The sequence below is a fragment of the Megalops cyprinoides genome, chromosome 10, assembly GCF_013368585.1.
Source record: "Megalops cyprinoides isolate fMegCyp1 chromosome 10, fMegCyp1.pri, whole genome shotgun sequence".
Lineage (NCBI taxonomy): Eukaryota > Metazoa > Chordata > Actinopteri > Elopiformes > Megalopidae > Megalops > Megalops cyprinoides.
Genome location: NC_050592.1, coordinates 5314579 through 5456658, shown reverse-complemented (window position 1 = coordinate 5456658; position 142080 = coordinate 5314579). Strand labels below are relative to the sequence as shown.

Here is a 142080-nt window from a genome sequence, read left to right as displayed (position 1 = left end):
GGCCCACCTTCAGTACAACTACTCAACCCTGATCCCACAGAGCCGCACGAGCCGCATGATTTTGTTTCAGCCTCTCACACTCACACACTCTCTCACACTCTCTCACACTCTCTCACACTCTCTCACACTCTCTCACACTCACACACACTCTCTCACACTCACACACACTCTCTCACACTCTCTCACACTCACACACACACACACACACACACACACTCACAAACACACACCTCCTTATCTACCCATATAATTTATCAATCAAGACCTGTAGTAAGACCTGGAACTGGTCTGCCATTTTTAGAGAGCTGCAAATTCTGCTGGGATGCTGCCAGGAAAGAGCTGATAGGCCCTGACTGAGACCAAGGGCATCACATGATCATACGATGACATTCAGTCAAGAGCCCAGCTGAGCAAATAAATCTTTCGTAAACATACATTGTTTTTGTTTTGTTTTTTTTTTATATGCTTTTCAGGGCTCCAGAATTAGCATCAAAATTCACACCACAGGTCAACTCTCAACTACAGAGCCTGATTACTGATTCTGAGCCCGGGAACTAGAGCAGAATCGTGTTCTGGCTAGGGAGGAGGAGGAGTTGTCATGGGAACTGGAATCGACTGAGACTACAGCATTCCTGGTAGAGTGATTTCAAAGGGCCCTGGCCACAAGGATAGTGTTCAAAATACAGAAAAATTTCAGCCAGTTCCTGGGCATACTTAGGGCAGAGTTGATCACATATAACAACTGATTACATATCACTGCAGAAACTCTGGCTTTGTACTTGTAAAAGCTGTTATTGTACTTCTTGTTCTTGTTTTGTAAAAGTATAAATGAATACCTTGTCTTGAGTTTGCACTTGTTGATGACCATATGGCCATTTATCATAAAAGAAGAGTCTCTGAGAACGCCAGAGAGATTCTGATCTCTGCAGGTGAATGTTCCTTTAAACCCAGTTTTCCCCACATGCGGTCCTGAACCCTTAAGCCACTGGTCACAAGTCCAGATAATCTACAAACTACGAGGGTTAGTGAATAGTTTAGAATGACAAATCCATACTTCACCAACCACAATTCCAATAAAAATAAAACAAACTCACACTGTTTTGAAGTTATTATTATTACATTTCTGGCATTTAGCAGACGCCCTTATCCAGAGTGACTTACATCGGTTACAGTTTTTTTTTTCAATGTTACCCATTTATTCAGCTGGACATTTACTGAGGCAATTGTGGGTTAAGTGCCTTGCCCAAGGGCACAACAGCGGTGCCCCAGTGGGGAATCGAACCAGCAACCTTTCAGCTACAAGCCCTGCTCCTTACCACTATGCTACACTGCTGCCCCAAGCTAACTCACTCATGCACCATAACAGTCTTACCTGATAGTAAGCAGCCCTCTGGAGCTGCTCAGCACCCCTCTCTACATGCACCTCTGCGCTCTCCACATTGGCCTCGATGCTGTCTGCAAGTCAGAGAGGAGACGCCACTGCAGTGTAACATCAAACACGCGGAGCACTGAGCACTGATCACAGATCAGTGTCACAGAGACGCCACTGGAACACCACATCAAACGTGCTGAGCACAGAACACTGATCACAGATCAGTGTCACAGAATTTACAATTCATCACAATGCCCGTTTGGCATAAAGTAAGTGAGGGTCTGCTGCTGATGAGACAATCAAACAGTCTGAGGTCCCTGCCGGTGCCAGTGGTGGTCTTACCAATCATTTCGCCTTGGTCATGAATCATCACTGCTAGGTCCTTAAAGATCTGGTTCACGTCCATGATGTCCGACTGGAACGAGAGAAAGTCACATTAAATGATCTGATCAACCTCGTGTCTGAGCAGAAACTGCCTGAGATGGGGTCACAGTACAAGGGTGCAAACATAATGTGAAAAGATCACTGCTTGCCACTGATAACATAACAACCTGCTTCAGCATGTACTTTGCCTGACTTTTTACTACTAACCTCTAACTTACCGGACTCTGCCACTAAAGCATGTTAAATAGATTTCTGGCATCCTGAACCTTCCATCCACATACTCCAAAACCACTTTCAGACATCAATTGTCAGTTATGAATATTACTCTCAGACAGTAATCTCTACCATGTACGCTTCACATCTCTTTCGAAAATGATGCAAGATGCCTCTGACTAACGGAACCGTCTCCTCCTACTGCTGAAGGCTCAGACAGCCACTGTACAGATTAATATCATTCCCAGAATTAAAAGCCTATTCTCAATGAGTCAAACTTGGCAGTGGTTTTCACCGCCTGACAAATCAAATTTGAATCAAAACACAGAAACCAGCATCAAACCTGCAGCACCTAAAAAAAAAAAACAACACACAGCTCCAAATTTCCTCCTGTTTTCTAATTCCAAAACTACAATTCTAAAACATCTGACCACACCCAACAACACACCTATTGTAAGAATTCGATAACCTGTACCCTAAAGAATTTACCATTAAGGATCCATTAAGGATTAAAACAAAAACTGCTACCACGGTGTTACCATGACAACATATTGTCCAGAAATCCCCAAATGCTGGAGGATATCCGAAACTACAGACCGCCCTCACAAAGTGTCCCGAATCTGGGCATCGTTTGCACGTGCTCTTTCATGTTTGCATTGCTTTGTGGGGTTAATCAGACATCCGCACATATTTAACTCCACTGGCATACACCCTTATGCACGGTCATTCAGAGCGCAAGTGCAGAGATAGCTCCCCAGCTGAGGGGTGCAGGCGACGCGCAGCCCCACCTCCAGCTGCCGGATGTTGGTCTCGCGCTCCTTGATCAGCTCCAGGTCCTCCTCGGTGATGGCCGCCTCCTCTGTCTGCGACTGAGCCTGGCCGCCCCAGTCATCGTTACTGCAAACGGCAAAAACAGCCAATGAGATGCGGGCTTCGGCATCCTGATCACACCAGGAGACCAATCGCGAGCCAAAAAATACCCAAACCCAAACGCTGAAATGTGACAGTACATGCCTATTTAGTCCGTATGATTTTGTCAAGAATTTCAGAGATGCACAAAATCAAAGGTACCACAATCTCTTTTTAGGGGACAGGATATCTTTCTGACAATCCATACTCTATCTGACCAACATACAAAACCTACTGCAGGGACTAGCCAAAATGCAGAGCGTACATGTACACTTACTTATCAAATGATACAAGCTGCTCATCCCGATTGCCATCTTCAGCCTATAAATAAAAGATCAAATTAAGCATGATTCTTATCTCGTGAAGGTCAGACACAGAGGTTTTTTACGGTTTAAGTGTATACATTCTCCCAACTATACCTCATTCTAGGTACCTTTTTACACCTATTTAGTGACTGTGCAGTATTAATTCCCTAATTAGCTGTGTCAGGCACTATAACATGTATAAAATGTCTAGTGGTGTTATAGTGTTAAATCATGCAGTGGTTATTGCAAGCCTGACATGCATTTTAGTAGATAAAGGAGATTTGTTATCCTCTGGCAACAGCATATAGCTGGTGACAGGAAATGTACTGTATGTGAATGAGGATAGTGAAGATGGGTTAAGTCTGTGAGAGGAAAGAAGGAAGTGGAATATAACCGACAGAGAAAATGTCCAACCACAGGGGAGAGTGCTTACCGAGAGGCGGGACCCAGCCCGGGCCCTGGCCACTGATTCCTTCTCTTTCTCAGCCGCGCGCCGCTGGACCACCTGGAAGTTGTTGAGTGCGGCTGAGAAGTCATTCATCAGCCTCTCCTTCTGGATCTTCTGCTGCCGCTGAGGGTGGAAACAATGTGCCCATACCGCCACAGGGTGGAGACAGAGAGCATGCAAAATTACTTTACACACTCGCATTCTCTCTTCACACCTTATAAACTAATACGTTAAACTGAAGGCATTTTTGACAGTATACCCCATCTCTGTCCAGCACAAAAATGGTGAAGACCACACGTGCATTACAACAAAAGTCTAATGATTTTAAATGACAAACTAAGGTACCTCTGTCAAGATATATTTAAAAAAAAGAGAGAACTATGATTAAACCTGACTAGTTTTCAAAGTTTGCCAGATTACAAGGAACTTCCTCCCTAAATGACACTCACTGAAAATCTCAAAATAAGAGAACTGGCTACAAAAGCCAACTGAAATCAGGTGATTTCCACTCATGGCCATCAACTGCGTCACAACAAAATCCATGACAACTAGAAGCAAGAAGACAGTCAGAAGCAGGCAATATACCCAAATTTAGATGGCCACCAAAAAGTCCTTCAATCAGACAAAGTGCATTGAGGCAGCAACCCTCAGACTGAAAATATCATTATGTAGACAGCCAGATCCTCGTTTCAGACGAGGCAATTTCTATCAAGTATACATCTGGCTAAAATCATGTAGCTATGTTATTTTGGCTCTAACAGGACACCTTACACAATCTAGTAGGCATCATTTACCTAATGTTATCAGCCTTTGCCAGCAAACATTGTTGTTATCAGAAACAAAGCTGATTAGCAATGTCGCTACTTTGTGAAGCTACTAAATTATGAACAACTAGTGACCTCCCGACTCATCTGTCTAATATGAACTGCAATTATTTTAGTTTAGCTTTTTCTTAGATGCATGTGGTTGTCTGTGCCTGCTATCTTTTTATGATTTTAGCATGCTTCCTGGCTAAACAGCAGAGCAGAAGCAGACCAAGCAATGCCAGGCAATGACAACACTAAAAAACTAACATTAACAAAATACTCAGCAAAGCAGTTGAAAATGTACTTCCACCAAGCTTAATTCAGTATCCAAGCAAGCCATACCAATCCGTCACTGGTGTTTGCTGCGGTTTGGTGCAGGGTGTCCAGTCAGTGTGCTAGGTACAGCTAGCCCACAAAACACAAGCACAAAGCCTCACCTGCTCTGAGGGGGACACGGGTAAGGGCAGAGAGCCGAGGTCTTTCAGGTGTCTGTTGGTCTCTTTTGCCAGCTGGTTTGTGTAGTGCTGCACCTGTTGTCTGTGGTGACGCACACATATAGCCGCTGTCAGAACACATCCTGGCTTATTACAACGCCACTCATAACACCAGTGTGACTCCTTCTGAAATACAAGTCTTTTGGATCTACATGAACTGTCTCACTGGAAGGAGGGTTTTTTTTTTTTTTTTTAAATCTACTTCATAATTAATTGCAATTTGGGAAGGCACTCATTCACTGACTAGAACTCAGTGTTGTACTAAGGCGGGGGGGGCAAAGTGAATAGGTGAGAGGTGCATGATGGGAGCTGAGACTTGTGTGGTACATGGGTGAGGAACAGGGCTTGTAAGGCATGAGAGGGCAGCTCAGTTTCCAGATGGGCTTCCCGCTGGTCCTGCACCCTTACACAAAAACCTTAACCCAAATTGTTCCATCAAACATCCAGCTGTACAAATGAATGATATGTAAACTAAGGTGTTCAGGATAAGAGCATCTGCTAGCAAACAATGTATTGGAAACCCTGCCCATTGTATACAATGTGATGGTGGAAAGTCAGGTACAATCTACTCTCAGGTGGGACGGACCCACTGGTGATGGTCGGTGAGACATTCACTCACAGTCTGTCCTGTAGTTCGGCAGTGTCCTGCCTTGTCCCCAGCTGGTACAGCATGTTTTTGATCTGGGCAGCTGTGGGCAAGCACAAAAACAGCTAAATTAACACACGTGGAGTGGGACAAGGGCAGAACTGTTGAAAATGTAAGGAAATACTGTACAAGTAAAAATACTGGTTATCTTCAAAGCTGAATTCCCCATCACCTTTACTCAAAACCACTTAACAGGAAATGCTTGTTTGGCTAATCTCCAATACTACACACAAACACTTTTTTATGTAGACATTTCTCACTTCTGTTTTAAAGGTCAAAATTAACACAGAAATTAGGGAAGTTCCCTTGTTAAAGAAACAGCATCACCTCTTAAAATTCAATGTAATGTAATACAGTAATAAAAGAAGCCAATATATTTGAAAATGCAAAGATACACTTAAAAGGTCCTCTTTCATTTATTCTGGATGGATACCAAGCTTAAAGCAACTCAGTTTGAAGTTTTTATACCGCACACCAAAGCAAGCACAACACTTGGATGGAGATTATGGCCATGTTGCCATCTGCCTCAGTGAGGCACTCTACATGCCGCACGTGAGCCCCAACACTCCACACTTCAACATGACAGTTTGCATTACAGTTGTCTCTTCCCTCCACTGCCAAATGTGATATGCATAAGTGGATCCTATCGAAAATGAATGCCATGTGAAAGTATTTTACATAAAAGACTTGTCCAATACGGGTGGCAAATTTGAGAAGTCGCCCAATGCTGTTAAAGAGTTATGCAAGGAAGCACAAGGGGGGGAAAAAGCTACACAATAGGCATTCAGCCTAACTAGCAAATTTAGGTGGTGGAGTTGGAAACTGAATGCACATTATCGTAAACTGCATGCTTCATTTCATTTGAAACTAACGCACAAAGTGATTTAATTTTAGTAAGGATACTGACTGAAAGTGAGATCTGCATAAACAGCACCTGCACTAATTTCAACAATCTCTCAGTATTTTTCAAGCCTGAACTCAACCCTGCCTTGTGGAAATGTATCGTCACTCGAGCACATTCAGTCACCCCCAGGTAGGCTGGCATATCTGTTCGGTCTGAGGCTCGGCTGATGCCAGGCCTGTAAACAAGCTGAAATCCAGCCAAAGAGCTAACAACAACATACCTGGATAATGCAAGTGAGTAAAAGCATTTATAAACTTCAGACTGCTTTGTTCTAAATGTGCAGTACTGTAAATGACTGTTCTCCATTAGTGGATTGCTTGGATTTAACATTACCTAGTGGACGGGTGGGGGGGGTGGGGGGGGTGGGAATAAATTTAGCCCTGTCTCCCTGCGTCCTCCCATGGTACTCACTGTTCTGTGTGATTTTCTGGATGTTGGAGCTGCATGTCTGGATGAGGGTGCTGAAGTCCCGTGGCTGGGAGCGGTAGCTGTCTGCCTTCCCGTAAGACATGGCTGCTTTTGAGCTGTCAATCACCCTCCAAAACCAGGAACGAGGACTGAGGAGAGGGTGAGGCACACCGACAGAGCGACTGGTCTGTGCTTGCTGGCTCCTCTGATATGCCTGAGGGGAGGAAAAAAAACACACACATTCAAAACCTGTCAAATCAAAACCAGGAGTGTATTTTTACGCTCCACCTGCAACAGAAGCAGACAGAAGACAACCCATCCGGAAAACGACCAAAGCACAAGACACAACATCCGGTCTTGTTGCGGTCCAGGACTAGGAATGCGCCCCAGATTGCTGCATCCCCAGGAGAATACTAAACATGAGCTGCAATTAGTTGTCTATCTCACCAATTGTTATTTTTAACTCCCGAGGAAACGCTGAGATCGCAATGAGGCCTACACAATGAATAGTGCTGCCTCATGCCTAGCTGAAAAGCCCTGTGGTCAATCAATGCAAACCAGACACAAAGACAGAAACACAGCAACTCTGGTTGATGCACTCAAATCACAAGAACACCGGAGGCTGTGTTATTAGTAGCACTAGTTTCTAAGGAGCTAAGGGCCAAGCACTTAACAGCTCTTCTGAGCTCAGGGAAGAACATCTCTGTGACAATGACAATTTAGCAGGGACAGATCAAATACCCACTGCATTCAGAAAGCAGAACAAGGACTGCAGGAATTTACAGTCCGACCCTGCTGAACCAAGCACATAGATTAATCTATAATATGTTAAGAAAGGCTTTGGATGAAACGAGATGCAGTGGCTCTTGTGGCTCTTGCTGGTGGAGACAAAAATGGTTCCTGAACAAATGATCAGAGAGAGACACTCCATGAACAGAGATGCAACGTAATGTCAATCAGTCACCTGTTCATAGCAAACAGAAGACTTGGCCCAACACGTAAGAACATAGAGTACTGGTTGAGATCAGTGAGTCACTGATTACAGTTGACAGCCCTACCCGTTTTAGGCTTCATGAAGCCTCGCGCTGAACCACTCCCCTCAGAACAGACACTCACTGACACCCAAACAGGCAATGACTGAGAAATTCGAATAAATAGAGTAGATGCATTTATATTGTAGATGTTTTTCAGCTACGACAGATAGGAGTTCTAAACCCAATGATGCTAAACAAGCTGGTTGAACTAACCAGAATGGCAAGATAGTCAGCATCCTTAACCTAAAGACTAAAGACTTGGGCACCGGCGTCTTTGATACTAAATGCTTCTAGGACACAACCTTTGAATACGCTTCAATTATCACGACAACCTTTAACTGCCATGCTTTGCAATCAGCAACGAAATACCACATTTGATAACAGCAACTTCGGCACTGTAACAGCTCTTGTCTCTAGACTCGATGTGTGATTCTCACCAGCTGGGAAGATCACAAATGCTGTGCACTTTGAGGCAGCTCCATTCTAATCTTCTGTTCCATCTAAGCAATACACACCATCACACGGTAACACAGCAAAAACAAACACCGATCTCCTTCCTGCGTGGAACGCCCTGAAACGGTCTCAGCTGAACAGCTCTGACGCAGGGTGGCTACACCACACGACGAGGCAGCCATAATATCTCATCAGCAAGCTGACCTGCTGTTGAACTTAACCTGACCGGAAATTATATAAACACAAAACATCCATTCCTGTCAAAATGGCAAAACATACATTATCTGCCTACCATTCGTGCCCGAGCAGAGGTTATTTCACTATTATCTCATTTACTATTCATCTATTTATCATTTGTCTAAATATTACCTCCACGAAATTCAAACAATAACGCGTGGGACATTGTCGCATTCCGCCCCACTGCCACATTTTCTGACTAGTGTTGCAGGTGTGGTGGCTAGTGCGGCAGTGTGGCATAGTGGTAAGGAGCACGGCTCGTAACCAAAAGGTTGCTGGTTCAATTCCCCAGAGGGCAAGGTACCTAGCCCACAGCTGCCTCAGTAAAATATCCGGCTGTATAAATACATAATGTGTAAAACTGTGAGCGACGTAAGTGACTCTGGATAACAGCGTCTGCTAAATGACAATAATGTAACGTAACGTGTCTGGGGAACGAATAATCAATCGGCGAGTTTCCACACAGAATTTGACAGCTACGCAGGATTGGTGTACGGTCACTACCGGTAACCATCATGGTCAGGTAGCTAGCAACAACACAATGCAACATCATACTCTAAGATAGCCTCTTAGCACTACCCACCTGGTTACGCAGGAAATCGTTTTCTTGCACGCAGTATCCCTTTTTCCAGATAGCTCGCCAAAAACGTCGCCTGTTGGTCAGGCGTGGCTCACGGTGTCAGCAAACTGTCACATCGTTTACACGTTATCTAACTAACCTGCAAGCTACTGACGATATGGGTCAAAACGGAGCAGGTTGTTTACACTCGGCCTCGATTTTGCAGGATAGCGTGGCTGTCTGGAGAGCTTGCGCAACTCCACAATTTACAAAGGCGCACTATTTAGCAGCCGAGAAGCTCCACCCTGGGCCCCGAATGACGCGATATTACGCCCTGCATCAATCAGCTGTAAGAATTCGGACAAATTCGACACGGTTAAATTAATTACCTGCACAGGAATGAAACGGGGCACATGCGACGTTGTCATTATGCTACGTTTAAACGTTTTAGAAAACGTCAATATTTCATGAAGGGACTGACCTAGTTGCACCAAGTCAGGAACACACGGAGCATGGCTACAAGACATGAAATTCAGAGAGTAGCCTACATGTATCAGCTGCGTAGCTATTGCCGTTTTACAATGATGGCCTAATAAACATGGCAAAATCCGACAATCCAACATATAAATCGCCGGCTATCACATGGCACGCAGCCAATTTTCAAATGCTGTCTAGCTAGCTAACGTAAGCAATTTCTGTTGAATGGGACCGCTAGCTAACGGTAGCCAAATAAGCCTGGCTAGTTTGATTCCAGCTTTCTGTCCCTTTCCCTTGAATGATTAGCCTGTTAACTCATATATTTAAACGGAAAAAAAGAAAAGCCCATTAGACAACCTAATCGGCCAGCCACCAAACTGGTACTATGAATTTGATACAAACACATACAAGATGTTGTGCCTGTAACTAATAAGCTAACATTGTCGAATCATCTTCCTAGCTATTTAGCTAGTCTGGTCGGCTAGCTATCGGTTGTCGACTGTTTACACCAAACATCTGTAGCTAGCAAGTTTGCTAGCCTGTTCTGGACAAGATCTGTTCTACAACTTAGCTTCGTGACCATGTCCTCTGTCCATTGTTACTGGATACATCTATTCATTGTTAACTTAGCTATAAATTGACTGGTTAGCCAGTTATTCAATTAGCTTAGTTATTTAGCTAGCAAAGCTGTCAATGTATGTAACGTTAGCAAGCTAGCTAGATGACTAGTAACTGCCTGCATAGCTTAGTGACACTTGTCAGGTAAAATATGTGAAAATCCCTTTACAGTCAACATATATCACATGTGCATTGAATTATTATTATAGAATAAAACCTTACTTGATGTAGGACTTCGTTTCAACTACTCGTTTAGAGGCTTCCGTTACTCACTCAGTTCCTCCAAATCGATAGACGTTTCGTCACAGGTCCTGCCCTAAGACTGGCAGCGACCTCGCTTACGCAGTCATTAGTCTATTTGAAGGCGTCATGCTGCGCAAAATTCTGCGCAGAATTCGCTGATCATCGTGTTATCTCGTCCAAATTCACCATTACCATTTCATGGTGCTATCCACAAAACTATTGAGACTGCGCATATAATTAAGCAAAGCGTGTGTTTACAAATGTGTTTAGAGAGCAATTTCCACTCTTCTCCCTAAGGCGATTGTCATTACAACCTGCACATTTTCAGTCATCTAACTTAATTTAGAATCTGCCCTCAGATGTCAGAAATCATCTGGTATCTGGACAGAATTTCAACATACTCACCCTAATAATTCAGCAGTTGATTTATGAAAATATCTGCTAACGAAACATAGTACTGGAACTGACTGGAAGGGAAACAAGCACACAAGCCCTCTCTTTAACATGAATTTGAGGCATCTGGCCTAACCACCAGACCTCTGCTGAACTGCAGCGCTGAACTCAAGCCAATTATCACAATGTTAACATGCTAGCTGGAAAGCCTGGAGCACAGGGACCTTATCCCATGACTTCCACACGGCTCCTGGTAACTGACTCCACAGACACCGCACTGCACTCACATGACCCGAAGGGGGAAGGCAGGCCAGCCTGAACAAATAAAAAAAAAAGCCCATTAAGAAAGGCTCTTCCAGGTCAGCGTGAATAGATGTGGGCTGTGGGCCGCAGCCCTCCTCCCCCAACTCCTCCCTGCCCTTTCTGAGAGGAGCTGCAGGCCCCTTGCCTGTGGCACATTCCTTAAGTCCTCCACGCACTACATTATGCTGCGCAAATGGAGCCAAATTACCCATTCCGACAGCAACAGGCCATTGGGTACAGTCAAACCATCCAGTTGTGCAGCATACTTGTAACCACTGGTAAGCTATTTTACTGTGGCACTGTATGACACAATTAAGAGTTACAAAGCAACTGATACATAGACATCAAAACTATGAAACACCACAACTAGAATTCTGCAGTGACCAAAAAAGCATTTTAAACAAATCAAAACTCTTATATTTTAGATTCTTCAAAATAGCCAAAAATACTTAATATTTTAAAAAGAAATTCATACAAACAAATATCTTAATCAGGGGTGTCCAAACCTTTGACCGGTACTGTATATCACAACGTCAGAATCATCACACTATGAAAAGAGAAATAACTTTATTTGCAAAAAATACAACAAGATGAGAGAATTTATCCTGAAGTATGACATTTTTAAGAGAGCATCTATGAAATCCAAACAGTCAGCACAAAAAAAAACGCAGTTTACAGTTTGATGTGACATGCATTCTTCATTGATGTGCAGCACACAGTTAACATAAATGCAGTTCTTAAACCAAACCTCAAGCTCTCCTTATATAAGCAGGGCAGAAATGGCAAGCAATGACAACGATGCAGCTGTTTTGACTTCACCGAAACCAGTTCAGTTTCTGCATCAGAAATTTGTTTCCAATACTTAATGCACTACACTCAATCTGAACTGAATGCATTTAATGAATAGAAAAAACAATTAAACATAACACACATAACTGTGTAGTTACATGTTCAAATGCTCCATTAAATATTTATGTTCAGCATGAAACTAATTTTGCATGATGTATGATGCATATAGAAACAAACTATGCCTTTCTATGGTGTATGTACACTACAAAAGACTAATTTTGTGTGGTCACACATTGTTCAGCCACAGTTTTAGTTCAGTATGGATGAGAGGACAAGATAACTAGTCAAAGATACTATTGCAAAGACCACAGTGAATGTTTCATCTGTGTGTATAAAGTGGATTTTATAATGCTGGGCATCAAACAAAAACATTAGCCAGTTGGTGGGCTAGGTGTCCTTTGGTTTGAAAACCAAGATGGTTTCCCATACACATTGGGGGTGGAAGGGATAAAAAATCCAAAAATGGCAAGTAAACAAAAGAGAAAATATGCTAAAGATGATTCATATATTGAAGACGCATCCTTTCTGGAAAGTGGTGGAACAGTGAGGTCTGATTCACTGGAGGTTCTCCCAGGCCACCATCAACCAGGGGTGCCAAAGCTACAGTCTAGCCTGCTTCAAAACGAATCCCTTTTGACCTTTAACGTCGCACACGGCCCATCCTCCCAGAGTTCCCCTATAGGAAAGCCAGAGCGGGTCTGATGACGGACAGTCACACGATTTCAGAGCAGACGTGCTCGGCTGGTCCAACGCGTGGATCTACGGGGAGACGGGGAGGTCCGAGGAGTCCAGCTGTGGCCAATGGCAGTCCATCAGGGCGTCGTACAGCTCCTCGCTCTCCTCCATGAACTGCCGGTTGGCCTCTGCCACATCCAGCTCAGTGTTGGGGTCTGGAAAACAGAGGGTACACAGCAACGGTCATGGCTATGGTCAGTGGGACACTGTGCTGGGCAGACTCTCGCCATCAGTCAATCAGAGAGCTTGACTAAAAGGTCAGCCATAAATCTGTCTTTTTTTTTTTTTTTTTACCATTTCATTTCTTAGAAGATTTCAGAAAGAAAAGTGGTCAACACACACTCACCCTCCAGCCCGTCGTCCTCAACCTCTTCGTATGACTGAAAAGGAAACATGTCATGGGGTCATTTACAGTCACCTGCTTCAGGCAAAAACAATTCATATCAAAATAAAGTGTACAATATTAAGCAGTAATTCAGAAAAGCACTTTAGCTAACCCTCATTCAAAGCCCTGTGCATAGGTCTGTTGGAACTGCTAGCTTTCCCATGGCAATATAGAAAAATCAAAGCCGTAAACAGATGAGCTTACCTGTGTGCTGTAGTCATACTGGTTGTAGTTGTAGCCATAGCCACCTGAGTTCTGGTCGTAGCCCCAGTTTGAGTAGTAATTTGGGTACTGCTGATAGTACTGGTTGTGGTTGTAAGGGTATGGCTGGGAATACCTATTGTCTGGACCACCCCTGTTTCTGGGAGAGAAACAAAAATAAACACTGGTGACCAAAACCGTCAAAGGCACGTGAGTAAAGAAGGGGTTGCCAGCCAATGCACCACCAATCTTATGCAACGTTGCACTAACCTTTGTACAATATCCTGTATCAGCTGGGCCTGCACAAATGCTTCAGAGAACAAGCACGAGGAAACTGTAACCAGTCTGGAAGTTAGGAACTAAGGAGGACAATGGGAGCCGATGCAGAGGTTTGCCCATCCCACACAACATTTAAAGCTTCCATGTGCCATACCATGACTGGCTGAGAAGCAGCCAAAAGCCATTCAGTTCCAAACCCCAAACACTTGTGATCTGCTGATGTGGTGTCTGAAAGAGTGCAGTGTACATTTGTTACCCTCTAAAAGGGGCACACACGAGCAGGTCGGCATACCTGTTGTCTCCTTGTCTCCCATATGTAGCCCGGTTTAGCTTGAACCTTTTGGGCTGTAAACAGAAAAGAAAGCCACAGCTTAACAAGGAGAGAGACAGTGCTTGGCCTCCAGGTGACTTCAGTAAAACATTCCTTATCAAATGCCCTCATAGTGAGCAATATGACACAATCTGACCCTATAAGACACCTGTACTTTACTATACTGCAACATAAGGACAACACCATTTATCATTTTTATAACAAATGCAAGACACATAAAACATACACACAGCATAACACATAAAAATGTATTATTACAAGACCTAGTGTTGGTTTCTTGTGTGGCTTAAAGTGGTTGTATAGCAGAAGGCTATTCAAATTTGCTTCAAATGAAAAACTCATAGTAACAAACTTACAATTCCACACATAAGTAAATTATATGAGCTAGTTGCTGGAATTCACATTGTAAAACAATCCTTTGTGGCAGTGCCACAGAGCATTCAGGAGCCTGCTCCCCAGCCTACCGGCCAATGGAAAGCCAATCAGCAAGGCCTTTGTAAGCCGTCGGTCACATGTCGCATTCCACACCCCTCCCCTGCCACGGCCCCAGCAGCACTGCGATCAGTGTTGGGCAAATGAGCAGTTTAGTATGATGCGCAGGGCAGAGTTCAGTACTGACAGGAGCCCAGAGGGAGAAGCACGGAACGCATTTACCAAGTCCATGAAACGTACATGTCTGGGGTGGCAGTGTAGCACAGCAGTAAGGAACAGGGCTTGTAACCGAAAGGCTGCTGGTTCGATTCCCCACTGGGGCACTGCTGCTGTACCCTTGGGCCAGATAGTTAACCCACAATTGCCTCAGTGAGTATCCAGCTTTATAAATGCACAACATGTTAAAAAAAAAAAACTGTAACTTGTGTAAGTTGCGCTGAATAAGATCGTCTGCTAAATGCCAATAACGTAACGTAATGTCTGTGCCCTACTGACAGCAGGCTTGGGACACTGAGGGAAAGCTGAAACGGGCAACCGCTCTGTACCGGTGTCGCTCCTGGGAGGGGCTTGCCGTTGATTTTACGCAGACATCTTTCTGCCGTCGCCTCGTCCGCTAGCTCCACAAAGCAGTAGCCGGCAGCGCCCCTAGAACGGAGGAACAAGAGACAGCGCAGAGGTTTAGACCTCAGGTTCCGCTTTAATTCAGTTAAGGGTTCAGGCTCACTTGTTTGCAATGCTCCTTGTTCACAAAACCTGCATCCAGCCCGAATTCACTACTCGGCCTCCAACAGCACCTCTGTGGACTGACTTACACAATTTATTATAAGTGCCACAAATAGGGACTAACTAGACACTGTTGCTCCACACTGGATTTTCTGCTTATACATAAGACTCCCTCCCTCCTTATTTCACGTATTTCTCAAGGGAAGCACTGAGACCTCCAAATTCTACTAGTTTTCTGATTGCAAGCCCACTTACTTTACCTGTATGCCAAACTGTAGCCCCATATTCAGCTCTCTGCACTTTCCCCAGTCCTTCCCTATGGAGGCTCCTACATTTAAGTACGTTCTTGCTGGTATGTATTATAGTATCCAGACTGTAACTGAAGTTGCCTCCTTGCAGTTAAATTTTGCACTTGCACTGACTCTTATGACCTTACAGTTACCTTGAATGCATACATTTCTGTTCTCTTGTGCTGGAAATCGCTCTGGATAAGAGTGTCTGCTATATGAATGTAATATAATGTAATGTCTGCCAAAAATAATCGTAGCCCACCTTGTGCAAACCTTGTATCTTTACATCAAATGAGATTAATACACCACGTACAAGTGTCTCAGATAACAGTATATGCTGCTGCCTTAGGTTCTCCAGGTTTTTGCTGACAGCTTTGTTCTTACCAAGTCATCTTGTTGCGAATGATCCTCACGCCCACCACGAGCTCCCCCATGGTGGCAAAGGCACGAGATATGAACTTCTCGTCCATATACGGCTCCAGCTTGCAAGACACAGAGCAAAGCACATTGCAGATTAACAAACTCCACTGCACTGCAAATCTCTCGCTTCCATTAAGAACATCCAGGGATGTGTGGATCAAAGACTGTGAAATAACCACAGAGCACTGCACACAACTTAAACAGAAAGTCAGACCTGAAACGAAAGCAGGCTATATGGTGTGTGACGTAAATGTAATAACTGGTCAAAAATATTTAACTTCATCAAAGCGCTGAACATTAAGATGTGATGCTGGGCTCACAAAGCAGGATAAAAGATGGTGTTCAGCCAAGTTACGGATCAAAACAGTGGACTTAGGACTGAAAAATACGGTCATCAATATTTTTAACTGCAGTCTATGCCAGTATATGTATACTACTGTGCGGGTTATCTAGCTAACCAGCACTCCGCAGAATGACTGACGAGGCATTAAGAAATCCATGAACAAACCGTCAGAGATTGCTACCTACGCAGGTACCTAGAGGTGCAAAGGACAATGTAGCCAAATAATTAGCTACCTTTAGTCTTCATCTTCACTGACTCACCCTCCCTGACCAAACACTGAAAAGGGAATTAAAAGCTAACGTCAGCTGAAGTGCAGCATTTTCTGTTGCGTAAGCTATCAATTCACCAGCGTTACGCCAGATAACGTAGTTTAGGTAGCTAAAACACGAAATTACTATACACTCACATATAACGGCTATAGCTCGCTATAGCTAGTCAGGTAGTTAATAGCATCGACTAGGAGCTAGCTACCTGGCTAACTTGCTAGCTGGTCAAATGCTGTGTTCGTAACCGTTGCTGCTGTTAGCTAACGTTAAGTAATTTAGCAATCTCGCGTGGAAGATCAGCATTTCAAAGAAAGTAACTCACATTCCCCATCCAAAGACAACTCATTTTCTTCTTTTTTCTTTGTCACTTCTTCTTTATCCGAAAATAATATGAACAGCAACCTTTCTACTTGTATCGTTAGCACTCTACTAAAGTCCAATTTGTGCTCACTCGTTCACTGTTTCGCCACTTCCCCCCGCTCACTTCCTGTGTAAGGGGTCATATCTTCTGTAATTATGAACAGCGACGCCCCGTGGTTTGGAAGGACACTTTTCCCGCTGTCTTCAGACAGATAACGCATTGTCGCTTGCATTCGGAAGGCAGGCAGTTCCCTCTGCCAGGTTTACGGAGCGTACACACGCAGCATAGACCGTTCTGGAACCGCGATGAGGTTTCCTGCGGAATTAACCGCAACTACCCTGAGGTCCGACCATTACAAGAACGTGGTTTTGTGCCTTCTAACCACATTTCAGGAGTACAAATGTTTGTGATGCAAATTTCATACACCAACCTCTGAATCTCGGCCATCCTTATCTTCTTTTTCTCCTTCTTAATTTTCCTGCTGCATGACATCATAGCAAAGTATTCAGAACCCCGAACAACGCTCACCGTTGATCTCTTATATTTAGCCTGGTGGCAACGTTTGTCCATTCTAGTCAGTTACGGCTATGGGTTCTTTCTAAGCGTAAAACCAACAAGGATGTACATGCACAATTATATTTCAGCCCACAGAAGACCCAAAAGCTGTATAGTTTCCAGCAGCTTACGCTATCAAACATTTTTCCCAAGTTCACCAATAGCTCGTCCTCACGTATTTACAATGCACTTGTATTGTACATTATCCTACAAGGTACGAAATGTCCATTAAAATTATTGTTTTTACAATGATGAAAGCTGTATGTACAGTTGGAAGTGTTTTACCTTGTTATATATTTCATCACTTATTGCTTTTAAATAAGGGTCTGGATAAATAATTAAGAATTTTACTCATAAACCAGGGTGAAAGATACTGAATACCCAGACGAGAACCTCTGTCTTCATTTCTGTGGAAAATAAGACCACATACCCTTTTTTGCCCTTAAGTTTTATTCAATGCATGCCACTTATCCGATCATTACAGGTCCATCAGAACATTTTTCCAGCGTCACAGAGGTTGGCGGTTGCAAAAGAAGGAGCGAAACACAAAACAGGTTGGAGAGAACAGGTATGCAAGGATTCACACGACGGTGAACTCCGCAAACGCCACGAATGGAGGAACCGGGGTCAGAGCAGTTTGAAGAGAAGGGCGGGAACCATCGTCATCCCCAGCTGCAGCAGAAGCGGGACCGTCACTGTGCTCGCGTCCGAAGAATCAGACTGTCAAAATGCGCAAAAATAATAGGTTAAATAACAGAGAGATTTATTTATTTTTAATATGCATTTCTTTGATGTAAAAAGAAACTGGTGATTTAAATGTGCAATATGAGTAACATACTAGTCAGACCTGAAGTGAGTCAGACCTAATTAAATCAGAAATTTGTATTTACACCTGTAGAGTTTCATATCCCCTTTGCCAGGGTATGGAACCTGCAAATCCGACCCGACCAACAGCATCATATCTGATGATTTCATTTGTGGCAAACCACATCTGAAAGAAATGCTTTGCTATTCTACAAGATTACTGTATTATTTTAAGAGTGAATGGTAAAGTATCTTCTATGCACATGAACACATTTAAAGAAACACTACTATAATTGTAAATAGCCTACATCTCGTGAACAATGTAAAACAGTATACATTAGTCTTTCTTTCAAGTTGAAAATGCTAATAATTGTGCAAAAAGGGGATTTGTAAAATACCTTTTGTGAGGTGCCATTATTGGCTGGCTGGAAAAGAGAAAAATAGGAGGAAAATACATCAATTCGGCTAAAATGCGTTGTGAGCGTCAGCGAATTGGATTTAATTGTAATATAACATCGCCGAAATCATTGTTGCGGGCGTAACATAGACTTATCGTGCCGTTCATTCGAAACTACCGATTATTCATCGCTTAACGCAAACGAAGAAATTTATTATGATGCGTATATTTTAAGCTATTTTCAGAGTACCATTATATATTTATACATGATTTGAACATTAAATCAAACAGTAGGCCTATTACTTAGAGTAATAAAGTTCACTCTATAATCATTCAGAAAGAAATAATCATGTGTATTTTTGTTAGTTTGCATATTCATTGTGTTCAGGTCCCTACATCAGAATGAGCATTCCACAACATCCTCCGCAGACTACGCGTTTGCACAACAAATACAAGCGTTACCTTGGTATTTGCCGAAATCATCACCACCATTAGGGCCAGAAGCACGCAAAACACAAGTTTGTTCATCATGTTTGGAGCAGGAGAGAAGTCTCAGCAGACGTCTCTCCTCCTTCCTTTAACTGAAACGAGTGGGGGTGCGTGCGCGCGCGTACATGCGGGCGGGGCAGGAGGGTGGGGGTGTTCAGTCTCCGCCGAAGGGCTGCGTTGGTCGTGATGCTTAATCGTAAATGGATATTTGTTTGGCAACCGTTCGCTCAAATCAAAAAGAATGGAGAAATACGTGATACGATGAACAGAATGTCGTGAAGATAGACATGATGGTGATAACTACGCTCCAAGGAAATAGCCACTGATGAAAAAGCATGCCGTTATGCTTTTGTCGTCTGGGCATGACTTATGACCAGATTCAGTCTTTGATTCTAAGTAAAAAAAAAATAATAATAAATAAAACACTAAAGCTAAAACTTGAGCATCTCTGCCCTTTCTCATTTTCTCTCTCTCTCTCTCTCTCTCTCTCTCTCTCTCTCTCCCTCTCACACACATGCGCGCGTGCACACACACACACCTTGCTACATAACGTAAAGGCAGCAAATTCATTGAGTTTGATTAATGTAACAGATTGGTGCATGAAAATGACTTAAACAGCCAGCCAGCCAGCTGAATAAATTACATTTAGCCTAAGGATCTTGCCAGGAGCCAATTTAATCTAATTAAAAAGAGATCGTAAAACGACAAAAGGAGTTGGTTTCCGAAGTCACCGGTTTGTCAAAAGCAGCAGCGTGAAGTCTACTAGGCTATCCCGAGCCGAAGGATACCCGCTCCTTTCCAGCGAGAGAACTTCGCAAAAGTAATTTGGAAAAAGAGTGCTTCGTTTCTCAATCGGAAATCGGAAACATATGTAGTTTATTAGGCTACTTTATTATTATTATTTTCATTATTTTATTGTTTTCCTATTTTAAACGATATGCCTAATTCATAGATAATTGTGAAATGAAATGCGAAAATTTACAGATTTCAATTTTGCATTTGTCAATTTGCTATGGTTGGCAGCAGACTGGCAGGTTGGGCCCCGCGAAACTCACACACGGCACAGTAAGAAAACCGCTTAAATATTGTGAACTAATGACAAAGGAGTTCACAACAAAATTAAATAGGCTATAATTCCATATCTTGTGATATTAACGATAAAACTTTAAATCGTTGTCCACTAATAACAGAATCGTAGGCTAGCTAGCCCAACCGAATGGGCTAGTAGGCTGAATTGCAAAAACAACACTCAATTTTAATGTAGTGACGTAGCCTACAGTGATATCACGGGCAAAAATAAATTTGAAAGTGAATTCACTTTCAAATCCTGTTAATGCTCCTAATCCTAGTCCCGGGGGCCCCGGTGTAGGTTTTAAATTACTTGTCTATCGACCAGGCTTCATATTGTTTGATTGAACAGTTAAATTAGTTCTGATCTCTATTTGAATTCACTTAAATATCTGCTGTCAGTTCCCTGTAAAAGATATGGGTGGTTGGAAAATGTTTGTTTTAACATAAGTTTAGGCCTACATATGAAATAGCTTACTTCTGTAAATTCTACTTTCTTTATTTGCATCACTTAAATAAATTAGTCATACCAATAAGTATTGAAGAGGAGTAATTACCTGAACAATTAATTAGGGTTTAATTAACCATGACAACTGTACTAAATTAGGTCAAGGGGAAGACAGCCACAAAAATATTTTGAACAAAGCAGTTTCTTTTAATTTTAGTACAGCATGTTTTAACTGCATTTTTTTAACAAAAATGTATATACGACTAAACACCAAGTTATGACTAGATTTATGTGTTTATTTTAAAAAATACCGATGGTCAGCTAAAATCGCAATCAGACCTAAATAAACAAGGGCTCCGATGGAATGAAAACTAGCACAAGAAGGGGCTCCAAGGACCAGTGCTCGGAAACACTGTGTTATAATCTGTTCAATAATTAAAGATGTGAAAATGCAAATTAAATTATGTTTGGCATTGGCACTGCTCCATACAAACTCTGCACGGTCGCGGACACCAACGAGAACCCAGGGATGTCAAGCTCGCCAGAGTAACATTTAACAGTAGCTTCGCCCCTGTTTCCTGCGAAACAGGACATGTTGCACTGTAGCCAACTGAGCAGCACGCCCACACGCCGCTCACCGCAGGTAACCAACGGCAACGGACAGTAAACAATCAGGCCGGTGGTCATGGGAAGTCAAGAACAGCGAATTCAGCTGCAAGAGCTCAAATTTGAAGCAGTTGACAAGGTAATATACGTGTGTCCAAAACATATGTGTAACTCGAGTTTTAGTCCTTGTCCTAGTTTTAGTCATTTTGAATCGACCAAATAGCTGTATTCGAACGTCGAGGCTGATTTTCTTCTTTTATTGGTAACGTTAGCTAGCTAATAGCACATACCTTTGGAAATGTGGAGTAGCCAGCTAACCAGTTAAAGGGCCACTGTTGCGTTATTAAACAATAGCGATGTTGCATTTACTTTAGCTTTTACAGTCTTATCTTCCCACTACCATTTCGTTAGTGTGTGGATTGGTAAAATAAAACGCTGAATATCGATAGAGTGAGATGCTATCCGTCTCCAGAAGACATGCTTGCACATGCACATGCACAGTTAATGCATTATCCCATACTGTTCCACTCACAAGTACCGTCTGTTTTGATTAAGAAGCATTTTGTTCCCACTACACTCCTGGGCCAGTCAGAACGATGAGCTCCCCACTCTCTATGTTAGGCAAAAACAAAAGAGTTCCCTTCCCAGGACCCCAAAACCAGGGGTAAGTAAGGCAAACCGACCCGAGCGTCCATGACAGCGCACCCGTTTTTTATTTCAGCAATGTTACCACAAAAAAAAAAAAAACGTTGATCACAGATAAACATGTATAAACAGGGAAAATAAATTTGTTGAAATAACATGATGACACAATGCATGAAAACCTAAGAGAGCAAATAAAATACTACTGTTGAAGTGATCATTTTTACAAGTAATAATGACTTGTTGATCTTTGCCCATCACAGGAGGAGAGGTCTTCCTTCCAAAGAGAAACTAGACAAGTGTAAGGGTGCTCTCTTCTCTTTCTGTGAAATCACAGATAATGCCACACTATTGGGAAGTAAATTTGACAGTCTTATTAATAATTTATTCTTATTGGATCTGTGTGTGCGTGTGTGTGTGTGTGTGTTAAGGTCATGAAGCTACTATGCCAGATGACAGTATCTCCCCGGGACTAAGGCAGCCAGCCCCCCCAGCCTCAGATGCTCCCTCTACATCCAGGTTGAAGGTCACACAGAGAAAGAGCAACAGCAATGGTAATGTCCCATGTACCTTTAATTGCATTTGAAATACATACAAGTAACTGTAAATCCATGTTGTCCTTATCCCTGTGCAAAAACTTAATTTGTAGACTACAAGCAACAGGAAACAGGTTGTGCAGCTCCTCTGCACATAAAAGTTTTAGCACAACCACAACTGACATCCGCCTACCTCAAAGCCCAATGTGTGTTAAAAAACAGTATGGTTTTTTTAAACAAGTGGAATGGAATGATACTATATTTCTCAGCCCTGGCAGAGAACTTTACTGTCGATTCTGGTTTTAGTTCTAACAGATCTCTCAGTTAATTAGGGTTCTGTGACTTCTCAACTGAATACTTACTTCTCAACTGAATACCTACTGCTACCAGACCCTTAAAAAATATATACATTGCTAGTGCGCTGGTAAAATGAGAAATACAGTTGTGTTTCTGCAATTTGTTTTTGTTAATTTGTTCCCTTAGGAAATAGTAATACAGGTAGTGTACAAGCAGGAGTAGAGCCGAGAAATGCTGCCCTAAAATGTCTGCTTAGGCGTTCCAGTGCCAAGTTTCAGCTCTCAATCCCCAGATAACACATGGCCCTTTCACAGCATGTCATAACTAAAGCCCTGCAACCCATCCCAAACCCAACACGAACCCGACAAAATAATGTCAGGTTCGGACCGTTTTGGGCTTATAATCGTGTTACAGCACTCAGGTTCGCGTTGGGTAACGCTCAGCGTTTTTGGAGGTCAGGTTTTGAACACACCGCTGTCTCATTTTGGATGAATGACATAAGCAGAGGGAATGCATATTTTTAACGCTGCTGAATTTATCAAGCTTGAATGGAGGATTAATTTATCTACTTACTTACTTAATTTATCTACCTTACTTACTCTACTTAATTTATCTACTTACTTAACTTTGGAACTGTATATGAAAGCTGCTAAGCATGTATTGAGTTCATTTCATTATTACCAGCAGCCAGTTTGATAATTTCTAGCATTTTCTCTCAATTTCATCCACGTGCACGGCTTAAACACTACTGTCGGGTTAGGCTGTGTAAACAGCCCTGTGGTTTACAGCTGCTGTCTTGGTGTTAAGGAGAGGAATGAACATGGTGCAGAGTGACATCCTGTGAATGTTCACATTGCCCGCAGGCGCTGGTCTCAGTGACTTTGAGCTGATGACAACCATGATGCAGAAACTAACCCAGCTGGAGAGAAAGGTGAATGCCCAGTCCTTGGACATCCAGCGCAAGGTGAACAGCTTGCACGGCACCCACAGCCTTTGCCACAATCTCCCTGTAATGGTACTTCCGTACTGGCTTTCATAAAAACGTCTGTTGCACCAAATGTCAGTTTTTTCAAATGGAGCCCTGGCTTATGTGCACAGTGTCTGCCGTCTTGAAGCAAGGCCTTGTTACACTTTCACACACTGTAAATAGACGTGGGATCTAGCTAATGTGGTTTGAGCACAGTGTTCAAGCAGAGGAGCAAAAGTGCGAAAATTATTTATAAGAGGCCCGTGTCAAACCACTTGTCGTATTTAAGTGGTGGGAGTAGATAAGGCTGTGACACTGGCAAGAGTAAGTGTAAGAACAACATTACAAAGACAGAATTCAGCCACTTACAATTCATATGATTAGCACCTCTGACAGGACCGGCGAATGCACTAAAACAAAATCAGTTTGTTATTAAGCAGCTTCAGGAGTTCATAACGAGTTGATCATTTGAATCAGCTGTGTTGAGGCAGGGAGAGATCTAAAACATGCAGGGCAGGGGGCCCTCCAGGAGAGGGTTGAGAAACACTGGATATGGACGCGCTGGCATCTGATGACCTCTGAGTAACAATACATGGAACCACACACAGGTGCAGTCAGTGCCACTGTGGACAGTTGTAATGTATATAGGAGGTTTCCCTGACTAAGCTTGATGTGTGATATAGTGTAAGACACGCTTGTCAGTTGGTTGGGATATGCCTGTAAGTCAGGGGTGTCCAAACCTCTCCTTGTCCTGCATGTTTTAGATCTCTCCCTGCTCCACCACAGCTGATTCAAATGATCAGTTTGTTATTCAGCAGCTTCAGGAGTTCATAACGAGTTGATCATTTGAATCAGCTGTGTTGGAGCAGGGAGAGCTCTAAAACATGCAGGACAAGTGGCCCTCCAGGAGAGGTTTGGACACCCCTGCTGTAAGTGAACCCATGATGTGCTGGAAGATTGTGTGGTTTCTTAGACATGTTTTATACATAATTGTAAATGAAACATTAAATACAAAGCAAAACAGAGGAATGTAGAGGAAATCCAGTAAAATAAATGACTACAGTAGAATGGACAAGTCTGTGCCTGATGTAAATAAATCTTTATTTGTATCATAATCCTCCTCCGTCAATTACATATATGTGTTCAGTGTTCTGGTGTTACCGGAAAGGCTACAGTCTAGCTTCAGAATTAAAAGTATCTTTAACCTGGCAAATTTTTAGGGCTATGTAAATACAACCCTGCATTTCAGCCAATCCAAAGGCTCAAGCAAAGGAAAGAAGAACCTTTAAAAAGCTTGGAATGAAAAGGTGAAAAATTGTAATTTCCGTGCAACTTTAAGTTAGCTATCGCTATTTGCGTAGAGTTGCAGGGACATAGATCACCCTCCATATCTTAAACAAATCGCTTTGCAGCAGCTAAAACTCACGCAGAAGGATCATACGTTGCTCTACTTAAAAGCATCTGCCAAAGATATAAATATATGACTATATAACTACAGAGAACTTATACGCTGGATACAAACACCACACATACTTCTCTTATCAGGGACGTGGGTTGCGCTGACGTCCGGAGAAAATAAACAGCTGGTTTGTATTTTCAGTTATGAGTCACCATATGAGCACAGTTGCTGTTATTGATATCATGTCGTCATTCGGCAGGTAGCGTACCTGGGGCTGCCTACAGCAGGTACATGACCACATACACAAATAAACATCAGCATCAAAAAGAGCAATTTATGTCAAAAAGTAAAACCTTTAATAACAATGCATGATGCGGTGGGACAATAAAACATCAGAGCATCAGGGTTAGAAGGCTAAAGCATATGACATGACATTTACATTTATTCATTTGGCAGACGCTTTTATCCAAAGCGACTTACATAGGTTACAGTTCTTTACAATGTTATCCATTTATACAGCTGGATATTTACTGAGGCAACTGTGGGTTAAGTACCTTGCCCAAGGGGACAGCAGCAGTGTCCCAGCGGGGATCGAACCGGCAACCTTTCGGTTACGAGTCCTGCTCCTTAACCACTATGCTTGTTGTAGGCGGCAGTGTAGCATAGACAACATAGCATAGACAGCATAGCCTGACAACAGGTTTCCTTCCTGGACAGGGTGTGCATCCACTGCAGCATCTATGTAATGCCGAATACTGAGCATGCCATTGTTTTGTCTTGTCTGCATAGCTGGAAACTGAATCCAGTTTATATTCATATCTTAACCTTAAGGTGTTTTACTGATGTATATTTATGGGTTTAGTGATGTACATAGTCAAAATATGCCGTTAATCTAGCTATCAATATGGGTGTTCATCTGAGTATGGCTTACATATGAGGTTTTTCCAACCCCAGGAGAAAAAGATTGCTCTTCTGGAAGAGAAACTCAGAATTCTTCAAAAGTCACAAGGTAAACTCACAGACTCCTGTACAGCATGGCCACTCCAGAGTTATGAAGAACACCAAATAACAGTTGGGTCAGTGGGTCATCCAGAGTTACTAGGACATTTTGTTTGAACAAATGGCGTACTCTGGTTCTGTCTCGCATTGGTTAGAATTAGTAACTGCTTATCTTGTCAGTGAGGCGGGAAAGAGGATGAATGATTCACAAAAATAGACTCGGGGGGAGCTGTTTTTTCCACTTTTACGTGCATCTTGTATCATCTTGACTCTTCAGAGAAAACCAGCAGCTCGAGCCAGGTGGAAGAATTAGAGCAGACATGCGTCAGACTACAGAATCAGGTGTGGGAGATGGAGGTGAGGCTACAGGAAGTCGCCTATGCCGCGCACACCTGCAGTTCAAACGATGCTGCGTTTTCATTGGTAGACATGCTTCTAGTTTCCTGTTTTTCAGATGTAGGAATGCAATCGTGCCTTCTGATCTGCCACACTTTTCATGACTTTCACCACTGTTACCCTTCTAGCTGAGTTAATGTCAGAGACGTTACAGTGGGACGTACTGTTTGAGACTGGACCGTGTGAGTTGAATGGAGAAACACAACGCGGCACAGGCATATATGGTGATGTGGAGTCTCACAAACACTCGCACAATAAAGCTAAAAGGGCAAGGCTACAGGGGTTTCCAGTTTATTTGCATCGGTGTCTGCGGCATGATACCTCACTCCAAAAATTACTCAGACTGCAGTCATTTGAATGATAGGAGAAGTGGGCCGCAAAGGAGAAACTGTCTGAAACTGTCTCTGCAGAGTTTTCTGAATGACTATGGTATGGTATGGGTGGGGAGCAGTGAGGGGCAAGACACGCCCAGCCCACAGGAAGAGAGGGAGGGTGAACAGGAAGTGCATCACGGACGACGCCTGTGGCAGCCAGGTACAGCAGTCTTCGTCCTCATTTCCCCAGCATCATCTTCCTCTTATCCTCACCCTCCAAACGTGATGACAGTTCAGTCTGCCCTGCCTGTTCACAATACCATCTTCAAATGTTTGCGCATTAGCATGTCCAGAGGAAGAGTTTCCCAGCTACCGTGGTTCTCTGACAGTGCAGTGGGGTGGCATCGTTGCCATAGCGTTACAGAAACAGTGGGAGTGTTTCCCACGTGTTAGATCATCCCCACTGAGATTCAGGTACCCGAGGCGGGACAGGTGTTCACCCGGCTTGCCTCCCTGCAGGTGCCACTGTGGTCCGGGATTTTCAGATGAACTTTGACCTGGTGCTGCAGAGCATCCGGGATCTGAACATCGTGGCGGGGGAGGGCGTGTCCCACGTGGAGGCCACGCCCGGGGGCGCACGGCTGGCGCGCCAGTCTCCCGTGCCCCTGACGCTCTTCAGCAACGGCATCGTGATGTTTGGCGGCCCCTTCCGCTCCTACCAGGACCCCAGCACGCAGGTACTGTAAAACACCTTTGAGTAAAGTCATTCCATGTGGGAAAGAGAGAGAATAGAGGAGGTTTTCACTAAAGGCCTGCCACAGCCAGGCAGGGTAGTGGAGCTGGTTCTGTTTTACAGACTTTAGAAAGCAAATAGAGACATCATCTAGGTGGCATGCTCCAACACAAAAATCTGCAAAAATTCTGCTTAAAGTTACTTTTTTGAAAATTACCCTCCCTTCCCCCAGAAAAAAAGCAGTAGCATTTGGTAATGAATATTTTACAGCCAAATGCTGCTTCTCCCTTTAGCCTAGTGGTAAATGCTGTCATGGCTAGACCATCTGCTTTCACCTCGAACTCAATCGCTGGAGCACATTTCAACGCATGAATAACCTATGGATGTTATTATTTCTCATGATACACACACGTGGCGTTGCATCTGAAGCTTAGAAAGCGTTTTAGTTAGGAAAATTGTTTTCATTAAAAACGTGGAGATAAATTGGAAAGATAATTTATTCCACTGCCACAGAGTCAGGGAGAAATGCAGTCGCTGTCCGATACTGCAGTTGTGAATGTAACTGACTCACCCTCCATTTACCCATTTCCCTCCACAGACCATTTTGATGTGTGGTCCCCTTCTCCTGTTTGTCTTCACCTCTGGCTGGTGCTGTAGTGTGCATTATCGCTGCTATTATCTGTGTTCACAAAAGAGCCACCGCTGCGTGACTCAGCACCACTGCAAGATATAATCAATGCCGGGGTGCTCGGCGGGCTGGCATAACCTGACACTGCCCTGTGTTGATGCTTTTGCAGCAATGCATGCAGGACCTGATGGACGGATACTTCCCTTCCGAGCTGCAGAAGAAGTTTCCGGATGGAGTGCCCTTCCAGGTGTGTGTGTGTGCGTGTGCGTGTGCGTGCGTGTGCGTGTGCGTGTGCGTTCCAATGTATTTGAAGCCATGGGCGTATTCTCAACCTACAGACTTCAGACATGCCTGAACCCGGTGGTTTGTGTCACTGTCATCGCGCAACATCAGATAACAGAAATTTGTTTTCAGTGTTTTCAAGGTCAATCTCAGAATTACACACCCACAGACAGTAATCAATATTGGTGGGCTGAGAAAATGCTGACATCTATGAACAGGAAGCTCTCATCTTTAATTTGTACATGATTACAAAGGCCCACTTTCGGTGCTGTTTCTCATTCCGTTGCAGCACAGAAACAGTGCCCCCTAATGGCAAAGAGGGGCTTTGACTTTGGCCTCGCATCTGAATGATATGTTTTGGTAAAATCATACCCCCTCCTTGATAAATACTGAATATATAGTAGCTTTGTTCAGCCATTTTTGACGTTGGATGTATACCTGTTTAACTGCCCTGCATCACTGCCTGATTAACCTGTAACCGGATGGGAAAAAGCTTAATCTCCCCTCACTTTTAGGTCATTAATCACACCCCTAAACCCCCCTGACATAGTGACGAGGTACCGAACATATGGGTCAAAATGAGTTTGCTGTGGAAACATGTTTAAGACCTGTTTAATGTTAAGGCCTCTCACTATGGCAGGTCAGTGACAGGAGAGAGGAAGTGTTCAAGGAGAGGCGGGTGGGGGCGGAGTTCCCCGGGGAGGGGAAGGCGGTGGGCCAGGCCACGGAACACAGCCCTGATAACGTCGGACACGCCCCCGACAACACCGCCTGCAAGAGAAGTCAGTTACCAGGTCTGTGACGTTGCTCGTTTTCTGTAGTGTCAGAGGCAGAGCTACAAAGGACACGGCGGGCCACAGAAATGAAACCGCCATGAGTGGACATCCTTTTTACATGAAAGTAGAGCTGCCCGACACCCAAAAAAGACCAGGGCCAGTGATTCTCATGCAAGAGGATGATGTCATCATCCATAGCAGCAGGGCCAATGATTCTCATGCAAGAGGGTGATGTCATCATCCATAGCAGCAGGGCCAATGATTCTCATGCAAGAGGGTGATTTCATCCTCCATGGCAGCCTCATTATTCACACAAAACAAGACCATTTACATGCTCAGTTCATTCCAGCGGCACAAGAGTTGCACCCGGTGCTGCACATCAAGGTCTCAACTTCAGCTGAAGACTTTAAGCTTTTTTCACAGTTCTAAATGGAAGAGATGCGTGCCACCTACAAAGACATAAATGAGTAGAGATGGACAGGCGGATAGATGGATCATGGTTTCACTGTTTCACTATCAGCTGAGTGCTTTGTCTGCAGGCCGAAAGCTGTCGGTGGAGCAGTTTCTGAACAAGCTGCCGAAGGTGGTGATAAAGGCGGGGAAAGTGATTGACGTCCGTGACTCGGTGAAGGCAACCATGCGGGTGAGACTCGGAGTCACAGACACGCAGGCCTCATTCATCACTGCATCAAGTGTACTGGGCCCTTACTGCGTCGCCCAGACCTCATGACATTACACACACGTAAGATACCTCACTGAATATCACCAAATCTGTCCAATGAGGGACGTGGAATCTGCCGAGAGCCATTCCTGCACCTTCCAAAGTAACAAGTATGAAAACCATATGATTCATTCTTTCTCCGCTGGGTGGGTGACCGCAGCACGGTGTATTAGATTTGCAGCATGTGATATCTCCTGTATCCTGCTGTGGTTTTGAACTCGCAACCTCTGAGGGCGGTGCCCAGCAGTGACTTCCTGATGTCACATCCTGCAGTGCTCAGCCAGCCCAGGGTTGGCCAGGGACAGCAGATCTCGGCTCAGTTACTGCTGAAGTGTAAGGCCTGCTCGTGCTGCGTTAGCACCCACCTGGCACAGAGCACAGCCTTAGATCACTGTGAGTGAGCACACAGGTAGCAGGCAAGCAGAAGCTCTTGTCCCCCACACCAGATCACATGGCACGCTCTGTGTCAGCGTGTTTAACTCCCTGACCTCCAGCTTGGCTGTTACCAGAATGCATACATTTACTGCATAAGAACCGGACATTATGGGATAGATTTTATAATTACTATGTCATTAATTACTGCAGTACATTGTACTTCTGCTCAAGGTTTTTTCCTGTTAATTGGGGAGTTTTTCCTTGCCACCATTGCCTTAGGCTTGCTCTCAGGGGGTCTCTTTGTGACAACTTGTGTTGTAAAAAGCGCTATACAAATAAAATTGAATTGAATTTACAGCTCATTTCCTATTACAGTGCTTCTGCTACAATGTACAGAGAATGTTACATGTACTCTGAAGGGCTGCTTGCCATTGTGAAACACTATTTGCTATAACCTACACAACACCTTCACTGTTAAGTCACCTTCCTAGTCTGTCATGGTCTCTGTCCCAATTTCAGGGCTCTGGGAGCAGCTCAGACAACCATACAGGAGCTTTAATTGACACACCAGCCCTGCAAGACATGAAGAAAAGGTAATTAAGGTGTATAGCTCACCTACATAAGAGTACACCTTGAAGCGCATGTTGTGCATTATGACCTGTAGGATGAGAGTGGTGGATTCAGACCCACCTGGGATTATGAGACGTGTTTGAGAGCCTGTGAAAGGTGCATACAGGGGGTATGCTGCTGTCTCTCAACCCTACAGTCACATTACAATATATTATTGTCATATAGCAGACACTATTATCCAGAACAATTTACAGAGGTTACAGTTTTACATGTTATCTGTTTATACAGCTGGATATTCACTGACACAGTTGTGGTTTAGGTACCTTGCCTAAGTTTACAACAGCAGCGTTCCTGCAGGGAATCAAACCAGCGACCTTTTGGTTATGAGCCTTATAAATTACCACTACACCACACCAGCACCTAACAACACTGTATTTATAGTGTTCATAGAGTAACACTGTGAGCAAGTAAAGGGCTCACTTTGATGGCTATGACATGGCTGTGACCCGCCCCTTGCACCACCCCTTCTTTGAACTGATTGGCAGGTTGGAGGCCCGCGGTTCCCCCAGGACCCCCTCTCCTAGTGACGTCACCATGCTGCGGGTCAGGTCCGAGGACGGGGAGCAGACGTACCTCCTCAAAATGCGCCTCTCAGAGACAATCGGGCACCTGCGCCAGTACCTCGACAAGCACAGGCGAGTGGGGGCGCTGGCATTGCTGAAGCACACCCATAGAAGGGTTACATTACATTACATTGCATTTTATTACATCATTGGCATTTAGCAGACACTCTTATGCAGAGTGACTTACATAGGTTACAGTTTTACATGTTATCCGTTTATACAGCTGGATGTTTGCTGAGGCAATCCTGGGATAAGTACCGTGGTGGGTAATTGAACCAGCAACATTTTGGTTACAAACCCTGCTCCTTATCACTATGCTACACTGCCACGAGAGTAGGACCCATCTGCTGGTTTGTCCAGTTGGCATTGCCCTGTCCAATCCAATGAAGTGTCCCAAATGGAAGGCATTCCTGGCCAAATTCCCAGGCTGGCTCTTTCAGTCTGGCCCTCAAAGCATCCCCCTGTTTGATTGGCTAAGAGTAAATAACCTCCCCGAAGTGCGGTGAGCACTCTGCTGTAAAATGGCTGCCGTGCATTACAGGTGGGCGCTCATTGGTGGGGGATGAGGTGGGTCACGCTCCTTTCACTGTAAAGATCACACCCGTGAAGAGTGCGATATAAATTCAACCCATCATTATTTTTGGCATTGTCATATCTCTGCTTGCTGTGCACATATATTTGAAATGATCAGGGATTCAGGTGCATCAGTTTAACTTCAAGGAACTTAACCTATCTAGGAATTATATATCTATGTTAAGAATGTGACCAAGGCAAAAAAAAAAAAATAAATAAATAACGTGCTCAGGTATGCAGGTGAAAGGCTGGGCAGTGATACAGCCATTAACATATTGTAATGAAACACTGATGAGGGAAGAAGATGAGCTTGTAAACAAACAGGGGGACGAGTATACATTATTAACCTGCCACGTCGGGTCTTGTTTCACTGCCAGTGTATGTGCACACGGGTTCATTAGACATTAGACATCATGCAAATTACAAGCGGTAGCGCTGTGATTCACTGTAGATGATACAGGAACCCGTTCACTATTATTACCTGTCAGCAGCAGGTCTGTTAGTGAGAAAAGTTGGGCAGCAGAATGTTCTTGAAGGAATGTCTAAATTAAGACTGTAGGGGGCGCTAAGTGACCTCAATTTGTAATATGGGTTTCATCCTTTTTCGGGTTTTCAGCACATGGTAAAGTGAATTGCTGATAGAGCGCCTACTGACTAAGGAATAAATTACATGTTACTGTCACTTTTAGTAAGTGTAAGAGCTTTAAAAACAGGAAAAAAACTACAGTTTTTGAACCATATTAACATTTTGTGTCACCTCTCCATCAGCACTGCAGTCTTGATTGCTCTTAATTTGTTTAATTAGTCTGCTTCAGTTGCGGTCCAGTTTCTCCAGTGAATCCTGTCTATGCTGGAAGTGCAGTGAGTGTCACAAACACTCACCTCTCCCACTTCGCTGTCTCTTAACAGGGGGGAGGGCCTCGTGCCTTATGACATCATCAGCACATTCCTGCCCCGCTGCTATGATGACGACTCCCTGACACTCGCTACCTGTGGCCTTACTTCCAAAGCCACGCTGTTGCTGCGGGCTAAACCAAAACCCCACTGACACACAGCCCCCTCTGACCCCACGCCCAGCACCCCACAGACCAGAGCCATGTGTCAATTGCACACATCTGTGACAGAGAACATGGTTTCTCATTCCAGAAAATAACAACTAGTTATCAGTGTGCCAATGACAGGCAAAACGGCTGATAACGCTACTGTAGGGCTGCAGGCAACCCACACAAATCCGACAGAGCAACCAGAAATATACGTGTTTGTTAAGATGTATTAAGATTAATGCAGTAAGACTGAGTCAGTGTCCCACACCCCGTTTTTTTTTTCTTTTTACGGTAAACACAGTCCTCTGATAGCACGCTTTAATTTACTTCAATTAAGCAGCCACTCGGAGAAATCAAGGGAAGTGAATTTGGCACGAGCGCGGCGGTGTCTGCCTTGCTCAGCACATTGTTCAAAAGGCTCTCGCGTGATGCTCTGGCCAGACAGGAGTCAGTCCTACTCAGCCGGCTGATTTCATCTTGTTTGATCAGCTCTGTAACAGCCATCAGTTATAATGCAGTCTGCCTCAGACAGCCTTTGTGTAAGGCAGTTCTACTCCTGAGCTATTAAACAAACGCTTTTTAATGTAATTTCCTTTTGCTAACGAGAATAAAGAAGCTGTCATGGTGATGTGTGTGTGTGTGTGTTCAGGAGAGTTTCTTGAAGTTACACATATTCTTTGTTTAAAAAGAGACACATTCACAGAAGCCAGCAGAGTAAATGCAAACAGCATTTGTTAATGACAGCAAATACATTTTTTACTAAAATAGCTCCCTATTAGTAAGAGCAAATTTTCTACAAATCTTGGAAATCTCTATCTCCTCTTTACCTGATGTGTGCTCCGATGACAGGAACACCAATGTGCTGACACATACTCTCTTGGGCAGGGCAAAGCATGGAGAACTTGCTAATTAAATCCACTGAGGTTTTATGTGGGCAATCAATGGGACAGTGGCCTGCCACATTCCCCAGTAGGATGCAGCAAATATTTTAGGAGGGTGAGAGACTAAAATCCAGTTTCCGGAGCAGGTTCAAATGAGTATTCAGTGTGGACCTCATCTAAACTGGGTGTGTCTATGTTATGGTGTAAAACGCAATACAGTTACTATGACTCAGCATATCGCCTGCTGTGCCAATGTGGCCGGCACACCTTGAATAAAAACCACATCACAAAAATCACTACACAGTTCTCCACTTGATGATTTCACCATCTATTTATTATCTTCGTGGAAGACAACAGCCTTTTTACTTTTTAAATTTCTTTTGGCCAAAAAGGGCGCTGGTCCAAAAAGCAAAGCAGTATATTGGGAAGAGTGGTGGAATGTCACAATGCTTGGTCATTTATGGGGAGGAAGGTGTCAAGGGAGGGGAACCAGTTAGTCAAAACCGTTGAACCACACGGACCAAACAAGAGTCCCTTTCTATACAGCTGAAAAAGCTTTAATATGTCTGGGACCTGATCCAAATCCAAATGAGCTATGCACGTTAAAGGAATGCAAATTCAGACAGATCAAAAGACCAGCTCAGTATTTTGTGCTTCAAGTTAACCCATTTGTGTACCGCAGCATGAAAGGACAGCAATACTGCTTTTCCACTGCAGGGCAGGAACCAGTCTGGGTCTCCTCGGTTCAGTTCCTGAGCGCTTCTCCACAATCTTTTATGTTGTGCTGACCTGGGTCAGCTCAGTGTGCTAGAATTACTGGTGCTGGCCTACTTACAGGGAAGCTGTGGGTCTGCAAGCGGTGCGGCTCCATTGTTTCAGCCGGAGTCCGCACTTCAAGCTGAGGAGGTGAGCTTTGGAAGGCAGACCAGAGCGCACCGTTATCACTGATAGCAGAATCTGCCGGAGGAAGACTGAAGTAGCATGACGGTATTTACTTTAGCCTTACAATCCAGACGAAGCACAGGCTGTCGTCTGAATCTGGGGGCACACCAGCATTCTGTGTAATTTTCCTATGGCTGTGGGAGATGCAGTGAAAAAGCAGACATGCTGTATCGGCAAGCGTTGGCTCCAGTTCATGCTAGCCTGGTGCATTACTCATTTTAGCCTGCTTCCAGCTCTACAGTGGAAAAGAGGGGCACGTACTTTTGTGTCACACAGGAAGGCTTTGGCCATCATGATATACTGTTAGAAGAACAGATAACACTGTATATCTAACGTTTCTGAAATGTATTAACAAGGTTTGCACACATCAACTGGGATAATTTTGAGAACTAGAGCAGGTGGTAATAGAGAAAAGGATTGTGGCTGGAATTGGTAAGGGATGCCTTTAAGTGGGGTTATCTCTTAGGAGATGTATGTTGGAAAGCTGTACAACATGGTAGGGACTCTTATTTTGAAGCCAACACAAAAAGTACACAAACAAGATCAAACTTTCTGCTGGAGCTTTACATGGGATAAAACTTTAAAATGCTGCAAGGTTTTAGTGCATAGTCATATTTACTGCATCACTGTATAATGAGATGAAGGAGATACCCACCCTTAATTACACATGCAGACATGTAAATACACCAGGATATATACAGTCTCAACTGCAAAGAGATTACAGAACTGAAGAAGGAAGCTAATATTGTAAGCCTGTCTTCTCCATCTGGTGCGGAAAAAACTGTTCTAAGTAATTCTGATAAGTGCTACTTTTCAAATATTTTATTAAAACAAAGTTCATTGTAAAGCAAAAAGCTGACTCCAAAAGCTGACTCAGGGTAATATTCAAATACAGCACAGATTTCTTGGACACATGGAAAGAGTTAACTTTTTTTGAGGTGACAGAAAATGGCTATGTTCAGCAAGAAAACATTTCCACAGATGATATTTGTTGGCACAGAAATGCGATCTCTCCCCCCCTCACTCTGCCTTCCCCTGCTCAAGGAAGCAAGTTTAACACCGTAAGACTTTAGATTGAGAATGTATGACCGCAAACATCAGGAAACACCACAATAACTGACCTCACCTGCTCCTAGACTGAGGTGCAAAACGTCCAACAAAATTGTTTGTTCTGTGTAACAGTTTTAGGAGCCGAAATAAATGTTCTGCAATAAGATACCCTGGAAGTTCCCTCACTCCTGGACTGCAATATCTCCTAGCATCCTTCAAATAAGTGCTATGGGGTTCCACCCCCTCGGAAAACATGACATGTCTGATGTCAAGAAAAATTCCGCATAGCCAAGCCAAGCACTGTGGAAGGGTCCCGCGGAACACGGAATGCTGACGCACACGCTTCCATTTGTTTGGTCCTTCAGCAGTGGAATAGATTTCCTCTTAGGAAAACCAGGGATTAGTTTAAACACAGGCAGGCTTGCAATCCCTGCGAAGATTAGTGACCCTAACTGCCACACTAGCTAGCTTTACCATTGATCCAGATGGGATTAAGACAAATTTGTGACATTTACACACAGGTAGAGGAAGGACCAGATAAAAAATAAGGGAAAAAAAAAACAAAGTGATTGGGGTTCATTCCATTTGTTACTCACTGTGCTCTTGTTTTAATCTAACAGACATTCCAATTACAGGAATCATTTCCAGTACTTGAACTGGAATTGGCCATTTACTGTAGGATTTTCAATCCTTCAAACTGGAATGGACCCCAACCCAAGCAGGTGTAATGAACCAAAGCAGAAATACTGTAATATTGACGGAACAGAGGACTGAGAGGACAGGGAAAGGGTGAGGGCGTCTTGTTTTTGGCATTTTTTTTCTGTCGTTGAGACACAGGGAGGAGGGTGCCGGGCGTTGCCTTCAGCTGGGGGGAGTGCGCAGGCAGACCTCCGCGGGGAGACCCTCATGCCATCTTCAGAAACTTCTCCACTGTGTCCTCCTCCACGGCCTCAGAGAACATCTGGTAGTCCTGAGGGAAGGGCAGTCAGGGACACAAAGATGTCAGTGCTGTGCTAGTCTCTGCCTGCTGTATAACCCAGAATATTCTACATCCACACACACACACACACACACACACACACAGAGTCAGCATTCTTATCTTACAGCACCACACACACACACACCTAAACACATGAGACCATTACAAACACTTCAGGATTCACAAACCCCCCCCATATCTGTGCTGTTCTCTGATCAGCTGGATAAATCCTAAGATTACTAATGTCTTACTTTTCTGCTCTGAGGCAGTACCTTTAGAGAAAAGTTACATGTGCTTATTTACTTCTTTGCTTGATTGATTGATTATTGATTGATAACCAGAGGGAATCACTCTTTAGTCCTAAATGCTTCAAATGTGGATACCTGTTTACTGAAACAAAATGCCTGCCTTTGGAAATAGCTCAGGGACAAAGCAAAAGGTAATGAGCCAAATTTATTATCAGTTACAGTGAGTTTAAAAGGAAAAAAAACATACAGAAGCACTTCAATGAATTCAACAAATATAACTGACCAGTTGGAGCCTACCCAGCATACATGACAAAAGTCCAGGGCTTGACAGATTTAGCACTTCTCCAAAATAACAGCAGATCTACATCATGGCGTTCTAAAATTTCTTGACTCACCGTACACAGATCACAGATCTGTCAAGCCCATCAAATCCCACAACCCTGTTTTCATTTCCCTGTGGCTTTAGTAGATCTCATCCTATGCTACATTTGTTGTGGGAAAACAGCATGTATCCGCAGGGCAAAGCTTTGCTTGTCACTTTCTAGAAGCTACTATGAGGCTTGGCCAAAAGACAACCTGCCCACAGTACCACTGCTGGATAGAATGAAGGTGGAAGGTAACTGATCTGAGAGCACATGATAATACTAAAGATTAGAAATAAGACACCTCAAAGCATGACCATGAGAAACGTTCGACCATGCAAAATGTTGCGTAACACTTGCTTTCAACTGGTTCCCATTTTTTAAGGTTTAAATTGCTCTGAAAGGAGGAAAGAGACACTGCAGCCAGAATAAACGGTCACGGCTTGAATGGATGCCTTTGATGCTTCATTCATGGAATTTTAACAAGGCCATTCCACTGCAACTGTGGGCAGTAGAGGTCCTTTTGGCTGTTCATCTCATTGGAGACACCTCAGGAAAAACCCTGTCCAGTTTGTTTTACAACTCCCTCAGCCACAATACTACCAAACAAGAGAGGTCTGTTGGCCTATCTCCTCAGGTCCTGAATTACAGTTGTTTTTAAGGATGAAAAAAGCTTGCAAATAGAAATGGTCTGTGAGGGTAAATTCCAGGGGGTCAAACTTCAGGGGGTCAGTTGTTACGCTGGACAGCTCTGTCTCCATCTATCTCTGTCTATCCCTGTCTGCCTCTCTGTCTCTCTACCCCCCCCCCCCCCCCCCCATAAAGGAAGACAGAAAGAGACTGAATAGAGACTCATAAAAGCCTGCTCAACTACACTAGGCAGTCCTATGTACAGCCAATGCTCCCTCTACACATTACAGTGCATATCAGAAAGGTTTCAGTTTCAGTGGGAGGGAGGGGGAGAGAGAGACAGAGAGAGATAGAGAGAGAGAGAGAGAGAGAGAGAGTGAGTATCTCCTGCCCCATCCTGCTCCTCACCCCGCAGTACAGGTCATCGTTGAAAATCTGGGGAGGCACCGCCGAGGGGTTCCCCGCCTTACTCCTCATCTCCTCCCGCACGGCCCCGCCCACAGAGATGTCAATCAGCTCATACTGGATGCTCTTGCTCTCCAGAATGCGCATTACCTCAGCCTGCTGGGACTTCACCTGCAGCATGGGAGAAGTCAGAGGTCAGAGGTCACGTAACTGTGAAGGTAAAGCTGGACTCCCATACACACACACACACACACACAGATACGATATGCTCAACCACATACAGCGCTCTATCAAAAACAGACTGTTGAGTATGTCTAATGTGGTGTAGAATGGACAGACACAGAATACCAAGCGAAGAGAAAGAAGATTCCACATTAGCACAGCGACAAAGAATTTGGATGACGGTGCATTTGCAATTTCATGGCTGCCCGGCTCACATAAATTGGATCATTGTTTTCATTGGGCGGGACTGATGCAGTGGTTCCATATCTGCATCGCCTCGTTCAGCACTGACAGTCCCATCCGCAGTGATTATAATGGTTTAGCAGACACCCAAACAACCTCTCATCTGAACAGCTGTGCGTTTTCTTTCAGGTTTTAATTTTCACTGTTCAGATTCAGAAGCATCTTGCTCAGGGGCTAATATCAGTGTTCGCTGTGCAGTTTCTGAACACAGCACCTGCCCACTACAGCTCTCCGCTTTCCTTAAGCTTAGTACACATGTAGCCAGTCTTGAAGATTGTTTGTATAGGACTACGGCGAGTGAACCTGAGACTTTAGGAATGAATGTATCAGCCTCCACCCACCCACAGTGCAAAGCCTGACTTCTCCATCATAATGCAGAAAGCCTTGTGATTAATATCTAGCTATGAATATAAATCCATGATTATGGGGGCAGGTGTAAAAGCCAGCAGAGACACCAGACTGAGTCAGGGGGCCTGACCACACCAGGTAAAGCCCCCCATTATGGTAGTAATATCCTGAGGTGACCCTTGAGGTGCACTTGTTTGTACACCAGGGGCGATTCTAGGATCAGACCTTTAGGGGGCTCAGCCCCTAATAAGAATGTGACATAGTGTCTTGCAAAAGTGTTCAACCGCCCTGCTAAATCACTCATTTCACTGGACAACAATACATTAATATTTTTCTATATATTATATTTTAATTTGCAACAATAATACTTTTAATGGATTACTAGTAAGTAACATGAGTATTACACCACAAAATATTTAAGAAAATGAAAAATGGAATATGCTGTTTGGAAAAGTATTCGACCCCTTTCACTTTGGCAAACCTCAATTCAGTTAGGTACACAATGTTACCTTCAGAAGCAACCCAATTAGTTGGGTGGTCTATTATAGCCTGTTGTATGTATGGTATTGTCACTTTGTTGATGCTCTAGCTATGTTGTTGCTGTTAACTGTAACGTTATCTAATGTTATCACAGTGTTGCCGTTATGTTCGGTTGTTAATGGAATCTTCAGTTGAATGAGCTTGCGTATTAATTTTGAACGGTGACCATGCCACTTCCACTGGAACTACTTCGTAGCCGTGCATTATTACCGTGAATCTGTAACCCTGTGGTGCAAGATATACATACAGGCTAGTTTATGAATAACTTAACTGTGGAAATGTTGTCCAGTATGATATACAGTAACAGGTCTAACCCTAATTTCTTTAGAGTCATCTTTTGAATTTTACTGTAAGAACTAATGGCCTACATTTTTTGGTGCATATTCTGCCGCAAATTGCCCTTTGATGCCAGAGAACTGAGCCTAAGTTGAATATTAGCAAATGTAAATATGCTCACATGTTCAGCAAAATGTAAAGCCAAATCTTTTATCGTCCTTTACTCTCTGTCACTGAAAATGAAGAAGTGAGGAGGGAATATTAGCTCCGCACCCACACCTCTGGCAAACCCTGCCTCCGGTGAGTAACCACACGCAAACTTCCTGTTCCCTCACAAAAAATACACACCCCTGAGGCACGTTAACTTGTGCTTTGAGTAAGGAAGTACACCCGGCCTTACTTTAAACGGCTGTGCTTGTCTTTGTAAAAATGCGCCCAAATACCGTTTGCACAAACATGTGTTACTAAAGCAACCCTTATCTGAAAAACATTAGAAAGCGATTACGGCCTCCTCTGTAATTAAAATATCATGCATCGTTTGCATGACACTCAAAAGACTAGACACATTACAAGTCATCCGAGCGAGGACCTGGTAGGCTACTCTCAAGCGCACACTAGGTAACCTAGTAGCCTAAATGAAACAAGTAAATAAATAAATCACATTCATTGAACTGTTTACAGTGTTTCACGTGCTGTTCAGAAAAGTTCGTCGTGCGGCTGAAAGTATTAAGGTTACTAAATTTATTCAAACCGTTGAATAACGCGGCTGTGAAATGGGAAGCGCGAAAACAAAAGGCATTTGAAATACGCTTCCATTCACATAACTGGCGACCATTCGCGTCCTATGAGCTGGCGTCCAGACACGTTAATCGCAGGGCAAGGAGCAGGTATTTGCCCTCCTACGCCGCTTCCTTGATGTCGTAAAGCAAGTTACAGATGGTCTGCAGTTCTTAACACGGCTGTCGACGCCACGAAAAAGTGTTTCAATTTAACACACGCCCGTGGAGGTGCCCGACAGACGAAAGAACTGCAAAGAAAAGAGAAAGACGAAATAATGACTTCCGCCCCTTGTTGATGGGAGTTGTGCTTTCCGTCGCCTGATCGTTGCGTTTCCTATAATCGCTTCGTGCTCCAACATATTATGGAAGACAATGTTGATACGCAGTGTAGTCTAAACACTGACAGCTGTGAAAATTTCTAAGCTAAATTCGACGATGATTCGCTTAGACGACGAACGCTAGATGCTGAAATTCAATATTGACAGGGAGCTGGGTGTGTCTTATTCTGAATCCTGTCCCTCTGTTTCTTTCAAACGAATTTATCGGCAAACTGCGCTTGGAAGTGCGGAATTTGCGATCGATGACCTAAACCATTTAAATTGGTATTCTTACCTCCCTTGAAGCGGTGACGGTGGTGTAGTATAGTTTGATGCCCATGGTTGCAGCTCCAAATATCCCTTTGTGTTTCTGTCAGCGAACCTCTCCTTCCCCTACGATATCCTCCCCTCCTAGCTCGCAAACCCGCTATTCACCATGTAATTTAAAGGGGCCAACACCACTGACATTTAATCTCTCTTAAAGGCACATCTTTCGCCAAAACTTTAAAATATTACTATTTTCCCTACTCATTTGGCAGCTAGTGTACACTGCAGTATGTTGCGGACAAAATACAGAACTCCTTGAATGATTTTTAACGGTATTGGCAATGTATGCCCCACAAGCCTAGTGTTTGACAACAGACTGCTATGCGCTGCATAGACATCTGGGCGCTAACGGGTTAAACGTAGAATGAGTAAATCTCCTGTTCCTCATTATACGCAGAAGAATCGGATTAAGACTTATCTGACGGAACATACAGATGGCGGTATTGAAATCCCATATTGAAGCTATAACGGTCAATTAACGGTAAACGAGTATAAATTTAAAGTATACATCAGTTTTGGTTTGCTGTTCACACATTTCAGACTTCATGTGCCAGTACGTTATACCAGTTTCACAGGCCATGAAATCAAAGGGAAATGATAAAAAAATGATTGCAGAAGACCAACATCCAGGCAAAGTTATTGAAAACAAACTTTATTTCTAAAAATACAAATTCCGTTTAAGACCAAAAATAATACATCTTCTGAATATAAACATTTTGGATTTTTGCAAGACGTTGGTATGAAGTACAGGGCTGGTTTGTTGGCTCCGTGCTGTCAGACGCTTACCCGAAACCTTACAATCGACAGTTCAACACACGTCTATAGGCATTTAGACACTTTTTGCCTCACAACGGTTTTAGATCACAGAGCAGCTTCCCCGACTGCCTTCCCAACAATACAAAAATATTGCTACCTCAATGCATTTTCCTTTATTCACACTTAAAAACAAACAACATACTGAAATGTGTTACTAATGCAAGTATGGCATTACTTTAAATATGTAATAAAATGTTAGGGTCTTATTTTTAATGTAGTTTTAGATACCAGTAGTAATTCTGCTGGGCTGCAAAATATTAAAATATCATCTCGGCACAGTTCCGGCATTGATAGAAAAGCGTTGAAGGTTCAAGCTCAAAAAGCGTACGCAAATCAGCCCTACACATTTTGCATGTACAAATTATTACTTGAAATGTTTGACTCATAACCAAAAACCCTGTGTAGGTGCCCATCTGGGCAGTGCAAAAAGTCATTTCCTCATGATGTAGTCTTTTTTCCCCCCTAAGAAAACAACCAAATGAATCATGGTGATATATGCTGTGAAATGCTACCACAACAAGTTCTTTGATGTTTGAAGCTAGAATTCGAGGAAAGCATCACCAAAAATGGCAAAGCATTTGTTTAGGGCTGACCTAGAGCAGATCATGTGAACTCCAGTATGTCTGCTTAGAACCCTCAGAAAAATCGGGAACTGTACCCACATCAGTTTTCCTACAGTAAATTTACCAAACCAGTGCATAAAAATCCTTTTTGTGTACTTTGAGTTGAAACTACAGTACAATCTTAGTGTTTTTTGCATAAATCTGGACACCTGAAATAATTTCATTCCCTGCATAATCATCACATGTATACCAAAGAAACTGTTTTTTTAAGAGTAGGCCTGATAACACAAGTCGTCTTACACCCAGACTTTTTATTTAAATATTAACAATTAATAGAAGCAGATGAGGTTAACTTGCACCCGCAGCAATGGAACATTAAAAAATACAGTCCACTCTGATGAAAAACCCCAACCTTGATGCAAAGCCCTTCTACAGTCTGCGAGGGGAAAAAAAAAATAAACTCGTTTCTATGCCGGTGGATGTTAACAGGGCTAAATTTGGTCCCTCATTGGAATCCTGGCTTTCCTTTCATTGTGAAACTGCAGTGCGGGACGGGGGGGAAAAAGGCCAGATGTGGGGCTAGAGTGCTGAACCAGAGACTGCCACTGACACATGACTACAATGTTTTAGCAATGTTGTTCAAACGTTGTGTTACTTGGCGGGGTAGTGGCTGAGGGGTTCTGTGCCTGCTTATAGCACTGAGGAATCCACCAGCAAGTTTATAAGAGATTTACATATAAGCATCGTGGGTAAGCCTGTTTGCTTAGGCTTCCAGGCTACAGACACCTGGTACTGTGAAAGCCAGTATAACATTTTCAGGACACTGCCATTTTCAGCACGTCACCGTAAGATTGCTGTAACTTGATTAAGGTTGCTACAATGTCACCGCGACGTGTGAGGAACATGTGTTGGGTCAAACTGGAATGTCTCGGGTGAAGGCAGCTCAATCTGACAAAAGCGAGCTGGATTTTTTTCTTCTCCAGCCATTTTCTAGGTTACATTAATATCAAGCCAGTCACAATGAGTAAGATCACTCCCTGGGTAACACATCTTTTTCCAACATTGCTATAAGACTGTAGCCACAGGTCCAATCTACTAGAAGCGTTGTGAGCGCACTGAGTGATGTCAATGGCGTGGGTTTGCTGGGTTATCAGTAGTGACAGCCTCCTGCTTTCCTGCATCTCGAGGTGACACACGCCCCTCGAACCCTGACCCAGGCAAAAGCAGCTTACCCACAGGAACCTGTACAGCAGCACACAGCCCTGCTCAGGTGAGGTCTTGGGTGCTGTCTGCTCACCTGCTCGGTGCTACAGACAGGCAATTATTGCTATTGGTTTCCAAGCCTTGTGCTTCTCAGCACCATGGCATGATAAAGCCCCTCCTATTAGCAGAAGAGGGGGTTAGAATTTTCTTGAAGGCATCCCGACAACAGGTACATGTAAGGGATCAGCTACAGTTTTACATTACTGGAATTAGTTCAAGTCATGATGGAACACATTTAACATATCAGTCCTAAATAACATGAAAAAAGGAGTTATTTGATTATCCTAATAGCTGCAAAGCAGTATGGGAAATCCTTGTTAAAATCTTAAAAAAAAAAGAAAGAGAAAGAGAAACATAAAACATTTTGACTGTACTGCTCTCTGCATTATACTAATGCTTAACTACAGACTAGATGTAGACGGACAAAAAGCAGTATGTCTTTAATCAGTGGAACAGTGAGTCAGAGGAAGTGGAAGTGTAAAATGATATGTGCTCCGGAGAGGCAAAGCCAGAAGTCAGCAAAATGTGTGAACTGACTGGACCAACCAAAATCCCAGCCACAGCGTAACATCTTCTCACCATTGCTTTGATTCAATGCTGTTTCATCCTGATACTGTTTAAAATATTACATGTATGTCATGAAAACACTGCACGTCAACTAGATCGCTCCTCCACTCCGCTTCAGTGATTAAAGCTACCGATTTACCATTAAAAATGGCAGGTTAGTAACCATTTATGAATTTGCAGCACTCCACAACAGATTTAAATATCTTCAGTTGATTGTCAACCACATCAAAATGTTCCCCAGATAAGGGAAGGTTCATTATAAACAGTGTAATGCAGTCTGTGACACACAAGATGGCGTCGATTTAAACGGAGGGAAGAGGGGGAGCAGGGGGACAAGGGGGTCGCTGTGCTGGGCAGATCCGAAAGGGATTCCAAACCAGCAGTCTACTCACAGGTACCTCCACAGGAAGCCCTCATTAAAGGGGTAAAAAGGTGCATTCCAAGCTGAGCCGGGTCAATGCCAGCAGGCATTCTGCTTGTTCCCTCCACACTCGTGCCATTAGCCCTCAGCGAGGTGAGAGTCTGTGGGGCTTTGAGAGTCCGCTGGCCCGGGTGTGGAGGCGCTCTGCAGGGGCGCTGGGTGCCCCCTCTCAACCCCCCCCCCCCCCCCCCACCCCCGGGCCCTACTCTCGGGCCCGCACCCCGGGTTACTGCGTGATGCAGTTGTCGCCCATGTCCTGCGCGTAGCGGTCCGACACGGTGGTGCGCAGCTCCTCCACGTCCCGCCGCAGCTGACGCACCTCCGACAGCTTCCTGTCCAGCGTCTCGGGGCTCTGCCAGTCCTCCTGCTGCTCCCCTCCGGCCAGCGGCGCTGCGAGAAGCAGAACACGCACCTCCGTCACCTCCCAGCACCTCCTCAATACACCCATACAGACTGGTCCGTCACCTCCCAGCACCTCCTCAACACACCCATACAGACTGGTCCGTCACCTCCCAGCACCTCCTCAACACACCCATACAGACTGGTCCGTCACCTCCCAGCACCTCCTCAACACACCCATACAGACTGGTCCGTCACCTCCCAGCACCTCCTCAACACACCCATACAGACTGGTCCGTCACCTCCCAGCACCTCCTCAACACACCCATACAGACTGGCAGCTATACAGCAGGAATGGCAGAACGGACTGCGTGTATTTCACAATGTGTTTTCATATTATATTACATTACTGCCATTTAGCAGATGCTCTTATCCAGGGCAACGTACATAGGTCACAGTTTTTACATGTTATCCATTTATACAGTTGGATATTTACTGAGGCAATTCTGAGTTAAGTATCTTGCCCAAGGGTACGACAGCAGCGCGCCAGCAGGGAATCGAACCAGCAACCTTTCAGTTACGAGCCCTGCTCCTTACCACTTTGCAACACTGCTGCTGCTGAGTTTAGCCTGGTTGCTTACCATAAAGAAACGATAAATGCATATCAACACATACAAGTCTCTCTGTGTGAATAACAGTGACTCAGCAAATAAGACGTTATGCCATATTTCTCATCAGTCTTAAAGGGAGACTGGAAAAGGACACTGCTGTCCCAGGGAGGGGGGTGGGGGGGGTTAGGTGTAGTGTTTCACAGGTCAGCAGGTCAGATGTGTGGGTGACATTACTGGGTCAGAGCGGGAGGTGATTTGTGTGGCAGGTCAGTGGGTGGGCGTGGGGTCGCGAGCTGAGAGGGGCCCTTACAGGTGATGCCGAGCAGCAGGGAGAGGTTGGGGTCACGGCCCTGGGCGCGCTGCGTCAGGACGTTGCAGAGCGAGCGCAGGTCGGATAGGCAGGCGGCCATCTCGCCGTGCAGGCGCTGGGTGAGCTGGGCCCCCGCCGGCGCGGGCGGCGCCCCCCGGCCCGAATCGCCCAGCCGCTCTTGCAGCGTCAGGTTCTGCTCCATCAGCTCCTGGTTCTGAGCGGAGAGCTGCCACACACCCACACACCCAAAAACGCACACACACACCCAAAAACGCACACACACACACACACAGCCAGTCAGGGACTCAACTTCAAGCCTGTTCTACCACCACTGCAACACATATCTGCACAACCAGCACGCAGAAACTGTGAATTTTATATGTGTATTTTACAAATCGTCCCCCAAAACTGTCTGTTCATTGTTTAATTGTTAATTCTTTAAGGATGTTGCCCTTAAATGTTCAACCTCGTCAGTAACTGAGCTCATTTCATGTCAAATACACCTAACCAGTTAACTATTGCATTTTTACTTGTCTGTTTGTAATCGTCTGTCTGTGAAAGCCAGCAACTGATTAACGAGCATCACCTGTCTAATCAAGCTTGTTAAACACAATTGTGAAGCCGCAATGCCAGCAGACCGAGTTGGTTTGGCTGTGGATTTCTAAAATTATTTTTTGAGTCTAAACTACTGCATATTTACTTGATATCTATTCACAAACAGGTCATTTCAGGAGCAATAAGGAATAAAGGAATTCCCTCTGAGGCCTAGGAACAATCGTGATCTGTAAACCCAACACACGCTGTAACAGCAGTATTTCAGCAGGAGCACAGCCATTCCAGGCTTTCTCTGGAATGAAGGGTGTGACCGTTGAATGGGGGGGGGGGGGGGTGTGCCTGCTAAATAAACTGAATAAAATCTTGAGTGCGCTAAACCCACTGACCTCCTTCATAGCACCGCGCAGCTGCAGAAGACCCTTCTCCTTCCCAGAAAGCTCCTCTCTCAAAGCCTGACTGCTGCCCTCCTCCTGTAGAGCCTGCTCTTCCAGCACCTACACACACACGCGCACACACACACACACACACACAGTCATTAACACTACATATTGCTGAGGAACTCTGGTTTTCCCAATGCTACCAGTTACAGCACAACATCCATTCAAAGCCACGGTTAAATAGACATGAACTGGGTGGCTGGGTATCAAATCTTTCTTAATTAAATCAGAAACTGAAGGAAGATCAGACATTCATTTACATGAAAATTTAGGACACCGACTTAGAGAAATTAGACTCCAACAAGTATATCAGGGAGAGCCGAAGTGCATCTCACCAAAAGAAAATCACCTACCCTAATCTGTGACTTCAGCTGCTCCATCATCCTCTGCTGCTTCTCAATAACCTAAAAAACAGAAGTTCCACATTGCACTTTGGAGTCTCATCTCAAGTAGGTGAAAGGGGGGGGCGCTGAGCTGTGTTTTACACACAGGAGATGTTTATCTTCTCTGGTTTTCCAGGTTAATAACAGCAGCGCTTAAATCCTACCTGAAAACAGGCTCAGCATACAGGCACAGCTCGGAGAATGCACTTTGGCCATTTGATCACTGTGTTCAAACATAGTAGCTGTGGGCGCGGGGTCGGACCCCGTGGTGAGCACGCACCTTTTTGAGCCTCTGGAGCTCTTCCCTCAGAGCGGCGTTCTCCCCCCGAAGTTTCTCCATGTCCACAGAGGGCAGCCTGGCCCCATCAGCAAGCCCCTCTTGCACCCTCTCCTGCAGGCTGTTACACACACACACACAGTGAGCTAAGAGTACACATACACATATACACACACACAGCTAAAAGTATACACATACCCTCTCCTCCAGGCTAATACACACACAGTGAACTATGAGTATATATACACACACACACACACACACCCGCTCCAGGAGACTAATGCAGAGAGACACAGCCCAAGCTCACAGTATGTAAACAAACACTCTTCAGTGTTAGCTTGGCTGCTGAGAGTAATTCATAATGTAATTAAGATTACTTTTTAGCAAAGTCTAAGTAACAACACTGATGTTACTGACAGTCGAGATATTAAACATCCAGAAATGTATTCTGAAAACTGCTAGGCTTTCTCCCATTAACTGCTTTTCAAATTATAATTTATATAGCAAATTTGCTATACAGCATATCTTAGCATAAATGGTTTAAATGATCCATGTCTCTATTCAAATTTCATGTGTGTGTAAATAAGCCTGACCTTTAATGCACCATGAAATGCTACTGTAGATGCCTTAGGCAGCCATTAGAAGCAAAAAACCCACAGAGACAGTCAGTTTCCCCACAGATGCCTTCCCGCGAGGCGCTGACTCAGAGCCCAGCAGGTTACTCATTCCCACATGAGCCAGACAGACAGAGAAAAGGCATGTCACGGGTTGCCCTGTGTGCAGATGGCAGACAGATCCACCGAAAGCGGGGGGGAGGGCTGACTGCCCTCCCTTCCAATCCAGCGTTCGGATGCCAGACGTTGCTGGGAGCCCGAAGGCAGGGAGGCTTTCATGGCCGGGGGTGGAGTACTGGTTTTGCGAGGCCCAGCTACACCATGCGTGTGCATTCCTTTCAGAGATCAGGGTGTGGCTACACAGACAAGCTTTCAACTGATAACTTGCCGCAACTGTCTGGAGAGCAAAGACCCTAGATGCCCTCTGCCCACATTAGCATGTGTGTGTTGGTGTCAGCTCAGTGCTGGGCTTCGTGTGTGTGTGTGTGTGTGTGTGTGTGTGTGTGTGTGTGTGTGTGTGTGCGCGCGCGCACCTGGTGACGGTGGACAGCAGGTCCCTCTCTCTCTGCCTCTGCTCCTCCAGCTGGGCCTCCCTCTCCCGTGTGGCCGCCCTAGTCTCTCCCAGCCGGGCCTCCAGCTCACTCACGCTCTCCTGCAGCTGCTTGGCCTTCTCCTCCGCCTGCTCCAGCTAGCACACACAGGCACGGCACACACACAGGCAAGCGTTACTACACTGGAAGGCATGTGGTGGCGCCAAACTGCAATCACAAGGAACAGTATCAGTAGCATCAGTGCATTAAAGGAGCACTGTAAAATTTCATTCAGCCACATTTAAACCATATTGCTAACTTGCAGTGGACAGGACAGAAGCTATACTGACAGGATTTAACGGTGTATGATTAATTGTCTTTGTCTACAAAAACATAAGGCATAGAACTTCAGCTTCACTTATTTAAGCTGCAGTGTGATACTGCAGTATATGGGGTGTCAGAGTGGAGCAGAGCCAAACGTGAGCAGCAGCGCCCCCTGCTGGAACAGACCTGCTTGCTCTGGCTCTGGTAGTCCTCCATGGTGGGCAGGTCGGCCAGGTAGCGCTCCAGCGTCTCGATGCGCTGCTGCCGCTCCCTGCTCTGCTCGCTCTCCTTCTGGCACTTCTTCTTCAGGCTGTTAATGTGTTTGTCCCGGCTGCGGATCTGTGTGGACGCGCGGGCACGCGCACGCACACGCACGCACACACACACAGGCACACACACAGGCGCACGCACACACGCACACGGGCACACACACACACGCACACGGGCACACACACACGCGGGCACACACACACGCGGGCACACACACACGCGGGCACAGAAACAGAGGGGGGGAGAGGAGGAAGGTGTCACATGGCTGTCAGATACACTTGTCTTTCACTTACGTGACTGACGTTTTGGAGGGAATTCTGGTTTGCATCAGCAACTCCCCAGAGACTGTGAGAAACTGAATGGAGAGTGCCAGGAGTTCATGGAGACTGAAGCAAGCAGTGCCTGACAGTCTCACAGCAGTGGGCGGTCCACGGCCTGCACGCCACAGTGAGTCTCACAAAGTCTACAGTTTGATACGTTAACTATCTATTCTGTCATAAACCTGTCATAAACTCCAACAATGTTTTAAATCTGGTCAGCTGAGAGGTATAACAGAAAAAAGCTAGATAACGACAGTTACATAACTCAGTCCTGACAAAAAAAGCAAACAAATACATTTTCACCTCATTTTAATTCACCGAAACCTTCCAATTCTAGGTTACCAGGCTCAATCAAGAAGTGTATACAGAATACAAGTCATATACACACCAGTGGTCAGTCACTGACTTGTAAGCAGTACAACGTAACAAGGACTGCATAGATTGCAGGAAGCATAGAAAGTTGACACAGGTTGCTATAAAATCTGCCAATTAAACTACAAATTCCAGGACACTCCAGGGCTGCCCACAGCAAAGATTCTCTATTCACTGACAGACAGTCAGCTCAGTGCACTTCTGTCCATGCCATTGTTGAAGCTAAAACTCTTGTTATGAACGTGCCTGAAGGGGCGTGGTGTAAAACAGAACATCCACAGTTGGCACAGAAGCACAGGAACCTGTTACCAACCAGAGCCTCCTAGGAGGAGTGAATGCATGAGCTCCGTATCTGGTCACTGAGGAATATCTGTGCCTGCGGCTGGACACATGCGACTCCCTGTCCTGCCTCACCCTCTCTTCCTGCTTCTTCAGCTCCTCCGAGTGCTTCTGGCTGGCCTCCTGCAGCGCCTCCTTCAGCCTCTGCACCTCCGTCTCCTCCACCGCCAGCCTGCGCTCCGACTCCGCCTTCTCCTTGGCAAAGCTGTCGGTGCGCTCGGCGAACTGCGCCCGCAGGAAGGTGTTCTCCCGCTGGGCCTCCTGCAGGAGAGGGGATGGGGGTCGGGGGTCAGGGGTCAGGGGTCAGGTCACGAGAGCAACGCGCCTCCCGATGCATCTCTCTCAGGGCTCGCATCACAATCAAGTATGTATTTCCTATTTTTCAACGGCATTTTAAACATATACATTTTCAGCACACCGACTTTGCTAGACTTGGTAGCAAATGGCATTGGGCTAGTAAGCTAGAAGGTAGACATTTGCTTGCAGTAATGTCATTTATTACAGTTTTGGGCAATGTTCCATGATTTTTTTATGACCTTCCCACAGGAAAATATTTTCAAGAATTTTATATGACCATGGGAATCCTGCTCTCCAGTGGTCAAGTCTTTTTAATCTCAAATTCAGTAACATTCAAAATGCATTAATTCCACACAACCCGGTTTACCTCAACAAACTCCAAAGCTTACAAACAGCCAAACAGCCATCCCCAGCTACTGAAAGGCCCATTTTGCCAAACGTTTGTTGATGAAGACAGAAATGTCACAAACTCTGGCCCACTTTCTAATTAAAAACTACCCCAGTACTGCTGCTGGCTTTCAGTGGACATTACAGTGACAGTATAATCAAAAGCTCCTAGGTGGCAAATAGTGCTTCCAGCACGGATGAAACTTCTTCCAGGCAGGACCCAGCATTTCCCCTGTATGAATCTGTATGAATGAATCTCTGTAAGTGGGCGTGTTCCCCCTGCCGTGCGCGGGAGTGTGAGCCTCACCTGCAGTCTCAGCAGACACACGTCCGTGTAGGGGGGGCCGCCCCGGCCCAGGAGGGCCCCGTGCACCTGCAGCTCGCTCTCATGCAGCCTCTGCTCCAGCTGCGACATCTGCTGCCTCTGCCTGCAGTCAGACACGCATACACAGCATCATCAGCAACACTGTGAATCTGCAGATGCTGCCTCTGCCTGCAGTCAGACACGCATACACAGCATCATCAGCAACACTGTGAATCTGCAGATGCTGCCTCTGCCTGCAGTCACACACGCATACACAGCATCATCAGCAACACTGTGAATCTGCAGATGCTGCCTCTGCCTGCAGTCACACACGCATACACAGCATCATCAGCAACACTGTGAATCTGCAGATGCTGCTTCTGCCTGCAGTCAGACACGCATACACAGCATCATCAGCAACACTGTGAATCTGCAGATGCTGCCTCTGCCTGCAGTCACACACGCATACACAGCATCATCAGCAACACTGTGAATCTGCAGATGCTGCCTCTGCCTGCAGTCACACACGCATACACAGCATCATCAGCAACACTGTGAATCTGCAGATGCTGCCTCTGCCTGCAGTCACACACGCATACACAGCATCATCAGCAACACTGTGAATCTGCAGATGCTGCCTCTGCCTGCAGTCACACACACATACACAGCATCATCAGCAACACTGTGAATCTGCAGATGCTGCCTCTGCCTGCAGTCACACACGCATACACAGCATCATCAGCAACACTGTGAATCTGCAGATGCTGCCTCTGGCTGCAGTCACACACGCATACACAGCATCATCAGCAACACTGTGAATCTGCAGATGCTGCCTCTGCCTGCAGTCACACACGCATACACAGCATCATCAGCAACACTGTGAATCTGCAGATGCTGCCTCTGCCTGCAGTCACACACGCATACACAGCATCATCAGCAACACTGTGAATCTGCAGATGCTGCCTCTGCCTGCAGTCACACACGCATACACAGCATCAGCAACACTGTGAATCTGCAGATGCTGCCTCTGCCTGCAGTCAGACACGCATACACAGCATCATCAGCAACACTGTGAATCTGCAGATGCTGCTTCTGACTGCGCAGTCACATATGCATACACAACAACATAATCAGCAACACTGTGAATCTGCCCCCCCCCCCCCCCCCACTCCACATGCTGCTGAGGGCCCCCCCCCCCACCGCTGTCCACCTACCTCTCGATGATGAGCTCCTTCTCCTTCAGCAGGCTCTCGCTGGCCTTGACCACGGCGTCCCAGGCGTTGCCATCCGTGTGCAGAGAGGAGGGATACAGGGAGGAGTACTGCCCAGAGCCTGCGGTCAGGAGCTGGACACAGACAGGGACTGTTGGGCCGTGCAGACAGACAAGCCACAGCATAGCGGGCGGCAGTGTAGCGTAGCGGTAAGGAGCAGGGCCCATAACCAAAAGGTTGCTGGTTCAATTCCCCGCTGGGCCATTTTATAATCGCCTCAGTAAATATACAGCCACATAAATGGATAGCATGGAAAAACTGTAACCTATGTGAGTTGCTCTGAATAAGGGTGCCTGCTAAATGACAGCAACGCAATGTAATACTGCCTAATACAGCTAGATACTTACTGCTGAACCGTATTCAACACAGCTCCCTCTCCAACAGCCACCTAAACCACTCAGGCAAGGCGTCCCAAAGCAGACAGCATACTAAGCCATGGTCATTTTTAAATAGAGAATTATACATATGCTAGTGACCTGGATAACACCGGGTACTCTCACATTTCTGCACCACACTTTGACTGTGTGATCCTCTCGCTTTCACACTGCAGAGCCATGCACCAGGAACCTTCACTGGCCCAACAATATCACCTCCAGGCCCTTACATTTCAGACAGAACCTTCCAGAACCTCCCCCACTACCGGCCAAAAGCAGCTCTCCACAGTAAGTCTACAGTCACTGCAGAGGCTAACATTTCAGACAGTGCCAACATGCACCATCAACTTAAATCGTTTGTAGTTATAAGTCAACTTAAGAAATGTCAACACTGAAAAACAAGAGGAAGCGTTTTGACTGTTAGGGAATCATTAGTTCCTCTAACTTCAGTAAGCTGGGTACAGCTACTACACATATTTGTTTTGGCCATGATACAGAATAGAGCTTGAGCTCTGGTTTGAAGCTGTAACCAGGCCATGCCTGCTCGTCTACCTCCTAACGGTGGTTGTTAAGTTCAACTCTTATTCAACTTACTCTTATTGTTACTGAATACATGTAAAGGTCAGTTACTTCACATACACCATGTAGGTTTACATGCTGTACATCACTGACAAGGATCATGGAAATCCACATCGTATCAAAAAAGAAGAAACCAGTTCTTTAATTTCACTTTATTAACAAATCTGACACAAAATTCTGTCCCTGAAGTGTCACAATGTCAGTAAAAAAAACAGCTATGCACCACCTAATAAACTCACATCCTTCAGATCCATTCTACACTACAACCTGCAGAAGATGCTCACCAGCATCTGCAGAACACACACCCTCAACTACAGAACACACACTCACCTGTATCTACAGAACACACACCCTCACCTACAGAACACACCCTCACCTGTAGGACACACACTCACCTGTATCTGCAGAACACACCCTCACCTGTAGGACACACACCCTCACCTGTAGGACACACACCCTCACCTGCATTTGCTCCACCTGCAGCCGCAGGCTCTCCAGCTGCTTCTGCTGCTGCTGCCAGCTGGCCAGGTCGCAGGGGCGCTCCAGCGGCCGCGGCTCGTACCCCTTGGCTCCGGGCTGCTCCCTCAGCCACGCATGGGTCTGCAGGGTATGGGGGGTGCTGAAGCCAGCGCCCCCAATGTGGGCCGGGGGGAAGGCGGTCCTGGGCCCGTACGGGTCAGACGCGCCGGGGACAGCCAGCTTGGCCTCTGGGAGGGCCTTGTAGGCCGGATCCAGGGAGCCCCGCGGCACCTCGTTCCCGGGCTCGGGGGTGTCCCCCAGGCCGCTCATCTGCAGGCGGAAGCGGGGGTCAGGGCAGAAGGTGCCCAGCAGGGCCGACTGGTTGAGGGTGGGCTCCACGGCGGGCATCTCGAACCTCTGGCCCTCGCCCAGGCGCGAGTGCTCGCCGGGGGGGAAGAGCGAGTGGTCCAGCCCGTTCACCAGGCTCCGGTAGCGGCTCAGGCAGTCCATCTTAGTGTAGGGGGCGTCCGCGTCCCCATGACCGTGCGCCTCCAGGTTGGGAGAGGAGGCCGATTTGGGGAGCGGGGAGGACTTGGAGCTGGAGGCGCTTGAGTCTCTGGAGCCTGAGGAGGCCTCGGCTGAAGCCTGAGGCTCGTCTGCTGCTCGTGGCTGGGGCTTGGGGGCCGGGGCACTGGCCGTGGAGGGCATGACATGGGCGGTGGGGATGGCAATCTGGCTTCGGATTGGCTGGAAGGAGGGGCTGCCGCTGGAACTGCAGAAATCTGGAGGGGCACAGAGGGGAGGACCATAAGCCCATCCTGCCGCTCAGAGCGATGAAAGGAGTTACTGCTTTCATTGGATACACGCCGACTGTAAAATGACCTTTTTATCCATTCACAGCTCAGACACTTTAGCCTCCCGCTCATTACCAACAACAGAGTATAACAATAACAACAGAGAATAACAACAGAGACCATTTCAGGGATCACTGGACTGAACTCACACAATGTATGTCCTCTGATTATTACTAAGAAACACCCTCATTTATACAAAACTCAGCCGAACAGCCCCAAAAGCTACTGCAAACGCATAAGCAAAGTCTAGTACCTGTAACTGCCAAACTGTAAACTCCAAAGCCAGCCCTACAAGGAATGACACCTCTGACCAAATTAGAGAGTGTCCACTCACCTGGCGCGTTCTAGCAGAGCAAGAAAGACAAAGGTATAGAGGTGGCATTACAGCCACCAGAGGGGAGGCGAACAGCGCGTTTTACGCTCAAGCAAGATTCCTGTGACACGGTTTCGTGAGAACGCACTCTGAAACTACACAAGCGATCCCCGCAGATTCTAGAACACAATTCCACGGCAGCGGACATGCTCCGGTGCCTGTGGGCTTGCGAGAGCACTGTTCCAGAGAATTACAGCCGAGAAAGGTGAGGCCGTGGCAGGCGTTAGATCCCTCTCCCACACTCCAGCGCGACCACACACACACACAGACACACACAGAAAGGTTAGGGATATTTATAGAGCGGTCTCGGGTTACGCAGTGCCTTGATCTGGACACCCTTTCATTTCGGCACCTGCCCCCCCCCCCCCCCCCTTTTCCTATCTCCCCCTTGTCAAGAAGGCGTGCGCAGCAGTCAAAAGCAGCCCTCCCAGAAACAAAAGTGGCACATACAGGTGAATACCCAAAATCCTAGATCACGCCCAGGAAAGCAGGCCAAAGTAGTCCAAAAACAATTAGCTACTGAACGCAAGAAAAAACAAAGGTTCAAAAGCTCCAGTAATCCGGTGAAGACTGGATTACTGGAAGGTGCTACCTGCATACATATCTGAGCCTCCCCTTAGGGGTGTACTTATTTGGTTAGCTCTCCTGTGAGTCATGGACAAGACCCAACAGCTCTTAGTTCATGCAAAAGGAGTAAAACTGACTTTACAGTATGGTGCCTCTTAAAGACATAACTACCACTTTGTTATCATGCAGACTAAACACACTTCAGTAAGGTAGCAGCAAATTCTTTATTAACACTGTGTTGAAAAATAAAAAAAGTAAGAAAAAAAAAAAAAAAAAGCTAGCACACCCTAGAAAAATTCTGAGGTAGCAAAAAAAGCACAAGCAGCTGTTGCTGGAGCAAAGTCATCCTCCAAAAAAGAGACTAAAGAGCTGAAAAAGGAAGACTGCAGCAGATTCCAGAAAGGTAGACAGGCTGTTTGACCAACGTTTGCTCACGGCCAGTCTGACAGTTTTTGCGTTCACCAGCATCAAGAGAAAGACAATCCGCACAATCCAGGCTTACTCTTGTGTCAGGGAGAATATGACTGTCATCCGCCACCCAGACAGTTTCTCTGTAAAACACTTTAACACTGAGGCAAGAAACACTGAAGAGCAGCTTCAGAAACTCACTTCTTGGACAAACATTCTCCAGAAATGGACTAAATGCATTGTGCTAGAGTAACTTTTACTTGAAAACAAATCCAACCAAGCTGTTCACCGAAAACAGACTACTTTACAACTGAATTAGAAACCTAAATTAAGTAATTATGTATTCATCCATTACAAACACAAACAGAGCAACAATGTCAAACAGCAGGAGCGCCTCCACCAAATAAACACGAGATGAATTCATAAATCAAAAGTAATACAGCGCCACATGCACACACCTGCCCGTCTCCCTGTGTAGAGACCGTTGCTATAGAACCTGGCCACCGTGGACCCTCCTGGGCGGCAGCTGAATGCCAAAGATTTCGGAGCAAGGGCGCGACCCCCGCCCCACATCCGGGAGGGCCCCCCTGTCACACAGACACGGCGGCGGCCGCACTCCTCCGAATGTTCACCTTCACTGGGCCTTCTTCGAATACCTCCCGATGGCCGACTTCAAGTTTCAGTTTCCAGTAATTAACTTCTCATTTCAGAGCGCCGGTACAGCTAATCTGTTAGCATTACTTGCTGAGGCGCTGTGAGCGTTCAGAGTTTCCATGCAGCCGTCCAGCTGGGCGCTCCCTTAACGAGCCGCGCTAATGGAAGTGAAACTATAGAGGGCATTCTTGGCTGGGAATATAATCCCTCTCCCCCCCGAAACCTCTTGGGTATCCCTGGATCATGACAACATCCCCTGCCTTATAAATACCCCGCAGAATTATCAGTCTGAAAACACCCGCCACAAACAGACTGCTCTGGCCTCCCACAGAAACAGTCTGTGGACAGCTAATGCTCTAGACGCTGTTAAATATACATCTAATTGAAAGTTAACAGCTTTTGATCTTTTCGTGTTTGGCTGCATGTAAGTTTCACGGTATCTCTTTAGTCCTTAAACAACTCGTATTTAGAATGGATACACTTCTCTTCTTTTGTACTGGATGTCACTCTGTATAAGAGTATCTGCTGAATGAATGTAATGTAACACCTATTTACATCCATTCTATATTCTGTGAGTGATCGCATGCAAGCTGGTGAAGTGCTTGCTGGGTTCACAGATAAAAGCGTCCTCCTCTCAGCGTATGAAATGCAAGCTGGATCCATGCAGGCTAAAGGTCTGTTGCACAACAACAGCACGCGTGTTTGTGTGCCGAGGTCAGAGCTCACCCTCTGTGCTGTCCGAGGGGGTGGTGCCAAGCCCCGTGTCACCGCTGTCCGATGTGCTCGGCCACCGCCCAAAGCGGCTCTGAAACTTCTCCGAAATGGCCGGGGTCTGCCAGTCCATGTCAGCTCGACAATCTGAAACCGAGGCCAGAAAGACACCCTGGGCATCAACACACACAAGATACACACCATACAACTTCTCTCAGATCGTCTGTAATGACAGTTGCACTGGTATTCTGTTAGTTTGTAATAACTCTTCTCTTCAATGCCCACACTGATTGGAAAGTTTACCTGACAGCTTGGCCTGCTGGGAGATCCAGTCGTGGTACTTCTGTGAGGTCGTCATTCGACTCACGGGAATCTACGAGTGAGAAACAGTCAACGCATCAGCAACAAGACCCCTCCCTGTAAAGAGCGGGGCACCAAACCTCCACACAAACAATGTCAAAAAAGGCCACAGAAGGCTCCACCTGTAAAAACCAGAGCATCTGCCCAGCCACTTACGAGAGCAGTGCAGGACCTGGGACACAGAAATTTCACCAGATCTATATCCATGGCACAGACTGCGAGCTCAGGTGTAGGAACTCCCCAGCTTCAATCCAGGGGAAAAAGCCCTGAACCACAACATCCGCAACAGACACAGAGGTAATAAGCAGTGTGTACAACAGGAAGGGAGGGGGGCCGAGGAGGAGGAGGAGGAGGAGGGAGGAGAAACCAAACCCAGTGCCAGGGGACAAAATGTTCCCCACTCATCTCCTGGCATTATGTCACAGCAACTGCGGAGGGCTTGGGTGCAAGGCCCCGGCGCTGGCGCGAATCCCCCTGCTCTGCCTGTAAGTCTGCCCTCGCTGTGTTGTGGAAAAAAAGCCCGCTGCCAAACGTCAACAGGAGGGATTACAAGCCGCCACTGAAACCTGTCAAGCTCTAAAAGGGACCGAGCTTCCGTGTGCAATGCATGAGCGTTCCCTCCCTGAATGGCTCTGCCGTGGCAAACGTTAATAGCGGATATCGTCCCCACCACGTACGTGGAAGGTATTCATACCCTGTGTGTTAGCATCTGTTGTGACGCCAGCACTGTTCTGAAGAGGGACTGCCAGAGTTTTTCCCAGTTCTGTCAGCTTTCTTTCTTTACACCCAAGAACAGCTCTTCTGAAACTGAACCACAAATGATCTATTAGATTCAGTTATGAAGATTACAGTGGCCAATGCAGAACACTGTTCTGAAATTTGCATCTGAACCAGTTCTTTGCAGAATTGGATGTGTGCTTTGGATCCAGCTAAAGCTAAATAGGTTCAGTGCTTCACAAAACAATATGTAGATTAGGATATGTGCAGTGTTTCTTCTTGCATTGTGGCTTCAGAAGATACCCGTTCCTCAAAACTCTGCCAAAAACGCCAAGCTCATGCAGCTGACTATATAGTTTTTGGTGCTTTTTATTCAAATTATGACATATTTTCTGGAGGATGTCCAATCATTGCACTTGAAATTGAAATTTCCTCCAGAACTACTTCTCTCACAGCATGCTGTGGTATGATTTTCAAGTATCCTCTTCCTGGTGTGGTAGCAACAATCCTGACAGTCTTGCAGGTGTATGTGATGGACTCAACAGGGGACCCCAGACAGTTCAAGCACTTTTAGGATTTTTTGGCGTGGTTTTTTTTTTTTATTAAACCATAAGAAATGTAGAAGTCGAGGACCTCAGAATCCCTCTCTCTCTCCAACCATGACAGAATGAATGCTGACGTGCTCACTCCAGTGTATAACCTCCTTTCACCTGGAGGCAACACAGGTGTTGGAAGTGTTGTAAAATTCCAGAAGCGTTTTGCGTTCCAGATGACAGAAGCAACATTACGTTGAAGATTTTTTTAGATGACCATAAGGTGTGAATACATACATCATCATTGCATTTTGGAAAACATGCACTCATTTGTTAAGATTGCAGCTGCTTTATGCAATGTTGACAGCATTACATTTAGATTAAATTACAGCCTCTCACACTTTACTCATGCCAAAAAAAAATTCCAACTGCATTCTTACAATTCTATCAGCAATCACCATTTTGTTTCCATTTAACAAGGGAGTTATGCATTATTATGTTGCATTATGGCATCATTTTACAGTAAGCACAGCTCAGACCATTCACTGCCGCTGCTTTCACAGTCTCCGATGGTGACGCAGGTCCAGCCTGAAATAACAGTCAACAGCTGCAAGTGCAAACAGCACCAGAGCAACAGAAAAACACCCAAACGACCTCACGGAGTACCATGGAGAACTGCATTACCAACATGCCGGTGCTTCTTGAGTTCAATTGAAAAGGGGGGCCATTAATCACGAAAAGGTGAACAGCGGTGTTCCTCTGTGACCGCGCCTCGTAACTCACCACACGCAGTGGCGTTAAACAGGCGCTTTAATTAGGGGAATCACATGCGGGAATGTTCCAGGAGCGCTGGGAGGGAGTCGCACTCCGCTGGTATATTTGTGTTCCCTACATTACGTAACGACCGAGAGGCTACATATCTGGCGTGTTTCTGGGGGGGTTTAAACGGGACCTGCATGTTAAGACACGGAAGACGGGGCACTAACAAATATGATGTATTATTTACCGAGGAGCTTCAGGGAAGCACAGTTCAAGGCCAGCAAGTGAAAGGACAACATTCAGGACCCAGACCCATTCTAAATATGCGGTGCATTTAAAGAAGCTGACACCATGTAATGGAGAAATCTGTGAACAATGCGAAGTTAGCTCTTTGGAGATGCCATTGAAACTTTAATTTCATCTTAAATACCTTTAATATTGCACCTATTTTCATTCAAAGTGGCTGCCAGTACGACTGTCAATGAGCTCTTCTTGAAAGAGTCAAATCCTTCAAATGGAAGAACTCTCACGAACTTAAAAATGGCTTCACAAGCATCAAATGCTGGCAATGTCCATTATCAACTGGGCTCATAGGAGTCATTTTCTATTTTGTGTCCAATCCAAATATTACAGGGATTATCAACAGAGGACTCACAACTATCCTGAAACCTACATATTGCTACAGTTACATATTACAAACATACTGTTTCTCTGAACAAGTGGGTTGTGTGTCCGTGCACCCATAGGGGTGCTCCTCAAATACACAAAACTATCAATGTCATTTTGTGAGCGCAAAGCGAGTTAATTTAATGCTCTGTCACATTTATTTGGACATTCCTTGACTTTCACACTACGCTGTGAACACGCATATTACACGATCAGCGCTAGAATTCCCTTTGCATCCTGGCCGGTCATCAGCAGTTAGGACTAGGAACTATCTTCTAGCCTTCTAGCATCGAAATAGCTCTATCCGAATGCCTGTCGTTATGTGATTGACTAGCTAACGTTAATGTTATGTTGATTTAATGTTTGCTATTTAACACAAGTACAAGCTAGCCTTGGTTCAGTAACAAGCTGTTATTATTTGTTACTAACAGTTAGACTATCATTTTAACTTAGCCCAGTAGCTATAGTTAGAACCCCAATTCTGGCTGCTGTTTGTTTTTATTCTTGCATCATTTGATTTGGGTTTACGTTTCTACAATAGTTAACTCGATACTCTAGGTAACCAACTCGCCTGGTAACATTTTAGAAACAACGTTATCATTAACTTTATAAAAACTAGCGAACAAGTTAATTGCTGCAAAACTACTAGTATAGCTACTGTATAGTTAGTTTGCGATCTTGGTAGCAGAGATTCAACTGGCAAGTCGAATCAAGCCCTCAAGATTAAGTTATTTATATTAAGTTAGCACGCAAGCTAGCTACCCAGCTAGTGAGTTGAAACAGTTTGCTAAAGCTAAACAACTATCAAGACACTAGCAATAGCTAGCGTTAGCCACTTTAAATGCTTCGTTGTCGTTGGCTAAACTAACGTTAGCTAATCGGTTGCCACCGTTGGCTGTAGTAGCTAACAGCAGCAAGCAAACGATGCAAGTTTAAAGCCTCTAAGAACAAACGTTACCTTTTGCTGGCGAGGAGATATTAGCAACACCTTCGAGGTATAATCCAAGCAAAAAAAACAACTTCTCCAACTGAATGACTCCGATTCTCCCACACTTTTGTCAGAGAGCTTTTTCAACCGTTGCGGTCACATTCTTCTAAGTCCCGCCCACTGTTTATTGCTATAGGATAGAGAAACTGCCAATCTAATCAGCGAAGGAGGTTTTCAGCAGTAGATTGGGTAAAGTCGCTGTTATTTGTGGGACAGATTTATTAACGCAACTTTTTATTGGATTGTCACGTAGCTCGTTTTTTTTAATTAAAACATGCAGCGAATGTGGTTTTCCGGAGTCAAAGATAATTTTTTCGGCTGTATAGATTTGTCACCAGACTTCATTGACGGTATACGTGTTTTCCCCGCCATTAGCTTTGAAGCCAAGTTGAAGATCACCGCGCTTGCGCAATGTAGTCGGCCATTACGGCAAATAAATCTACATTTCACTGTTATATTTTATTCCCTGTAAAAGTGAAATAAATGTGACGTGAAATGTAATATGCAACAATTATACAGTTAAATATTGTTAAGACAATTGCCAGTACGCACACACCGGGGACCTTTAAGGAACCTTTTGGCACAAAATATGGCGATCTGTTTCTTCAACGTCAGCCGCTAACCCCGATGGGGTTCACTGAAAGCTCTGGGTGCCGTAGTTTTTCATATTCCCTTGCTGTGGACTCACTACATGAGCTAGACTTCACCATCCAAGTGTTTGAGAGCTGCTGATTGCCGCAGTGGCAGTAAACCATAGAACTGTAGCACTGTGCTGTATTTTTCAATTTCATGTCATAAAATGTCGAGATGGACACACATAAGGATATTTATGGCCATCGTAGAGCAATCACCATTGACAGAGAAAAAAACTCAAAATGGACAATGGTACCTTAGGACTTTGTAAAAGCAATGTCCAGCGTTTATTTACAAGTGGAACCCTTCCCATCTGTATTACAGATATTAGACGTAGAAGAAAAACGTCCGATTCTGAAATTTAGCCTCTAAACAAACTCATCATACTCACAATAATTATAAGCATATACAAATTCAGACTGGCAGCTACCCAGTATACCTACATTAATACACAAGTGACATAAAAGGCCTAAAACACCATTTGTACCTCTACCTCCCTTTCTTTTCTTTCTCTCTCCCACGTCCCCTGAAAAACGTCCTACATGATCAGTTCAGATTTCACAGCTCGGCCAGTCTTTTGCACTTTGGCGTACAGCGGGAAGTCCTTGTTACCATCTGTCTTGCCTGTGTCTCTGGAAGCGGTGGGCGTGACTTTGTTGACTTTGGTGACCTTAGCATAGACAGGGAATGAAGCCGCTCCCTCCTCGCGGTCTTTCCACTGCACCTCCTCGTACAGGTTGCTGCAGTCGGAAGTCTGCCGTCGGCAGGCCCAGGATCCCGCCTCCTGCCACTCGTTCTGCACGTCCATCACCACGTCGTACACGTTGAAGCTGGTGTAGCTGCTGTGTCTGCGGACTCGCTCCTTCACCTGCGCAGGTAGGGTGGGCAGCTGCCTTTCGGACTTGTTAGCTGGTGTCTTCGCATCATCTGTGACAGGAGTGGACATACAGACATACTCAGGATGCATAACGTAAGGGAAGGGAAACTTACAAAATTAGTGTGATACTCAGCGCTTTCCTACAGTAAGTGGTAACGAAACTGACACGCACCTTTTAGTGTCTCTTGGGGTTCTGTTGGCTGAGATTGTGAGTCCGGTGACACGTTAGTTTCCTGTTGCCCCGAGACCGCATCTTCTGTTACATCAGCTGGCTGGAATACATTACATGCATGTTAGTGTCTGTGCTGACCAGCAGAGGACTCTCTTGCAGTGATTTTGTCTTAAATATTTGGCCGCTAGCCTCACACTTGAGTTTCATTCCAGTGGCATGGCAATGGAATATACGCAGTCACTAAAACTGATCATTCGCTTAGAATATGACCGGCAGGGAAACGTCCTCATACACACAGTGAAAGCAAAACCTGGCTTACTGTAGATGCCATTTCCATTGAAGGCTTCTGAGTTGATTCATCTGAAGCCTCTCTGGACTTCCTGCAGGAAGCAGAACCTTCGGTTAGATAAGCTTGGCTTGCTGAAAGTTACAGTCTGCTGCAGAGGGCAGTGAGAAAGGCCATGAGACACTGGGAGGGCCAGGAACACAGATGAAATGGCTGGTTCAGTCACCAATTATTGAAAGCAATAGTTAAATTTTCGTGAGCTGGGGGACTAGTCTGGAAAGAAATAGGCTATTAAGTCTAATAGGAGCTGTTTTAACTTAATTATGGGCTCAAGAAATTTAGCTGAATTCATATTGGGCAATAATGTGAACTGTACATGTATATAATGTTGTTATAAGTGGAGGATGTGTGGATGGTGGGGTGTTACCTTTTGGAACAAGTCGCACAGACAAGCAGCACTGTGGGGAGCAAGAGTGAGGATACGGCAAGAACACACACACTCCACTGCAATGAGGACCAAGGGGAAGCAGTGACTGGTGCCATGTCCTCTGCTTCCTGAAACACACACATGTACATGCATGCATGGACATACACACACACAGGCATATAATGTGGACATATTATACAAACATTCAGATATGTCCACATGTAAGCATACACACACATACATACAGATACCCACACATGCACACAGATATACCCACATGTATGCATAAAAAACACACATACGCCCACATACATGATGATATGCATGCGCACACGCGCACACACACACACACACACACACACACACACAAGCACGCACACATATACATGCACACACATACAGGGATACAAAAAACAGACAGACACAGACCAACTCTATTGATGGCAATTGTCAAATCATGATCGTTGTTTACCCTTTTATACACTAAGTATTAGAAATATCACTAACAAAGGTAATTATTTTTCTCAATTGTTGTCATACAAAGTGACTACTTTTTCTCTCTGCCTAGTAAATCATTGCAAATGCACGACAGCATCACTATCAATGTATTTTGAAATCTTTCACTCCAAATATTATCATGAAGAAGGAGAGACATTCCTCTGCCGTCTCCTTCCCTAATAGATCTCATTAATATTTATTTCATTCCTTCTATTACACAGTCAGATTACAAAGCTAAAGTAAAACACACAGTGAATAAAGGTCAGTTTTACCAAAACAGTTGTTTCTCAAAACAAATATACAATAAACCATTAATTTCAGTAATAATTTTAAAGGAAATGGCAGTGTTGTATAGATAGGGGTATCTGCTTCACAGACACACACGCACACATACACACACACACACAAGATATTCTGGTCATGTTTCCTATGAATCTGTGACAGTCGAAGATCAGAAAACAGAAATGTATATAAAGTATAGAAATAAAAAAAAAATTGGGTGTGGAAGTACGTTCATCTTACCCAGATTGAGTCTCCAGAAGTGTCTTTCCCTGACCAGCTGAGGCACAGCAATCTTTTAACACAGGCTGAAATCCATACAGACCATGGTGGTTTGAAAGAGAAGTTATTGTGGGGAAATTCTGCACTCCCTCCTCAATTGTTCTGCTATTTAAATGAAATACAATATCTCTTGAGTTAACTAAAAAGGGTAACTTCCTCATTGATCTTGCAGTGCCTCACACCCAAGCTAAACCCACATAATGCAAAGGTGCTAAACATATAAACATACCCATTACCAAGACATCCTCCGACACACTCACTAGAGTAAAGATCCTCAGCACTATTAGGCATGTTTTATCTTTGAACAATGCATGTACTGCAGAGATGCACCTTTACTGAAAAACAGGTACACCAAAGGGCATGATTTTAGACAAGTGGGTTACAGCTACTGGTATTCTGTAATGAAATGTCTCAATGTTCTAATAAAGCAGCATGTCATATGTTCAACAATGTAATGTTTTGTTGTGTTTGTGTTTGAAAGTTATCAAATACAAGTGTGGGCTAAAAATCATTGTCCGTACCATTATCTCTCATGTGCCATATCAGGTAAATCACAGTTAATCTAAAAGAGGAACCTGAGTGCACATTCATAGGTGGCTTATGCCATTTAACCTTCCTCAATGTGGGATTCAAATGGGATTAAAAACACAGTGCAAAACCACACTTGCATTGTCAGTCTGTTTATTGTGAGGTTAACAGCACAATAACCAGTAACTTGCAGTGTTGAACCACTACGAGGCTTTGAACAATATTAAGGCAGAAACAAGTACAAAAACCCTAACAGTTAACTTGACAACTGTGTCTACAATATAATACGACTAAACTGCAGTTGTGTTCATCTTCTGAATAAAACTGCAAGTCACATGCTATAGTTAAGTGGTTTACAGATATAATATGTAAACAATGAGATACATACATTATATACAAACTGCACTTATTTAATGTATTTACTGCACAGGCTCTGACCCACAACCCTAACATGGGACCAGCTTGATGGTACAATTATTTCCAGTCTGTCTGGTCTACACATCATGCAATGGGAACTGAATGATTCTACAAGATAAGGCCGAACACACAGCAGGAAGGATTGTGGTCCTGTTTTCTTCCGTTGAAAACGTGCTCAAGTAATCGAAGTAAGAACCCTTTAAACTGCGTTTAAAGTCAGATTTGTTGACCCAGATCCTTGCTGGAGGATGTGAACATAATCAGAGCTAAGATGAGGAAGTCCTCCCGGCAGCCGATGACATCCCAGCATTCTGTGGGTTCCGGGGAGGACAGACAAGAGGGGTGACCTCTTAGCACAGTCAGCTGGCTAGAGCTGTTTTTTTTTTTCTCTTTTAAATTCTATTTTTTTAATTACAGCAGAATACAGTGGATTTCAGAGCAATTACCAGCTTCTGACCAGGGTCACATTTGGTTACTACCTCAGCGATTAAAGCTTATCAATGTCAAATCTGTGCAATGTGAACCAGGAGAGCTGGAAAGAAGAGGTTCATCAGCTTTCCCAAACAAACCCAAGGGTTTTCAGTAAAGCTTGGGGAGATGGAAAGAATGATAACCATCCTCAGTGAACCTCAACAGAATATAAAATATCTAGGTGGCATCACTCTTGTTTGGCAACCACTAATAAGAGCTGATTAGAGCATGCTCTTTCACCAGCTTGTCTACAAAGCTTCTGCCATTTTTTTCCTATTACTTCAGGCTTCTGTTGGAATGAATGAGGTACTAAAGCATGAGACATTCAGCAATTAAGTTAAGGAAAATACACAGTACATGTATTATCACAGCTATGAAAACAACCATTGCACACGCTATCAGATAAAATACTCAGTGCACGTTGTTAAATATTTATAACAGTGGCCACACAATTTACATTTTTTCCTTGAAATATTATTCCTTGAATTATTATTATTTCATTCAATCAAAAGGCGAAACACACTGAAACAAGGCATCGAGGGAGCCTTCAGTAACTTTGAAAAAAAAACACCCAAAGATGCATTTTGGCTCAAATTCATCTCTTTTACATCAAATATTAAAAATATATATTACTACTGAGTCTGACTACTCATTGACGACCACTGATTCCCCTGAAACACACTTCTGTCTACAATGAGCCAGCATGAAAACCCATTCACTCATGTCATGTGATGGGTTTTTCTCCAGGAAGACTTCGATATTTCCAGCTCATGTGAGCCCAGTTAACATTTGACAAAGGCAGTGGAGCAACAATACACTGCTGGTGCACTTACTAATCTTCTTTCCCTGGACATGTTCCAAGTACATTGCATTCCACTTTTTAAACAGTAGCAGTAGTTCCTCTACACATGGATATATAACTGTTCTACAGATCATCATAAGGAACATATGTGTACAACATAAAATAAACCATCAGCTCAAATGAATATGAAAATGCATTACATTCATTTTTATTGGATTAAGAAAGTTCTTACATACTGTTACACTTCTGAATAATGTTTACAGGATCGTTTTCCCTGTTATGCATTCCTAATCAGATTCAAATCAGTGCTTACTATTTACCATAGTAACAGAAGAACATTTCCATACAACTTTTGGGCAAGGCCAAAAAATGACAAGCAACAGCATTTTTCTGTGAGAAAATTCTTTGAGGCCTGGAAATGACAAAAAAATTCCTGGAATATTTAAACATAGAAAAACATAGTTTTCACCAAAGTAGAAAAACAGGAAACAGTTTACTTTGGAAAGGCAGAATGTGAGAAGTTAATCCAGCATTAGAACATAACCCTGAGGGTTATGAAGTAATTTTTTTCCACCAAGACCCTAACAATCTTTAGATAGTGTTTAGATTACAGTCCAGTGCACTGCAGTGTTTAGATTACAGTCCAGCTACTGGCACTTAAAACATTTGTCACAGTATTCATAATGTAATCATATCCCTTCAACATACAGTAGGAAAAAACACTTCCATATGATTGTTGCTGTTTCTTTCATGAGCAACAAGGAGACTGTGTGTGCGTACATAGTCAGCCCTTTAAAATGTTATTGGCATTCCTTCCCTAATCAAAGAAGTCCCCTGATACCTGTGAGTATTAACCCCAATCACCTCAGGAATGATGACATGAGCGAAAACTACAGCGAAAAAATGCGTAAATTGCTGAAGGTCCATTGAATCCAGCTGCTCACACCAAAATGACAACTCTTAAAATGACTTTAAATGAGAACAATGGCTATTTTTATTTCTATTTTTATGCTATTTTTATGTTCAGAACAGTTTGCATCAAGCCAGAAAACGTGTAGTTTGTAAGTTAGTAAGTAGTTAGTAAGTTGACCGACAAGACAAGACAATGATAAAATGTTCCTTGGTGGAAATGCCAATATGATCCTTTTCATAACCAATCTAGCTATCATTCGCAGTGTGACCCAATCTTAGAAAAAATTCCCGATCTTAGATTTGCTAAGATGGACAGCAGAGGAAAAAGTATGAATATTGATTCTATGCTGAGACACCCATCTGGGGGCGATACACTTTGTCCAGTTCTCTTTCATTTGACTTTGTCTCTCTGACCAATCTGGCGGCTCACCTTCCAGGTCATATAGAGGGCGGTCAGGGCAGTGGCCAACCCCAACGCCACAAAGAGACCCATAAAGAAGACGGGTCCCTGACCGTCCCCGTGGAGTTGCGTGTACAGAGGCCGGCGTCCCAGGTAATCCAGGTGGGACGCGTGGATTTGGCTCAGGGTGCAGAGAGCCAGCAGGACGTGGAAGAGCTGGTGACTCTGCCCCAGGAAGTCGCACCGGCCTGGGAAGCAGCACTCGGGCAGCGGCTGGGTGAAGAAGAAGGAGCTGGACAGGAAGAAGGCCACCTGGCCGCAGTGGAAGGGCACGGCTGGGTCACGGCCGCAGGAGGGCAGGCAGGAGTATATCCGGTGGAAGACGGGGCTGGTGTCCCAGGCGTAGGCCAGGGCACAGGGCACCACCTGGCCCACCTTTCTCACCCACGGATGCAGCCTGCGGTCGTGGTACTTCCCATAGCAGCAGCCCAGGCAGGACAGCCAGCCGAGCGCCGCGGCAACAGGCATGAACGCTCCGCGCGGCAGCCAGCTAAAGTCCTTCTCCACAGCGTAGTAGAAGTGCACCACCGCGCTGCCATACTGGTAGAGCGCCACGCCCACGTAGTCGAGGAAAAAGAAGGCGTGGTGGTGGAACTCCGACCGGGCCGAGAGGAGGTGGGCGACGGTGCTGAACGCCAGGTAGGCGAAGGAGGAGATGAGGAGGATGAGGAGGGGCCAGGCGTGGACATCCCCGGCAAAGTCTACTGTTTCCGACAGCTCGGCAGACTTGGTGAGGACCACCAGCGCCCCCAGCAGGTGGGTCCACACGTTGACAGTCTCATTGTGCCGCTGGAAGAGGGACAGGAAGTAGTACCGCCAGCCCTGGTCGGGAGGGCGGTAGCCGGCGTGGATGTTCTTGTCCCGGAAGAAGGGTGGCACCTCGCTGTCCCGCAGTGTGCCAGGCATGGAGGGAACTGCCTCCCGCAGCATCCGGGGCACCTGCCGTACCTGCTGCAGGTTGATGAACAGGTGCCCGATCCTCTCCATCACAATCGTTGCCATGGCCGCCGGTGTGGCTTGAAATCCCTTCAAGAAAGGAATCAAGAAAGACAAAACAAGTACTGTAAATATGGGTTAACCTATTTCTGTACCTGCTGCAAAAGTAAGCCAGTAAGAAGAATTTAGCTCGGCATCTGAATAATTTGGGGTGATAAGATTCACTGTTTGTCCTGGTCATGTTGTGAGGAGAATGTTTGTTGTGGAAACAGCGAATCCCAGGAGAAAGCAGGAAAAGACCCTGCTAATCACCCTCCAAGAAGGATAGCTTCTAATTAAAGAGGCAAGTGGCACCTCCATCTCTTAACACAAGGGACACTTAAGGCTTGACAGGACTAATGCACTGGCTTTTAGGCAGTGGAACGCTGAACTTCATGAAATACAACCAGATAATGCTAGCATAACCTTAGTATCTATTAGCATCAATACTAAGTGTAATGCATCACAGTGTCTTGTAATGCACTAATGCCGTTATGCACAGCATTCTATAATAACGTTTAACAGTGCAGCTAAATGCTTTAGCTCTTTGTTTAATTAAATAAGTGATCTAGGTATCATTGCATATCTGTTGCAATAGCATTCGTCTATAATTACAAGTTATTATAATTACCTATAATGAAACAGATGCTGTTCAAAATCATGTCGTATGAAGAGGTCCCAGAGAAGGAAAATCTGAAAATTCCCTGTCTTTTATATGGAAAGAAAAAAGCCACTTTGATGCTGTTAAGCATACACAATTTATCCTTCAATGAACACGGCAGAGGCAGTTATGGTTGAGAAACAGGAAAACACTATGGAGGTGACTCTTATTGGGACACAGCCTTAGTCTTAAGTAATCACGCCAGTGGAATCAAGACAAGAAAAACAGAGCAACGCCCACACAGTTAGCGCTGACGCAAAGCCCTGAGCGCTGGCAGGAGGCAACTTCAGTGCTGGGAAGCCAGACCACAGCAAACCACATCGCTTTCAACATTTTTCTTGCATGGATAAACAAGTTCATTTCAAATCAGATGAAATCATTTTAAAAACATATCATTTTTAATACAAACTTTCTTATAGCACACCATTTTGAAAATGTTTTGTAAATACTGTCATGGCAATATACACAGTTTAGAGTTAAGATATGACATCCACCTAAAAATAAGTAAATACATGAGAACATTAATCTTTGATAAGTTTATACAAAAAAAACCTAATTAAAAACTTATTTTGTAGTATTGGCAAGAGTGAACTGGACACTGTCCATTCAACCCAAATGCAAATGCAAAGGGAGCAGAAGAAAATCTCTTTATCCATCATATGTGCATAAAACATGTATTTTAAGAGGTATTTTTTAAAAATGAATGCAGCACTGTAAAACAGCAGGGATGAAAACTACTCTATCAAAATATTTTACTTAGCATATGCCGTTACCCACCACAAATTAACTTCAGTTTTATATGCTATCCATTTGTAGAACTGGGTACTTACTAGCTATTCAGGTTAAAGTGTGACACTAACAAGTAATACAGTAATGATGCGTTCAGAATCAGACCTGAAACCTCCAGCTCGGTTTCCAGTTGCTGGTATCTTAACCAGTATGCAATACTACCACCCCCTTGTACAGAACTGAATCAAATATGCGCGCCTAATTCATCCAAATGCCAAAGCTGTTCTCTCACTAATGCTAGGGGAGAGACTGAGCCCACAATGTCTCTCTTCTTCTGTGAATGGCATGATGAGTATAATGGCAGATAATTTGTGTTATTTGTCACGCTTATTTGCCTCAGCGTGTGAGGGACACCATCTGCCTCAGTGAGTGGGGTGTTACGGGCTGATACCTCGAGGAAGGAACTACAGATTACGCAGAAGCGCTGACCTCAATGTGAGACATCCGCACTGTGCAGACGATAAGGATGGTTTCAGGCCTGGTCTTTATTGTGTCCCCACCCTCACAGGGTTTGTAGAGAACTGCTGGAAGATATATTTGCTTCTGACCATTCCAACAACTGGCCCAATGTCAGGCACAAACCATTCGAAATGTTTCAAAAAAAAAATAAAAAAAAGATAGTGGGACTGGTTAGCCTTATCTTCTGCAGATCTTTTTCCTCAGCACTTCAGCTGTGCGGTGAAAGGATGTGATGAGAGAGTAAGTGATGATGATTAAAAAAGTATGCAGCTTGCAAATGTGCCTCCAGTAAAGGGCGATCTACAAACATATTTACTATGAAGAGATATGAAATGTCCACTGTATACATCTGGAGAAATTCGTTTAAATCCATAGGCACAGAATGGCTATTACAGGCCAACAAAGAAGAAAAAAACGCATTTCATGTCATATGACCTATATGTATGCCAAATAAGTAACAGGTTTCACCAAATTTGAAAAGGTGTGCAGCCACAAATTATAGTGGTAAGTGCTAGGACTTGTCCAAAAATGTGGTGAGCCACTGTTATACTCTTGGGCAACGTACTTAACCTGAATTTGCCTCAGTAGATATACAGTGGTACTGTGCTATTTTTCTTCAAATTATATACAGTACATGTAAATTTTGCGAACAACCTCTTTCTGCCATTTCTTATAGACCAGTATGTCCTGTATTATATCATAAAAAAGACATTTCAAAAGTACCTCCAGGACTTAATGTTCAAACAGTCTTAGTTCAGACAGCCACCATACTATAGGGCAAAATTATCTCTGATATGCATCCCTTTATTTCGATAAAACCTGGACGCTTCCTGAATGAAAAGTCAGTTTAGGAATATCTTTAGTAGTTCGGGTCAATCTCTACACGGTTTTTTTCCCCCCTACAGGCTACTACCATCCCTAAACCAGGACTTAGGTCCACATTGTGGAAATGAAACTAAAGTAAAAAAAAAAATAAATAAATAAATAACAAAATAAATAAGACTGTAAATTACTGTAAAATAAAATTATGCGTTTCTGTTAATATGGAAACTGAATTAGACAGTCATAAAAATGACAGAATGGATAAGCCTACAGAACGATGCAGAGGAATGCGATGTATAGAATCAACTTAATGTAAAAGTACATACCCATGTCAAAAAGTTAGCTAACATTAGCCTACTTTATAAGCCCGTATTTACCGTTGCCAAGGAAAAGCCTCGATTCTTATAAATAAACGGGCATCTGTGGGCAATTATTCTATGATTTAAATTCATTAACAGTATTTATTGCTTAAATATAATCCATGCTAATAGCTCTTGAACCATAAACATGCGATAGTCAAAGAAGTGACCATTGCCAAGTCGGCTACTAAATATTGTGTAACAATAAGCAGTTTCCGATATGATGTATCTTACAATTTTCGGTTAAATGCAACTTGCACGTGCTGCATTCTGCAGAGCCGGTAATAGATTTGAATTCCGTGGTGTGACAAGCTGAAATTGTTATTTTATTATAAAATACCTTTGAGCAAAGCTGTCCGTCTCTTCAAGAAAGATTTACGTATCCGGCGGTTCTTCGTACCTTGGTACAGGATTGAGTTGCGCACCCGGGTCACTGCCTAGTGATCCGCCCGACTAATCCCGGGCTAATTCGCCTTCCGATCCCCAGCCCCTGCAGAGGTGACACTTGTCACGCCTCTTCCACCAGTGAATGAGACTGAAGCCGCTTCCACTGAGGGAGGTAAAATGTTGCAGAGATCTCGGTTATGTAACGACATATCTGACAAAACAAGAGAACGGCGACCGTGTGAATTAGGGAAGAGTGCCGATCTAGGCTACTTGATGCGCAACAACAAACAGGAAAGTTTGAAACGAGTGTGTTTGAGTAAACGGTTTAACACTGTATAAACCACGTATAAACTTACATTACGGTGGAGGGTGACCTGAGACAGATTTGCTTGCTTTATGGCGAAGGTATTAAAAGAATTCTAGAATTTTCTTAAAGAAGAAACACCTAACCGGAAATCAGCTATGGGGAATGTAGAACTTGTCAAGCAACACACTTAACTAAATTTGTGACATGCCAATATGTTGGTTAGTGACAGATCAAAGTGTCTTAACGTGTCAAAAATGGCTTAACACGGGATTGTATACAAGGGTTTGGCTTTGTTCCAGTTTTCTGATAAGATAAGTAGCCCATAGCTCGCGCTGCCAAAGAGAGGAACATTCATACACTTTGATGAGTGTATTACAGGACTGCGTTTTCTCCAACAAAACAGGAATCTTCGGGGAACACTGGAAGAACCACGGATGTAGCCTACTGTACATAAAGCATGACTCCGTCGCGACCACAACGATAACTGAAATTATGGGAATATTGGAGTGTTTGGCTATAATGTTAATCATTATCAAAGAAAACCGTCACCCGTCATTTGTCGTATTGGTTTACTGGTGATTAAAGCATTAATGTTTAACATCCAATTTAATCACGTCTCACGTTTAATTCTACTCAACTGACGATTAACTTTAACGCAATATTTGAAGGTAGGCCATGATCTGAAAGATAAAAAGGTCGTTTAGAATGTGTGAAAGATGGCTCATTCGCATTACAGATTTTCCTCTATTTAGAGAGCCGTCTCTACTGTTTACACAGCTCCTTGATCTATCTGATACGATATTGCACTACGTTGCGTGCGTTTTAAATATAAACTACAACTCCCAGAAGACATTGAGCCCTTTACCGCCCGCCTCGTTTGTTTGTTTCCTGCACGGCTTAGTTGCACCTTCATTGGTTCAGTAACCTGACATTCAGTACACTTGATTGCGACAAAAACATAACCTGCGTTGCAATTCAGGGAAGTTCTTACGCTTGATTATGCCGTACGGGCGTTAGACGCCAAGACGGTCTAAGTTTAAAATATTGCGTAAGAGTTTAGAGGTGGGATCAGCGCTGGTATTGCAATTTAAGGGGGAAAAACATACATTGGAGTCCAAATTCTGATGATGAAAATATAATACGCGTCTGTTTACTGCGAGTTTGTCACCACTGGGGAAACAGCCTTGTGTTGATTTTGCTAATATTTGCTTGTTGCGTGAATAAACAGGATTTTTTCACTGAGAGCTGCGAATACCATCCAGTAGCTAGCTAGCAGTATAGGCCAGACACAGGTAAGTGAGCTCTGTGTTAACTAGTTAGCCAGCCATCTATGCATACAATGTTAGCAGCTCTCAGGCTGTTTGCTATTTGAAAGAGGAGCTGTCAGGTGTAGTGATCTTCGATTTAGCTGACAAGCTTCTGAAATGGCTTAACATGCCAACCAGTTAGTTGACTAACGTCATCGTAGTTAGCTAAATTGGTTTTTTAGCGATGATTCACTAGAGCGACATATGTGGTGCTTTTTGTCGGGACACCTACATTGCTTGCTAGATAACATTAGCTATTTAACTAGCGAGCTAGCTACGTAGCTGGCTAACTACGTTTTAGTGAATTTAGTCGGATAAATAACCGGCTAGATTGCTGTGAATTGTAACGTTGTAGCTCGCATGTGACCCTGTCTTACTACCAAGTTGCTAACGTTAGTCGCTAGCTAGCTAACAAGCCAGTCAGCTAGCCATATATAGCTATGGGACTGCTCTGTCTACCTGTCTTGCTAGCTAATTGTACTACAAACGATTTCTTTAGTCAGCTAGCCATCTGATTTGTTCACTTTGGGAATGTAGGTAGCTAGCACCTACCTAAACGCTCGGTAAAACATTAACTTGCTCGCTACATCTACATATGGTATGTAGCCAGGTAACTTCCATATAACTTATTTATTGGACTCTGACGTTTGGGATCCAAGTTTCTACAATTTAGTTTAGTTTGCTTAACTTTAATCTATGTTGGTAACGTATGTGAATAGCTACATACCCATTACATTTTCAATGCGTAGCTGGTGTTTACTTACTAGCTAGCTAGCTAGCTAGCCTAGAAATTTATGCATACAACTGTTGTCGCTGACTACACCGGGTGTTTTGCCATTTTCCTCCAAGTCTAGTTAGTTAGCTAAATAGCTAGCTAGTAGGCTGTGTTATGTAAAGTACTGGCTAGCTAGCTAGGTATTTATGCTACCAAATGCACGAGCGAGACCTTTGCTCAGACATAGTTCAGCTTATACATGTGTATCCTACAGCCCAGGTAGCTGTCAGTTTTAATGCTTAGTGTTAATTGTGATTCCTGGTAGGTTGATTGAACAGGGGGCGTGTTTACTGAGGTGCGGGGGTATGCCCCCAGGTGTTTTTTCACTGATATATTAGGGGTTCAGCTGCATTACTGGGTCCAAAAGCTATGTTTGCATGCAGTGACCACCCAATGATTGCATTCATCGGTGGTCAACAGGAAATTATGACAGTTTGATTGAACCGTGAATATGTAATGTATGGATGTAAATATATGATTTCTACACAATTTTGTCAGGCAAAATGGCATGTTGCAGTAATGAATGTAATCTCGGTTACCTTATTTGAAGCTGAATCAGAAAAAAAAACATGCGCAAGAAATTTGACAGCATGTGTTAATAGCATAGTTGTGTTTAATGCAAAGCTGATAAAAACTACAGAAGGCTTGCCTTTTTCTTGATCTTTGCTTATGGAATGTGGTGGATGCAAGCTTCACCGCAAGATCTTTTTTCATGCTCACGGTAATACTGCGAGCGTGTTTTTTTTTTTTTTTTCATGTCTACCGGTTTCCCTTATTTAGGAATAGACTATGCTCTTGCTGTCACCAACAGTTCTTCCAATATAAAATGACAAAAAAATGTATTAATTTCAAGGTGAACACCAAACTTTTAGTTAAGATAACAACTTGATAACAAATAGGAATGAACAGAATACATAATAATGCAGTAGTACAGTGTCTTATGTCATATTTCTGTGTTCAGCAAATGAAAACCAAAATTTTGTTTAAAGACAGCTAACAAAATAATGATACGTTTGAGGAAAAGTAAAGAGAGAATTCCACCGAGTGTAATCGGTGAAGAACAAAATAACTGCGTAACAATGTAAAATGTTCTCAGAGCTGGAGGTTAATCAGTTGAAATAGTTAATTACAACAAGTTTTTAATTAATTAACAATAACTAGGCCTATTTGGTGAGGGTGCAGACTCGGAGAAACAAGGTCCTCACTAGATTAGTCAGGCAGTTTGCACAGTGAAATATGGGTGTGGTGTAGTGTAGATAATCACACTGAACATGTTCTGTAGTACCTACACTGGTTAGGTAGCCATTATTTTCTTCCCAGGTGAGATATATATTATAGTTTGAACTGTATGCGTGTGTATTGCCACCATATGTTTATTTCAAACTGTTTTCATGCATCCACACTCTCTTCATTGTGTTATTTTATGAAGTATGTGTCTTATATCAAAAGCTTTGACTTCATGACGAACTGTTCTTTTTACATATACTTTAATTTTATGTATGTCTCTCCTGTTCCTCCTAGCTGGTTAAATGTAGCCTGTCTACTGGGCCGAAGCCTTTGGGTACAGAAACCTGGATTGCCCTGATGCCTGCTGACCCTTAACCCCTGAACCCTAACCCCCAGTCGGTACCTTATGATTTGCTGTGAGGCCATGGCTGCAGTGAATATCACCAGTGACATCCTACACAGACAGATCAGGGTGAGTCCTCTCCTCTCAGGGTGAGTCCTCTCCCCATCCCACCCCTTGTTGGCAGATCAGTAATCCTCAAAAAATCAGTTCTGAGAGGAACTTTATGACCTTTATCCAGCTGATGATGTCTTGGGCACGGTGCATCTTACTCTGTCAGGTTTCAGGTGGGCCTGTGGATGGAGAGGTGCAGTAATGGGCTGTTGGTGTGACTTGTTTTTTTGCGTGACTCAGGAGTTAAACCTAGGTTCTGACTCACTATGGCCGTAGCACGGTGCTTGTTCAAAGACTGTGGGGGTTCCACCAGTAACCTGGCCACATTCCCTGTCTCTCAGTCTGGCTGTGTGAGCGTCCCCACGTTTTTTGCGGAATAATTCACTCCCTCTCCACCTCAGCTGATGTGAGATCTGTGTTCTGGCATAGAGTGGTATCACCAAGGTTTGTGGCTCTATGAGATCCACAAGAGGCACTGGCTAAATGAAGTGTGTTATTGTTAATTACTATTATAGTAGTAGGGTAGGGATTATTTCAGGTACCTGGGGGGTGGGAGGAACAAGCAGAGCAGCTTCTTTTATCCAGATTTCTGGGGTCCTGATTTTGTCGTTTCTGGAATTTTCTACTGTGGTTCTGTACGCGATGCATGAGGAGCCTCAAGTTACAAGGCCCTTTGGCAGTAGCCAGACTTTGTCTTTACCAGATGTAGACCTGCCATGTTGCATGCAGTTTGCCAACCACTTGAAGGTTCTCTGCACCTGAACAAATGGCTGTAAATTTCAGAAAACTTTGGCATTGAATGGGCAATGTGTGTGTATGTTTGTTGTTGTTCTGCGTGCCTGTATAAAAATTACAGTCCAGACTGAATTAGCGACATATATTTTGTTTACATTACATTATTGTCATTTAGCAGATGCTCTTATCCAGAGTGACTTACATAGGTTACAGTTTTTTACATGTTATCCATTTATATGATTGGAAATTTACTGAGGCAATTTTGGGTTAAGTACCTCGCCCAGGGTACAGCGGCAGTGCCCCAGCAGGGGCTCAAACCGGCAACCTTTCAGTTAACAGCCCTGCCCATTACCACTACACCATACTGCTGCCCATGTTTACGTGCTGTATTCAAGGAATATTACGTATTGGTGTTTTTGGAAAGTCTCTCCTATCTGCCAACAGAAAACATAGCCCTGTGAGGTACTGTTCACATAAGGCAGTTCTCTATGGTGCAAGAGCATGTGATGTGTGTGTGTGTAGCTGTTCATGATCAGAGGACCTGTTCCTAAGGTGTGTACTATATGATGCCCCTGCTATAGGTACTGCTGTTGTTGTCAGCGATGTTTGGCTGGTGTTCTAATAATAAACAGTGTGCAGAGTCAACCACCAGCACTAGAGAATGTTAGCGATGAAACGTTGATTCTATGTTGCTCTCGACATTTCCAGGACAAGGGAGCGTTGGGCTTCCAGAGGCATTATCATGTGACTGACCCCTTTATCAAGAGACTGGGACTGGAGGCGGAGCTACAGGTGATGGACAGCCCCTCTAACCCCCCCCCCCCCCTTCCTTTCAATCCTGTGCCATTCTGGTCCAGTAGCACTGCAACATATGTTTGATTTTGATTCAGCAGATCTGTTGATTGGTTAGTTGTGAACAGTTAACTGGCCTATGTGCGCAAGGTGTTCGTCCATGTCCAAAAGGATTTTCTTTACTGACTTTAAGGGCAGTTGTTTTGTTGTAATGCACCCCATGGACGACACATTTCAAGCATTTCACACCACTCCCGCCGGTCCCCGCTGATCTGTGATCAGTGCTGGATGTTTGATGTAAAGCGTCCAGTCAGTCTTCACTGATCCGCTGTCAGCCGAGAAGGGGGTTTATGGGAGGGGTTAGGAATGCACTTTGTCGCCTCACCTTGCATGTATCTGCACACAAGTTTCCAGATTCCCCTCTCCCCTCATGGGCGTGGGCGTTCAGGGCAATGCATGGAACACAGAAGCTTCATTCATCACTGTGACCTCTGTTCAGGGTTGTGGATTTTAACAGACAGCGGTGGATGTCGTGAAGACTGTGCTTACTTAAAGGGTTGATCTGATAAAGCCCTGAGGGTACCTCTCGTGGCAGACGCGACGAGGAAAGATGTCAGTGCTCGAGTGACGGAAAGCTCTGGAAAGTTTTCGAAAACCGGTTCGCCCTCATTTCGCCATCTCACTTATGTAAAGAAGGAGTAATTGCCTCGGAAGAGCCTGATTTCCTCAGCTGTGATGAGGGCACATTTAATAGGACATTTTGGAGGCATTGTGTGTCTCTGCCACTCAGTCTCTGTGGATCTCTTCCTCTCAGGGCCACTCCGGATGTGTCAACTGCCTGGAATGGAACGAGAAGGGGGAGTAAGTGACTGCGGCTGTACAAAACATTTTCCTGGGTTTCTTTCTTAGGGTGGGTCTGCATAGGGGGCAGAGGGGGGTGCAGAAGCAGTTATATTGTTATCTAATAGGAGATCTAAGAAATCCAGGGATAATTTGTGACTGGTCACTTGTGGCTAGCTCCACTGTGGGTTGTCAGGAAAGTACTGGTGGATTGACTGGTATGCTCCTGCCAGATCGTGCCGCTATCCTGAGGAGGTGGGTGTATTTTTCTGTCTGTCTGTCCTCTCTCTGTCACGCCTTTGACCTCCATGCTGCCGTCGGCCAGTTCTGTGTGCTCCCACCACTCTCCCGCTCACACCTATGACTTGTCTCTTCCAGTCTGCTGGCCTCTGGCTCGGACGACCAGCACGCCATCGTCTGGGACCCTTTCCGCCACAAGAAGCTGATAACCATGCACACGGGGCACGCGGCGAACATCTTTTCCGTGAAGGTGAGCAGAAAGCCGCAGGAGAGGACAAACTGGTTGTGTTGCAGCCCCCGGCTGAAGTGCTGTCCGTGCTGCTGGAAGGATTCCAGGGGCTGGTTTTAGCCCTCTGTATGGTGTATGAAACGAGGCATTATTGATTGTGTAACCGCTAACAGTCACATGGAGTGATTTGCAAAGAGCCCAAGGCCGGTTTTGTGTGTGCTTGCAACGTTGCAACAGGTTTTTTAAATCGGTAGTGAGACCTCATCGTCAGGTCAGGCTTTTATGCTTTACCCCCCACCTGTTCAGACTGTGTGTTCTTTCATGATTATTGAAATTGAGCTTTAATTGAGTTATGGTTGTTCAGGTTCGGATGCCTCACATAAGGGTGCAATGACAGTGTCCAACCCAGAATTTAAACCTATGCTTTTTACTCCCAGTTCCCTGGTCGTTACCATTGTTTTCTTTAGAAGAGCTTTTGTAAGAGAGTTTTTGTCTCTTCATTTTACGCCCTGTAGTTCCTGCCTCACTCTGGTGACCGTATCCTGGTTACGGGTGCTGCGGACACCAAAGTCCACGTCCATGACCTGACCGCCAAGGAGACCATCCACATGTTCTCCGACCACACCAACCGGGTCAAGCGCATCGCTACGGCACCCATGTGGCCCAACACCTTCTGGAGCGCCGCCGAGGACGGGATCATCAGGTAGGAGGACGAACACACCTGTAAAGGTCACGTGACCCCCCTCACCTGTAGAGCTCGCCTGGCTCAAAGAGATCAGTGGCAAAGACAGCAGTGTGGCTATTCGGCTCACTACCCTCCATACCCCCTTAATTCAACATTATCATGGAAAACTCTGTATGAATTTCAGAATTAAACCCAGGGCAAGTATGTAGTTTGGTTTGAGCCAGAGACTCCCTTACATATGGTGATGCAGTGTACGCATATGGTGCAACACTATTGTCAGTTGTGCCGAGCAAAGTTCAAGGTCCAAAATACCACTGACATACGGTGCACACTTTGCCAAGCTCAGGCACTTGCAAACGCCGCTAATAAGTCAAGCTATTAAACTGCTACTTGCGGTGCTTTTGCAGCCTTCAGCAAACAGCACAGAGATAAGGTGCAGAGTAGCGTGTAGGAAGCTTTGTGGGAGTGGGATCACCAAAGCCAGGATGCTCCAGAACTGGAGGGTTGAGTCTGATCTGGGCTGGATCTGGTAGATGCTGTACGGTACAGAGCAGAGGGTAAAGTGACAGTACGAGAGGTGAGGAGGGAGACCAGCTGAGCAGCAAAGTTCTGTATGATGCCGAGGGATCAGATTAGATGAGTATTTGCAGTGAGGCCTATCGAGTCAGAGAGCGCGGGGCTGGTAATAGTTCTGACAGTGGATTGTGGGATTTAGTGTAAAACAGCCCAAACGCCACACCATTATAAAGCTCCCCGTGTTATCAACAGGGTTTTCAGTCAACCTTATCTGTGTCTTCTCCTTAACAGGAGTGTTGATGAACGCTTATCATGTCCAGTGAACCGCGTTCTCTGGGTTTCCCCTTGGTTTCCCAGGGTTTATGTTTACGGGGGCAGCAGCCCGTTGTCTCCTTGGTATTTTCAGTGCCTGCTGATGCTGTTTGTTGTTAAGATAGATTTCATATCAGGGCATCAGGGGTCAAACAGCATGTCTGCCAGTGGATGATGGTGGCTGTGAAAACAGCAGAGTACTGTTTGAGCTCCATCTGAAGGTAGGCTGACTGGTGAAAGCACTCCCCGAGCGACTCTTATCTTAATGACACAACCGGCTAAGATATCATTCACTGAAGACACACAAACCTGCAGACCTGCAGAATTTGGTGCGTTTTCAGTGGTGTGTGTGTGTGTGTGTGTGTGTGTGTGTGTGTGTGTGTGTGTGTGTGTGTGTGTGTGAGTGAGAGTTTGTGCATGCGTGTGTGTGTGTGTGTGTAGGTATGTGAATGTGCAAGTGTGTGGGTGTATGTGTGTATGTGCGTGTGTCAGTGTGTGTGAATATGTAACCCTCTCTCCATCACCCTACAGACAGTATGACCTGAGGGAGAGCAGTAAGCGCTCTGAGGTGCTCATCGACCTGACGGAGTACTGCGGGCAGCTGGTGGAGGCCAAGTGCCTGGCTGTCAACCCTCGGGACAACAACTACTTGGCCGTGGGCGCCAATGGGCCCTTCGTCCGCCTCTATGACATCCGCATGATCCACAACCACAGGTGAGTCCAGACAGACTTCCAGTCCACTTCAGATTAGAGCCCTCCCTCATTTTCCCCGATATTTTTCATTCTTTTTATTTGTCTAGACTTTTTCCACAATATTTGAAACGACATTTAAAGTACAGTCCAGTATCAGAAAGCTAGATGTGAGAAGTGCCATGATGTGTATGGACATAGTCATTCTGTTTTTATATCTATGCGGGTTGCTTGGGGGGAAGTTTGCAGTTTGAGCTTCCCTATCTCTCTGGTCCTCCCAGGAAATCAATGAGCCAGAACACTGCAGCTGGCGTGCACACGTTCTGCGAGAGGCAGAAGCCCATTCCTGACGGGGCTGGGCAGTACTACGTAGCAGGTCTGTGTTTGGACCGCGCTGTCAACCTGTACCTACAAGCAATGCCGCTGCTCTCGCCTGAGTGCTTGATTTACCGTAGTGACCACTAGGGGGACCCATTTACATTCAGATGATATGTGTGTGTGAAGTTGGAATTTCTTCATCTGTGAATGTACCTCTCTCCCCCTCTCCCCCTCTCTCTCTCTCTCTCTCTCTCTCTCTCTCCTCTCTCTCTCCTCTCTCTCTCTCTCTCTCTTTCTCCAGGTCACCTCCCGGTGAAGCTTCCAGACTACAACAACAGGCTGAGGGTCCTGGTGGCCACATATGTCACCTTCAGCCCTGACGGCACGGAGCTGCTGGTCAATATGGGCGGTGAGCAGGTAGCGTAACGCCCTGTCTGTCATATTTTCACCTCCACATAGCAATGTGTAGAATAGTGGTTAAGGAGCAGGGCTCGTAACTGAAAGGTTGCCGGTTTGATTCCTCATGGAAGTACTGCTGCTGTACCCTTGAGCAAGGTAGTTAACCCACAATTGTCTCTGTAAATATCCAGCTGTATAAATGAATAACATTGTAAAAGCCTGTAATTGCTGTAAGTCGCTCTGGATAAGAGCGTCCGGTAAATGCCAATAATGTAGTGTATTGTAACAATGCTCCCTCGTTCGTCTGTTACAGTTCCCAAATGTACTCAGTACAAAGGCCTGTATTAAAGTAGAAATCAAAAGTCAAGGTTTTGTGCTGTATCAGTTGAATGTTAAGGGTAATGTTTAGTGTGGTTTTGATCCTTATTTGGATGATGTGCCTCATAGCCCTTTATTCCTTTTTGTGAGTCCTGCAGGTGTATTTATTTGACTTGACATTCAAGCAGAGGCCATACACATTTCTATTGCCTAAGAAGTGCCATTCGTCTGGAGGTATGTTCCATCCGAGTGCCGAAGCAGCATTGTTAGCCTTTGTCCCTGGTCACCATGGCGACAGCGGCATCTGTGTTGTCATCTGTTCTGTGTTTGACCACAGAGGTGCAGAACGGGAAGACCTCCACCAACGGAGTGTCCAATGGCATCCACCTGCCGGCTAGCCGTCTCCGGCTGGCGGAGGGCAAACTCTGCAACAGGTAACCATCTTTCTGTCACACCTGGGACCAGGTGACCCCCTCACTTATACTGTGCATACCTGAGAGCAGATTAAGCACTCACTCACTCACGTGGTTGTAGAGATACACAAGCACATGCCTGCGACAAACACACACACACATGCACGCGCACACACACACACACACATGCACACACACACACAAGTCCAGATAACCCCCTCTTTCATTCATACTTGAGATCAGATTATAACACTTAAGACCAGGTAACCTCCTCACTCTCCAGCTTGCTCACCAAAAAGTACACAGAGTGCCAGACAGCATTAACATTACCTGTGGTTTGTGCACCCTGGTGATTTTATGCTCAATTGAGGAATCAGTCGGGCTTTTTTTGCAGAACAGGCAGGACATTCAAATGCATAAACGCTCTTCAGAGCATCCTCCTGGATGACAAGAAAAGGGGTTGACAAGGTCTCATTTCCCCAGATGCACACCTGCTGGCTTAGTGCCACTAAAGCCATTAATCCCTGATAGTTCCTCTGATGTGGATGTGAATAAAGCTGAATGCATTTCTTACTCTCTTCTGTGAGCTTTTATAGCTTCCAGCAAGGGACAATTATTACAGCAATATACATGATGGGTTTGGTGTCTAACAAATCAAAGTCTTTTTTTTTTTTTTGGTGCCGAAGGGTAATAAAATTGAATATTTCATTCAAACTGTTAGTGAGACTCTTTAGAAACAGTAGGATGAATATGACATGATATTGATTGGGGAAGTAATCGTTCAGAGGTGTCAGTTAATGATTTTTTTTTTTCTTTTTTTCTTTTTAATCACTGTGGCGATGGTGCAGCAGCCCCAGCGAGCTGCCCCCCCACCTGGAGCGGATCAAGCAGCAGGCCAACGACGCCTTCGCCCGGCAGCAGTGGACCCAGGCCATCCAGCTGTACAGCCTGGGCATCCACGAGGCCAGCCGCAACGCCATGCTGTACGGCAACCGGGCCGCCGCCTACATGAAGCGCAAGTGGTGAGTCCGGGGGGGGGGGGGGGGGGTTTGGCAGGGAGGTGGGGTCGGTGAGGGAGCCACGTCTGCGTCTCCCGAGTCTAACCTGTACTTATTCCTGCTAAAGTTCATTATTTGTCAACAGCCTGAGTTTGCTGTGTGCTGTATAGTCTTAGCCAAATTTCAGACCTTACTTTCAGTATGGCCATCTGGTCATCCCCCAGTTTAATTGGCTAAATAAATCTCTCCCTTTCCATGGTAGCTGATATGTGGTGAGTGTTCTGGGTGAGGAGAGGTGAATCATTCTTCATTCATTGTGTTGAGGTTCAGTAAACCACTGTGTATACATCCAATGGATGATGACGATGATGATATATGATGGTTATTCTGAAGATCCGCATTCAGTAACAGTCACTGAGGAATATCCCTGGCTAGAGCAGGTTACTGCCTATACCTCACATGCAGCATCCTGCCTCTTAACCCCAGCACTGAGACTGCGATGGTAACAGAGTGGTGTAATGGTAAGGAGCAGGACTGGTTACCAAAAAGGTTGCTAGTTCAATTCTCTGCTGGGCCACTGCTGCTGTACCCTTGGGCAAGGTGGTTAACCCAGAATTGGCTCAGGAAATATCCAGCTGTACAAATGGATGAAATTGTAATGCAGTGGAAATTGCTCTGACTGAGAGTGTCTGCCGCATGTGATGCGTGACGTGGCTCTGTGCCTGCGCTCGACCCTCCCCAGGGACGGCGATCACTACGACGCCCTGCGGGACTGCCTGAAGGCCATCTCGCTGAACCCGGGCCACCTGAAGGCCCACTTCCGGCTGGCGCGCTGCCTCTTCGAGCTCAAGTACGTGGCGGAGGCTCTGGAGTGCCTGGACGACTTCAAGGGCAAGTTCCCCGAGCAGGCCCACAGCAGCGCCTGCGACGCCCTGGACAAGGACATCAAGGCGGCCCTCTTCTCCAAGAGTGAGGCCTGTGAGTGTGTGTTTGTGCGTGAGTGCGCGCGCACGCGCGTGTGTGTTTGTGTGTGCGTGCGTGCGCGCGCGGGCGCACGCGTGTGTGTGTGTGTGTAAGTGTGAGAGAGTGCACATGTGTGTTTATGTGCATGAGTGCATGCCTGTGTGTATGTGTGTGTGAGTGCACACACACATTGTTTCACTTTCAGTGTTTCAGTGCGTCTGTCTTGTCTGTCTGTCTGTGGTGCGTGTGTGTGTGTGCGTGCGTGCGTGTGCGAGCACATGTATTGTGTGTGCGATCATATGAATATGTGTGTGTGCGCACATGCACGTTAGAAGAGTTAACTTGTGGTAGGGCTTGAATAGTGTTAAGCTCACATTCACTGGTCCGGGAGTGTTGTTAGCCTGGTCTAACACTGTTGCTCATTAAACCTGAATGGATACACTTCTGTTCTTCTGTGCTGGAAGTCGCTCCGGATAAGAGCGTCTGCTGAATGAATGTAACGTAATGTAACGTAATGTCTCTGCGTTTGGGTTTGTGCGCACACGCCTCTCTCGCACGCCTGCGTCCTGAAGCGGAGGATAAGAAGGGGAACAGCTCCCTCCGTTTCCACGCCTTCAACCGGAAGGAGTCCATCCCCGAGGACGAGGCGGTGCTGCGGGAGCGTAGCTATGACTACAAGCACCGCTACTGCGGCCACTGCAACACCACCACCGACATCAAGGAGGCCAACTTTTTCGGCAGGTGAGGCAGCTCATCGCTGCGGAGACCAGGAGGCGTGGGGGTGCAGCGTTTGAGATTTTCCATACCCCTCTCCCATCCCTTATTCTCTCTGGTTTATTCTGTCTCTCTCTTCGCCTCACTCTTTATCTGTGTAAACAGGCGCTAAATCTCAGGACAGCCCTGTTTTTTTGTGGTGCTCCTTACCTTCCATTTGGCATGCAGCTGTGGTACACGGTCTCTGAGCAGAGAGACCTTGCATCGTTTTTTTTTTCAGCTGCTAATTGTGAAGTTTGAGCATACAATACATCCTCACCCTAAGCTGTCCTGATTTCTGACTCCCGGTAATAAATGCTTTTTATGGTCTCTACAAACCCTTGGAACACGCTTTGGTGGCTATCTTGGACTTATCATCCGTTTTTATTTTTACATTTTTACTATTAGCTTAGATTTCAGATGAAACTGAGCGATCACTTCTGCTGCTGGTGGCCTTCCCAGCTTGCCTTGCGTCTCATCTCTCTGTTCGTAATGCGAAATGCATTTCTCTGGGGGTTTTTAAGTGCTTTAAACAGTAGGTTGATGTGAGGACTTGGTGTTAAATGCGTCCAGTTTTAGCTGACTTTTTTGGATGCTGTATTTATTATCTGTGGGGACTGACCTCGTTCTGCATCACACACATTATTTACTTTTCTTTTGGGCCTCTTAAATATTATTGCAAATTGATATTTATTACTCTCTTTCTTCACTAAAGGGCAGCACAATGCATCTTTCAGTCTCTCTCTCTTGCTCTGTCCTTCTTGAGTGAAAGACTGCATTGTTTCTCTGGGGTAAAGAGCAGCACAGTTTCTCTCTCTCTCTCTCTCTCCCTTTCTCTCCAGTGAAGGGCAGTACACTGTATCACTGTCACTCTCTTCTCAGTGGAAGGCAGTACCCATTCTTTCCCTCTCACCCTCTCTCTCTCTCTCTCTCTCTCTCGCTCTTCCTCAATTTCAGTTTAAAGGTGCTTTATTGGCAGGACAGACAATCACTGTCTTGCCACAGTAACAAGACGGACAATACATCAATTAATCAAGTATAGCCGTAAGAATTAAATGAAAAACACGTACATACAGATTCAATTGATAAATCGTAAACAACAATCAGCCGTACATAGTACATCCAACAGTCAACTATAAATTGATCAATCAGAAATCCCCCCCCCCCCTCTCTCTCTCTCTCTCTCTCCCTGCAGTAAAGGGCAGTACATCGTAAGCGGGTCAGACGACGGCTCTTTCTTCATCTGGGAGAAGGAGACCACCAACCTGGTGCGGATCCTGCAGGGGGACGAGTCCATCGTCAACTGCCTGCAGCCGCACCCCAGCTACTGCTTCCTGGCCACCAGTGGCATCGACCCCGTAGTGCGACTCTGGAACCCGAGGCCAGAGGTACTGCGCCCCTAATCCGGTTTTCGCCTCTAATAGAATCTAATGGCCTTTATTCTCTTTGGGCACACAGGAGTGAGCGGAGACATACCGTGGTGCACTTTTTAAAATGTGAAGTTAACTCTTAACTTTTTGTTTCCTGACCCCACCCTACCACCAACCCCCAACTCCTGTTTTCTCTCTCTCTCTCTCTCTCTCTGTTGCACTTTCTCTCTCTCACACAAACACTCTCTCTCTGTCTCTCTCTCTTTCACAAACACACTTTCTTTCTCTCTCCCTCCCTCTCTCACACACAAACATACGCTCTCTCCCTCTCTCAAACACACACACACTCACGCGTTCTCTCTTTCTCTCTCTCTCTCTCTCTCTCTCTCTCTCTCTCTCTCTCTCTCTCCCTCGCTCAGACGGAAAGTGAGAACGGGCGAGTGGTAGAGGACATGGAGGGCGCCGCCCAGGCTAACCAGAGGCGCATGAACGCCGACCCCCTGGAGGTGATGCTGCTGAACATGGGGTATCGCATTACGGGCCTGAGCAGCGGCGGGCCCGAGGGCTCGGATGAGGAGGACAGCTCAGAGGGACAGGTGCAGTGCCGCCCCAGCTAGAGACACCCCCAAACTGAGGCAGGACGAGGGCACCCTACGCGCCCGCACCCCCCACCCACCCGAGACCGTGTGTTTGTGCAAGAGGAGGGGATGGACACCATAGCTATTCTGTTTCAATTCGTTTCGTGTTGCCCTCTTAAGTGAAAGCGATGTCGAGTGAATGTCACAGATCTACACTATGCACAACCCCCCCCATGGGAGAGCAACAGAGCAGAACTGACTGGGCAGGGCGGGGCCGGGCGTGGCAAGGAGGCGGAGGGGAGGGGAAAAGGGGGGTGTGTGTGTGTGTGACCCCTGCCCCAACTCCTTTCCCCTTTCCTCACTCCTCCAACCCAGCCCACCTCGTCAAGGAACACCCCAAGACGGAGATTTCGTTGAATCCACATGACTTTCCCCCTTGCACATTTTTGATGGAAGAGACAGGCGTTTAGTCTTCTGAAGAATACCGATCAAAAGGAATGAACTGTGATTGAAACACAAACAGCACAAAACAAAACTGTCACCCCTCCCGCATCTGTGTAACCCGACCCAGTTTGGGGGTGAGGCACCATTCCCCAGCCCTGCTGCAGACAGAGACACCTCCTCAGTGGACACCATTTTCATTTTTTGCCCGTTTTTTTTTTTTTTTTTTGGTGTGCGCGCGTTTCCGCAAGAGCGTCTGGTTCATGACCTCACTCCAGCTTTTGGGCCCCCAAGAATCTTGTCATAGGATTTCATTGCAATAGATCCCAAGGTTTGGCTTTTGGAGCTGAGCGCTGCTTTAAAAATGGGGGGTGTGAGAATATTCTTTTCTTGGGGGACCTGGTTATACTGAAGTGGCCAAAACAGTTGGGGGGGGGGGGGGGGGGGGGGGCGTTTGGGAGGAATAGCATGGAGGTGGTCTACCATGGCTACAGTCATAATGAGATTGAATGGGCTTGTTGACAGGATTGCAGTGTTTCATTTTGGTTTCCAAAGCCCCTGGCCATACAGTGTTGTATTATCCCTTCAAAAAAAAAAAAAAAAAAACGCAGAAAACTAAAACTTAACATACAAGCCCTTTTTTAGTTTGTTAAACTGCTTGAGTTTCTGGATGGGAAATGTGTATATAAAAGATTCACTGTTTGAAAAGTTGTGGAATGGTTGTTGAAATTTCGTCTTTGAAAGCCGTCAGGCGGCAGGGTTCGAGGCGACCCGCGCTTTGTCCTTCAGGATGTCCTGCCGATTCGTCCCGCTCACCTGATGCTGTGTGTTTCAGCCGTACTTCTCTAACGGAGTGACAGGTCAATGCAAGGCTTTTCAATGACATCACGTATGACTTCACTCCTTCTCGAGCTGCACCGGAGGAGGCGAGGAGGAGACGCAAAGGCAGTTAGCGCCCCCTGACATAAACCCGTAGACAAACGCAGGAACTGCGCCCGCATTTTTTTTTTAAAACACTGTTCATTCCTGAGGAAGCAGCACCCCCTTCACCAAAAAAAAAACGCAACATATGAGCAGACCTGAGCAGAGTTCCGGAATTGCTAAGTGTTCTGAAACACACTTGTTTACTCACCAGAGTTGGTATGATGTGCTGATTCCGCTCTGATGGAGGCTCGTGGATTTGCTTTCAGACTAAGAGTAGGGCCTGGGGGTCCACCCATTTTCGCAGAGATGGCACAGGGCGACACGCCTGGCCAGCCCGTGCCGTAAATAGCACTGATGTGTCGAACAGCATTACGCTCACAGGAGAGGTCAGTTGACCTGTCGAGTTTCTACCTGAGCTCGTGGGCTCCTCCTTTTCTGAATCTTTTTTTTTTCCCTCATAAATGTATATTTAAAGAAGGTCACTTCTACCATCATCAGTAAGGAGGGGCATTTGGAATGAGTTATTTGAGACTGGAGTCACTGCCTGGCTTCATATATCTAAATCTAGGGGAAAATATTTGGGCCCTGTGGACAGTGAAGTGTGGAAAAATTTTTAGGAAGATCTTCTTTTTCGGTTCCATTTGTTCTATTAGTTTGTAACATATGAATGTGCCAGAGCTGCTTGGCCAGCCCATCACAAAGGCATACAGGTAGAGCCTTCCCGCCAACTTCATTCTCACTCCACAGGGACCCCATAACAGCGTTACGTGGTGGCTACAACGTCCCAGTAACGTGTGGATCGCTCTGTTAGATGGACCCCCGGCCTTTGCTGCTGCTGCTGCTGCTGCCGCCACCAGCTGCTGCTGCCGCACGGCCTGACATGGGATGTCTGCTTGGAAGAAGAAAAAACAAAAAACATTTCTGAGGTGGAAAAAGGCGAGTGGGGGGAAAACTCTGCTTTTCTTCACCAGTCTGTCCTTCTGAACGGTCTCTCCAGCGCACACGAAGATCCGGCTCGGGCCGGAGAGTTCAGACTTACCAAGGATCGAGCCATGTAATGCTAGGCTTCCATACGTATTTCTGTTAAAAATGACCTTGTTTTTATTGTTTTGTCTTTTGTTTTTTTTTTTGTTTGTTTTCTTCTTTCAACTATTCAATGACTGAGTTCCCTGCAAGAGCTAAGAAGAATAAAAGAGGACTAATATTGTTGAGAAAAAAAAAAAAAAAAAACTTGTAGCTGTGCTTCTTTATGTGCTGTGGTATACATTGATTTGTGTAATTATTTTGATGCTTAGTCTAAGCAAATTGGTGAAAACCTTCGCCTCTTACTGCTCAGCATTACAAAGAAAGGCAGTGTAGGTCTTGCTAAGTCGAGCCACAGATGTCAAGAGAGACTGTGATTGAGCTACTATTATCACAAAACTACTAGTACTGCTAACGCGCTAAGGCCAGAATCATTTGAAGGGTATTGCAGCAATAGATTACCCATTTGCAGTCCATTCTTTGAGTGCCTTTTTAAGTATACCCTTGTGCACAGCCGCGGCCATTTAACATTTGATGGACTTATTAGCAGAGTGGTAAGGGATGTCGTGTTTCTAGCCGTGGGCGTGAAGGTGATTGTAGGTGGGCTATTTTAGGACCGGGTCCATAGAAAGGAGAACCCTTGTGGGATTCCACATTATACACTAGCGACCCTTCGTGACAGTTCTGCTAATAATTGTGCTTTGCCATGGTACAAAATTGGCTCGGTTCCTGGCTCTTAAAGGTCATACGGCTTGCAGCATCATAATTGGGACAGATGATCAATATTTCAACTGGAAAGAGAGGGAGGAACAAGACCTGGTATATGCTGAGGACTTATTATATGTACTTCTGCGTTGGTGGCTACATATAGGTGTTTCCTGAGGCCATTTAGATTCTTACCCAGTTCCTTTGAGTTCAAGCAATTTTTATATTGAGGTGGTGTTAGTGTCTGTTTAGGTAGGTAACCTCTGGACTTCTTTATCCCAATGATGGGTTGAAAACAGCTTCACTGTCGCACTCTGTCACCAATGCAACATGCAAGACTTTGATCTGATCCCTCCTTGCCTTCTGTGTGTTATTTGTTTGCTTTAGAGGGACCGCTTACCCAGAGTAACTTGCACAGCTTAAATGTGGTTAATTTATTTGGCTGGATATTTACTGAGGCAAGCAGATTAAGTTAACACTACAGGATAATCAACCTCTGGGTCACAAAGCCTGCTCGTTACCACTACAATACAGTGTTGCACTTGTATCGCACAAGTGCAGAGTGAGACAATGCAAATGATGAATTACCCATTCCACGAAAACAAACAGAAGGAAAGACGAACATAGCCAATTGTCTGGCTTTAAAAACTGCAATCCATTGGATTTAGAACCAAAACCAATGACAAAAAAAAAAAAAAGAACAGAATGGCTGTCTGAAGCCGCAGCCACTTAGCGTCTCCCTCCGGTCTAATTGGGTTGGTTGCCGGGGCCCGATTCGGAAGCGGCGTTTTCGGCGGGAGAACTCCCCAGGCTCCGGCATGATGAACTCGCTGCATCTGCATTGGCCCGCCTCTGTTTATCAACGTCTCTCCGCTTTTGCTGAGTAGTTTGTTTTTGCGGCGCGTGTAATGCATCAGCTGTCAAGCCCCTAAGCAGGGCCTGGGAGAGGAAGGGAACAGCCCCCGGCTCCCAGCCCCCGGCCCCCAGCCCCCAGCCCCCAGCCCCCGTCCATATCAGCTAACCGGAGAGAGGGAGATGGTGTTGACCTGAGGTCCAGGGCGGGGCGGAGGGTGTCACCACGCAAGTATGGCCGGAATCATCCTTTTTTGTTTTTTTAATGGAGGGGTGGGGGGGTCATTTCCCTTGGTGAACACCATCTTGCACGCTTCCCACCCCCCACCCCCCCCCCCCACTCTCTCCTTTTATTGTAGGACATAAGTAAACTGTGTCATGGTAATGAGAGCAAGCTTAAGAGGTCATGGTGATGATGATGTAGGACACCAGCAGACTGCTCCTCCTCTGCCTTATTTTTCTTCTGAGACGCGCTGTCTGCGCTTGCAGGGAAGGGAAGAGCGCCCACAATGCATTGTAAGAAGCAGATGAGTGCTCCAAGAGGAAGGGGTGGACAGCTTTTTAATGGCCGTGTGTCATATCTGCAAGCAAACCAAAAACCTCCATAATAAAATAGGATGCAATTCTCAACATGAAAAAAATGTTCGAACATTACTGACGTCAACCTCAGAATCTGTAATGCCAGAGATGAAACCGATACTGTCATTGCATCCCATCGTAGGACTTCCATAAGCTAGACTAGTCCTTATGACTGAGACATTACATTGTGTTACATTACATTACATGCATTTACATTACTTCGTAAGTACATACTGGCAGAAGGGTTTTGGTTTTGATTTAGGCCTCACTATGGTATTTACATAATGTTGACCATCGGGAAAAGCCTACACTGTTGTCCATCAATTAGCAAACCTAACTATGCATGATTCAGCTGTTCCATTGTTTGCCACCCCTGACTAATCCGATAGAGTGACATTATCTTGCAGACTAATGAGGCATGCAGTTTTAATACAATGCTATAATTAAACAGTATTTCACTGCACTGTAATAGGGACACATTACAGCATTCAGTCTTGCCACAGAGGAGCAGTATAGATCAATAATAAGTATGTGTGTGAGGTACATGTTAAGCACTGAACACATATATATTCTGTTTCACAATCATCAGATACATTATCCTCGATGTATTACTCCTTGTTAAGTGCTACAGTCCCCTGTTAACAGCTGAGCCCAGTCAAATATCACACCTGACTGCAGATGTCAGTAGATAAAATTGGTAGTAGCAATTCAAATAGAGCGGGTTACAGACCGAATTTTTACAGCTGGCCCTGGAGTCACAAGAACATGTAGGGGTTTCCCTATTGTTGTCTTCATTCTCACCGTAATTGGTCTTTGGGGGAAAGTGGCCTTTAGTTCATTGGGGTACTATGGAGTGTACTTCCCAGAGTTGGGGAAAAAAAGCCTCGTTATTTCTTTTATTTTGCTCTTGTTTATTTGTTGTGCTGAAGTTTGTACCCAACAGAAGCTGAAAGAAATGGGAATGTAGTAAATAACTTCATTAAATCTACAGTCAAAAAATGAAATCTCGGTTGTCAGTCACACAGGTCTTTCATATCACCTCTGGGCTTGTTGTTTTTTTTATTTTTTTTTTAACACTGCTTTTCAGAATCTGCACAAATTCACAGATCTTCATAACATAAAACATTATTTTATGTCACTGGCTGAGTGACTAGGATAAGCAATCCGGATCTTATGTATAAGGATAGAGAATCCAGATTACATCTGCACAGCACTGATTAAAAAAAGCCATCAATTTTTAGCAGTGGTACTAACAGAAGAAATGCAGTTTGCTGACTCTGCCTACCGTGAAGTAGGCCAGCACTGTGATAGGCTGACATAGATCAACATGATAACAAATTAAATAAAACCACCCCATAACCTGAACCAATCAGGCCAGCCTGGGGAGCTCCAGCTTTAAAGTGGAAAACAGGTTTATAGACTTAATGATAGACTCAATAGGAAGCTCATTGATTCTTGATTGGAATTCCAGAGACTGCAAACGATACCCTAATCCATTAGCCAGGAAATGACTGATGACATAAGATAGCATACCAACATTACAGTTAGGATGTGCCTCTGTAGTACCAATTTATGAAAAACCCTATTTTGGGCAAATGAGGTAAGATGGTATTGGGATATTAGATCTTCCCTCCATAATACAGTTCCTGTTTCCATATTCACAGTTCTGTGAACGTTTATTTCATTGGGAATTTGAAGCTTTTCAGGTAAATGGTGCACAATACAAACAGAAAAAAGTGACCAAAAACACTGAAGACAAGATTATAATAAACCTTTTAAGGGTTGATAGACGGTGAGATAGAGACTGGCAGCACCAGGGTTATTTACCTCAGTGGTTCCAGCGATAGCTCTTCTGCTCTAATGTTGATCAACCACAGCTTTGTGGAGACAGGATTAGGGTTCCTGTGTAATATTCCATTTGCTTCTGGCTAAGAAGAACCAAAATAGGCCAAAAAATATAACTGTAGTAAAATGTTTAGCTTTGATAAGCATGAATTCAGCCTTTATATCTGAGGTTTCTTTTTCTTTATCTCAGTTGTTAACAATCTTATGGATTCATTGTCTTTTGTAGTATTTCTGTCAATGATGTCCAAGGTGACATGTATCACAATAATTAGATGTATTACTCACAGGTAATATGAAAATCCTATTTTAATGTAGTGGTACTTGAAAATTATTTTGCATTATTTGGTTATCATAGGATCTCTGGATACACAAGATTTACTTCCAAGCAAAATAGGTATAATAAATATAAGGTCCTGTTTGGTAGAGAGAAATAAATTAACAAAAGAGAACAAAGGAGAAATGCAAACAATAAAACACAAAGGAGCCCTTCCTAATGGAGAAATGAAAATATTAGACAGCCCTGTCATGGCTTGTGCCTCCCAGCCTTCTCTGTGGAGTGCACATTGTAAGAGATGGTCTACTCCCAGCCAATGGCAGAGCAGCCAAGCCATCTGCTCGTGCTGTTTCCAAGACGGGGATAGATGGGAGCCCGCCCTTACTGTCCTGTGGATGTCAGCTTGCTCTTTGTTGGCTTGAAGCAGCCATACTGCTGATCCAGAAAAGGCCTACAACAGGTGGAGATGCTGGTGCATCCTGGAGGCTTGTCACGGATAGGGTCACCCCTACATGCTCACGATTCCACCGTCTGGCACAGATCCTACCTGAGTCAGGTTCATCGTGAGTGTAGCGTTGGCACGGAAAAGGCCGGAAGAGGGGCACTTCCACTAGATGCACAGACGTGTCAACAGTGACCCACAAGTGTGTCACTGGCATTGGGTGTCAGCTGTGATTGAGACCCAGCCAAAGGGCTGCAGGTTTGAATCCTAGAACAGGATAATGTTTTTGTGTAAGGGTATCTGTCAATCAAATGAATGACAGATGAACATGAATGAAAAGACAGTGTTGCTAATCACGACACTACAGTTATTTGTGCCTGTATATGTGGGACGGAGGGAGGCAATTGACAATCTGCAGCAATTTTAAAGATCTGTGTTACTCGGCAAGCTTCAGGAGTATACCAATACTTGATTTTAATAAAAAAGTTATATTTGGAACAACAATCTGGAAGAGTCAGCAGCGTGTTTTCTGTCATGTATATGTTAGCTGATGTTTTTGTATTGTTTGTATCGACATTGCAAAATAAGGCTGTGCCCTGAAGGACACCATCAGAGGCAGCCGTGTATGTAATTTACTCCAGGAATCAATGTTTCATTTTACACCACATTACTTTCCCCCTCTCTGAGTCCTGCTTTGTGCCAGTTGAAAATAGGGGCCTGACATTAGGTTTATTCTCTTTTTTTATGATTTCTAACAGAACAAAACAGAACAGAACAGAGACTTTTAAGACTTTCCATCATCAGCACACCCATTACCCTTTATCTAAAAGCTCAACAAGTAATTGCATAAACACAAAACAAAAAATAGCTGTTATGAAATACAAAACGTGTAAAAATACACCATAAAAAATAAGCCAAATCACAACCTGAACACATAAACCATACAACCTACACACACCTGCACCCATTCAAAGACACTCTTTAGGATGCATTACTGCAAAGAAACAGATGGTCACTGAAATCTCTCTATGTAGCAACTTGATACAATAAAATTATGAGTGCAGTCATTGTGCTTCCTTGGGCTGTTACGCAGGGGGTGCTGCGAGGTCTGCATTGTGCAGTGTGCCCCCTTTAAGACTCCCAGCTTCTACTGTGACTTCACGCAGCTGTGGAGTGTCCTGTCCTGTGTGGAGACTTCCTAACAGAGCTGAATGCGGAGCTTCACAAGCCTTCTCAATGAGCTGGGGACAATCAGAAGCACACACACACACTGCCACCCTGTTACATCATAAGTCATCACAGTGAGCTAACAGTTTTATACACATTTCCATACCACTTGCTATTAAATGTGAAATTTACTAGGGTGTCCTCAACACTACTCTTTGACTGATTGGAAAACTTCAGTGGATCTACCTCTACCAAAATATCTTATCTAATATATGTGTCCCAAATATATTCAAGATATCAGCCCCAAAAAGGTCTTCATTACAAACCATGTTATACCTATTTGGGATCCACCAACGGTGATTTTTTTTTTTCTTTCACAATCAGCAGTATAGCCTCACAGTTTTCTCAATGCCGTGTATATGTAGCTAAAACAAGTCTTTTGTTTTTTCAGCCTAACATGCCTGGAATCCAGCATTGTAGATATTGTTATGGCAATTTGCCATCCAGGATATAAAGGCTTTTGGGCAGCAGTGTGCTTACAGAATGAATTATGGTTACATAAATAGGTCATTGTTACTTAAAGCTCCTGTCTCTGGATAGGGTAAGGTGTGGAGACAGTGGCTTGAAACTTTGACCGACTTTTTGTGCTTCACAGTTAAGAGAATACAATTCAAGACTGTGTTTTTCGTCAAGGGTGCAAGAGTAAAGGGCGAGCCTATATTCGAAGTTTTACCTTTTCTTTGTTTCTGTAACCACTGTAAACGTTTTCCATTCCACTAAACCTGAAAGGACTGGTTCCAGAGTACTTTTGTACCCTAGTTTCTTTCCACATAAAACCGAAATGTGTGTCATTCCAGAAATGTCGTGAAGCAGAGGTGGTACTTCAACACACACACACAATGGCATTTTCTATTCACATATCCATCTCCGCGCTCCGCATAATATTAACACATTTTTTAAAAAGCGAGGACAGGGATTTGCTTCTCTGTCACTTTCGTTTTTACAACAACAAAGCTTGTCCACATTGGCAAAAATACCGCTTCCCATTACTACCTGGCCTTTTAAAAGACTCCCTCAAACGCGACTACAACCAGAATCCGGAAGCGGGATCCTTTCCCTACAGAGGGAACCGTCAGGAAGCGGAACTGAAAAAAAAACGTCAGTTGTCACTAGTGATGGCGGATGTGGTGGAGATAGACACCATGAAGAATTACCACGGGGGCTTCGAGAAAATAGACCATGATATGAGCCGATATCCCTACTGTATCGTTTGGACGCCTATCCCAGTGCTGTCGTGAGTTGCTTTGGTCGTCAATGTGCATGTTTAAGTTGCTTTAATTCACTTATCCTTCTGTTGTTTTGAGGCGCCAGCTAGCCAAGTTAGCTATAGTAGTCTAGCTATCGTTTCTCCTCCGGAGCGCTCGGTCGATGACATCTTCAATTCATCATTCACCTGTATCTAATACATATACAAACCAGGATTTACCGTATCACATTACGCATAGTCATTTAGCTTGCTAACGTTAACTGGATTGGTAACTTTGTTAAAAAAACACACACACAGGTGGGTTTAAAATAAAGTTTACTGCACATATGAGCAAGGTACGCTTTTGTGACTAACATAACAGACTTTCTTGTCATAGTTAGTGTAATGATGATGGAATTTGTGAGCACGTTATTCTTAAACCGTTTCATGCGTTATTCGTGACTGTTTAGCTAACGTTAGGTACCGATCCGATCTGTGCACTGGCAATGATGCCATTGCCGTTGCCAAGGACGGGCGATGCTCAGATTTGCATAACAACGGGATGCCACGAGAAAGTTTCACCCGATTCGGAATAGCGATGTGGCACGCGCGGACATGGAGCGCAAGCAGTAAAGCCGAGGGAAAATGCCAGCGTTGTAATTAGCACTGTAGCTAGCTAGCTTTGTGCTCCTGACCACCCAGAACCGCCTGCGCAGTCACCCGTTAACACAATTGCAATACAGCGTAGTTTGGTTAGGTAGTTGTCTGTCTGTCTTAAAGAAAGAAAAAGTTAACCTCTTTACGCTTTGCTTTTGCGAAATATTTGGCCAGGCAGTAGCCTTACTACCTGTAGAAGGGCGAGTCATTGATCGTAGCAGATGAGTCTGCCCTGTCACCACACCGCTGTTCGATCTTTAGTGTTAGCTGGCACTATATCTTTGCAGACTTAAATGTAGCCTATTTTCCATCAGAGCTGTCCATATCCAAATTTCTTGCTCTGCTCGGGTGGCGTCCCACGTGAGGAACTGAATTTAACTTAAACCCTACAGTGTATGAGTCTAAAGCCTTTTGTACAACTCTGTTTACTGTTCTGTCAAAAGTTTAGCTCAAGGAAGCTGGTGAAATCCTGAAATTACACTCAAACCAGGCTGGAATGTGGAGCTCTCCACATTTAAGATGACCCATTTAGCAGTGGTGTGAGAAGGAATAGTCTCAACAGAGCTGGAGAAAGATTGGTGTGTGTGTGTGTGTGTGTGTGTGTGTGTGTGTGTGTGTGTGTGTGGGGGTGTGTGTGGGTGTGGTGGGAGGGTTGACATCCTCGATACTAGAGTGTGTACAGGAGTGTGTGTGTGTGGGTGTGTGACGCCAGCCCTAGATTCCCCTGTTCCCCCTGGGGGGGTCAGCTGCATCTATGTGGGTCAACAGTTGTCTCCAGGAAGCCTTCCGAGATTAGTGTTCCCCGGTACGTTTTCTGGGATGCGCATTGCGTACGCCCTGCTCCACTTCACCCCGGTAGAGAATACCGGGGTGAAGTACTGAATACATACCGAATACATAACACACAACGATAATGTCCGCACATATAAATCTCAACACATAAGGAATCCTTGCGGAGGCCGTTGAACAGATTATATTACAAGCTGCCACTCTCTGAGATGAAATTGTGTAGGGAGCAGAGATGGAGGCCCTCCATGCTTATGAGGTTAAAAGTAAAGCACTGCTCTGGAGAAAAGCTTTGCTGGAATAAGCTGACTCCCTCATCATTATTTGAAGGTCGCCTGTTGGGGACACTTTGAGGGAAGAGGCATTTGGAAGATTAGTTTTAGACCTGCTCGAACCTTCTGTGACTGGTGCCCTTTGAGCGGTGACTGGTTTACGGTGCGGTGATTAGCACAGCGAGGATACCTCGCAAGATGGGATGTATCCTCCAGAGACCAAAATGTTGGCATTATAGGACTGTATATAGGGTCACTCTCTATGGAATTAAGGGTCATTCTCTGTGAAAGTAATTCCGGACAATTGCTTGCCTTTGGAGGGACGGTTAACCGTGCAGATACTGGCCGCTGCAGATACACTGCAGATGACGGGCTGTCTGCTTCAGATGTGCAGGTGATCAAAGTTCACTAACATGTGACCTCCTTCCCCAACACCTCCGCTTCCTTTGTCATTGATCTGTGTTTGTCATGGGAGGATGGTTGTGATATTATTTCATATCTAATGAACAGGCCCACATATTTGTTTTGTTTATTGCAGAATCAGCCTTACGTAAGTTGGGTCAATTTTTTTGATCTTGGGCTGCAATTAGCAAAAAAAAAAAAAAAAAAAAAAACCCACATTCTTGATTTTTAATTTCTTTCTGATGTGGTGAAGCTGAGCAAATTTCATTTTTGTCTGTTATGAATTGGTGCACTGCATGGAGGGGAAATGAAAGGTGTATTGCAGACTAATGCTTAATCTTAAATGAGGAATTGGAAATTTTTGTTCGCAGATCTCAGTATTTTAAGAGCTGACAATGCGTTGGCATGTAAAGTAAATAGACCCAAAGCAATGCATAAAGTACGATGTAAGTCACAAATACCGTTGCCGCTCTGCTGTTCTCATGCACTTGCTCAAAGTGGACTGTCACTCCTGGGATGAGATTCAGGATGCGTGATGGTCCTGTCTCACAACACTGGTGCCGCTAATGTCAGCTCATGTCCGTAGTCAGTGATCATTTCATCAGAGTTTCTCGGAAAACAAAACAGTCTTGAAGCCCCCTCTATGTCGAGGAAGTTGTTTTCCATTGGTTAAGAGGCACCACCTACCTTAGCCACCAGAAACGGTCATACGGGAGGGTGATTTTCCTGTGATCCAGTCAAAGAGTAAAAAAAATCATCTTTATCCCTAACGAATTTTCCTTTTGCTGTACTAAATATAAAAATGGCTGTATGTGGTATCTGGACTTGCAGGTTGGTTGAATAAAGTGAAGGGTCAGTGTACCAGGAGCAGCTCTGGCCTAATCGGACGGGGACACCTGACACCTCTTTTTGTCCTCTCATTGTGCAGCTGTGCGGTGTTACACTTCAGCAGCTCAGATGTCCTCCTCTGTCACTCTGCTTTTCACAAGTGCCAGCAAACGCTTGTGAAAAATTAATCGGATGAAGAATTTGCGGGTTAATTTATGACAGTAGCAGCTTCAATTTACAATTTACTTTAATTTACTTGTTGAAAAACAACAAGTCTCTTTGTTGAGCATCCGTCAGAAATGGCTTGTCTTTTGATCTCTTTTCTGGCACCAACATCGCCCCACACTTTTTGTACAGTAGGAGTCACTGTTGCATAAATCCTCATTTTTTTCTGTACTCTGTATGGAACTTATTGCAACATTTTCACTATATGCACTGGGATAAAACAGCCCCTTTTAAAGTGCAGCACCTGAACAATTAACCTGTGTGAGGAGCACTGACCAAACAAGTTCTTTTGCATTTTTTACATGGGAGAATGTCTTCACGGATTTCCGGAACTACTTGTGCAGTGTGACGCTGTCACCGTAATGGAAATAAAGTGAAGGAATTACTGAGTGCTCAGTGCTTTGCCCATCCATCTCTGCTGAGAGCTGACTGCTCAGCTTGGTACGCATTTCACAAAATGCCAGAAACCAGGGAAGCTGAAACAATGTGGCTGAAATGAGTTTGAAAGAACCCACCAAAAGAGGTTTTGTTCCAGTCCTTTTGCTTTGCAGACAGCAAGTCTAACACAGACAGTCCCTGCCCCGAATTTTACAGCAGTACCATTATTGCTGTACCATCCGCAAGTCAAGAAGCCCAAGAGACTGTGGCAATCTAGAGCCAGAATACACAAACACACTGTAGCGAAGGGCGAGAGCAGTCACCCCACCCGGCCTCAAACCCGGGTCCACGGGGTACCAAACATGCCAAAGAGCCAGCTAACTTCATCATACACACCAACTGATGTATTGCTTTGTTTTTCAATGTTGTTTCTTAAGTAACATCAGTTCACCTTTTTGGTAGCATCATGTACATTAGCTGGAGATAACTGTGTTGTGCTTTTTACTTTTGATCTTAGCAGTAGCATTGGGGATTTAGCCGGCAAAAGTTTGATAAGTGTGAAATGTGACAGCACTGTAAGTAATGTAGCTATTTAGTGGTCATATTTGCTGAGTAAAACTGTATTCATTAGTTCCTATGTCACCAGTGTGATTTATATATCAGGTGGTTTTAACCTGTGCTCTTTTTTCACAGTCTGTTACAGAGCTGAGTGGTAGGGATAGAGACAGATTGGATAGATAGAGCGGAAGGTAGACTAGAGATACAGCTTGAAGAGATGAGTTTTCAGCTTTCTCTTGAAGGCACCCAGGAAGTCCATTGTACAAATCTGATATTTTTGGTAGAGGCTTTTTTGATATTTAATACACCCTGTTTTAACAATTGTTAGAGTACTGATGTGCTTCAGTTGTCGTAAAATTCCACGCCTCCCTGTGATTGATGTTTAAACAGGGAAACTGAAATCATCTGAAGCCACATCTTTTCATGCAGCGCTCCCATTCATTTGCTTTTGTGTAATGAGTACAACTTGACCCCGTTGTATTCTCAGTTGTACATCATTCTGGTCCCAGTATCACTCAATCCTCGGATTGTAAGACATGATTAGTTTAATGAACAGTTAACAAAATGAACAGAACCTGGAGTATTGACAGACTGTAGGCTACTAATTAAAACAGGACATTTTTGAAACTCTAGTGTGATGGGTGAGCTTAGAGTTATTGACGCTTATCAGAACTCCGTTGTATCCTTCAAGCTGTGTTCGAGCTCTTTCAGCTCATTGGTGGTGCTGGTGGTGGTTTCATACTTTCCTAAGTGACAAGCTACAGCAGGAAAGGAGCTGCTGAGATATGCCGTGATTCTGATGATTCAAAGATTCATCTAAAAGAGTACTCAGTTGTGGGAGCTTTGAAGAAACAAACGTTAGGTTTGCACCCTGGGCTAATGAACGAACGCAAACAGAAAGTGGAGTGTTACTGCTCGGTGATACATGCTCCTTCAGTCTCGGCCCAGCAGATCTGGAGGAAAATGAGCTCCAGTGTCAGGATGCTGTAGCTTGAAAAATCTATAGGGTTTTGCAACATTGCGGAAAACAAGCGGTTTGTTTGTGTTCCCTCCTTCCCAGCTCTTAATCATAAACTGACACCAAATCCCTCTCCAGCCTTCCACGCCTTCGTGTCCTCGCTCCTGCAGAATTATCTCACCATCTTAGCTGTCCCCTCTGAAGGCATTTTCCCCTCAGCTTTTGAAGTTGGGTATGCCAGTCCTCCTCTTTACTTTTGTCATTTACGTTTACATTATTCTCATTTAGCAGATGCTGTTATCCAGAGCGATTTACATAGGTTACAATTTTTGCATGTTATCCATTTATACTATTGGATGTTTACTGAGGCAGTTCTAGGTAAAATACCTTGCCCAAAGAAACAGCAGCAGTGCCCCGGCGGGTAATCGAACCAGCAACCTTTTGGTTACGAGCTTTACCACTACGCTTACTGCTATCCTTACCGCTATGTTATACCACCACATACCTCACTGTGCTACACTGCCTAATACCAATTCACAATATCCGGGGTTGTCGCGTTGTGCTTGCATACCTGAACTGGGTAGTTCTCGTGATTTTGGGTCGTGCGCGTGGGTTGCTCTGTGAAGCTGCTGAATGGATTCATGCCTGGGAAAGGCAGGAATATCCAGGCAGCATGGCAGAAATCGCCCCACGCTGGATGGTTGTGCAGACGGTGAAAACATACGGTGGCAGCAGGTGTGGTGTGCAACACACCATTGATTTTAATGGAGTTCGGTTTCCTTTCTGATTGAAGTGCTGGGGAAGGCATGTTAGCAGGCGTTGGCCTCTGAAAGGTGGAAGTGAACTGTGCGGGAGTTCTCAGTGTTGCCCAGGGCTTTGGAGCAGCAGTTTGGACCTGGATGATGTGGCTTTACCTTATGTTTGAAAGACATTGCTCTCTAGCTGGGTCATCATCTCTTGATATGTCCTGGCATCTCCCTTGATACTTTCAGGTTCTCAGAGCACTGTTTGTAGGGAGGGCATTCTGTAGATTCTAATGATGACTTCAGGGAGTAGTTTGTTTGTGGCATGTCATGATGTGTTTCAGTTATAAACAGTTTTCACTCATTTCCTACACTTACTGCATAAGTGGATAAGTGGATCACTGCGTAAGTGGATCTTTGAAGGTGAATTCTGCCGCTCTCTGAGCTGAGGGTGTGGAGCTTCAAGCATCTTCATATTGATCAAACCACCTTTTTTTTTTTGCTGCTAAGTAGGTAATAGGTATGGCGAAGATGTGTCTGTTAAAGAACAGACGAATCAGATCACCTAATTCGGGAGCGAGACCAGGTGTGCTTTGTAGCTCAGGGTTGTCTTAACAGTGTCCATGGGTGTTCTGAACTGCTGTTCATTTGTTTCGTGTAGTCCTCTTATGAGCAAATAGGCCAACAAAAGAACGTGTGAAAAAGCTGCTGCAGCTGTGGATATAATAGGACATTGTACTCTGGTAGAAATTAAATGAATCACCTTGCACATTATCGTGCTTTTATTTTTGGTAACACTGAAGACCTGCCAGATACTCTACATTCAGCTCTGTGCTGTACGTCAGCCAGTGAGGGGCACAGAAAGACACACACACAAAGGAGATACAGGCCAGGGCCTGAATGAAAAAGCAATCCAAAGAGTGCGTTTTTTTTTCTTCTTTTCGCTAAACTCTTTTCAACCAAATACACAATTCACGCATTATTAATGTATATTAGTTTTTTATCAGCGTTGAAACAATAGTTGACAGCAGAGAATTTACATTATTAAGGTAGGGTGGAAGGTCCCTGCAGTACTGGAGACAGTGGTCATTTGGGTCCCTAATTTGCAGTGTGACCTTTGAAAAGCAAGCATTTATGGAAATTGTCAGAAATCTATTTTAATTAAAATAATTATACCCCTGGGGTGTCAGTTTTCAGGTCAGCAAACAACTCCTCACTTAAGTGTTCTTTGTCAATACCTGATGTGAGCTTCCAAAAATCACAATTTGACAAATGTGTTGTGACTCATCTAAATTCATTTTTTTCTGAATTTTTTGGAACTGAAGGTAATATAGAACATTACTTTTGCTTTTCCAATTGGCAATGCAGGATCAGTGACCACTGTCTCCTGCTGGTGCTCAGTTGATGGCTTTGTGTTTTCCTCCTGTTCTGTATTGTCTTTTTTTGTCCTTTGTTTTAGTCGCCTGTATCATATTCTCTCCTATTTACAGGTGGCTGTTGCCATTTATCGGACACATGGGAATCTGCACTTCCTCAGGAGTGATTAGAGACTTCGCTGGGCCGTACTTCGTCTCTGTAAGTAAACAGCAGTTCCTTTGCTCAGTCCTTTCTCAGTTACCTTTTGTTCTGTTTAGACCTATACTCCATTAAGTGCAGTAGAATCTCTTTTAGTTTGGTTTGGATTGTGACATCACAAGTGCGATCTGTGATTGATAAGCCCCCAGTGGACCTGGGACTTGTCTGCTGTGAGCTAATTTTCTCTGTTCGGAAGTCACACACAGTTTCGTGTTTTTATTCCAGACAGGTTACATAAGATCATTCAAACTGCATCTTACCTCTAGCGTTATGTGACTTATGCATATTACTGATATTGCCCAGTGAGACCTCACTTTATCTGGAATTTGGCAGTTCGGACCTGTGAAGATGTCAGCAGTAAATTTAAGGTATTGATCAGAGTGGTCTGTAATGCTCTTCTCAGTGTTAATGCTCAAGTGCATAAATATTCTTGCAAAGTTTGTTGCCAATGCTCACCCGAGTGAAATGTTCAGTACAAGATGTTCAAAAGCCGGTTCTTTTGTTCATGCCACAGACTGGCTGTGGAGAAAGCTAATATTGCAGTGGTGAATTGCCTTTCACCCTGGCTGGCTGCAGAGTGATGATAAAGACTAATGCTTTTGTGGATGTCAATACTGACCTGCATTATTATCTATTCTGAGGAAATTCACAGACGGCATATTCCTCAGACAGCATATGCTAGTCCTTAGCGTGCAGCAGGAACAGAAAGACCGCTAAAAGGACAGGAGACCTGCATTCATGTGGTCAAAGATGACGTGTGTGTGCTTTTATGGCTAAAGACGTATACACACATGCTGCATTTTTCAAAAATCTTCTCAACAGCTCGCAGAGTTGGATTCAGCATTACAAATTCCACGCCTCGGTTATTTGGTCTCTTTCAGAAGAGGATGCTAGCTCAGCCCGTGCAGTGATTTGTCCTGACCCTGTATTTCATGTGTCTAAGCAGTTTTCCCCCCATGTTGTGCGTTGGGCTGTAACTCACGTTTTGCTCTTCAGGGAAAAGACGAATTGCATTACAATTGCAGAAACCACAGGGATCACCAGCCTGTCAAAGCAAACAAATAAGCCGGTCTTTTGTGTTTTCCCATGTCTCATGTACATGGTGTTCCCATGCCATATTTCCCACGTTTCTTTAGAGAGCAGTTCAGTGAAGCTTCATCCTGGGGATCGATGTCGGGCTCAATACTGTCCCCCCAAATAACCCCAAACCCCAATATCTGAGTGCACCCACCTGGCCGAAAATGAAAATCCATACCAGTAAGATGTGAAGGGATTGTTCAGTAGCCCAAAGCACATTGGGAAAATGCTCTCTCTGAGATGAGATGAGATGAAAATCTTATCTTTATATCCATAGTTTTGAACCCACCTGGATGTGTAATGTCTTTAAAATTCACGCTAGTATCTCTGAAGCAGTCGCTGATGTCTCTGCAGAGCTCACTGCTAACTGCTGTCTTGTTTTGCAGGAGGACAACATGGCTTTCGGAAGACCGACAAAGTGAGTCCATTTTTTTAAAAAAAGCAACCTCTTCCACTCTGGCAATGTTGTCTGTCTCCTGAGTCTAATTCACCCTCACATTGTTCAAGGTCCCCGCGCGGGACGGCGGTTTCTCTCTTAATCCTGAAACGACTGTGCTGTAAATACGCCTGAGAACAGGACGGCCAGCGCCCCAGGCCAAGATAACGCTCTCTAACGCGCTCTTTAATTCGGTCAGAGCGCCGTGCCGTCGTAGAGGAGCGCGCCGTGCAAGGGGTCGTAACGTTGTTGCGACGTCTTTTTCCAGGTACTGGAAGCTGGACGTTAACAAGGTGTACGGCAGCGGCTCCAACGCGTGGGACACGGCGGTGCACGACGCTTCGGAGGAGTACAAGCACAGGATGGTAATAACCCTGGGGGGGGGGGGGGGGGGGGGGGGGGCTTAATTTTTATTAGCTGCAGGTTGTTCCTTACTGCCAGTTCCTTAGTGAACACGTCGTACCAGTGAAGCAATTTGTAACCCAAAAACTGGAAGAGAGAGAAAAGGAAAGGAGGGAGTGTGTGTGTCTGTCTGTCTGTCTGTCTGTCTGTCTGTCTGCCGGCGTGCCTGCCTGCCTGTCTGTGTGTCTGTCTGTCTGTCTGTCTGCCGGCGTGCCTACCTGTCTGTGTGTGTCTGTCTGTCTGTCTGTCTGCCGGCGTGCCTGCTTGTCTGTTTGTGTCTGTCTGTCTGTCTGTCTGTCTGTCTGCCTGCTTGCCTGCCTGTCTGTGTGTGTGTGTGTGTCTGTGTGTGTAAGAGGTGGAAACGCATCAGAGGCAGTCTCCTGCTGTGCACTTGAAGAGGGGGTCTGGCTTTTTCTGCATTTTTTTGTTTCACGGAGACGGAACAGAAGCGCCGTGCTCACTGTGGCGGAGCCTGAAGGTGGCCTAGAGAAGAGGGAGTGTGTGGTCTGCACTCTCACCTCTGGGGACATGGAACCACCTGCAAAGACCCTATCCAGTCAAAGGAGTCATTTTTCATTTTTTACATTATTTAGGAAATGGGAAAAAGCTAAATGCAGCCTAAATTCCCTATGTAGCTGTTTTTATTCACAGAAAATGTGTCAGATCTAGCTCTCGGTCTGCAGTCTTTCATCGGCACCTAAGCCAGGATGTAAGCCTGCAGACTGGCCAGACGGGGCCCAGAACAGTGGCTTGATGCCACTTTTTTGTTGCTGTGCTTCTGTATCTGTTACACTGTTACGTACTGTATATGCAGTGGATTCAGTTCATTGATATGGAGTTCATTGATATGGTATGAATATGGAGTAATCGTTGCGTAAGATTTTCTCAGCTTCCCAGAGATGGAAATTGGTTTTCAAAAATGACCACTTATGTGATCACCAACTTGCTAACCCTTCTGAAGCCCGCCTAATTACACTCTAGCTGCACTCCATGGAGCCGGGGTAGTCAGCCAAGCAGCTACATAGCAATCATCTGCTATGGGTTTGCAGTCAAAAGGCCATGATTTTAGTTTGTTTTTATCCGGGAACATTTAGCGCTACGTTTTGTAGCAGTGTTGATTGAGTATTTGTAATTGTGTTTAAAGCATTTTTATGGCAGTGCTGATTGCAACTTTGCAGCGGTGTTGAACACTTGTTATGCAGTGGTGTTGTTTGCGTGTGTGTAGTAGTGTTCACTGTGTGTTTTGTGGTAGTGGAGTTTATTGCATGCTGAGCACTGCAGTTTGGTTTCTTTCTTGCTTTCTCGTTGCGTTCGCCACATTTCCATGATTTATTGTATGCAAGAGGCTTTGCCTTTCCTCGTAAACGTGTTTTAGAGTCCCTGCCCAACACCTATGTAATTAATGAGAATGAGAAATGCTGACTACCATTCCAAAAGCATTCCTTTCTCTGCATATGGGGAAAAGGCCTCCTTAGTATCCCCCAGCTCCACTGCCCATTGGCTCAAACGTGAGTGTACACGCCACTCCCCCCTGACGGGCTCCCAGCATTCCTTTTCCCACTGTGTCGGAGAGGACAGGGGGAGAAATATGTCCCACCTTGGAGCTAGATTCCCTCTCGCTGTAGAAATTGCTGACGTCCGCCATATCCCGGTTTGAGTCATGTGGTCTCGGCTGGTTTCATGAAGGCACAGCATGGGGACGTGCCTGCATACCACTACCCTGTGTGCACACCCACTGAATATTTATGCAAATGAGAAATAATATGACGGGATGGTATTTTAGGAAAGATGTGGTAGCGCACTGGGCTTCTTTTGAAATTTGGCTCTGACAGAGGTCCGTTTAACTGCATTGTTAAAAGCACAAACCCAACTGTATGCCTGTCTTTTTTTTTTTTAGCATTGCTGGAGATGCCCTGTAAATTTATGGATGCCCCAATTTTATTTTTAGACTCGTTATTTAACCAGATTTATTTACACTGAATAAAATAACTGAAATGTTCCTATTAGCTATGTAGTGCTATTGCTGCTGTAACATATTTCTACAACAGCACATTGTAATAATCATATCAACAGAGATCATCATAAACCTATGAAATTAAGTACACAATGGGTGTAGGTTTGTCTGTTACATTGGTAAGGTTTGGGAGAAATGTTTTTTTTTTGTAACATGGATGCCCTTTCTCCACTCCTCTCCTCAGCACAACCTGTGCTGTGACAACTGCCACTCTCATGTTGCCATGGCACTCAACCTGATGCGCTATGACAACAGCACCTCCTGGAACATGGTCAACCTCTGCCTGATGTCCCTCATCTACAGCAAGCACGTCAGGTGAGCTACCGGTAATGGCCAGCAGGGGGAGGCGCTGATTGAGAGACATGGCATTGCACTCTTGTGTTCTCTCTCTTTCTCCATAATAACAGTTAGGTGTCCACAGGAAATGCTGAGATATTTCGACCCATGTATGTCTGCCAAAAAATATTACGCAGGACTTTGCCAGTCGTTAGTAATTGAAAACAATTATTTGACCAAACGTAAACACGCATCGGGCACCGCGTGAGCCAGAAGTTACTTTTTGAATCGGCGCTGTTATAGCAATGTCACCAGATTGTTCTGAGGTTCACGGACACATCCCTTGCTGGAGATCTGTTCTGTGTAGGGAATTTACATTTTACATTTACATTTATTCATTTGGCAGGGAATTGTAACCAACCTTTACCTTCGTCGGGCTATACCCCAGTGAAAGAATGTTGACGTTATCTACTCTTTTTTTTTTTTTTTTTTTTTTACACACCTGGCCACACCTGCGGGCTTTCTCCAAAGCCCAGGGGACATGAGGCTCACTCTGTCCCTGTCACAGTGGGCAGGGCTTGGGTGAGGAGTGCCACCACCAGCCCTGGGGACAAGCCACGTCAAACATGCACCGCTTAGAGACTAAATTTATAAGGCTTTGGTCAAGGTGAACAAGGATTTTTTTTGTTGTTTTTTTTGTCTGAACTCTGACAAACCTGACCCCGTTTGTACGTTGTCTGCACCCGAGGTGGCAGTGTGTGGGGGGTGTCCTTCAGTTGGCAGGGGCTGTGTAATTCATCACGGAGTGCCGCGTGTCCCCCACACCCCCCAGACAGCGCCGCCGCTGCCACCGCCACTGCTGCTGCACTGGGTCAACAGATGCGTGAGCTGGGGAAGCGGAGGGGGGGGGTGTCGACGCAACGGCGGAGGTGACCTTCGGGGGGGGGTGGGCGGCCACAGGCTCCCGAGGGATTGTGGGAAAGGAGGAGGTGGCTCCACCCGTGTCCTTGGGTGTCCTCAGCAGGTGACGAATGCAGTCGCCGCAGGTTGAGTCAGTCGGGAAGGTCTGCCGCTAACGTGTACCAGAGGCAGATCTCCACGATGCGTGTCTTTGTGAACGTCAGCTCCTTTGGAATATAATGAAGCAGGAATAACACTAAGGTGCGAAGGACAGTGTGTAAAAATAATGCAACATCTGGCCACTGTCGTGTAATGGCTAGTCATTTAATAATTTATTAATAAAGCAGCAAATTAAAGCATCCTGGCACAATTTCAGAATTGCAAAATGTAATGCACAGAAGCTCCTCTGTTCAGTCTTCATCTTTTGTTTTTGGTTTTTGTGCATGTGTGCAAGTACGTTCTGTGCAGATTGAGGTCACAGACCGTAAGGCACACAGCTAGTGAGGGGAAGCAGGAGAGAGGCGGTGGGGTGGAAACTGACATGCAGCACGAGCCGCAGTATTGTAACCAAATTATTCACAAGCCAGCAATAAACCAACGGTTGATAAGCACCCCTAAACCCCCCCCCCCCCCCCCCCGTCAGAGAGAGGGGTGTGGGAGGAGCGTGCAGGCCCCGCTCTCAGTGTTCTGCTCTGTCTGTGCCGTGCAGCTGCGCAGCCTTCCTGAAGACCTGGCTCCCCTTCCTCCTCCTCACCGGCGCCATCGTCACCGTCACCCTGGCCCTGAACCTGCGGTGACCAAGAGGGAGCGAGAGAGCGAGGGAGGAAGAGGGAGAAAGAGAGAGAGAGAGGGAGGCAGAGCGGGATGGAGTGGGCACCGTGCACTCTGCGTGATCCGCGGGAGGGAGGCTCGGATCTCCAGGGTGACGCTGGGACCACGGCGGCTCGCAGCTACGACACACAGCAACCGGGATCCCGATGCAGACGAACCCGACCTTTTACAGAACCGCAGAGTCTGTTTTTCCTGATTCGGCAGGAGGTCGACGTTAAGACTCTGTTCAGTGGTTTCACCGCTTCATGTTAAAAGTTCTGCTGTTTACATGTTTTTACTTCTTTTGTATTTTCACACTACCACTTTACCGATAAGATTGACACCCCCCCCCCCCCCTTTGTCTGAAAAAAGCATCATCTGTCAGAGCAGGAAACCCCCTAACCTCCCCAAAAGAGACAGATTCAGGTAAGAAATGTTAGGTGGGGCAACAGCCTGTACCCATCTAAGGACACTGACCAGAGAATGACCAGTCATGTGCCCCTCACTTTATTTCATTGCATCCCTTCTCTCTGGGAAAAAAAAAGATTACTTGCTTTTGCCTGTTGACCCAATAGACAAGTGTCTTTAGCTTGTGACACAACTGTATTTCCCCCATCGGGGTGATGCTGGGAGACTGTCTGTACGGCTACGGGCCTGATGTTCTTCCAGCATCATCATCCTGACGTTTCCGGGGAAACGCGTGTTGGAAGTGAGGCTGGGTTTCCGCGTTGCTGTTCTCTGAGGTTTGTCATTGCTCTCCGCGACATTAGCGGGCTGCAGTGTACTCTTCCTCCATTCGTCTTTGGTGTTGCAGAATGACACTTATTTTTAAAACAGGGTATTTTTGTACATTGTCATGTGTGTGCAGGCTAACAACACCACACCGCAGAAAAGACACAAAGCTCAAGATATTGCATGTTGTTGATGATATATGATGGCGATCAAGCACTTCCGTATCAAATGCTGAAGGAATCTGTTTCCGATATGTTTTTGCTTTTCAAGGAAACCTTCTGTTTAAGAATATGTATTTTTACAAGGGTAACTTGACATAACTTCTTTCACAATGCCAGCTGAAACATTGCTTTTATCACTATAACCTAGCCTGTTTTGAAAGCTCTGGATGACACATGCAGACTGTAATGTTGTGACACAAATGTCTTTTTTTGTACTACGGCATGCCAATTGTGTCTTGGGGCATTCTGAAAGGTGTGGGATGACTTGATCATAGAAATGGAATTACAAGACTGAGTTGTATTGTTTGGTTATCTTAAAACTAAAATTTAATTCATCTTAAATCTAAAATTATTTGAATCTAAAATTTGAATCTGAAATCTGGAATAGACATACACGTTTTAGCTTCACATAAGCTTTTTTTTTTAGATAAAAAAAAAATTATCTTGAAGAAAAATGCTGATTTGATCATTTAAAATACAGCCTCTCAGCATTTACAGAACAGCATTTATGTTCTGTTGCTTTTACAGAGCCATTCTAGTAGTTTCATTTCTATGCTCTTGACGCCCACCAAACCCTTATGGAACGCTCTCAATTCCCAGCGATTTAAAAAGTGCTGTGTCTTGACTTTCAGAGGATAGCCAGCTGTGTGATGTATTGCATGGCAAGAGGAAACTGGCATGTCAATTTGATTTTCAAATAATTTGCAGAAATGCCTTGATATATGTGTGTGTTATGAGGGGAAGTGCAACAGTGAGATATTTGCTGTTTTTAGAGCTCTTATTCTTGCATTCATCTTTTAAAAAATGAATATCTGGCTCCAGTTGCTTGAGCATAGACCCCAGAATTATAATCTGTATTTAACTGCTGTTTATATGCCATTTTTATCACAGTGTATTGGCATTTTGTGAAGGACTCAGATACAGGCACCAGGTGGATACATTACTCAGCAAGCAAGTGGTTTTTTTTTTTTTTTTAAATTACCCTTCTGTTTGAAATCCGTCATTGGTTTTATCTTACCTATCAATTACATAGCAGACAGAAATGCAGCTGTGTTTTTTTTCCTTTTTGTAATAATACTAAATATGATTATGAGCAGCACTGAATTTCAAGACCTCCGCTTCCTGCTTGTAAGAGTTCTAACTGAGAATGTCAGGTGAGCATATTGTGTCCCCAGCTTAAACAGAACCCCTCGAAATGACCAGAGTAATGTTAGTATTTGGTAGTAGGCAATAGCATGCCCACACAGGAACCACTAAGCTTAGCGTTGCCTGTGGTTTTTCAACTGGCTGGTTGCAAATCTTTGTCTTTTCCATGCATTTAGCATAAAATACTGTGATTAAATAACATAACAGATAAAGCTGCAAATCCAAAATGAAAAAAAAAGTGCTGCACAGGGACCCCCTTTCTGCTCTGTTGCTGCAGACAGGATCGAAGTGAACCCTCTTTATTGTTGCACATCAAACAGAACGCCCCCCCCCCCCCGGCCCCGCCCCGCCCCCTTCTCTGCACGAGGGACACAGCCAGCAGGCAGTGTATTGTCCACAGGTTGAGCTCAACCGCCACCGCCCCCCCCCTCCACCCGCATTTCTTAAACATTGAGGGAACGTCAATCCTCTTTGAAAGCTGAAAGTAGAGACAAACGAGAGTCAGGGTGAAACCTCCTCTATGAGTTTCTCTCTTTACATAAGTGAATTTTTCAGACACCAAAACCCAGAATGTTTTTAACAGTCCACAGCTGGTAGTTGGATTCCCAGTGTAGCAAGCTATGTAATATTCGCTTTGAGTGTGGGCACAGATAGTCTGTTTAAACAAGATGCTTATTGAAGGTGACTTTGCAGAGCCATTTAAAATCATAATGGTTTTTTTCCCCATGTCACAGTCACCCTTTTCTGTTGATAATTTTCATAGTGCCTTTTGGAATGTAACGTTTTTATATTTTGTATGAGTCATGTTTACAACAGTTGTGGTGTTGCTGAGAGAGAAATAATCACACAGTATTATTTATGTTTTGACTTTCAGGAAGAAGGTTAACACAGGATTACTCTTTAGTTGGACATACTAAAGCATGTACCCAGCCATTATACCTGCATGTGCATAAATTCTCTTTACTGAAGAGCTGCTGGAGAGAGTACTGTTTTAATATACTTTAAATGATTTTGGTTTGGTGAAATTACTGTTCATTTTCTGAATCAACCCAAGGCAGGCTTTGGGTCAAATGCATACAAATTAATATAGTTTCTTCCTGTTGATGTCTTTGTGACATTGTAGGCAGAAATACCCAGCTCCTTCAGTCACATTTTTTTGTGTATTTGTTTTTGGAGAAAACAAAAATTGAGCTCCTTTTTCATTGAACAGGCAAGTATTTCCAAATAGTTCATCAAGTATGGTTAATTTGATTTTCAAATTCAAATATCTTAAGCTTGTCTTCACGTTACCACTTATTGTTGTGAAGTTATTTTGGCGATCAGCTCCACCAGACCCCCCCCATGCAATAAACAAAATGAAAATACTCAAATGGAAATGTTGCTTAAAGGGTAGCTATTCAGTGAAAAACACATACTAAAATGTAGTGTGAATCCATTTAGTTAAAGACTAACAAGTAGCAAATCTATGTAATTGATGTAAATGCAAATGAATTTGTATTTGATCCCAAGTCTGACTTTATGGCAACAGTGAAACAGCTGAACTTAAATGAATTTCAGTAATTTTCCACATCTGACCTGCAGAGAAAAGCTCAGGGGTTTCCTGGCTTTATACTATTCCATCTTTCTGTTGAGGTTATGTTATGTCTGATTGTTTGTATTGCTCTGATCTGATTTCTTGCATCCTTACCAAGTGATATGTCGTCTTTATTTTAGTTTTATTTTGATAATGACACTGAGTCAATGCATGGTTTGCAACCAAACAAGATGTACTGAATGACTTTTTTCTTGTATGTTGACTTGATATTTTTCTAGGCTGATTCCTTTGATATATTGTCCATTTGGTTATTAAGTGATTTAGTAACAGAGTGATGCCATTTGTGCTGTGTAAATAATCGTTTAGGTGAAATATAATCTTGCTGACTGTAAAGCTCTGATATGAAACTGTCATCAGGTATTTTGAATATCTCAAGAATAATGCCAGAGTTTCCCACCCCCATACTTATTTTGGAGAAATAATTATTTACTTAAATTAATGGTGACCTGTCTGCAGTATTGCAGATATGTGCCTGTGTGTGTGTGTGTGCATGTGGGTGCAAATGCATGCATTTGTGTGTGTGTGTGTTTGCACATACATGCATGTGTGTATGCCTGTGTGTATGCATGAGTTTATATGTACATATCCATGTGAACATTTGATGAGGACTCTGATATTAGGACATTATAGCTCTAGGACTAATCAACAGCAATACATCCTAATAAGGAATATATGAACATAAATATATATTTATATATACTGTATGTCTCTAGATGAGTTTTCTGAGGCTTTTACGATAAGGGTCAATTGTGTGTACCTGAGACTGATCAGCTTATTACAGACTCTATTACATGTCTCAAGACTGTGAGCCATGATTGAAACTTGGGCTGAAGAACTTCCCTTTAACCAAATCTGGGGCAGTAACACCATTCGATTAGAGTTTTTTCCCCATACTGGCTGAATGAATGAATGCACACACCTTTTGGATGCATTCTTTGTTTGTTTTTTTTTTATAAATAGTGTTGAGGGGGACAGTGCTCACATCTGAGAGCCTTGACATTTGTACTTCCCTCTTTTCCCAGATTTAAAATTTGGTCATTTTTTGGGCCCCAGTTTGTGCTGAAAGAAATACGCTTTTATCATGGAAAGTCCCTGAATAGTTGGTGCAGTTAGACATTGAAGGCAGGATCCCACTACAGGTTGCCTCTCGTCCTAGTCTTAGTCATTGACCAAGCTTGGTTTTTGGGTAGCAAACACTTAGATAAAATCTAGGATTATCAGTTCCTTGATCGGTCTTATCCCTGACTTCAGGACACACAATCGGCCCTTTGTTTTTGGTGAATAGAAAAGACTTTGAGTTAGCATTGCAGTAGTATCCTAGGTACCTAGATAGGTGGTGGGCCTACTTTAGTAGCTTCGTGAGTGACCTTGCCAGGTGTTCCTTTTGTGGGAGGTAGCCACGTTTATAAATTATACTCCTTACAGAGAGGGTTGATTTTTACCTTTGCTGACTAAAGGGTTATTAAAAGTGGCAGTAAAGGATGAGACGAGGGGGTGCTACTAGCAGCAGGAACAGTTGGCAATGCTATTTACATCCTCAAGAAAAAAAAACAGACTTGAGTTCAATTCCCAGTAGATAGATGACTTTGACTCTTCAATATGAGCTTCTTTGTATAAATGTCAGTGCCTGTCTCGGTTTGCCGTTCCGGAATGCGAGCGGTGGCAGAATCCCTTCATGTAGCAAATATGTCGAGTAGCTTGAATCTCGGGGGTCGCAGCTGCACGGCCCTGGCAGGTGGGCCGTTTTAGATCCAATGATACTCTTTTCAAAGCGCTGTTGGATTGTCATTATACGTCGCCGGCACCTCCGTATCCAGGAGTCACGGGGCCAGGAATGCGGAGTCCCCGCGGTTAAAGCCATTAGGGCTGCGGACAAGAGCCCACCACGGCTCTGGGATAATCCTGCCCGCAGTCATTCCTCAGAGGCTTCTTTCAGCACTCGCCGAAAAGCTGCCGGCCCCCTTCTCTCTTTCCAAACCGCGTCCTCTGGCACGGTCATCCCGGTTACAGCGGTGTGGTCGTTTTCGCGTAAAGGTTTGGGGGATCAGGGCCCCCTGATCAGGATTAATTCTGTCTTGTTTTTTTCTGCACTGTGTCTACACTTATTCTTGTTTACATCACCAGACCGACAGATTTCCAGAAGAATTTGTTTTGCTTCAGTTTTTTTTTTCATAGCCCTGACCTGTAGTTTTCCTGTTTACTCTCTGAAATTCTGTACCTCCAAGGATCTGCCGTTGCTGTAGGATGAGTGGGTCGTGCATAAATTATATGTATTGTAGTTATAATCTCAATAAAGGGTTGTTTAGTTAAAAAACATTCCCAAATTGTGTTTTGCGTCTTAATTCCGATCCTGATAATTTGATTGCATGTGTTTTTTGTTACGTTTTTTCTCCCTCTGTCGGGAAATACTTAGATAAGGTGTTCCATGTAGGTCATTGTCCAGAAGTTTCGTTCCGTGTCGTAATTTATTGTTTTATATGTATGGCTTAAAGTGGCTTTCGCTAACACAGTGCGAAATGGCAACATCTGCTAGCATGGCAACGAACTCAGGTACATGGAAAATCACGGTTGCTGACTGGAAGTGTGGAGGGAATGAATCACTGGCAACCTTTGAAGTGGGGTGATGAAGTTATGCGACCCCTGCCCACACACACACACAAACCGCCGCCACCACCCACCACCTTCCACGGCAGCTTGTCCACGGCCTCTGATGCGCCCAGAAAAGGAAGGGGCTTCTGGTAATAATAGTACAATGTACCCATGACACCTTGTGTACAGTAGTGATGATCCATGAACAGATTGTTCTTGCGAGGATACGAAGCAATTATCACTTCCTGGTCCTGGCATCAGAGATGATGGGAAACTGAGGGGGAAATTCCTTAGGTGATAAATTACGGAGCGCAAGCAGACGTCGCGTTATTATAGCGGGACAATTATAGCAACACCAAATCAATGCCCCAGATGGATTTGAGATAACAGTTAACCGATTCCAAATTAGGATTGATTTCCCTCTATCTGCACTGACATCATGATTACAACTAAAATGACTCTCCTGTGTTTGCTAACACCCTCATGTAACACAGGAGTAGAAACCTGTTGTCGTACAGTTGACTGTACAATTCGTGCCTTGTTTTAGTCTGTTAATAACCCATCTGTGTTTTTAGGGAATTTTGTGCTGCAGAGCAATAAATTGTCCAAAGGAGAGTTTAAATAAGCATCCAACATGGAAAGCTATCACAGTTCAGCCAGGCTCAATATATTATTTTCAGTCTCTGCCGGATTTGACAAGTCGCTGTCAAAAGCCCCACCACTTTGACCGATTTGCTATTCTCTCCAGCACCCCCACAGAGGGCGAGCGGTCAGTGGGAGGTAGGTATTATACGTGCCGCGCTCTGATCTCCCCTTTCTCATCGACATTAAAGCGACGCACTGTCTGTAGGCTTTTGTTAAAATTGTTGTCCCGAACTGGGGAAAGGGGGGTGGGGTGGTCGCTGGGGGCTGATTACCTGACACTGTTACATGTCATGGTTCCCTTTTTCCGTCGCTTTTTAAAGTTGTTTGAATTGCTAATGCTGACAGCGGCAAGGCTTACAAAGGGATCAAAGACAGTGCCGCCCGCCGAAGCCACTCGCTTAACTGTTGATTCCGTTTTCGAACAAAGGTATAACAGGTTTAACGGTTGAATTCATGCACGCTCTGCATAACCATTTCTGTACAGTGACTTGGAAGGTGCGTCTGTTTCCAGGTCCACTAGAAATTTGAGATTACGTCCCTCGTGATGTAATACACATATAAGTGTTTGCAGCCAAATGATTGTGGGTTATTTTATTGTTAATATGAAAACGCTTCTTAATTCGGATTAGAAGCAAAAATGTCCCTGTCTGCTCAACAATTTGTGTATAAATGGAGTAAGTACAGCGAGATCAACCATAATTATCCTGGCTTCCTCAGATCTTTCACTGGCTGTGAAAGAGTTTAGCTGTCTCATGCTCTGGTCTGTTTGGGGCAACAATCCCGTTCATGCTAATGCCCCTGACCTGACCGCATTTGAGCCCACCCGCTGAACTCACTCAACAAACATGCAATCAGGTAGATCACCTTAACTTAACTAAATGCGTTCATTTCATAAAATTATTGACTATTATGAAGTAGTATTGAGTTCTATAAATGGTGTCTTAACAGAAATTGAATAATTGTTAGGCCTATACAAAATGCCTTAGATATCTATGCGGAAAGTTTGCACCCAATAGATTGAGGGTTTCACTTTTTTACTTATTTTTTAACAAAGCAAAAAAGTTTTCTTCATCAACACCGTCTATTGATAACAGTAGACAGCTATAGGAAGACGTACACGCTGTGGTACGCTTCCTCTTCCTTGTATTAAACCAAAAATAACCATCCCCGAATAAAGGCTTGCAACACGAAGAGTCTTTTCGAGCGATACATCTCCCAATGCACCTCCTGTCTTAAATATGAAGCTCCATTGTTTTGTGCTGACTACACATTTATCACCGAGGACCCTGGAGGAGTCTGAAGTATCGTTATTATCGCAGTGTCAAATTTATATTATATTCCGCATAAGTTATGCACTGTGATAAGGTTTTTTTTTAACTAATCTGAAAAAACGCATATAGTTTTAAGCGTCATTGTATGTATTAAATGTTGTTAAAAAGATTAATACAAACTAATACAAACTTTATTTGGTATTTGCCTATATTGCTTACCCTGTTATCCGAATGTATCTATGTGTATGCGCGTGTATACTGGATATATATACACTAAAATACAATACACCTCTCATGTTCATCATACATCATTGTCCGTTAACACACATGGCTGGTGCCCTAACAGAAAACACAATGTGAACCCGGACTTGTTTGAACTACATGCACATGCTCGCGTTTTCCCGGTGCGTGTCATCGTGCTGGGCGCCCATAACGCTGCTTACTGTGACACGCACTCTTCACCCACGAAGCCTGCCGCGCGCAAGATGTTCCTGGAATTTGTTTTTACCTTGCCAGACAGAAAGATTAGGCAGCAACCACTGGCACCAGAAATGAGACCAGTTGCCAATGTGATTCAAGGCAGGTGGATGTTACGAGCTGTATAAGAAAGTACAAAAAAGTTTATTTGACTGCCAAATGTAATGCACACCGGTATCCACTGTGCAAAGATACCGATAAATACTGATTGTGTTTTCGTGGGAGCTTTCTAATAACGGTGATAAACGTTCGCATACATAAAACCTTATTAGAAAAAATAGTGAAATAATGACTCGACAAGCATATGGCAAGCGTTCTCAAACAAAGAAGTGAACCTGAAATTAATGACAATGGTCCACAGCTTCTCCAAAATGCTCACGGCATTCCTTTTACCGAAAGCCGTAACGTACCCGTGTCCCTTTAAGAAAGGTGGAACCTATGGCGCTCGGCCCCTCCCCCGTTATTTCCTGCGTCCGCGACTGAGCGATGTTTTTAATTCCGTTGTGTGTACGATAAAGCGGCGCAAGAGCCACCCGAGGCGTCAAGAGCTCTGGACTGCAATGTCTCCTTTTCTCATGGAAATAAGATAGCGCGATCCACTCACGCGAGGGCCTCTGAAATGCAAAGAGCTCAGTCATGCCGGCAGTGCATAAACGAAGCAGGGGCAGAAACAAACTTTAAGACAACTTAACTCCAAGGGAGACAGGGAAGACTTGCTCGGATGCAAAGGGAAATCTCAATAAGAAATGTCTCCTTCAAGGACAAAACAATAAGCAGTTAGATACTCTTCGTATTTATTTTAGTACGCGTCCTGGACAAGCGGAGACAATCTGGGAAAAAATTATTAGCACTTCACAAAAGCGCAATTATGCACCTAAACAATCTTGGGATACACAGATAAGTGATTTGTTGTCCAGTGCTCTCCCTGAAACTTTTTTTTGTGGATTTTTAACTTTTAATTTTTTTAGGGGGGCAGAATTTTCTTTGTTTTTTTCTGTTTTGCAAACATGATCGCCTTGGTTCACCGAGTCATCTTCTGTGCGCTGGTCTGGGCGTCCTCCCTGCGCGCGGCGTGCCCGTCGGGCTGCGAGTGCTCTGAAGCCGCGCAGACTGTGAAATGCGTCTCCAAGGATCTGCGAGAAGTGCCGTCCGGTATCCCCGGGTACACGAGGAACCTGTTCATCATGGGCAACCAGATAAGCCGAATCGGACCCGAGTCGTTCAAAGGACTCGAGAACGTAACCAATCTGTCCCTTAGCAATAACAGGTAAGGGAAACTGTCAACAAGCAACAGCGCATTAGTAGTCTCCTTTTTGACAATAAACGGTAAAAAAAATTGGTAATGTTCTGAAATAGCTCATGTACCCACTCTGTAATCATGTAAAATGCTTTGCGTTAGAGCCAGTTTGTGAGCTATGCAACTTATTAATGATAGTCCTTTGTATCATTTAATCACTCGGTTGCATATTATGATTAAAGCATTAATTTTAGTGGCTTTCCAAATTTTTTAACTACACAGATATAATTAATAAATACAAGCCACAGTATGCTCGTAGGGCTTCTGTACCGGGTAATACATACCGTATATTCAGATTTCGATAAGTTTTGCCGCTACAGTTTGTTCCAAGTTTAGCATGCAAACACTCTAAACACGGCTGTGAATTTTACTGTCTGATCTCACTTCAACGCAATTCTCCCATCTCCTTTTGTCCATTTGGACCAAAGGGTTGTCTTGGTTAATTAGGCTTAAAGCGAGTAACTCCGGCGCAGTTCAGGTTTGCTGGCACCTGTAAAACTTTATCTTGCAGCTCGTCTTCCTTCTACTCCGTCATTGCTGGCAAATGTGAGAAGTACCTGACTGCAAGCACACACCTTTGGCTATACTTTGCCCAGAAAGTGGGTGAATAAAGCTGTACTAAGCGTTGTTGCTTCACTGTTGTTTAAGGGGGAGTCACTACAATAAGAGAGCCATTGCATAATTAATACAATGTGTAGTACGAGTCCCACAGGGAGGGATTCACAAGCAATGAACCAAACACGAGTTGCTGCGATTTAATGAAAAAAAATGGGGAAAAACTTTTTTCTTCCGACGTACATATCAACTACAAGTCACCCCGAAGGAGACGTTATGAGTTACACTCAAACATAATAGGGTATTTTCCACTGTAGGGAATAGAACCAGGCGGTACCATGAAGTTCTGGTGGGAAATATCACAACTGGCTTCCAGGACAATCTAGTCTGGTGAGAAGGAGAGATACATTTTGAAAATATGACAGACAGCCTACTGGGTAATAAAAAAACAGAACGGCAGACCACAATTTATAAATACCAAAAGTTTGGGTTATCGAAGAATTGCATATTTTATCTTTGATTTTATCTTTAATAACAAGATGAATGCATGCTAAAATCTGAAAATAGCTGAAAATCTGAAAATAAAATCGGTTTGTTTTATGGTCCATGCTTTCCATAGATGCCAGTACAGTCTAACCCCACTGTCAGTGTTTAAACTGTCTATCTGCCCTTGAGAGTGTCATTCTGGCAAAACTGGGTAAAGGATTGAACATGAGAAAAAAAACTGCTTCCTAGCTGGCACTGTGGCAAAAGTGCATATTTTCTTGGACAAGTGCAGAGTTTTAATAGTAGTAGTGGGGGACAGAGGGCAGTCTAAAGTCAGTAAGGGGCAGAATGAATTTTTTGATGACGGTTTTTATAATCCTAGTCAGCTATGAGTATGTATTTTAGCTGGCTCAGCACAGATCAAAGATAAGAGATTGTATTTTCTGAAGCATAGCCATTTACTTTTGTGCTTTCTCTAAGATCGTAGATTGCCTAGCATCTTGTTGAGGAAATTTGCAGCCTCTTACTGTTCGGTGATTGGCTGGGCCTGGTGGTGGGCGGGATCAACCTGGTAGTGGGTCTGTGAGAGGAAATGCAATTGGAGCACATGGTTCTGGTATTCCCCTCTTTAAGGTCCCGACGGTGGAAAAGGGGGTAGTGTGACAGAGGCAGTGCTTGGAGTTAAGTGGTCCCCCTCGCACTCATTGGTACAGAGCAGGCTTGGCACTGGGAGAAAATATAGAGGAGTGCAATTGCAATTCATGGGGTGCATAAAAAGTCATAAATACTCATATCAGGATATAAGGAGACACCTAGGGGTGCAGTGCACCTCTAAGCACCCCCGCCCCCCCCCATAGCACCAGACCTGGTACAGAGGTGTGTGACCAGTGTTTCTCTCCTGTCCTGCAGGATCACCGAGGTTGAGTCCCAGACCTTCTCTGCCCTGCGCAGCCTGCGGTCGCTGGACCTGAGTAGCAACCAGCTGGCGCTGATCCACCCGGAGGCCTTCGCCGTGCCCTCGGGCCTGCTGCGCGACCTCAACCTCAGCCGCTCCCTCTACAACCACTCCTCGGTGGCAGACCTGGCGACCGCGCTGCGCTGGGGCGGCCTGAGGGGCCTGCTCCGGCTCGACCTGTCGGGGAACCGGCTGGTGCTCCTGCCCCTGGGCATGTTCTCGCCGCTCCCCGGCCTGCGGCGCCTCCAGCTGGGCAACAACTCCCTGGTGGCGGTGCACAACGGCACCTTCGCCGGCCTGGAGCAGCTGGAGGAGCTGGACCTGACCCTCAACGCCTTCAAGACCTTCCAGGAGGAAGCGCTGCTGGAGCTGGAGCGCCTGCCCCACGCCCGGCTGCTGCTGGCCGACAACCCCTACGTCTGCGCCTGCGGGATCGAGGACTTCACCGCCTGGCTCAACGGCTCTAGGGCGCGGGTGGGCGACGCCGAGCGGGTGGCCTGCGCTTCCCCCCCGGAGCTCCGCAACGCCTCCCTGCGGGGGCTGGGGGAGAGGGCGCTGGGTTGCCACGGCGACGGCGCGGGGGAAGGCGCCGACCTGGCCCTGCAGACCTCCTACGTCTTCCTCGGGGTGGTGCTGGGCTTCGTGGGCGTGGTCTTCCTCTTCGTGCTCTACCTCAACCGCAAGGGCATTAAGAAGTGGATCGTGGACTCGCGGGACGCCTGCCGGGACGTGTTGGAGGGGTACCACTACCGCTACGAGATAGACTCGGACCCCCGCCTGGCCCAGGTGTCCACCTCCGGTGATTTGTGATACCCCTATCCCACCTAGCCTGCCCCATTGTAGCAAAGACAATTTTGTAAAAAAAAAAAAAAAAGAGAAGGAATGGATTTATATTTACAGAGAAGTTACTCGTTTGTAACATTAATTTGTACATACATACCGTGTATAAAGCTGTATAAATATTTCAACAACTCTTGCAACCCTTGTTCCCTAAAAGCATGCAAAGCCTGCTTGCGTTTAATGTCCTTCATTCTTGATGACCTGTCATTGCCTCTCTCCCTCTGTGTGGAACATGAAGGACTGTAGAATGTCCCCCAATGCCACCCTCCGAGCAGTACCTGTCTGCTTTTCCATGTCCTGTAACCAAGTGCCTTGGTCTCTTGAGGTCATATAAACCACTGGACCACTTCCTCTCAGTCCACTCTAAGATTTCAGGTTACTAGATGGACTGTGTAGAATTTTCATTTGGAGGATTGTGAGGAGAAGAAAAAGGTTAGATGATGACATTGAGGGGTGTGAGGCCAGAAGGAGTGTTCGGCTCAGGTTTCGTAAACGACAAGCGCCTGGCCGGTTCATTTAACCAGTGCTGGTGAGTAGTCGAAAGCTTGGGGAAGCCCTTGTAAATAGAAGATTACCTTCTTTTGGTGAATAAGACTGGTCCCAAAGGTGCCTCGTACAGCACGAGAAGGACTGAACTGGTGCAGCTTTTCGCCACAGCGTTCCAGAATGAGCCACTGTCCCCCTCCCCCAGCCCTCTTGTCACTGCGGGAAACATATTGCAGATCAGAGGCTGAGGTGTTTAGCTTTCCATGCTCCATTTGTGTTGTCTTTGGCAGGAGGCAGTTACACCAGAGCGGCGGAAAAGGCTCTCTGCCAGTTTTGTAATCTTTTTTGCTCGTTCTTTTTCATTTGACATGTGTTTTTCGTCGCTGTCGTGGGGATAGGACCAGTCCGTGATTGGAGAGAGAATGAGAGAGTAACACATCCACAAATACTCCACCACGCGCACACACACACACACACACACACACACACACACACAATCATTTGTATGCACAGTCAGCCTCCATGGTAAAGTTCTGGTTGTCATGAATTGATATCATGCTAACATACACATGATTCTGAACTGTCACCGTGCACACACACACACACACACACACACAGTCACACACAGTCACATGCAAACACACACATTGTTATACATAGGCAGCCTTGAAAGTGGAGCTCTTGCTGTCATAAACAGATGTCATGCTCAGATACAAATTATTCTCAACTGTCAAACATGGCTGATTGTCATCAGAGGTTCCGTTAGTGCTAGTGAAGGAAAGCTTGTGTCTGATATGCTAAACAGGTCTCCCTGAGCTCTGACTCAGCTCTGATTTAACAGTGAAATTTCCACTGGAAATTTCTCAATGTTTCAAGTCATTCACGTTGACCTGGAAGATATTTGCCCGATCTTTTAGGGTACATAAAAAACTTTTGGCCAGACATTTCCAGGTATTTAACCAAAAGTAACACACCTCCATCGTAGCTTTAGCCAAAAACAAACGGACAAAAAAATGTTGTAAACTTTCTTGTTTTTTGAGTTTAGAGGTTTTCATAAGCAGGGGGAGTTGTTTCAGGTGTATAATTTGGGTGAACTAGGCCACGGCCTCTTTCTGTCTTGATGATGATTCTCCAAACATCTGTACAGCCGTGTAAAGCAGAAAACATCCAGGGATGAAATAACTCAACAGAAATCATGCCCTCATTGTATTTGTCTTTATGTGCTTCATGCTTTATTTGCTGCTTATATCCTGATTTCAAAGTATTCACTCACTGGTTTTAACATCCCAAACCCTGTGCATGAATTCATCAAATCATGTTTTTCTCTAAAACTATGGCTGGCTCTTCATTTTATCACCAGGAAAGGGGCTCAGCCGGGATGAATAAAATAAACACAAGGAAGAGTTCATGTCATTAGGGCCAGCACCGGGTATGTGAAACCTGTGTAGTTCATTAGTTGTGAATTCATTAATATTTCTGGTGGGGCGCTGTTGTAGCCTTGAGTGAGGGACTCGCTTGTTACTGTAAGAATATCAGACTTCAGACATCAAACACAATTTCTGTAGGAAACCCTGAAAAGAGCTACAGGTGTGCCAGCATTCTGCAAGCCTATAACTTGGCTGGGTATCTGATTTGCTACGCTAGTGTGTACACTTACAAGCATTGGATATCGTCCCAGATAAGAGCATCCACCGATCAGTATATGTAAAGTAAAAGTAATGTGAACTACAATGTATCCACAAAATGCTGGGTCCTTTGTTTTCCCACTGATTTTCTCATTGTTAGACCCAAGTTATCACCGAAGTAGCTCATCCGAAAGCTTCCGCCGTTTACCACGCGCATGTGGAAATGTCTGGGGACACCGAAGATGCGAAAGACCAGCCCATCGCCAGGGGAACAGCTCGGATTTTCCTCTTAGGGTGTGAAAGTGAGAAAACGGGGCGGTTGGGTAATTGGCTTTGCGGTGCAGATGTTAACCTCCTGGAGACCGAGCTGGTGGCACTACTGGCTGGACGAGGTGAGAGGAGAGGATGGGTGGCCAGTGAGGTAGTGCAGCCCCAGAGGGGCAAAGCCAACATCCCGCCGGAATTCAGGCGGGTAAGCAATTGTAACCAAGGTTTCTGTGAAGAGGGATACATATGTTTACCAAGTAACAGAGAATCCGGACATTGCCAACAAACTTAAATTTATTTCTTGTCAGGGATGGGTTCCAGAAGGTCCTTTAGTATGGTGAACAGACCTTGTGCCGAATCTTTGTAATTGCAGTATGGGACCCCTAATACACATTGCATTAGGATCACACCCTTGTCCCTCTTTCTTTGAGACTTTCATGGGCTGGACAAATGGTGATGGCTGGTACATCTGGACCTGATTGGAAAACATAAGACAGGACTCTCTCCTGCATTGCCATGTTGTGAAGGACTGTTTGCTTTATACCCATAGGGAAAGTCTGTTCTGCATGCTGAAACAAACAAACAAACAAAAAAAATATTAAATTTTGAAATGTAGTTATTAAACACGGCCTCTGGACTGAGTTACTTTTTTGATATTGAAATGCACCCTCTCAGAATCCATTTGTATCATGATTTCTTAAAATAGCGATGGTTTTCTATCCATGAAAACGCTGCTGGTTTAAGTGGTCAATGATAGCACATTCCTGTTGCCTCCATGGCCTTTATATATATTGTATTTATATTATTCATGACTATTAAAAGATTGAGAGTGCAATAAGTGGTGCCTGGTGATCAATGACCAAGACAGGGTGAAGGCAACAACACACCCCTTCACTGATAATTGTCCTGCACTTATTTTTAATTGCTTTTTACAAAAAAAACAAGCATGTAGGTACATGAATGATGATGATAATGATGGTGTTTTCCCCCTTCCTTTCCATTTTCTCTGTTCACTGACTATTGATTCTAATGTCCCTTCCACTCATCAGAAAATAAAGATAAAAATTTGGTCCAAAACAAAACAAGCAACAAGCATGACTATAAATAAGTATCATTCACTAGCTGCTGGCTCCTCTTTGCTCACTTGAATCTGCTGTTGCTTTGCACTGCCTTTGTGTGCCAAAAATGAAATCATTGTAATCATAAGACTTTGTGTTATAGTAAGTATTTTTGACTATATCAAAGAAGCCAGAGACCAGTTCACTAAATCATTTTTTTTTAATTGTATGTGAAGGTTAAGGTTAGGTGCACACGTGTGATGGAGGCATTACATCACATGCAATCAAATAAAAAGAAATCATGTGCAAGCCTTGCTGACAGTGCCATGCTTGTTGGTTGAGTGAAACAGTGAAAAACAGGCCCAGGATGCTCAGCTAAGAAACTCCCAGTTTATAGGTCACCAGCTGCCCCTGGTATGACACTGTATGGCCTGCTTCAGTTGGTCATTAACCTTCAAACACGTGGCACTTCAACCCGCTACAGTGACACATTTAAGAGATGGTTTGAGGACAGATGTGGGATTTTGGAGTGCTTACCATAGAGGAGAGGAGATCTGCTGTTATGAGTGATCTATTCCAGATCCCAATTTCACAAGGGCAGGAGCTTCACAGCCTTAAACCCCATTTCTATACACAAAAGAGGGCCTTGTCCTTAATCCACCCTGTTGCTGGGTAAGGACTGATGTCACCATCACTCTTAATAATGACCCCCTGGAGTTCCCATGCCGTTTATCAGGAAGAAACGGCGAGGACGCCCGAAGAGCAGGTGACGCTTCCCAGGGTTTCTGTAAAAGGTAGAGCAGCACTGAGAGCCATGTGCCCGTTAGGCAGGTTACCCGCCGGCCAAGTGCAGCATCTCATATCCGCATGGATTTCAGAGATGGGGTGATCGATGTCAGCATTGTTCCTAATGAGCACAGGGTGAGGTTGGTATTGGCCTTGATTGATCAAGGGATCCTTTTTTTCAGACAGTCACAATTACTTTTTTTTTTTTTAACAAAGCACAACATTCAAAGGATCTTTAAGAAAATAGACTATGTGCCTGCTGTTTCATGCAGGCAGTAGATATATGCGGCAGTGTACGCTGGGACACTGCTGCTGTACCCAAGGTACTTAACCCAAAATTGCCTCAGTAAATATCCAGCTGTATAAATGGATATAAACCTATGTAAGTCGCTTTGGATAAAAGCGTCTGCTAAATGAATAAATGTACATGAATAAATGTAATGCCTGATGTGCCTTGTACTTAAGTCCAGGTTAAATGCGAAGGTGTAGGGAAACCCACGAGGGCCCTTGTTTCCAGCCCCGCAGTGGTCCTGCTGTGGTCGGCTGATACAGGTGTGTTTCCATGCTTCAGAAAAGCGGAATTCATTCAAATTCAAAATATTAATAAACTAAGGTTTATTAATAAACAGTAACCTGCATCAGAATAAAAATAATGATTTGTGCTGAGCTAATAAAGATCAAAAACTATTACTCTTTTAAAAATTTTGAAATCATTTCACAGCCCCGACCGAAATTGTGTATCCCTTTAAAGTGTTCCAATTTACATACATTTTTTGTTTTACAACAAACCCTCCTTTAAGACGGAAACAGTGATCCCTCCGCCATGGTGTATGGTATTCCTGGAGCACTATGCGGCAGTACATGGGAGAGCAAATTCAAGACCTAATGCCAACCATATTGTTATTGTGTAATGGAAAAAAACAGGATCATTCAGTCTGCGAAAACAAACATCTTCAATTTGTCTGTGTCTAATTGCTTATACGAGGATTCATGCAAGTAACAAAGAGCTTTCAACGGTTATGCAGGGTAGCCGCTGCATTTCATCTGAGTGCTGCATTACAGACAGTTGCACCACATCCCTCCATAATGTTCTCTCTGAAGTTACTTCTGCGGCAAAGTCGAAATCTACAGCAGACTTTGTTATGGAGCATTCCAACTGGCTGACTGTTTAATTGCATGAACGACCAAACCACTAAACAGATCTAAAGACAGCTAGCTCAGCTTTCAGTCTTTTGTTCTTTCATATTTTTTTTCTGTCATGTGGTTTTGGAAAGCTATTAGATAAAACACTGTGTTTTGCTGAATTGTTTTAAATTTCCCTTTGGAACAATTAACCGTTTTTCTGTCTCTGGATCGGTTTGTTGGGGGAACATATTGGTGCCATTAACTGACTTTGAGGGCCATGACAGTATGGCTCAGATGAACATCCCACATCTGTAAGGCATTAAACATTCTGAAAGTCCATAAGCCATCACCCTGACGACAGGGAGAGAAAGAGAGAGAGAGAGAGAGAGAGAGAGAGCGCGCCATGTGGACTTGCCATAAAAAAGCCTATAGCCCTACAAAGCAACAAACGACGGGTGTTTTTCTCTGTCTTCATTTGTTTTCTACTGGTGGACTTCCTGAAGAGAAGTCCTGTTCCTGACAAACAAAGTTGGCTGGGATTCCTTGTAGCCACCAGCTGTACAAATCCAAACTTGCATACAACGCATTACATTATTTTCATTACGTTATATGTACCACTATTTTTCAACTAACAAAGCACCCCTGAGAGCCGTGACAAAAAAAAAATGCATCCCTTACATTGCAATTGCATCAGACACACTTCGCAATTGCATCACACGCACCTGTGCTTATAACTGTGCTCTCCTGTTCAGCACGACGCACAAACAATAACTTTTCCCTATACTGTTAAAATATATTTTTATAATTGGGGTTCAGTTTTTTTTTAATGAAACCTCAATTATAATACCATGACTATCATGATGGGAGTAAATTGTGACTGCAACTTACCTAAAGTTCCATAGCTCCATCAAGCTCCATAGTGACATACTACAGCTAGACGAGTTTATTCTTCCACATGCTTGGCCTAACTCTGATTGACAAAATAAGAATGAGGTGAGGGGACCAAAAAATTCAGATTTCCTAAAAAAAAGTGTCCGTAGATGGATTCACAAAGACTCTTTTTGACTTTTCACCAAATCACCACATGGAAATAAGAGCATTTTTTTTGTACTAACTAACTAGAAAACTGTAAAAAATGCTGTGTGAATTCAGCCAGGCCTCCGAAGAAATACAGTGAAAGCAAGGAAATAAGTGCCTTTTGGGGGCCAAAAAAAAAAAACACACAGAGGGTTTATATGTGTGCACTGTGCTGCTTTGAAGCCCTGAAAAACAACAATACAGCAAACCTCCCACAGATGCCTCCAGAAATGAAACCCCAATCTTTAATCACAAGGGCACTGTCAACTTCTGAAGCCCTTTTTTCCCCCATTATATTCTTTTTTGGTGTTTCTTTTCCTGCTCTTTTTATGGAGTTCTCTTTGACTCAGTCCAGCTGTCCTCTTCTCACAATCAAGACTTCAACAGCACAGCGCTTTCCTGGTTGTGAGGGCTCGTTCAGCTCTCAGTTTTCAGATCCTTTAAAAGGCACTCAAGCACACTTTGTCATGCTTTCCCCTTGCGTTTAATTGGAAACATTGCTAAGTTATCTTATTTTGTGCCAGTAATTTGTTCTTTACAAAATGCATAAAAGCATTATTATGACTTTTCTCTGTTCAATTAAAAAAAGCCAAAAAGGGAAATTCTTGGATATAACAAACACTGAATTACATCCATTATTGTTAAGCTTAATGTGATAACATAAGTCTCAGTCACATGGGTGTCTTCCAATTTCCAACACAGTATCGTTATTTCCAATAGTGACAGAAGTCATGATAGCATTAAAATTAAGGTCTGATTTATTGGCACAAAGCAGTTAATGACCCATACAAGCAATCCTCCTTTACTAACTCGCAAACAACACCACTCTGGTCCTTGGCCATTGGACATTGCTCTTTGACCTCTCTAAATAGATACATCCAATAATTTGTACAAAACAGGTTACCCTGCCCCAAGTCATGAAGGTGGAACTGGTGACGGGTGGGGTTGGGGGTGGGGGGGTTAGGGAACCAGGAAATGGGGGCTCCCGTGGGAGCGTGTGGGAGGGCGGCGCTGGTCATTAAAATGCCATTAAGACACCACACGGCAGAGGAATGGCTTTTACCGCATGAATAATGGAGTGGTCTGGAGCCCTTTCTCAGCAGGTCTCCTCTTTGTCCATTAAACCCAGGGAGCGAGTAAAATTGGAGAGATCTCACCCTCACTCTCTCTCTCTCTCTCTCACCAGTTCAAGAAGTGGGAGTGGCGATGTCAGGCAGGGTTTGCACCCAAACACACCAAAAACGAGCCCTGTGAGTTGTTAAGGGTTTACATGTGTCTAATGTGTAAATAACAGAAAATAAGTACCCCATCCAACAACCACCACACACACACACACAAATATAAGGTTCATATTGGGCTTTTCCCTTTATTCCAGGTGCTGGTGGGTCTTCTAAGAGGATGGGGCTCTGAATATAACACCAGTTTCAGTCAAGAGGATGCGCAAGACGAGCCCACAGATCAATTGATGTTGCGACGCCCACTCAAAGGCGACCATTCATCGATTGAACACAGACCCAGGCCCCCCTGCTACTGTACAAATAGATTTATGGAGGGAAAAGTTTGCCTCTATATACATTGCGGAAGCCCGGAGGGAGCCCATTGCAGCCCCGTTGATTTAACACCCCGGCCAGTTTCAACTCCCCATTCACTTCATCATCCGGTTCACGCATCGATAGCTGTGCATGGAGCCGAGCGCCAGGCCGATACATCCAGGAGGAGCCAAAGTCGGCTCCATCTTCTGGGAACAGAAATCTCCACATTGATTAAGGGAGTATAAACCAAATGAAATGCCTCATTCGTTAACCTCGGACGTTCTGCCTCGTTTTGTTTCGTTAATGTGCCTTGTTTCTTTCTTTTTTTTTTCCTTCATGCACAAAAAGCAAAAGGTGGAAATCAATCAGGGCCTCCGATGGTATGAGAGGTGCAGCGGGCCTGTTTTAGACCTAACAAGACTAATGACATCAATAAGGGGAAGCTGGGTTCAATCCCGTTTAAAAATCATTTCTGGAGAGTTATTACAAGAATCAGTTGAGTTTGTCACCTGGGCACAAAGACAACGGTGTAGCCCCCCAAACAGAAGGGATTCTGCATGCTGTTAAAAGTTTATGCATGGATATTATGGCCTTCAAGGATCCTCATTCCCCCACTGACATGGGCGTGGATTTCTCAGAAAGATTTATAGTCTCATCCTCACGCGGGATACTTTAAGGTCACTGCTTTATTGCAATGATTTTCTTATTAACTCACAGGGCTGACCAGATGCTCAAACGGGAGGAGGCTTGGTGCATCCAACGGGGACTCCTGACTTCTCATTGGCTGGGAGGAGGACAGCACACTGGGGGTCAAAGGGCATTATGCCTTCAGGGGGCACTGCCATCTGCTTGCCACCAGCGAAGCAGGGTTTCTCTTTGATTTTAATTACATGTGCATCTCTGTCACACTGGACACAACAGCCAAGAATTACACCCCCCACACTGGTAAGAATATTGTTGCGTGAGGCATCTGAAAGGTAAGTGTATGGTTTCGCTTCAGATGCTGTAGAAACAAAAAAACTCACCTGGATCAATCCTGCACCAGCTTCCCTGCATGGATGTTGACATGCAGTTTTTTGAATAAGAAGCATACTTATTGTATGCACTTTTGTAAGTCACTCTGGATAAAAGCGTCTGCTAAATAAATAAATGTAAATGTAAATATAAACAAAAAATGACGGAGACGCCAACTTCCAATTACCAATTAGCAATTATATTAGCATCTAATTCCAATGAATTAGATAAGGATAAAGTCAGTCTGAACCATTTTGATAGGTGAGGATATCCATAGCCATCAGGGTCACTGATACTGAAATAAATCAGCAGTGACCTAGACCATTAGGAAGGGCATACCATGGCAGTGACCCACAGACAGGTACGGGCATCTGCTGTGAGGGGCTGACCTGGGGTCAGTGTCTGCAGGGGCTAACCATAAAGAACCCTGAAAAAGAAGCTGGGGTCAAGCGGGAGCTGCAAGGATAAAATGACAGCTATCATTCTGTCATTCTACTTCAAACGCCCACCCAAAGTATTTCAGTGTTCATTTCGGCGTGTACCCTGTGTGTGTGTGTATTTCCTTGAAAAGACTGAGAAATTTCACCGGCTCTTAGATCGGTAACATCACTGAGGAGAGGCCCATGCTGGTGACTGGCTGGTGAGCATTCATTTAGACGTTAGAGATGGTTAAAGAAGCAGATCCACGTATCACCATAATCACAGTGGGAGATCCAGTCTCTGGAACACTCATCTTTGCCTGGTTCTCTTTCCTGAGCCATCCCTCTACCACACCTGGCATTAGAACAATGACTTGAAGGAAAGCATATGGAGGCTTTCTGTGCAGTGCAGATCAGACTAGACCGAGCCTCTGCAGTAGGTCAGTTATGCCTGAGGTGAGGCAGAGGTGGTTCCACAGTAAAGTGACCCAGGGTGAGGGAATGTCAGCCAATCCACACTGTGGGCTGGCTGGCTGCCCAGGTGCCCAACCAAGCAGAAGTGGCCATTATGACATCACGCTACACCTGCTGGCACTCAAAACACAGCCCAGCATACAATCTACAAGAGCTATTACATCAAGGACTATTGTTTGCGAATTATAACTAACTATATATGCAAACGTGGAGAGCAAGGGCCTAAACCCCTCAGAGAAGCAGGAGATAAAGGCTCGTAATATTTAAGCAGAAAGAGCAGTTCAGGATGATTAGGATTGGGCTCTGTTAAATTCATGCCAATATATCTGTCTTAGATGGATGAAAATTATGGCAGGAGCCTGGAAAAATTGCTAATAGATGGAGCTGAAATAAACTCACACAACCTGAGAGTGTCATGCTCTACTAGACAGTATTTGCATTGCAATGAGGATATCGGAGAGGAGAAGACATCTCTAAGTAAAACAGCAACAGTAGTTAATGGAACACAGTCATCTGAATTGTGTTCATTTCTTTAGCAATGCTTATTCTTAGCTAGGGAGCTTACCCTCCCATATCACCAGTGGCTCAAACTAGAGAATAAACCACCTGTGCTGTTTGTCACCATCAATTACTTTATAATATTGTCATTTAGTGAATGCTCTTATCCTGAGTGACATATGTTACAATTTTCACATGTTGTCCATTTATACAGCTGGGTATTTACTGAGAAAATGCTGGTGTAGAGCACCTTGCCCAAGGGCACAGTGGCAACGCCTTAGCAGGGAATAAAACCAGCAACCTCTTGATTACAAGCCCTGTGCCTTACCGCGGTGCTACACTGCCGCCCTATTGCTGTAAAGTTTCTGTTGTACTTTCAACATGGCAGGCATGGCACAAGCACGAGCATCTCTGGATTTCTGGATTTCTTCCTCCATCACAGGCTAGCAAGCACACGTACCACCAGAGGAGTGAATGCATAATTCTGTCGACAAAGTCACCCACCAGCTAGGCGTGTGTTGGAGACACCAGACAACTCAAGCACCAGGTTCAACCATAACACTGTCCTGGGGTCAGCTGCGCATAAGCAGCATGGAATATGTTTTAATCTGAAACATGAAATCCTAAATTGGCTCACAGTGGAACAGCATGCATATGGTTCAGCTGGGTCAAAGGAAACCTGGCTTTAATTATCTACTGCTGTAGTGTTTTACTGTCAAGCCAAGTAAGCAGCAAAACTGATGACAATTTCTTTTTCCGAGCTTAACATCCGTGATCTGTTTTAGTTATCTTTACTATGTACATAGCAGTGAACTACCAGCACTTCTTTTCACAGTACCATCAAGCTGACATTATGTGCTTGGTGTTTCTATGGAGACCCCTCAGTCATCCTCTCAGTGCTATTGCTGTTGCCGTTTTTGAGAAACCCTATCTCCCTCCCTCTCCTGATGTATTCCATGTTTGTACCTGTCACTGTCGCCCGATTGCTGATTGGCTCAACACCTGTTCCACCACACAGCCAACCTCATATAGATGCTGACAAGAACGAAAGTGTCAGAACCAGATCATGGCCATTTAGACAGCCCATCACCACCTCCCCCAAAACCTGCTCCTCTCAGCTGAGGGTAAAAAGTGGAATACAACCTCCCCCCAACACCCCCCCACCCCACGCCACCCTTCTCCTTCTTTGAGGCAGATGTATTTTTTGCACCCACTTGGATCAGGTGCTGACACTTGTGCCGTGAAAGCATCACGAAGCATCAGCCTGTTTTGAAGCTTCAAGCATGTTCCATCTATGACACATGCTGTTGGCACCCCGGCAATACCACACTCCATTTGTGCCACCAAAAAGCATGTGCCACTTCCGCCTGCGTCCCACTCCCTCCACAGGGAAGATGACAGATGACGACCCTCAGTGATGTCTAAATCTCCCCACCCTTCTCTTCCCGCACGTCTGCCGAAGGGAGCGATAACGACTCTGAGATCTCATTTTCGGGACGCGCCACTCTGCAAATTTTTTGCATCCGTGATGGAGAACGGTCTCTCACAGGGGTGAAGTCAATTCTCGGAATGAATGAGGCTCATTTTTGCCATGATTTATAATGTCCTCCGCTCTCTCCCCCCCCCCCAAGACAAGGAGAATCTTTGTCCTCAGATGACTTGAGATTCGGAGGTTCAAGGTTTGCAGATGCCACTGAGAGTGTTTTCTTTCCTTCCAACATCATTTGTTTTCTGTTATTGTTAGCGCTGGAATGCGGGATGTTGAGTTCCATTGTAGTCTTTTGCTAAAACGATCTGCTCTGAAACATGAGCACCATCCATTCTGGGGTTTATGCGAAACATAACTCAAAACAACTGCCAGCTGGGAAAACACCATTCTTTCATTCTAATTCTATTCTTTTTTTGTCTCCAGAATGAAATGGCTTGTCCAATTTGCACCAGTAAACAACGGTGACAAGATAGATTATCGTTTCCATGACAAGACAGTTTCCGAGACAAAAGAAACATCAAGTTCTTGTATATTCTTGTAGGCATGTGTTCTTTAAGACTTATATGTCATGAGACAGTGTAGCGTAGCCGTAAGGAACAAGGCTCGTAGCCCAAAGGTTGCTGGTTCGATTCCCCGCTGGGGCACTGCTGTTATACCCTTGGGCACCTTGGTTACAAGTACCTTGTTCTTAACCTGCAACTAGCTCAGTAAATATCCAGCTATATAAACAGACAATATATAATAATTGTAATCTATATAAGATGCTCTGCATAAGAGCTTCTGCGAAATGATAATAATGTAATGCAATGTTCTCTGAGGAGAGCAAACAGCTCACTCATTGCGTTTGTTTGCATGTTGTGTCCGGCACAAATCATGAGAAGGTAGGCAGCCGAGAACAAGAGCTGTCAGGTGTTCCATGTGCTTGGAGCTGCAAAATGTGATGGAGCAATTCTTTCTCTTTGCTTGCTTTGAGACGTTATCGGCTGAACACAGCTCCACTAAATGTCAGAACGCAAATATCTATCAGCCATGAACAAGCGGCTCCAGAGAAGCTCTCAGAGAAAGGCTAAACATAGGGTATAAGGGGACTTTAGCAAAACAACAATCTGCATAAAACTATTTTTAGTTTGGTAATAATAGCCTCTTAATTGCCCGCCTAACAAGAGATTCACAGGTCTGTTGTAAAAACATTGTCATAGCAACGGGGTCAAGTTTGACATGCTACAGCAGTGTAGGAAGAGCCTGAATGGCACACAGCTAGTGGGCTGAGAATGAACCAGTGGTTTTTGAGGAAGAGATGGGACGGGAGGAGGACCCAGTGTTCACAGATGGTGAGGAGTGATTCCTTTTCACAGGTCTTTTAACAGTCAGTAAAAAGCATTCAAAGTAAAAAAAGGAAGGTTGTTTTGAAAAGTAGAAAATTTCTGAGGGATGACTCAACATTTAAAACCCAGGGATCTTGTGAGCATTTTCCATCACGGCCCACTCCCTCACAGCCCCCACCCCCTACCCCAACCCCGCCCCATCACAAGCCCCTCCCAATCCAAAACCCCACCCATCACAAACCCCGCCCCATCAACGTTCATTTAAATAAGCACAGCTCTGGCCCCTTGATGGACTCAGCAACTTCCTCTTGGGGTTCCTCTATCCGAACTCTTGCTCCACCCAGCTCATCGACAATAATTAATATAAGCATTTAACACTCATTAAAATAAGCTCATTTAAATACATTTATTTAAATAAATTGTTGGGTCGACTCAGCGGCATCTCCGCGGGGTTCCTCTATCCAAACCCTTGCTCCGCCCAGTCCCCGCCCCCCTCCCCCCGCTCTCGTGCACCGCGAGGATCCCCCCTCCTTCCTCGGTGGAGCCCGGCGGTGATGGAGCGATGCGGCAGGGGGGAAAGTGGGGCAGGGTGACGGATCTGTGCCGCGGTCAGGTCTGCAGACGCAGGCAGGTGGCACGCAGCCTCTCCCTCTCTCCCTCTCTCTCTCTCTCTCTCTCTCCTGAGTGCATGTGCTCACTCGCTCGCTCTGACCGCGGGAACCCGGGACTAATGCTCCCTATTGATCAAGGCCAGATTGACAGCGGGCATTTGTCTCTGTCTCAGGGCAAAGGGGGCAGGGGCGGGGGTGGGGGGGGGGGGGGGCAACCTTGCGTGTCTGTGTATGGGTGCACGTATGTGCAGGTGTGCATACTGCACATAGTGTGGCAAAGGGGAGGTGTACAGAGGGCTGTGCAGGATTCCTGGCCACTAAGACTAACACGTGTTAGTCTCCCAGCAGCAAGCAAAAAAAGGTCAAACTTAGTGTCCTTTTTGGAGACAAACCCACCAAAGGCAAACCCTCCTTTTTGAAGACAAACCTACCTTTTTCAGAGATAAACCTTTGGACAGCTGATTAAATGCATGCTGGCTAAATTAGAAGCCTTATTTTAATCGATGATTTTTGGTATTTATTGGTATTAAAGGAGCAAGGGACTCCTTGTCTGTTGGCTTCATACTGCCTCATACTGGCATGATAAGCCGAATACCTTGAACATTATTTACACTATAACTGGATACTGCATATTTTGCATTATATACAGTCTATGAACAATAATAGTTCTATTATTATTTATATTATAATAAATAATAGTTAAATCGTTATTCTAGTTCTATAGGTCTAATAATAGTTCTATTGTGTTATCACAGCCCTCCTGCATTTTTTCAATATACCTTCACACGGACATGCCTGTTAGAGAAAAGAAAAGTTCCAAGTTTTGCACTCCAAGCCCCCGGATTGGATGGGGGGGGGGGCGTTTCAGAGGGGAATCGAGGCTGTGCTCCCTCTGCACCCCTCCGTAAGCTTCTTTTGAGCCTCGGCGCACACACAATCTGCAGCCAAAGGGCAGTTCAAACAACCAAAGGCGCAAGATCCCAGCAGGACTCTGCTGCTGTCGGCGAGAGAAACGAACAAAGCCGTTTGGCCCGAGTCTCACGTCGGGAGTTCAGCCAGGCGTCTCAAACAAGCTCTCACGGCGACTGGGCCTGAGGAGACATTCCCTCCTCTCCCTTCTTTCGCACTGGGGTGGTGAGGTCATACGCAGAGAGACGACATCAAAGCTTTCAATGTATTGATCGGATGATTGATTAAGAAGCCGAAATAGCGCGCTCATATTCAACGCATCACGGTCTAATTGACCATAAATGCAAACACGAAAACCCAGAGCAACCAGTCCCCGGAGGGTTATATATATATATGACTCAACAGATGCAAATTGGGTTTTACTTTAAACCTCCCGTAAGCCCCATGATAACAAGTTTGGAGTTACAGAAAGTTGCTTGCATTGGATACATAAGGAGCAGGTAGTGCTGTGAGTCCTTCTGTGGATTAAGGGTACAGAGCATGCATAATGTGGTCGCAACTGGCATCCACCAAGATGGCATTTTGCAGTGAACCTCGCATTGTTCTCATGCGCCTTTCAACTCACGCCTTTCAACTTACACCTTTCAACTTACGCAGAAACTGGGCTATGTAAAGACTTACAGAATGGCACCCTTACATAAGCCAGGGAATGGGTGTAGCTGAAAGATTAGACTCATTACACTACATCACATTACATGCATTTAGCAGACGCTCTTATCCAGAGCGACTTCCATCACAATAGAACATAAGTGTATCCATTCAATTTAAATGAGCAACAGTGTCAGACCAGGCTAACAACACTCCTAGACCAGTGAGTGTGGGCATAACACTATTCGAGCTATTCAAGTTAGCTTGTGCAATCTGTCATAAGCCAAGTATACTACAATACAACAGTCCCTAGAACACAAATTCATAATACATCATAGCATCATACATCACTATACATAAAATTGACATCTAATGCAAGAAGTAACAGGTGTTAGAGGGTGGGGATAGAAGTGGAACTGACATGCAGTCTGAAGAGGTGGATCTCAGTCTGCATCAGAAGATGGCCAATGATTCCACCGTCCTAACTCTCCGTGGGGAGTTCATTCCACCACTGAGACCCATGAAAATGAGTGGCATGAAATACCTTTATGTGGCTTTTGGGCTTTTCCTCATTGGCTCTGAGATATATGGGGCCTAGCAGAGTATGTGTGTGAGCATAAAAGATTAACCTGATGATGAACACAGCCATACAGGGGGGGGAATGTTCACATTCACGACACTTTCAGACTGCAGCTCCCATGATGCATTGCAGGGCCAGCGACAGCTGACCCCCTGTGAGAGGTGTGAGCTCGGCACCTGGGACACAGGAACCTGCTACGCTCCTGAGTTCCTGCCACACCCTTCCCACGGCGTTGGTATTTACACCTCTTACCCTGTTGTTCCGGTTGGGGACGGGAATTAATTAAATTCACAATGGGCACCTGGATTTGGAGGGTGAGAGTGGGGGGGGGGCAGGCAGAAGAGGTTCTGGGCCAGGCTGGGGGGGGGGGTGCATTTTCATTACTGACCCTTCTTTGTGTTTGCGTCTGTTTTTTTTTCCCCCCCTGTTTAATACTCTGAACGACCCAAGTGGTGGCGTTTCTATGGAAATCTGATCCGTGAAAACAACTTAGCGGGTAAACAAGAGCGCTCGGGCTGGTTCTTTCTCCTCTTTCTCTCCTGTGTGAATGGGACCACTCCTCTTCCCTTCCTCTGTCTTAACCCCCTTGCTGTAGGGCAAAAAAAAAGTTTGTTTAGCTTCACACTTCCCACTCCCTGACAGACTGAGTTCCAAGTGTTCCATTGTTCCAAGTGTTTTTTTTTTATATGAGCACTACCCATTTTCTACTGTAGTGCCTGAACTAGGTTAGCATGAGCTGCAGCTAGCGCTAGCTACCGCAATGCCACACATTGGTTTTCCACTACACTGCCTGTCACCGGGTCATGTGACCACGTTCAACAGAAGCACTGCACTGCCCAATGTAAAAAAAACTCATTTGTCAGACTCCTAGAATCCACTGCATTTATTATTTATAATGTGAATCATGTTTTCTCTTTGCTTTGCTTACTTTTGGCAGAATGCACAAAATCTTCACATGGTTTTACAAGGTAGCTGACATCAGCTCAAAAAAAAACATCAACAGCCTGCCATGATTTGGTTCAAAAACAGCATAGTGTTAGGTAGTGTGATTACTCTGCCCTTAGTCCCAGCGTCTCCTTTTGGAAGACTTTGAGAGAGGCTTCAAGCCCTGGAGTCTTGTGACATTACATTTACTTATCAGCTACTGAGACCTACACCTTAAAAAGTTAGCATTTTGTGCTAAAGACAATAAGTACTTTGAAGTTAAACAGAGAAAGAAAGACACAATGGAAGCCATAAATGGACACAATAGAAGTTTATAAATCCTTGCTGTGTCCAACAAAACAGAATCGCACCTGATATCTTCAAGATGGGGGATCCTAAAATTTGCATACCCACAATAGCAGGTAGCAGTCCGCTTAACACTAGATTTTTCAACCATCCCATCTATAGACAAAAAGCAATCAATTTTTCTCTGGATTTATGACAGTGCTGCCCAGATTGTGACTGGTCATTCAGAAATTGTGCTTCTGATTTGTAGAGAATTGTCTCTTACTCTAAAGATTAAACATAAGATTATTGGCATTGAGCAGATGCTTTTATCCAGAGCGACTTACATTGGTTACACGGAGGTAACAAACACCAAAAGTAACAAACTCTAAACCCTAAATTCAATCAGCATTTGTCCACAGCTTAAATCTTCCATTTGCTTTTTAC

General features: G+C 44.7%; 9 protein-coding genes and 1 long non-coding RNA gene across 14 annotated transcripts in view; 4 read left to right on the top strand and 6 right to left on the bottom strand.

Annotated features, from left to right (window-relative positions):
• The window catches only part of LOC118784773 (syntaxin-12-like), a 10810-nt gene extending 200 nt beyond the window's left edge, over positions 1 to 10610 (bottom strand). Inside the window, exons 1-9 of one of the 3 annotated variants that reach the window (XM_036539187.1) lie at positions 10541 to 10610; positions 6893 to 7103; positions 5551 to 5620; positions 4875 to 4974; positions 3617 to 3754; positions 3156 to 3199; positions 2758 to 2866; positions 1715 to 1787; positions 1373 to 1455 (exon numbers count right to left, since the gene is read on the bottom strand). In XM_036539187.1, the coding sequence (XP_036395080.1) occupies positions 1373 to 1455; positions 1715 to 1787; positions 2758 to 2866; positions 3156 to 3199; positions 3617 to 3754; positions 4875 to 4974; positions 5551 to 5620; positions 6893 to 6992 (717 nt within the window). In that variant the 5' untranslated portion in view covers positions 6993 to 7103; positions 10541 to 10610. Of the gene's footprint in view, positions 1 to 1372; positions 1456 to 1714; positions 1788 to 2757; positions 2867 to 3155; positions 3200 to 3616; positions 3755 to 4874; positions 4975 to 5550; positions 5621 to 6892; positions 7104 to 9196; positions 9385 to 10489 lie in introns of those variants that run through there. The other 2 variants (XM_036539185.1, XM_036539186.1) reach the window with 2 other exon arrangements.
• A 1334-nt stretch (positions 10611 to 11944) lies between these two features.
• Positions 11945 to 16922, bottom strand: LOC118784831 (tRNA selenocysteine 1-associated protein 1-like). Of its 2 annotated transcripts, none has more exons than XM_036539274.1 (7): positions 16783 to 16922; positions 15816 to 15913; positions 14964 to 15063; positions 13948 to 14000; positions 13380 to 13536; positions 13137 to 13170; positions 11945 to 12945 (listed from the first exon to the last, which is right to left on the bottom strand). In XM_036539274.1, the coding sequence occupies exons 1-7, from the start codon at positions 16804 to 16806 to the stop codon at positions 12815 to 12817; spliced, it is 597 nt and encodes a 198-aa protein (XP_036395167.1). In that variant the 5' UTR covers positions 16807 to 16922; the 3' UTR covers positions 11945 to 12814. The 2 variants fall into 2 exon arrangements, with proteins under 2 accessions (XP_036395167.1, XP_036395168.1); XM_036539275.1 differs by having other exon boundaries at positions 13380 to 13530.
• A 4772-nt stretch (positions 16923 to 21694) lies between these two features.
• On the top strand, positions 21695 to 33615 carry ubxn11 (UBX domain protein 11). The gene is made up of 14 exons (XM_036539610.1): positions 21695 to 21852; positions 22094 to 22131; positions 22262 to 22384; positions 23527 to 23627; positions 25984 to 26038; positions 26306 to 26385; positions 26835 to 26958; positions 27258 to 27475; positions 28269 to 28346; positions 29022 to 29150; positions 29705 to 29800; positions 30773 to 30846; positions 31369 to 31518; positions 32929 to 33615. The coding sequence occupies exons 1-14, from the start codon at positions 21785 to 21787 to the stop codon at positions 33065 to 33067; spliced, it is 1473 nt and encodes a 490-aa protein (XP_036395503.1). The 5' UTR covers positions 21695 to 21784; the 3' UTR covers positions 33068 to 33615.
• A 703-nt stretch (positions 33616 to 34318) lies between these two features.
• LOC118785270 (SH3 domain-binding glutamic acid-rich-like protein 3) lies at positions 34319 to 41714 on the bottom strand. The gene is made up of 3 exons (XM_036539883.1): positions 41580 to 41714; positions 38563 to 38730; positions 34319 to 36905 (listed from the first exon to the last, which is right to left on the bottom strand). Exons 1-3 carry the CDS (start codon positions 41622 to 41624, stop codon positions 36840 to 36842), a joined length of 279 nt encoding a protein of 92 aa, XP_036395776.1. The 5' UTR covers positions 41625 to 41714; the 3' UTR covers positions 34319 to 36839.
• Positions 41715 to 45466: 3752 nt separating this feature from the next.
• Positions 45467 to 58803, bottom strand: cep85 (centrosomal protein 85). The gene is made up of 14 exons (XM_036539894.1): positions 58677 to 58803; positions 58464 to 58533; positions 58176 to 58307; positions 54597 to 55375; positions 53125 to 53255; positions 51914 to 52034; positions 50998 to 51183; positions 49808 to 49960; positions 49301 to 49455; positions 48157 to 48274; positions 47847 to 47897; positions 47443 to 47550; positions 46502 to 46727; positions 45467 to 45631 (listed from the first exon to the last, which is right to left on the bottom strand). The coding sequence occupies exons 1-14, from the start codon at positions 58725 to 58727 to the stop codon at positions 45468 to 45470; spliced, it is 2445 nt and encodes an 814-aa protein (XP_036395787.1). The 5' UTR covers positions 58728 to 58803; the 3' UTR covers position 45467.
• Positions 58804 to 63675: 4872 nt separating this feature from the next.
• On the bottom strand, positions 63676 to 64245 carry LOC118784250. Its single transcript, XR_005005243.1, has 3 exons — positions 64185 to 64245; positions 63866 to 63965; positions 63676 to 63743 (listed from the first exon to the last, which is right to left on the bottom strand). It is a non-coding gene; the product is annotated as an uncharacterized LOC118784250 (long non-coding RNA).
• A 4913-nt stretch (positions 64246 to 69158) lies between these two features.
• On the bottom strand, positions 69159 to 70229 carry LOC118784354 (membrane progestin receptor alpha-B-like). Its single transcript, XM_036538565.1, has one exon. The coding sequence runs from the start codon at positions 70227 to 70229 to the stop codon at positions 69159 to 69161; it is 1071 nt and encodes a 356-aa protein (XP_036394458.1).
• Positions 70230 to 75046: 4817 nt separating this feature from the next.
• wdtc1 (WD and tetratricopeptide repeats 1) lies at positions 75047 to 89775 on the top strand. Of its 2 annotated transcripts, none has more exons than XM_036539457.1 (16): positions 75047 to 75278; positions 77590 to 77767; positions 79193 to 79276; positions 80091 to 80137; positions 80495 to 80606; positions 81101 to 81288; positions 82630 to 82812; positions 83070 to 83164; positions 83408 to 83523; positions 83982 to 84057; positions 84161 to 84257; positions 85085 to 85258; positions 85977 to 86203; positions 86770 to 86938; positions 88146 to 88338; positions 88740 to 89775. In XM_036539457.1, exons 2-16 carry the CDS (start codon positions 77702 to 77704, stop codon positions 88935 to 88937), a joined length of 2025 nt encoding a protein of 674 aa, XP_036395350.1. In that variant the 5' UTR covers positions 75047 to 75278; positions 77590 to 77701; the 3' UTR covers positions 88938 to 89775. The 2 variants fall into 2 exon arrangements, with proteins under 2 accessions (XP_036395350.1, XP_036395348.1); XM_036539455.1 differs by having other exon boundaries at positions 85977 to 86212.
• Positions 89776 to 98129: 8354 nt separating this feature from the next.
• LOC118784860 (transmembrane protein 222-like) lies at positions 98130 to 112850 on the top strand. Its single transcript, XM_036539310.1, has 6 exons — positions 98130 to 98444; positions 105694 to 105778; positions 107242 to 107273; positions 107560 to 107656; positions 109892 to 110022; positions 111593 to 112850. The coding sequence occupies exons 1-6, from the start codon at positions 98326 to 98328 to the stop codon at positions 111678 to 111680; spliced, it is 552 nt and encodes a 183-aa protein (XP_036395203.1). The 5' UTR covers positions 98130 to 98325; the 3' UTR covers positions 111681 to 112850.
• Positions 112851 to 121375: 8525 nt separating this feature from the next.
• LOC118785251 (trophoblast glycoprotein-like) lies at positions 121376 to 124490 on the top strand. The gene is made up of 2 exons (XM_036539855.1): positions 121376 to 121635; positions 123616 to 124490. Exons 1-2 carry the CDS (start codon positions 121376 to 121378, stop codon positions 124469 to 124471), a joined length of 1116 nt encoding a protein of 371 aa, XP_036395748.1. The 3' UTR covers positions 124472 to 124490.
• Positions 124491 to 142080: the final 17590 nt, after the last annotated feature.

Excerpts from the sequence above, each read along its gene's own strand:
- LOC118784831 (XM_036539274.1), bottom strand. The coding sequence starts at position 16,806 with ATGAGTTGTCTTTGGATGGGGAAT. Across the intron at positions 15,914-16,782 it reads GTTGTCTTTGGATGGGGAAT|CTGGAGCCGTATATGGACGA; the intron begins GTGAGTTACTTT and ends GTGTCTTGCAAG. Across the intron at positions 13,171-13,379 it reads AGTATGACTACAGCACACAG|TCATACGAAGAGGTTGAGGA; the intron begins GTAAGCTCATCT and ends TTTCCTTTTCAG.
- ubxn11 (XM_036539610.1), top strand. The coding sequence starts at position 21,785 with ATGAGCTCCCCACTCTCTATGTTAGGCAAAAACAAAAGAGTTCCCTTC. Across the intron at positions 21,853-22,093 it reads CCAGGACCCCAAAACCAGGG|GAGGAGAGGTCTTCCTTCCA; the intron begins GTAAGTAAGGCA and ends TGCCCATCACAG. Across the intron at positions 23,628-25,983 it reads CCTTGGACATCCAGCGCAAG|GAGAAAAAGATTGCTCTTCT; the intron begins GTGAACAGCTTG and ends TTCCAACCCCAG.
- LOC118785270 (XM_036539883.1), bottom strand. The coding sequence starts at position 41,624 with ATGGGCATCAAACTATACTACACCACCGTCACCGCTTCAAGGGAG. Across the intron at positions 38,731-41,579 it reads CCGTCACCGCTTCAAGGGAG|GTGAAGTCCCAGCAGGCTGA; the intron begins GTAAGAATACCA and ends CCCATGCTGCAG. Across the intron at positions 36,906-38,562 it reads ACGATGACCTGTACTGCGGG|GACTACCAGATGTTCTCTGA; the intron begins GTGAGGAGCAGG and ends CCCTTCCCTCAG.
- cep85 (XM_036539894.1), bottom strand. The coding sequence starts at position 58,727 with ATGGATATAGATCTGGTGAAATTTCTGTGTCCCAGGTCCTGCACTGCT. Across the intron at positions 48,275-49,300 it reads CTGCTGTCCACCGTCACCAG|CCTGCAGGAGAGGGTGCAAG; the intron begins GTGCGCGCGCGC and ends TGTGTGTAACAG. Across the intron at positions 47,551-47,846 it reads AGCTGAAGTCACAGATTAGG|GTGCTGGAAGAGCAGGCTCT; the intron begins GTAGGTGATTTT and ends GTGTGTGTGTAG.
- LOC118784354 (XM_036538565.1), bottom strand. The coding sequence starts at position 70,229 with ATGGCAACGATTGTGATGGAGAGGATCGGGCACCTGTTCATCAACCTG.
- wdtc1 (XM_036539455.1), top strand. The coding sequence starts at position 77,702 with ATGATTTGCTGTGAGGCCATGGCTGCAGTGAATATCACCAGTGACATC. Across the intron at positions 77,768-79,192 it reads TCCTACACAGACAGATCAGG|GACAAGGGAGCGTTGGGCTT; the intron begins GTGAGTCCTCTC and ends CGACATTTCCAG. Across the intron at positions 82,813-83,069 it reads CGCATGATCCACAACCACAG|GAAATCAATGAGCCAGAACA; the intron begins GTGAGTCCAGAC and ends TGGTCCTCCCAG.
- LOC118784860 (XM_036539310.1), top strand. The coding sequence starts at position 98,326 with ATGGCGGATGTGGTGGAGATAGACACCATGAAGAATTACCACGGGGGC. Across the intron at positions 105,779-107,241 it reads CTGGGCCGTACTTCGTCTCT|GAGGACAACATGGCTTTCGG; the intron begins GTAAGTAAACAG and ends CTTGTTTTGCAG. Across the intron at positions 107,274-107,559 it reads GCTTTCGGAAGACCGACAAA|GTACTGGAAGCTGGACGTTA; the intron begins GTGAGTCCATTT and ends GTCTTTTTCCAG.
- LOC118785251 (XM_036539855.1), top strand. The coding sequence starts at position 121,376 with ATGATCGCCTTGGTTCACCGAGTCATCTTCTGTGCGCTGGTCTGGGCG. Across the intron at positions 121,636-123,615 it reads CTGTCCCTTAGCAATAACAG|GATCACCGAGGTTGAGTCCC; the intron begins GTAAGGGAAACT and ends CCTGTCCTGCAG.